Genomic DNA, 117,508 nt, shown 5'->3' with positions numbered 1-117,508 from the left:
GGTAAAAGGTGGCCTGGTATTCCCATCTCTTTCAGAATTTTCCACAGTTTATTGATCCACACAGTCCAAGGCTTTGGAGTAATCAATAAAGCAGAAGTAGATGCTTTTCTGGAACTCTCTCGCTTTTTCAATGATCCAACAGATGTTGACAATTTGATCTCTGGTTCCTCTGTGTTTTCTAAATCCAGCTTGAACATCTGGAAGTTCATGGTTCACATACTGTTGAAGCCTTGCTTGGAGAACTTAGAGCATTACTTTGCTATCATGTGAGATGAGTGCAATTGTGTGGTAGTTTGAACATTCTTTGGCATTTCCTTTCTTTGGGATTGGAATGAAAACTGAGCTTTCCCAGTCGTTTGGCCACTGCTGAGCTTTCCAAATTTGCTGGCATATTGAGTGCAGCACTTTCACAGCATCATCTTTCAGGATTTGAAAATAGCTCAACTGGAATTCCATCACCTCCACTAGCTTTGTTCATAGTGATACTTCCTAAAGCCCACTTGACTTCACATTCCAGGATGTCTGGCTCTAGGTGAGTGATCACACCATCATGGTTATCTGGGTCATTAAGATCAGCCAAGCAGCTGACCCACCTCCTTTGCATTTAGATTTATGGGACTCTGGTTTGGGGAAGGCTTTGGTTTGCTCTGCCTGCTACCATCTTGGCCCTGAGCCCAGCTGTTAAGGGGAGCATTTAGGTGTGTCTTTGGTGAGGCAGTTTTTTTTTTAACTGATTTATGGGGTTGGGGGGGTCCACTCTCGGGAGAAGGCCTGGTGGCTGGACAGGGAACAAGGATGCTGGTGTGGCCTTCTTTGAGGTCTTAGTGACTCAGGAACAAGGCAGGCGTCTTGATCTTTTTCCAGGCTCATAAACCAAGTTTATGGGGTACTGTCTTCGGATTTGCAATGGGCTGGAAGGGTGGCTGTGGGGGCAGCTCTCGGGGTGGCCCTGGGGAGCCTGGGACCTGCAGCCCTGGACTTGTGTTGGGGACCCCCGTGAGAAAGTAGGCTTGTACTTGGGCAGGCTGAGTGCCACCCTGGGGCCTGTTTGCTTTGTTCAGAGGGCAGTAGGGGTGGGGGTGGAGCTGAGGAGGAGGAAGGAGGAGGGAAATCATGTTTCCTGAGTATCTCACCCCAACCTGTTGAACTGGGCACAGGGGCGTCACGGAGACAAGAGCCATTTCCCGGCTCTTGCAGAACCCCCAGCACTTGGAGGGCAGAGGAACAAAGAAAGTGACCATCAGAATCACGGTGCAGTAATAACAGGAGAGGTTGGGACTTCCCCGGTGGTCCAGTGGTTAAGACTCCGTGCTCCCAGTTCCCGTGCCTGGGTTCAATCCCTGGTCAGGGAACTAGCTCCCACATGCCACGGTGAAGACTGAAAATCCTGTGTGCCTCAACTGAGACCTGGTGAGCCAAATTAAAAAAAAAAGGTTAGGAAAAGAAATCTAACAGCAGAATGGAGCCTCTCTGTAGGTGAGGGCTTCCCAGGTCTTATCTCATTCAAGCCTCACAGTGATACCAGGTGCAACCTTCTGTTACCACCCCATTTTATAGGCAAAGCAGCTGAGGCAGAGCCAGGCTCAGTCACTGGGGCAATGACAGAGAACTAGAGCTGAGAAGAGCCAGACTGGACCCCAGACTGTCCAGACCTGCAGGCTAAACTTCCCCTCCTACTGCCTCACTAGGGCTTGGGGGCATGGAGGAGCCCAGGGGAGGGCAGGGTCTGCTCTGTTGGGGTGGGAGTGGGGTATGCAGCTGTCTCCATACTGATGCCTGGTTGGGACTTTGAAGGATGCGTAGGACTTAGGTGCAGACGGGGCAGGGAGGATGTTCCAGCAGAAGGAACAGTCCGTGCATAGGCAGAGAGGCCTGAGCTAACTCAATGGGTTTGGGGAATTATAGGTGGTTCAGTCCTGCAGGAGCATAAAGCAGAAGCAGGGGAGAGGTGAGGTGACCATAGACGAGGCGCAAGGCGAGGAAGGCCTGTCTTGTTCTGCTAAATTATTAGGACTCTGTACATGACACTGTCCCCGCCCTCCAGGGCGTTTCCTGAGCTGTGGAGATGAGCCATGTCATCAAGAAATGATGATGGGAACTTCTCTGGCAGTCCAGTGATTAAGACTCTGTGTGTCCAATGCAGGAGCTACAGATTTGACCCCTGGTTGGGGAACTAAGATCCCATATGCTGTGCAATGAGGCAAAAAAGAAAAAAATGATGAAAAATCCACCGACATGCAGGTACCAGTGTAGGGAGGGCAGAGGAGGGAGGTCTGCCCTGGGTCCAGGAGGGATGGGCCATAGCAGAGACTTCCTGGAGAAAGGGCTATCTTGCTGGAGTTAATAGGAAGAAGTGGTGTTTGAACAAAGGTGTAGAGGTTTAAAAGAAAGTACTAGGTGTATTTGAGGGACATGAAGAAAATGAAGGGGTGGCAAGAAAGATCAGCAAAGCATACGTGATGTTCAACCCTACCCACCAAATGCCCCTTTGGAGTCTGACCTTGGCTCACATTCTGACTTTCTGCTGACTGGCTGTGTGACCTTGTACAAGTCGCTAAACCTCTCTGAGCCACAGTTTCCTTCTCACCTGTAAACTGGGTGGAAACAAATGATGATAACCTCCTAGAGTTCTGATGAGGGATTGACTCACTCTGGTATCACAAGATCTTGGCCATGTCAGCCAGCCACCTTAACCAGGGGTCAGAAAACTTTTTCTGTAAAGGATCAAATAATAAATATTTTAAACATTGTGGGCTATTTGGTCTCTGTTGCAACTACTTAACTCTGCCATTGTGGCAGCAGAGCAGCCGTAGGCAAAACGTAAATCAATAAACATGGATGTGTGCCAATTCAACTTTGTTTCTGGACCCTGAAATTTGAATTTCATATATTTGTCACGTATCACAAAATATTCTTCATGCTTTTATTCTCCACTCCCTTCCCCCAGACTGGGCTCCCTGTGTCATAGAGCAGCTTCTACATTTATTAAAAACATTTTTAGTTCATGAACCATACAAAGACAGGCAGTGCAACAGATTTGGCATGCAGGCCACAGTTTGCTGACCTCTGACCCGGATTATTATTTCTTTAATATTTTCTTTAGTATCACTGACATATATACACTAATAGCTGGTGGGTGGCTGCTAAATAAGACAGGGAGCCCAGTCTGGGGCTCTGTGATGACCTAGAGAGATGGAGTTGGGAGAGGGGAAGGCAGGCTCAAGAGGAAGGGAATATATATATATATATATACATATATATATAATTATGACTGATTTAGAGTTGTTGTGTGGCAGAAACCAACACAACATTGTAAAGCAATTCTCCTCTAACTAAAAAAATATTTTCTTTAGATTCACCTAGTATTACTTAAATAAATTCATTTTAAAAGGAAAACTTACATCCCTTAATAGAAGATGACAGTGAAAATAACCTTGAAAAGCAAACTGGCATCATTAAATTTTCACCAGGTCCAGCCCAAGGGTCCAAGCCTGGGGTCTGTTCTGTCTGTACTAAAGAGACATGGAGAGGTTCCAGGGACAAATAGAACAAGACAGACCTTCTCTCGGTCAAATTCAAAGGAAAAAATGTGGAAAAAGAATGAATAAGAGGTTATCTCACTGCTTAATGCCGCATCCTGTACGGCCTAACATCCTCTTGTGGGAGGAGGCATTGGAAGTCCCATCACTGCGCCCAGCCCTGGTCATGGAGCCCACTCATGGCGAGTGCTGAGTTCTAATCACGGGAAGCAAAACGCTGCCTCTGACCTGCTGTGAGCCAACCTCTACAAGGGTTTTGAAATCACCTAATGACAAGTTGATGGCCTGTGCAGGGAATTATTACTGTTAATAAAATACTAATCACAGTAATGGGGATGAATTTGGGCTGATGAGACCTAAGTGCCCGAAGGCCACCAAGCATCTTTGAAAAGCATCATTAAAATAATAATTAAAATTGCAGCAAGAGTGAGTCAAGGTCATGAAAGCAACTGAGGCCCCGTGGAAGAGGCCGCAGAGAAAGTCTTGGGATCCCACCTGCCCCGCTCCAGGCAGAGGCTTGCAGGAGGCCCTTGAAGACGAGATAAACAGTTGGAAATTTGTTGGAGGTGCTGAGGCCCCTAATGAGATGATGACTTTTAAAGATTAATTAATTAGCTGTGGCGCTCGATCTTTGCTGCTCTGCTCAGACTTTCTCCAGTTACAGCGAGCAGGGGCTGCGCTTTGTTGCTACGCGTGGGCTGCTCATTTCGGGGGCTTCCCTTGTTGCAGAGAACAGGCTCTAGGGCGCCCGGGCTCCCGTCATTGTGGCACATGGCCCACAGTGCGGGCTCAGCAGCCCTGGTGCTCCATGGCATGTAGGATCTTCCTGGACCAGGGACTGAACTCATTGTCCACGGCACTGGCAGGTGGATTCCTAACCGCTGGACCACCGGGGAAGTCCCAGGATGATGAGTTTTGATGCGGGGCCTCTCGTTGGGGGTTCCTGGACCTTGCTGGCCTCATCTGAGTAATGCAGATAATGACACCTTCTGTGTAGGAGGAGGGGCTGGGCAGTAAGAGCCCTGGTGGTCCTCGTCCGTCCCCTGCGGCCAGCTCTTCCCGGCTGGAGGCAGATCCTAGTGCCCTGGTCATTTCACCGGCCAGGTGCCCTCCAGCTGGGAGAAAACACTTAACTCAGGGGTTGCAAACTTGCTCCCTGGGGGCCAAGTCTGGCGCTTAGATGTGTTTTTTCTCCCCGGTAAAGTTAAAAGTTAGAGAACAACCTTTGGCATTTATTACACATTATGGGGTAACAACAGCAGACAGAAGCGTATAAAGTACATGCCTTTACAGTTCAGTGAGCTGTCACACGGCAAACAACTGGAGCGCTGGCCAGACCCAGAGCAAGAACACGGCAGGGGCCCTGGACGCCCTTGGGTCTCCTCCCGTCACTTGGCACCACTTAAAAATGTTTTAAACGACTGTGTGATACTGTTTTTTTCTGACACCAAATTGTGTCTCCCATACCAACTGTACAATTCTTCAAACCAACTAGGCGTCCCACAATTCAATTCAGTTCTGACACTAGAATTAGCACAGACTCCACAAGTTCAGGGCACAGACCGCACAAGACTGCCCGCATTTCAGAGAACAATCACAAGTTCCAGGGGCCACCTGTACTTCTCCCCAACCAGGTATAAATCCGGGTTTAAATCCATAGCCTCCTCCTTAGGGTGGAAGTCACACATCTGTGGGGTGGGATCGTGAGGGGAGTGGGACCCGCTCGAATCCTGGGGGAGAAGCTTTGTATTGTGGGAGCAGCACAGATCTGGGGGTCAGATAAGCCTGGTTTCAACCTTTGGGCCACCACTCTGGACAAGTGCAGTCTTCCGGGCCTCAGGTTCCCGCTCAATAACTTGGGCACAATGACTGTCACCTCACTGGGTCACTGTTAGGACTGAGCAAGTGCTGAGTAGAAGCTCTGTAAATGGTTCGTCACTGCATCCAGCCTAAGCAGAGGGGTTGCAAGAAACCAGGGGTGTCCCGTCTCTGCCTCCTTCAAAGCCAAGTTCAAGGCCACCTCCTTCAGGAAGCCTCCCCAGGTTCCCAGCAGCCCCACTGTCCTTGTCTTTGCTTTCGAATTCCCCAGGACTTTGGTTTATGGACGACATCCCCTTCTGCCTCGGTGGCTCTTGCCAGCCTCCGGGAGCACTCTGCACCTTGTCATTCATCACTTCTGGCCCTCTGTGGGTATCGCTGGGCTGTGGAGCCTTCTTGGGGGTGGGGTTCTGGGAGAGAGTAGACAGTAGGGTCTACGGGGTCCTGCAGATCCTCTCCACCCCGCGCCTGCTCCGGGTCTCCGCAGAGGGCATGGCTTGCTAGTGGCAGACTTTGGTCTGTCTCTTGTCCCTCTTGGCAAGGAAATGTATGGGGATGACTTTTCTTTTGTCAGAGAATATAACTGGGGGTTGCACGCCTGTCTCGTTTAACAGCCCCCAAGTTTTTTTTTTTTTCCACTGATGGTTAAAAAAAAAGCAAAACTATGTATAGTTTTATTTTGGTAAACTATACATAACATAAGATTTACCATTTGAACCATTTTAAGTGTACAGTTCAGTGGTATTTAATTCATTCACAGTACTGTGCACCTATTACCACTAACCGTTTCCAGACTTTGTCATCATCCCAAACCCATACCCTGGACCCATGAAATACTAACTCCCTGCTCCCCTCCTCCAGTTCCTGGTGATCGCTCTTCCAGTTTCTGTCTCTGTAGCCTGTTCTAGATGCCTTACATAAGTGGAATCATGCAATGTTTATCCTTTTGTGTCTGGCTTATTTCACTTGGCATAATGTCTTCTAGATTCATCCATGTGATAGCATGTGTCAGAATTTCCCTTCTTTTTATGGCTGAGTAATAGCCCATTGGATGTCTTTACCACATTTTGTTTATTCATTCATCCGTAGGCACACACTTTGGTTGTTTCCAGGTTTTGGCTACTGTGAATAACATTGCTCTGAGCGCTGGTGGACAGGATGTCTTTTAGTCCCTGCTTTCAATTCCTGAGTACATATTCCTAGGAACGGAACTGCTGGTAGTTCTGTTTAGCTTCTTGAGAAAATGCTGAACTGTTTTCCATCGTGTCTGCACCTTTTACATTCTCAAGAGCAGTGCACGAGCGTTCCAAATTCTCTACATTCTGGTCAACACTCGTTATTTCCACCCCCGCTTTTTTTTGGGGGGTGATAGCCATCCTCGTGGGTATGAAGTGGTTTCTCATGTGGTGGTAACACTATAATTTTAAGGGTAGCTCTTATAGCCCCACTTTTACAGTGAGGGAAACTGAGGCTCAGAGAAAAATAACTTGACGTCACACACTTGTGTAATAGGGAAGGACCTTCGGATTCTATTACAAGTTAATCACTAAACGGATGTTACCCATAAGCTTAAATTATACATAATGGCCCATCTCTGGGAACCCTGCCTCCCAGGTAATGACATTAAGCTAAAATACCTTTGTTTAGCTCACAGAGAGCGTTTGACCAGGCCCATCTGTGAATGACTCTGGTGGCTGACCGGGACCAGGAAATCTTTGACTTTACTCCCACCCCTTTTATATAAAGTAGGCCTGAATTCTAACTCGGGCAAGATGGTTCTCTGGGGCCGAGTCTACGACCTTCTCGGTCTGCTGGCTTCCTGAATAAAGTCGCTGTTCCTTGCCCCAGTAACTCGTCTCTCGGTTTATCGCTTTGTCGTGTGGTGGGCAGTGCCGGCTTGGACTTGGTAACACGTGGCGCTGGGATCTGAACGGGGCTGGGAGGTGACTATCCCGCCGCCCCACTCGAATTCCTTGAGGGTAAGGACTGTGTCTTCCTGTTCCTTTGTGAACACCAAGAAGGAAGAGAACTCTAGCCTAGAACTACCGAATCTGGGGGCAGCTGAACGGTCCCGCGAGACTGTCTCCTCCGAGCCCCCCACCACCATTTTTCAGCTGGGAAGCCTGAGGCTCTGAGAGGGGTGACTGGCACTTGAGTGAGCAGCAGGACGCAGACAGTGTCACCGGCCCTGGGCTGCGGCCCTGGGCCCCACAGCTCTGCTGCTCGAGGGTTACCTCTCCAGCTGCTCGCCACCCTCTCATCTGAGCCGTGGCATGGCTGGGCCCCGGGAGGCGGGCCTGGACTCCAGGTCGGGGGGACCAAAGTCCAGGTCACAGGGGGTGAACTCTGCCTCCCCAAAGCCTCCTCCAAACTAGACATCAACCCTGCCTGTGAGCCGGGGGGTCTGACTTTCCCCTGACAGGTGAGGATGGTGGCTAACCTTGAATGGGACCCCCAGAGGAGGGCTGAGGTCTGGGGACTCCTGACCACCAGCCAGACAAGCTCTTTCCCCCAGACAACCTCGGTGGTCATCTCCAAAGGAGGCCAGAAGGTCCTGAGGATGGATTCCAACCCAATGGCAGAGGCTTTTCTTGGCTGCATGGGAGGTGGGTAACCAGGGAGTAAAGGGAGGGGTCTGTCCATCCGCTGAATCAGGGGCATGCAAGTCACAGGGACAGTCCTGGCTGGACCACATATTTGTTCTGTGACGTTCACAAGTCAGTTGAGATTCCTGGGCCTCCGTTTCCTTATCTGTGAAATGGCGATGTGAGCATGTGCTCATAGCATTGTATGAGGGTCAAATGATCGCCTGTGTGAATAAAGTGGAGGCCAGTAAGCACCTGATCCATAACAACCACTCAGCAAGGTGAGCTACAACTAATCACCATTTTCTGCCTCATCTTGAGCTACTAGCATTGGGCTGGGTGAGGAGCTAAGTGTCAGGGTTATGTCCGAAGTGACCTTTCCTCCCAGTTTAGGCTCTTCTGGAAGAGGCTCTTTCCCTTCCCTCTGAGGCCCCTCTGACCCCTGGGTCTCCATCTCTCTTTGTTACTTATGACACCGTCACCTTCATCTTTCCAAAGTTTGGCAGACAGAAACCAGTGGTGTTGCTGTTCCTCCCAGGGATGTTTACATTTCAAGGCGCGGGGGCGGGGGGGGGCGGTCCTTTAAAACCCTCACCAACAAGGAGCAGGCTCTGTTGGCTTCAGAAGTCTTTGCAGTGCAAAATAACATGAATAACCATACCGACTATTCATTAAGCACCTACCACCTGCCAGACATTGGTCTGAATCCCTTATACACCGTCCCTTCCTTAATTGTCCTAACAAAAGCCTGAGGTTGGGACCCTATTTTATAAATGAAGAAAGTAAGGCACAGAGACCATTAGTAACTTGCCCAACTATCACACGGTAAGTGGCAGAGAAGAGACGCAAACCCAGGCAAGCTGACTCCAGCGTCCACTCAGCATGCATCAGCCATATGTTCCAGACGCTTTATGTGCATGACTGTCTCTGGTGTCTCTACCTGGCAATATGCTGGGTTTCTCTTTTGACCTTCACACCAGCCCTATGATGTATATCACCCCACAATTTAGAGGTGAGACAGCGGAGACCTGGAGAGAGAATTGCTTTCTGTCGCCTCTTCTGCTGTTGCAGTACCCCTAAGAAGCTGCTCTGTCCTGATCATCCCCGCCCCAGTCCCCTGGGGATGGTGGGAGTGTGAGGAAAGGGAGAGCAGGCATTAGCTGTGGAAACAGAATTTCAGGTTCCCACCTGCCCTACTGCTAGCTTCACAGTTCTGGGGAAATCCCAGAGCCTTGTAAGCCTGGATTTTCTCGTGAGTACAATGGCGGAAGTTGCGCCCATCTAAAGGGCTGTTGTGAGCCTGAAATAGAAGATGCTCTGGGCAGAAGGCACATAGTAGGTGCTCAATAAATTGTTTCATTGCCCCTAAAGCTACATGTTTTCCTTCGTGTCCTTATAGCACTATGCCAGCTGCCTCTCTTAGCCCCACTTACTAGAGGTAAACTCATGTCTAGTTATTCAAGGACCCGGGGCTGGAAAGTTCTTCAAGTCAAAGGCCACATCCCATGCATCTTTAGATCTCCCACTTGGCCCAGTGCTTTTTATTTTACACAATAGTGTTTTTTTTTTTTTCCCCAAAGTGAAAATAGCTTTTCTGTTTTTCTCCTTTGAAAAGTGTGTGCTGTGCTAAGTCATGGTCGATTCTTTGTGACCCTATTGCCTGTAGCCTGCCAGGCTCCTCTGTTCATGCGATTTTCAGGCAAGGATACTGCAGTGGGTTGCCATTTCCTTCTCCGAGGGGTCTTCCTGACCTAGCGATCAATCCCCTGTCTCTTATGTCTCCTGCATTGGCAAGCAGTTTCTTTACCACTTTGTGCCACCTGAGACGCCCCCTTTTAAATGTAATAAGGGCTCATTTTAAAATGCAGGTAGAATTTGACTGGCTTTGTCAAATGACGTGAGGTTTAAATGAGATAATGGTGTTGTTTTTACCACTGTGACTTGCAACTGTTTTTATATGTGTTACATATGTGTGTATATATATATATGTATGTATACATATATATTTATCAGTTCAGTTCAGTTCAGTCACTCAGTCATGTCCAGCTCTTTGTGGTCTCATGGACCGCAGCATGCCAAGCTTCCCTGACCATCACTAACTCCCGGAGTTTACTCAAACTCGTGTCCATTGAGTCAGTGATGCCCTCCAACCATCTCATCCTCTGTCCTCCCCTTCTCCTGCCTTCAATCTTTCCTAGCATCGGGGTCTTTTCAAATGAGTCAGTTCTTTGCATCAGGTGGCCAAAATACTGGAGTTTCAGCTTCAGCATCAGTCCCTCCAATGAATATTCAGGACTGATTTCCTTTAGGATGGACTGGTTTGATCTCCTTGCTGTCCAAGGGATTCTCAAGAGTCTTTTCTAACACCACAGTTCAAAAGCATCAATTCTTCGGCCCTCAGCTTTCTTTATAGTCCAACTCTCACATCCATACATGACCACTGGAAAAACCACAGCTTTGACTAGATGGACCTTTGTTGGCCAAGTAATGTCTCTGGTTTTTAATATGCTGTCTAGGTTGGTCATAACTTTTCTTCCAAGGAGCAAGTGTCTTTTCATTTCATGGTTGCAGTCACCATCTGCAGTTATTTTGGAGCCCCCCAAAATAAAGTCTGTCACTATTTCTATTGTTTCCCCATCTATTTGCCATGAAGTAATGGGACCAGATGTCATGATCTTAGTTTTCTGAATGTTGAATTTTAAGCCAACTTTTTCACTCTCCTCTTTCACTTTCATCAAGAGGCTCTTTAGTTCTTTACATATACATACATGCTATTATTCAGAAAACATTGAAAGGCGTATAAAAAACAAAAACCATCAGCTGACCTCTGGGATGTCCTTACAGATTTTTTTTCTAGGTATATACGTATAGACAGAGCCACAGACCAAAGATGAATATTTTAAAAGTGGGATTTTATAGTTTTATTCATTTTTAATTGCAGTATAGTTGATGTACAGTATTACATAAGTTACAGATGTACAACATAGTGATTCACAATTTTTAAAGTTTATGGTTCCTACACAATATTGGCCATGTTCCCTGGCTGTACAACGCACCCTTATATACATAATAGTCTGTACCTGTGACTCCCCCACCTGCGTCTTGTCCCTCCTCTCTTCTTTCTCCTGCTGGTAACCACTACTTTGTTCTCTGTATCTGTGAATCTGTTTATTTTTTGTTATATTCACTAGTTTGTTTTAGTTTTTAGATCCCATGTATAAATGATATGGTTTTACAGTGGTGCCTTTTCCCTTAACTGGAGGACCTCCTTCGTGCCAATAAAGATGTGTGTGTTATCCCCAGGATTGCTTGAGTATGACTTCTTATGGACATGTCATGACTTAAGCAGTTGATCCCCAGTTGCTGGACACAGAGGTGACGCCTCTCATCTGAGCTATGCTGGAAGGTGCAGGGCAGGTTTGGACCAAGGAATCCTCTGGCTGGCTGAAGTCTCTGCAGTTACAGAATAGCCATGGGGGAAGTCACCAAGGCTGACATGGTGACTTCTGCAGCGAGTCATTTCAAACTTGCGTTCAGGACAATTAGGGAGCCAGTCCTGTCATCAGGGTCTGGGATGAGTTCAGACGCATTCCTCCTTTTCATGGCCCTGGAAGGGGTAGGCCTCCAGGAAGAAGGACTTTGACTCACTCCTTGCTGGCAGTCGCCTCCCACGAGGCGGCCCCACAACTGGGAAGTCTGTTTCAGCACAAACAGGACCACGAGGCCACAGAGGACCTGCCTGCCTTCCTCTGAGCGCTTTCCCTGGCAAGTGAAAAGCTGTTTGCAAAACAGAAATCGGAGGTGGGTTATGTGGGAATTTACCCAGCTCATCTCTTAATGGGAGCAAAGCAAGCCAGTGGAGGAGACAGGAGGGTCCCCACCAGGTGAAGACGCCCCTGTCCTGCCCCACCTTGCTTCTGGAACTCCCAGGGTCTCCCTGGCCACAACCCACACACCCTGCAGCTGCAGGGTCCCTGCTCATCCTGAGGTTGGTGTGGACATTGCAGTATCCAGGCAGGATCTGGTTTAAGGTTTCAGATCTAAGATCGCCAGGCTCTGGAATGGGGGAAAGAATCTAGCTTCTCCTCTCCAAGCCTCAGTTTCTCCATCTATAAAAGGGGAATGAGAGTCTTTCCCCAGATTGATGAGGTTTGGAGAGAATGAGGTGATCCACGTGAAATGATGCCTGGCCCATAGACTATTTCTACTGGGACGGATCTGAGAAGTACAACATGAGGAATGAGCGAAATGCCATGGAGCAGAGAGAAGTACCTGTTGGTTCTCGGGGTCAGAGGCCTATCTCTTCGGGCAGAGATGGGCATGTCGCATCGTGGAGCCCGACACTTTGTAGAGCTTTCTGACAATAAGGACAAGGAAGCCTGGGAGGTCATCTCTGAGCGAGGGCTACAGGCTTTCGAGTGACTGCAAAGAGCCACCCGCCTCTGTCAGGCTCCCTTCCAGGAACGTTATTACGTGTTTCATTTAGCCCCGACCACAACCTCATGGGGCTCCCCCAAATGGCTCGGTGGGTAAAGACTCTACCTGCAATGCAGGAGCTGCAGGAGACGGGGTTCGATCCCTGGGATTCGAAAGATCCCCTGGAGGAGGAAATGGCAACCCAGTTCAATATCCTTGTTTGGAAACTTCCTGTGGATGGAGGAGCCTGGTGGGTTACAGTCCATAGGGTTGCAGAGTCGGACAGGCTGAGCACGCACAGCACGCAGCAGAGCCCTGAGGGGCAGAGGCCTCAGAGCTGTTTTGCAGACAGAGACACTGTGGCTCAGAGGGTCCCGCGGCACACGTCCAGCAAGGAGCCATCTCATGAAGCTCGGGGCTTGAAATTGATTCGGGCACATCAAAGAGAGGGGCCCTGCCTCCTCGGGGCTGGACTTCCGGCTGCACTGGCAGAGGGCGAGTGGCCTGGGGCTGGGGTGACAGGGCCTGACTTCTCCCTTCCAAGGAGATAGACGGTCTCCTTCCCTCCCTTAAGGAGCCCTCACTTCCTGACATGCGGGAGACAAGGAATTAGTGGGAATGCTATGGACAAATGAATCTACAATGGGGAAGAGCAACAAGAGGTCCCTACCTACCCTGGTTTTGAGGGTACAGAGTGGTTCTAGGGGAAGTGTTACCCTTCCAATAAAAAAGCACTGATTATGCTAAATAGGTTTATGGAAGTAGAGTTGATTTACAAGATTGTATTAGTCTCAGGTATACAGAAAAGTGATTTTTTGATATATTTTTTCAGATTATTTTCTATTATAGGTTATTTACAAGATGTTGAATATAGTTCCCTATGTTATACAGTAAATCATAGTTGTTTATCTCTGACTATACTAAATATTGGACTTCCCTGGTCAACCCTGATTATACACTGGAAGGACTGGTGCTGAAGCTGAAGCGCCAATGACTCATTGGAAAAGACCCTGATGCTGGGAAAGATTGAGGGGAGGAGGAGGAGAGGGTGATGGAGGATGAGATGGTTGGATGGCATGATTGACACAATGGACATGAGTTTGAGCAAACCCTGGGAGATAGTGAAGGACAGGGAAGCCTGGTGTGCTGCAGTTCATGGGTCACAAAGAGGCAGACACGACTTAGCGACTGAATAAGGGCAACTGGTGGCTCAGCATAAAGAATCAACCTGCTAATGCAGAAGACTCAGGAGATGGGGTTCAATCTCTGTGTTGGGAAGATCCCTTGGAGAAGGAAATGGCAACCCACTCCAGTATCCCTGTCTGGGAAATCCCATGGATGGAGGACGTGGCGAGCTACAGTCCACAGGGTTGCAAAGTGTTGGACACGGCTTAGTGACCAAACAACAATACAATCATCTGGGATTTGGAGCAATCTGAACTCTCATAGATGTTGGGAAAGATTGAAGGCCAGAGGAGAAGGGGACGACAGAGGATGAGATGGTTGGATGGCATCACCAACTCAATGGACATGAGTTTGGGTAAACTCCAGAAGCTGGTGATGGACAGGGAGGCCTGGCGTGCTGCGATTCATGGGGTCGCAAAGAGTCGGACACGACTGAGTGACTGAACTAAACTGAACTGAACTCTTGTATGCTGCTGGGGGTATACATTTATATGGCCAACTTAGAAAACTATCTGACTATATCTACTAACTTTAAACATACACAAACCCTGACACACAGCAATCCTATCCCTCAGTTTCTACTCAAGAAGAACAAATGCTTATGTTCACCTAAAGACAGAGATGAGAAGGCTCTTAGCAGCTTGACTTCAAATAGCCCCAAACTAGAAAACATCCAAATGTCCATCCGTGGTAGAATGGACAAATACATTGTGGCATGTTCATTGCACGTGATATGACCCAGCAAAGAAGAACAAAGTGCTGCCACACTCAACTATGCAGATGGATCTCCTACAGATAAGACTGAGCGAAAGAAGTAAAAAAATGTACTGTCCGATTCTGTTGTCCATGAGGCTAGAAAGGAATCCACGGCGAGAAATGTCAGAGCCCAGTCACCTTTGGGAGGTGTCACTGGAAGGGGTCACCAGGGAGATTTCTGTTTGTGGGAAACGAGCTGGGTGTGGAGTACTCTGGGGTGTGCATGTGTAGAAATTCATCGAGCTGTACACATATTTGTTGAATGTACATCATCCCTTAATGCAAAGTCAAAACAAGACAGCAAATGAAGAAGTGCTGCTAAGGCCAGGATCTGGAGGATAAGTGAGAGCTAGCCAGCGAGAAGGGGACCCATGTCCCTGGAGGTGGAACCAGCATGTGTAAAGACCCAGAGGCGGGAGGGCACGGTGTTGCTTCTCATGGCAGCTCTGGGCTCATCTGACGATGCGCCTGCCTGTCGCTTCTCCATGCCCTGTTCTACTCACTTGAAGGCCAACACCGTGGAACAGGATGGTAGAAATCACTTCAAGGACTCACTTCTCAGATCAATGTTTGAATGTTCCATCTTTGGGTGGTCGAGGAAGAGGCTTGAGCTGGAGCAGAATGGATGGGACTTGGAGTTCAAAGTTGGGTTCAGAGTTCAACTGTGCTGCGAATTGTGTGTTTTGGGACAGGCTCTTCACCCTCTAAGCCTCAGGCTCCCTGTAAGAAGGGTCTTTAACGTGCAGAGGTTTAGTGATTGAGTCAGGGTAAAGAAGATATTGGGCTTCCCAGGTCGTAAAGAATCCACCTGCCAACACAGGAGACATAGAGATATGAGCTTGACCCCTGGGTCAGGAAGATCCCCTGGAGGAGGGCACGGCAACCCACTCCAATATTGCTTGCCTGGAGAATCCCCATGGATGGAGGAGCCTGGCAGGCTACAGTCCCCGTGGTTGTAAAGAATAGGACACAAATGAAGCAGCTTGGCACGCATGCAAAGAAGATGTTTAACAGATGTAGTCATTTGGAAATGACGGAAGAAGGCCTAAAAGCAAGGGCCTGTCCAAATTTGTGGCTCTCCCTAGAATGACCCAGCATGGCCCTGGTTAGGCTTATGAAACTCTCAGCCTTTACTTCCTGTCCCAAGACTCCCCCCACCAAAACGGTGCCTGGCAGGGGGTTGAGGAATGTTGATTCATGATAACTGGCACTTAAAACATGCCAGGCACTGCTCTCAGCTCTGTGGACTTGTTTCATCCTTGCGGTAACCCCATAAACTACTACCATCTCATTTTACAGAGGGAGAAACTGAGGCACAGAGCAGGTGAGTAACTTGTCCACAGCCACACAGTAAATTGATAGAGCCTGGCCCTGCATCCCCTGCTTGTAACCACACTGCCATACCGCCCGGCTGGCCTGCACGAGAGAGGCCCCGAGAAGGTACTAGAAGCAACCAGGGTTCTGCTGACCAAGAAGAAGGCTGTCTGGGCAGCCAGTGGGACACTCTGGCGCCCTGACGTCGGTGAAACCCACGCCCTTTTCGAGGAAGGCAAACCCACCCAGAATAATTGTTGAGCCAACAGGTAGCTTAAGCCGCCTGTAAGCCTGGAGGTGCCCAGGAGGGACGAGGCTGGGCAGCGTGCCGTCGCTGCTGGGATGGGTGAGAGTCACCGTTTCTGCCAGCTCTTTTTTTTTTTTTTGCTGTTGTTATTGTCATTATTGTTTGGGGGGAGGAGAGATGGGCCCTCTCAAGAATCTGCCTGTGCCTTTTAAAGGATTAATTTTCACCTGGAGCATCATGTGGAACTAATAACCACTCCCTTTCCTCTGTGCCGTCATGTTTTAATGCTGTCTTTCATTTCGCCATGAAGACACCTGATGGGAATGTTCTAGAAACTGCAGCCTGGGGGTGGGAATGGGGGACGCAAGGGAGAGGGCAGTTCATTCTTCTTGGCAGCAGAACTGGGCTCAGATGACGGGGAGGGCCACTGGGTGTGGGATCATGGGAGAGGCTTATTTTTTGCCCTGCTTCTTGAGACATTTATGGGTTTTTCACACTGGCATAAGCAAAAAGAATGAAAAAGAAATAATGGTGATAATAGCTAACATTTTACTGAGCATTTACTGCATGCTGACTTTATATGCATTAAGTCATTTAACCCTTAACCACCCTCCCAGGTAGATATTCTTTTTTTCTTTTAAGTCTTTATTGAATTTTTGTTATAATATTGCTCACTTTATGTTTTGTTTTTGTGGCCCAAGGCATGTGGGATCTTAACTCCCTTACCAGGGATTGAACCTGCACCCCCTGCATTGGAAGGCGAAGTCTTAACCTCTGGATCACCAGGAAAGTCCCTGGGGTAAATATTTTTATTAGTACCATTTCCAGATGAGGAACTGATGTGCAGAAAAGTAAATAAGGTAATGCAAAATTCAAACTACCAAATTTTAGAAGAGGTTGGCAATAGAAAGGAAAGTCCTACTGATGCTATAATGTGAATTTGAAAAACATGATACTTGGTGAAAGAAGCCAGGCACGAGGGATCACATATTGTATGATTCCGTTTATAGGAAATGTCCATAAAAGGCAAATCTATAGACACGGAAAGACAATTAGTGGTTGCCTGGGGCAGGAGGTGGAAACAGTAACAGTAAACTGCACGAGAGAGCTTCCTGGGAGAGATGACATCTCAAACTGATTGACAGTGGTAGTTGTGCAATTTGGCTAATGTACTAAAAACCATTGAAATGGGTGGATTACATGATATGTAAAAAATGCCTCAATAAAGTTATCAGACAAAGAAATGTAATTAAAACATGAAAACTTGATATTTATTGAATACCTCTTAGGTACTTCACAGGGATTTTTTCCAGTGCCAACAGCTCATTCAGTTGTTTACCTAAACTCATCTTTGTTGAGCACCTATTATGTGCCAACCATTATGTTGGGATATGGAGGTACAGTGTTGAACTTGACCTACTATTGGCATAAGATCCTTGACCTGATGGAAGGTATGGACTTGCAGCTGTTGGGGGTGAGGCGTTTGTCTGTCTCCACGAGCTCCCCCAGGGTTTCTGGAGCCCTTGCTTTGTTCACGGCTCTTTCCCCAGAATTAGCGCAAGGTCTGTGCTGAAGCAGGAGGTCAGTAAATGATCTTGGAACGTTTGGGTCTCTCCAGGCCCAGAACAGAGTTAGGTGTCCCCACCCTACCCGGCCCCTCCAGGAGGGCTTCACATCCTGATTCCAGGGCAATGCAGTTAGCAGGACAGATCTGTCTGAGAAAAGATGGCAGGGAACTACTCCCCAGGTGTGGCTTCTTGACCCTTTCTGTGAGTTAAGGCCCTTTGGGCATCTGGGGAAGCCTGTGAATCCATCTCATAATAATTTTTAAAATATTGCATTCAGACACCAGTGACAATTTTACTGAAATATAACTATCAAAATACTAAAAAAAATTTGTGATATAGTAACATGTTTATTAATACATTAAGTAAGATTTAGTGGTGAGTTGAATATGATCTTAAGAGTGTGGTAGCTTAAATGATACTTTGAGATATATAAAAACTGAAGGTGATGTGAAAATACCTGTGATTTCTCTTAGTAATAATATCACAGGGACTTCTTGTTGCCTGCAATCATGATCAAGGGAAATACTAAATACCATTCAGGGAAAGAGTTGGCCATGACTGAGAGACTGAACTGAACTGATTCAGGCACTAGTGAAAATAAAAATGTAAGTTTTGTCTATGTCATGGACTTTGCGGAATTCTCTCCTTAGCAATCCCCACCCCACCCTGGGGAATCCGGGAACTCCCGCTGTAAGGCAAAGGGCTTTGCTTCTTTAGGTTAGATAAACAAGAAAATCACCAAGAGAGGAGAGAACAAATACTGAAGAGCAGTGACCACATCTGGTTGGGTGAGGCAGAGAAAGATTTTAAGACAGGTGAGTTTCTGTTGGGGGTGTTGAAAAGGTGAGCCTATTTTTGGAAGGGAGCAAGGAGCTGGGGTTGAGGGAAGGAAACCTGGGGAGGGTTTGCTCTTGTGACTGAATCAAAAATAGCCAACTAACATCACAGCCACAACCTCACCCCAGAGCATTCCCAGGTCTCCTTTATGTCCCTTCTGTCTCTGAGAACACAAAGCCTTTGTCCCTCTGAGAAAGGGTACCTGCCCTCAAGCCTACATGCAAAGAGAGGAAACAAACACACTAAGTTAATCAGACAAAAATTTAATTGCAATTCAAAAAATGCAGCCAAAAGAATGTGGAACATGCCACATATCTGGTTAAATGCACAGTGCCAGCCGCAGGCGTTCAAATGTGGGGGTCACCTCCCCCCTGAGGTTTGTGGTGAGAAGCGACTGGGGAAACGGACAAGAGGCCAGCAGCATTGGGCAGGCAGGTTAGAGTGTGTATTTAGGGGTGGGTCACTGCTCCTCTGGTCTCAGTGACCTCTGTAATATCGAGATAACAAGTATGGCACCTGATATATACTTAGCATTCAATAATGGGAACTATTATCAGTATTCAAAAAATAATCAGATATGTTTGCAAACTGGTTTAAGAGACACCAGGTTTCCCTGGTGGCTCAGTGGTAAAGCATCTGCCTGCAATGCAGGAGACCAGGTTCGATCCCTGGGACGGGAAGATCCCCTGGAGAAGGGAAGGGCAACCCATTCCAGCATCCTTGCCTGCAGAATCCCATGGACAGAGGAGCCTGGCAGGCTACAGTCCATGGGGTCGCAAAGAGTCGGACACGACTGAGCGGACCAACACCTCAAGAGACACCAGGAGACTGGAGAACTTGTCTTTTTAGGGTGGTAAATCTGAAAACAGATTTGAATGAATGAATGAATGCGTCTTTGGGTCTGCGCCGCACTCTAGATCTGTTCTGCACTCAAGCTGCCCCCCACGCGGTTGATGAAATGGACGCCCACTCTGGGGCCAGCTGCTTCTCAGCCTGTGCGGTGGTGTGGAGGTGATCATTCGGGGCTGGGGATTGGTAGCAGCCCAGGCTGAGCTTGCAGGTGTCACATGCCGGAGGATCTCAGCTCAGTTTCCCTACGCAGAACCCCAGCATCCACGGGCGCACCTTTCGGCTGAGGACCAGCCGGCTCGGCATAGCCCAGGCCGATCTCGGGACGAGAGGCTGGGGCAAGCGGTGGAGGAGCCCTCCTGGGTCCACTGCGTGGGCGACGTGCCGGCGCAAGAGCGGCCTCATCCGGGGAAGGTCGATCGAGGCCGCGCCACGCTGGACTGGGGGTGGGGTGCGGATGCTCTGGTCCCCAGCCCTTCCAGACCGAAGTTCCCCTCACTCCGCGGGAATCGGGGACCGCGGGAGCTGGGGTGGCTGGAAGAAAAGGGTAGCCTCCTTGGCAAAGACCGCGGGGGAGGAGACTCCCTGGCGGGGGAAGCGAGTGCTGCCGAGGCCGCCGGTCCCTTTAAGAGGCCGGGCTGGCTCTGCGGCGATCCCACCTGACCGCCTGCCTGGTGCAGTTCTGTGGGCCGTGTCCCCGTGCGAAGGATCGGAGCCGGGCCGGGCCACAGGACCCAGCGCAGGGAGGGAGGGGTCGGGTCCAGAGCTGGGCGGGGCCTCCGGCTCCGGGAGCGCCGCAGAGGAAGGCGCGGTGGGCGGGGCGATGCCTGGGGGCGGGGCCTCCGGCTCCCGGAGAGCCGCAGTGGTGGGCGGGGCGGGGCCTGGGGCGGTGCCTCCGGCTCCGGGAGCGCCGCAGAGGAAGGCGCGGTGGGCGGGGCGCGTCTGGGGGCGGGGCCTATGTCTGCAGTGGGCGGGGCCCGCCGCAGAGGGGCCGTGCCCGCGGAGAGTCCTCGGAGCGCGGCTGCCGCGGCGCCACCACAGCGTCTCCGACAGTCCCCGGCGCCTGGGCTTGCGACCCTCGCTGCCCCGTGCGAGCCGCCGCGGCCTCCACTGCGGCCCGAGTCCCTTCACTCGCCGCGGCGCTCACACCGGGGGCGGCCCGGCTCGCCGTCACCGCGGAGGCCGCGTCTGGCGCGCATCTGGAACCGCCCGGCCGGCCGCGCTGGATCCCGCGCCCGCCCTGGCCCGGCCGCGCCGGGAGCCCTGCCCGGAGCTGGAGCCGCACCTGGAGCCGCGGGCCCTGGGCCCTGAGCCGCGCGGCCGGCGCATGGTGAACTCGCTGCTGTTCGGGGAGATGGCCTTGGCCTTCGGCTGCCCGCCGGGTGGCGGCGGCGGCGGGCCCGGGGGCTGCCCCGGCGGGGGCGGCGGCGGCGGCGGGGCCGGGCCCGGGCCGTCGCCGGTGACGGCGGCGCTGCGGGACGACCTGGGCTCCAACATCCACCTCCTCAAGGGGCTCAACGTGCGCTTCCGCTGCTTCCTGGCCAAGGTGCACGAACTGGAGCGGCGCAACCGGCTGCTGGAGAAGCAACTGGAGCAGCAGCAGAGCGAGCGCGAGCGGCGGCTGCGCTACAAGACCTTCTCCCGCGAGCAGGCCGTGCAGACCGGGCCGGAGCTGCTGCGGCCGCCGGCGCCCGGCGGCGGGCCGGGCAGCGGCGCGGCGGCCGGCGCCAACGCCAACCAAGCCGCGGCCCTGGGCGGCCTGCCCCCCGGTGGCGGCTCGCACCCGCAGTACTACGGCCGCCTGCCCGGGACCATCTGGAGCTACACGCAGGTGCGGCGCACGGGCGGCGGCGGCGTGGAGACCGTGCAGGGCCCCGGAGTGTCGTGGGTGCACCCCGACGGCGTGGGCGTGCAGATCGACACCATCACGCCCGAGATCCGCGCGCTCTACAACGTGCTCGCCAAGGTGAAGCGCGAGCGCGACGAGTACAAGCGGAGGTGAGTGGGGCCCCGCCCAGCCGCCCCGCGCTCCCGGTCGGGGGTCGGGGGTCGGGGGTCGTTCCGTTCTGGCGGCCCCGGAATGTGTGCCTTCCGGAGGGGCCGGGATACGGGGTCCTAGCAGCTGAGGCTGGAAGCTGTGTTTGCAGATTTGGAAAACTCGGTTTCTAGTTCCGTGGGGGACACCTCCGCTCCGTCACTGGACCAGGCACATTGTTTTCTAGGTGACATAATGACCGTAGGTGTTTTATGTGATGTCACCTAATCCTCATGGCAACACAAAGTGTGGGGCATTCTTATCTTCATTTTGTAGATGAGAAAACCGAGGCACGGATGCAAGTGACTTGCCTAAGGTGGCTTGGCTAATAGGTGGTGAAGCTGGGATGTGAGATACTCCTGGCCAGTCTGTCTTCCAACTTAGGTGTTTTCCCCAGGGATGTACAAAGTGGGCTCCCCTCTGTCAATGGGTGAAAAGAAACAACTCTTAAGTAATCCACTAACTTTCTGTTTTTCCTTAAATTAAAAAAAGATCAAGTGTTTCAGAGTGCTTGGGTCTGTCCGCTGAGGCCAGGGTCCGCTGTCTTGCTCCAGCTCTGTCATGTCCAGTTGGCTGGACTGGATAACCAGACCTACATCAGACCAGACACAAGTTTTAGAAACACCTCCCTTCACCTCTCTTCTCCCTACCCCCAATTCTCATGTTTTTTTTTTGGACCCCCAACAAACTCAGCCCTAAAGACTGAGTTATCTGCACAAGCAAAGATAACCTTAGGCTGGAAGACTGGACACTGAATGGACCCAGACCACCAGATTTGGCTGGATGCCTGCTGAACTGGCTAGCACATTTCTGCCCAGCCCAGATTCCCAGCTGGGAAATTGACATTGCCTCCTGCCCGCAACCTGGCTGACAGTTTTACCTAATCGGCCTTCTGATAAGAGGAGAGGGGTTTGTCTGTAGCATCTCAGGCTTGGAGGCGAGCAGGGCCCTCTGCTGTCCCAGGCATAGGCAACTCTGTGTTGGGAACTGTGGCTCTGACCCCCAGGGCTTGGAGGATGCCCTGAGAAGCATCTTTCCTTCCACTCCTGTGTCCTAGTGCTCACAAGAGAGCTGGCCATGGGTTTCCTCCCTTTTCTTCTCACCTGGGCGGGCTGGCCACTGGGCAGGATTCAAGTGCCACCTCCAGCACCTGCCAGTGAGAACCTCTGGCTGAGCTGAGTGGTCATTGAACTACCCGGAAGCCTGTTTACTTATCAGAGAAATGGGAATGATAAAATCCACCTACAGCTGTACAAGGGGCGAGTAGGCTGGTGATGCTTTTTGAAAGGCATGAAGTAATCAGATTGATGTTGTTAAAGATGAGAGACTCTTTGTCTCTCATCTGTGAGGGGGCAGTTGCCCAGAGTCTTGGGTCTCCCATGCAGGGCCTGGCTTCCTGGGGAAATGTCTTGGACCCCATGGGGAGACAAGCTACTCTCCTGGGCTGGTTGTCTCTCTGCAGGACTCGAGGATGGCCTGGTGTCTCGCCATGGGGAGGCTACCTCTCTGCCCTGTGTGGGCAGCTTCGTTGGGGTGCGGCAGGGGAACAGGCGCTTGCTCTTGATGGTGAAACTGGGAGGGCCCTTTGGTCTGCCACTGTTGGTGGTGTCGTCATGCCCCAGGCTTGCGGGGTGTTTGTTTTATTGTGTGTGTGTGTGCCTTTCGGACCTGGCTACTAAGGAGATGGAAACACCATGCCCAGTCCTAGAGGGAGATGGATTGGCATTGAGCAATGCCCAGTTCAAGCTGCACCCAGGGTGTGGGGTGTGATGTCAGCTTCTGGTGCTGCCCTGGAATGACATGGGCGCTGCTGAGACAGGTGGAGGCTGAGTGTGTCTCTCTTCCCGCCCTTGTGGGGGGGCGTATGCACCTTCTCTTCCCCCATTTTTTTTTTTTTGTGTGTGTGAACTGGGGAGATGCATCTTTTCTGAGGTTGATTCAGGACTCAAGTTGGATTTTTGCCAAAGCACGTCTGCCTTCTCCTTTGAGCGAGCCTCGGTTTCCCTGTCTGTAAAGATGAGAAGAGGGTGGGCTAGAACTCTAGTCCCTGAAGTCCCAGGCTGCCTTAGAGATGCCTTAGACATTCCTTGAACGTTAAATAAAAATTCATATTTAAAAAAATGTCAAATGGTCTTGAAAATATGCTCACTCACTTTTGAGTTCTTACGGTTAACTCTCGGAAGTCTACCTAACACTGATTTGTTAAAAAATGTCAAATGGTCATGAAAATATGCTCACTCACTTTTGAGTTCTTACTGTTAACTCTTGGAAGTCGACGTAACATTGATTTGTTGGTTCAGAGTCAAGTTAGAGCCACCCCTGCCTTCTCTTCGTCGGAAGAATATTCTGAGATCACAAAGCAGAGTGCTAAGAGCTGATCCCGTTTGTAGCTACTGATCTGTGTGAGTCAGGGTTTCCCTGATGCTCTGTAGCCCAAACCGGAGAGAGAATTAAACCGAGGGGGACTGTCAACCATAACCCTAGTTCTGAGTGTTAACAGACCAAAATGGGCTCATCAACCTCAGGCCTGGTAACTGTTTTCTCACTGAGCCGACAGTACAGATTTATACAAATAGCGTTCTGCATTTATTTGTTTCTTTATTTGGGTTTCTCCTAAGAATTTTCTTTTGGGAAGAGGGCAGGCATATGATCAACTTTTTTGAAAAGCGTTAAGAATGACTGGACTAGATGATCTCAAAGAGTCTTCCCAGCCTTGACAATATGTAAATCTGAGTTTGAACTCCCAGCCCACTTCTGATCTCTTGTTCATAAGAGAATGAGACCAAGGTGTTTACCTGGGCTCTTGGCCACTGAAGACTTCAGATCCTTCCAGGATGTCTAGCATGGGGTCGTAAGAGGTGACCAAAGGAAAGAGCCTGTCCTGGGGAAGGAGAGTTTCCAGAGTTTCCCCTACCCACCTGGAGGAACTTGCAGCCTTGGAGGTGCTCTCTGCCTCTCCAGAGGGCAGCCTGGGTTGTGTAGCTCAGTGTTCTCCAAGCTGAGAACTTTTGGGGTTCTACCGCCATGAGCTGCGGCCATAGTCATGTATCACCATCTATATTACTATTTTTGTAAAATATTTTAAACAGCTTTGTTGTTGTTGTTCAGTTGCTAAGTTGTGTCTGACTCTTTGCGACCCCATGGACTGCAGCACGCCAGGATTCCCTGGCCTTCACCATCTCCCAGAGTTTGCTCAGATTCATGTCCATTGAGTGGGTGATGCCATCCAACCATCTCATCCTCTGTCGCCCCCTTCTCCTCCCACCTTCAATCTTTCACAGCATCAGTGTCTTTTCCAATGAGTTGGCTCTTCACATCAGGTGGCCAGCGTATTGGAACTCCAGCTTCAGCATCAGTCCTTCTAATGAATATTCAGAATTGATTTCTTTTAGGATTGACTAGTTTGATCTCCTTGCAGTCCAAGGGACTCTCAAGAGTCTTCTCCAACACCACAGCTCAAAAGTGTCAATTCTTCAGTGCCCAGCCTTCTTTATGGTCCAACTCTTACATCCATACATGACTACTGGAAAAACCAAAGCTTTAACTAGATGGACCTTTGTCAGCAAAGTGATGTCTCTGCTTTTTAACATGCTGTCTAGGTTTGTCATAGCTTTTCTTCCAAGGAGCAAGCGTCCTTTAATTTCATGGCTGCAGTGATTTTGGACCCCAGGAAAATAAAATCTGCCATTGCTTCCACTTTTCCCCCTTCTATTTGCCATGAAGTGATGGGACCAGAGATGCTGTGATCTTAGTTTTTTGAACATTAAATTTTCAGCCAGCTTTATTGAGGTATAATTTGCATATCACAAAATCCTCCCATTTTACACATACAGTTCAGTGATTTTTAGTCAACCCACCGAGCTGTGCAGCTACCAGCACAATCCGGTTTCAGAACACTCACATCATCTCAAGATCTTCCTTGCACCTCTGCAGTGAATCCCCACTTCTGCTCCAGACCAGGCAACCACCGATCTGCTTTCTGTTTCTGTAGACTTTTCATATAAATGGGGTCAGGCGGTACGTCGGCTTTTGTGCCTGGCTTCTTTCGCTCAGATGATGATTGTGAGATTCATCCATGCTGTAGCTTAGACCAGCAGTGCATCCCTTTATAACGCTGAATAATATTCCAACATGTGTGTAGAGCACAGTGTGTTTACCCACTCACATGGTCAATAAAATGTGAATTTAAAAAGTCACCTTTTGTGTACTCCCGCACACCATCTCGTGTGCATCAGTGGTACCAGGATCTGTGTTTTGGAAACGCCTGCCCAAACCAGAGCCCCTGGCCTGGGACGCCTGGGCTCACCCTGTTCACTCCTGCTTTGCTTTCCCCTGGGCCCAATCAGCTCCGCGCTCTTTACCATGAGGGAAGTGTGGTCACTGAAACCGTAGCTGGCAAGGTTGTCAAGCGTTGATTTGGAAACCAAAACAAACATCGGCACCCTGTCGCACGCGGTGTCACCGAAATATCCTGTTCTGAGTTTGCAGGCTGGGGGCCTTTCCCTGGGAGATTCTTGCTGAGTCTAGCTGAGCTTTAGACAGGCAGAGTTTTCAGAATGGGCGTCCTAGGGACCCAGACTCCAGGTCTGCCCCTGCTGTGAGGCACCGCGTAGCCTCGGGCCAGTCGCTGCTCTTTGTGAGCCGTAGGTCTTCCTACACCCACCAGGCTTCCTGTAGGCCATCCCTCCCAGCTCGCTCTGCGTTTCTGTCTGAGACTTGGAGGGGTCCAGGTCGGGGCTGCTCTTTCTGCCTCCTGGGGTAGCAGAGTGGCCTTCCTCTGGCCCGGGCGCCCCCTCTCCGGCCCCGGCCCAGCGTGGCTGGAGCCAGCTGGTTTTGTTCCCAGCCTTGCCCGCTGCTGTCTGTGCCCCTGACTCCAGTCTGCCTGGGAGTCTTGGTTTGTTTTCACTGGAGCTCTGTTTGAGGTCCTGGAGGACCACGGTGATCCTTCAGCCTGGTGGTTTTCAGGTGGGCTCTTTGGAGCCCTGGGATCTGGAGCAGGGCGCTGTGAGGCGATCTGGGGAACAGTTGGGGGCAGACCAGAGGATTTCGCCCCCATCAACCACAGCAGCTCCATTTTCATGGCTCTCAAATTGATATTCTGAGGGAGATTCGTTTGGAAACCAAGGGTTTTACAGTTTAGCAGAAAAGAAAGAAATGGCTGATTCAGCGGAATACTTTCTTTCTTTTTTTTTTTTTTTTTATTTTTTAGAGACAGGGAAACTGAGGCTGAGAGGGAGCTGACCCACAAAGACAGGCAGAACATCCATCCGTCGTGGAAAGTTTTGTTTCCTGCCCCGAGGCGATGCCTGCACTATTTGCCTTCTTTCGGGGCTTGGCAGAATGCTCTCCACCTTTTTATGTGTCTGCCTTTAAGCATTTTTTAAAAAGCCACTTTCGGGGATGGGAGGGACTTTTGCAACAGCTATTTCTGATCTTGAGCCGGAAGGGGCTGGGCTGTCAGCCTGAACGCAGAGCTCCAGAAAGGGGCTGGTGGGGTGGGGGTGGGCCCGCTGGACTGTCCCTGTCTCTTTGCCATCACGCCCCAGGAGGCCCTTGGGCAGGAGGGTGCTGGTCCCCAAGTGCCCCCAAAGCCACAAGACTACCCCGGAAAGCTGGTCAGAGGGCTTCTTTCTCTGCACTTTCATTGTTTCTGAAGCCGCTGCGGATACAGCTTCTTTATTTCTGATTGTCCCAGTGGGGGAGGGGGCAGCTTTGGCTGGAGGAAGCGTGGATCAAATCCCAGCTCTCCCAGCCTCTGGGTGACTGTGGGCAGCTGCTTGGCCTCTCTGAGCTGCCTGGCCCACTGCTATCTGTGAAAGAGGGAGACTCACTCCCCTAGGGGTCGGAACGGGGTAAGTCAGCTCCTGGGTTAAGCACACGAGGCTCCCGGGACATCCCCCATCCCAGAGCGCCCCCCACCCCATCCCTGCCGCGATATCTGTTCCTTTCATTTTACAAGGGTTTCTCGGCAAGGCGCTGGACGCCGGGCACATCCATTTCAGGACACGTTGTCGCTCTCTGTCCCCTGGAAGGCGCCAGAGACGGGGCTGCGGGCGGAGGGAGAAAGGACTGATTCTTTGTCCAGCATCTAGGGAGGCTGTGCTTCCTACTCTTCGGGGTTGATTTGTGTCCGCGGAAATCTCCGGCCACCCCCTGCCCTTTCTCCCAGCCTCCTTTAAAAGAAACACACAGAGCCCGTTCCATTTAGCTCCTTCGCCTTCCAGCATCTCTTGGTTTGGCTGGCAGGCTCTCTGGGGACATATTTGGGAAGGATTTTCAGAGCTTTATGCTAGAAGGAAGGGAATGAGGTCCCAGAAAAGTAAAGGAAGCAGGAAGCAGGGAGACAGCTGACGCTGAAGATTCCTTCTCCCAGGAATTCGAGGCGGGGCTTCACACACACACACACACACACACACACACACACGCACACGCGCACGCGCATGCACACATGCGCTGTCAGGCTCTCTCTCCAAGCCCGTGCCTGCATGCCCACACGTGTTGGGGTTTGAAGGACACAGAAGGGTAGACCCAGAGCTTGCGCATGTCCTTTGCTGCCAGGAGATGCATGGACTTCCAGGGGAATTGATCTGAACCGCGCCATGAGTCAGTGAGAGCGGAGGCCGTGGACGTCGCCCGCGGAGCCTGGCTTTTGATCCCATCGACCTGCTGCTGCCGGGCGCTCGGGTGACTCCCCAGGGCGCAGATGGCTGCGGGCGCATGGCAGGGAGGGAGGCAGCCCTGTCGTTCCTGGGCTCTCCGCTGACCTTCCGTCGGGCACAGCACCCTTTGCCCTGAACTGTGGTTGCCTGGGACGTGTCTGCCCCTTGCACCGACTGGAAGCTCTGCAGGGGCCGGCTCCGGGTCTGCCCTCTTCATCTTGTTCACACAGAGCCCGGTCAGGGTCTGGCCGGAGTCCATGCTGAGCCTGTGTCTGTGTGGTGAGGAGGCCCTGTGCCTGGCTGCCGCGTGCTGGTAGGCTCCAGTGCGTCTGCGTGGACACGGGTGACCGATGCACATGGACTCTGTATCTGGCAGACGTGCTGCTTGTGGAGCAAACGGTCAGGACCTGGAGTCAGGAGGCCAGGACTCTGGTCCTGACACATCATTTCAACAAGTTTGAATGAATGAAAAACCGTCTTCTGATGCCAAATGCTAGGCCCCCAGCGCAGGAGTTAAAAACTGGGCTATCCGTTTGCCTCCCTGAGTCTCAGCTTCCTCATCCAGAAAGGGGGGTTGCTGAGATCTGTGTCCTGACACTGTAGGGCCGTCCACGGGCTCACGTGGTTACAGCACGTTGTAGACCGTGAGGTTCCAAGAGTTACATGGCCAGATTTCACAGGGCGGAAGGGTGGGTGCCCCAGCGGGTGGGTGGTGCCAGCTTTGTGAGGTGGGCAGAAGTCAAGAACCAGGCTGGGCCCCGGGGAGAGGGTGGTCCCTGACCTTGCTGGCCGCGTCTGGGGGTGGTGCAGTCTCTGGGCGTGGCTGGCCATGAGGTGCTCAGAAGATTCTAGGTCAGAAAGGAGGCTGGTGAAGGTTGCTGGTGCTGCTACCTGCCTGCCAGGGCAGCACCCTCCAATCCCCAGTGGGCACCCGTGCTTGGCTTCCTGGGCAGGATGTGGTTTTTTACTCTAGTTCTTGGTACAAGAGCAGTTGTCATTCAGTACTAAGCCTGGCAAATGCCTCTGGTTCCCTCCAGGGGCTGTGGCCTGGCTGAGCCCCCCTGGGTGTGGCAGGAGGCCGCTAGAGCTGCCCAGGGGTCTGGGGGCACCCTGGGCATGGTCCTGGCTAGCCTGTGCTGTGGGCTAAGCTTCCCGTTGCCCACCTGGCAGTGGGGACCACGGCAAGACTGGTGTCTCTGTAACTTTCCTACAGTGACCTGGATTCTGTGATGCTGTTTCATCTCTTGTACCTTGATGAATTGCTCTGTAAAATGGGGATAAAGTTTCTTATGGGTTCAGCTTCCCAGGGTTGATATAAAAATCAATTGAAACCGTGGGATGTGGAAACATTGACCAAAAGGTTTAAAATAAATCATAATGAGTTAATTGCCGTCATTGACTGAGTTCCTACTACGTGCTAAGCCTTGTGATGATTCTTTAAATAAGCGAGATTTATTTATTAGAGCCATCCCAAGAAGTGGGAATTGATTATTGTTCATTTTGCGGATGAGAGGTTCAGAAGGGTGAAGACGTCTGCCCCAGATCTCAAAGGAGGGCAGCCTGGGTCTCCAGACCCCAAGTTCAGGCCCCTCCCCGGGGAAGACGCAGGCTGGAAGATGCCGCCTGTAGGCTGGTGAAGCTGGCAAAGGGTGGCGGAGGAGGGGGGAAGCAGGCTGTGGTGTGGGTCTCCCTGGCGCCTGACACAATATTGCCGCGGCGGGTGGCAGAACAGGAGGTGGCTGCCACGCAGGGAAGACTTCCTACTGTGACTTTAGAGTAATTATTTTCTTGCGAAGCCAATGAATCACTGCCAGGGGCAAGCAGATGAGCCTCCCGGGTGGCCTTGGAGGGCAGTCCAGCCCCGCTGCTCGCTGAGGACGGGCTCTGGGTAGGGGAGAGTTCCTGGTTGGCATATCCAGGTGGGTGGGGAAGGGGGGAAGGAGAGTGAGCTGGGAACACGAATCGTTACCTGCCGAGCACTTTCCCTGTGATCTGATGTAAACCTTGTGACCACCCTCCACAGGATCAGAGAGGAAAGTTCACTTGCCGAGCCAGGGCAGGGTGTGGGGCTGACACTCTGAGTTCATGCTCCTTTTGTCCTGCCCAGCACCTGAGGGCCCCCCAGGCAGTGGTCAGGCCCCCCTCTCCCCCAGCCTGATGACAAGCGGGAGAGAGCAGCGGGCATTCCGGCGGCCGGAGGGAAGCCGGCCTCTGCCCTGGGCTCAGGTCTGACTTCTGCTTTCGGTGGGTGCTGTGAACTTTGCCAGGGAATGGGGAACTTCTTACAGTCATCCCATGTCTCTTGGTGGGGAAGATGAGACTGCTGGGTATGGGTGTCCGAGAAGCCGGAGTTCTGTTCTCTGGACAGTGGCTGGGCACCCACCTCATGCCAGGCCCCATGCTGGGCACTGGGGTGAAGCATGCACAGCCCCTGCCCTCAGGAACCCAGGGTCTGGGGAACCAGGCAAATGGGACAATACCACGTGACAAATCCCTGCCCCGATAGTGCCTGTGCAGAATGCGGGCACAGTCAACAGCAATTAATTAGTTAAAAAATATTTCTATACCGTTTACATGTTGCCAGGAGCTATTCAAAGCAGTTTAATTCGTAGAACCTCACAATAACCCTATGAGTTGCATACTATCAGTGACCCATTTTAGAGATGCTAAAACTGAGACCCTGAGGGCCAACACAGGAAGCAGCAAGTCAAGATTCAAACCCAGGAAGTCAGTCTCCAGACCCAACCTCTTACCCTTTGTGGTACCCAGGAAGGGGCATATCAATTGTAGGCAGCTTTCCTGCTCTGAGCCTCAGTTTTCCCTGCTGTGAAGTGGGGTAATAACCCTGGCTTCATGAGGCTGTTTGGCAGATTAAACCAAGTGGTACCTGTGGCAGCATTTTATAAATTGTCCCTTGCAGTGCCTGTGATGACTGTACTCAGAGGCCCTGGGCCCAAACCCACACTGCTGTTTCTTCTCCAGCTTCCCGGGCAACCAGGGGCCACTTGAAGTTCCATGAAAGGCCTTGTCCTCCCCTTTGCCTTCATAGCACATCTTCTCTAGGTCGCAAGTCAAGCTGGGATGGGGTGCTGGACAAAACCTTTGACATGAAACAGCTTGGAGCAGAGCCTTTGTGCGTGACTCGGAGGTCAGGGAGCGAGGAGTCTAAGATAAGTCTAAGTCTTATCAGCCCCGTGACCTTGAGGGAGACCTTGATTTCTCATCTGCACAATGAGGACCACTAGTCCTATTGCAGGAGTGGTGAGAGAAAGGGAAGGAGGTGACAGCGCTCCAAGGCGGGCAGCTGTCGTGACGCCTCTCAGCGAGGCTGGGGGCTCTGTGAAGAGGAGCGGGGGGCGCTCGGGGGGCACCGGGGCCCCGGCCTGGGCCGCGCCGGGCAGGGGCTGTCTCAGAGCTGGCTCCGGGATGCTTGCTCAGCGCCCTCTGGCCTGCGTGCTCCGACTTTGGAATGTGCTCCTGCACACAGCCCCCCGCTCGCCTGCTGCTGAATGGAGAGACACCCCCGCAGTGGGGACACTGCCTTCCACCCTCTCAATTGGCCACTTTTATTGCTCGGGTTATTTAGGAAGCTTCCTGGCTCGCTGCCACCAGCTGGCCGTCTGGGGGAGGGGAAGAGCTGCTGCTCTAAGTGGACCTTGTGAGATTCCCCGGCAGACAGGCTCCTCTCGGGGCAGGGTCAGGACATCTTCCCAGGACCCGCGGGCACCCCCCGATTTGCCCTGGCCAGCTATAGTAATGGGTGGAAGGCCATCCGGGGAAGAGGAGGAGAATGAGACCGGAATCAATTTGGGGAAAGTGCATTGCAAAGCCGGAATGCTGGTCCAGGGAGGACCCTGGTAGGACTCTGTAGTGCCTGAAACCTGGGGATTCTGGAAGGCAGCTGAGCCAGCTTAAGGCCAGTCAAGGAGGGCTTCCTGGAGGAGACAGCAGCTGAGTTATGTTTGGAAGGTCGAATAAGAGTGGAAGGGGGGAACAGGGTGCTGCAGGTGGTGAGAACAGTTTCTGCAGAGGCCAGGAGCTGAGCGGGCCGGGCTGGTGGCTCCCAGGCAGCCGGGCTAGAGTCGGGACACCGCCAGGCCTGCCTGCTCTTTCCCTCCCCCTTCCGCTCCTCCCTCCCTGCTTGGGGACTTCTGGGCTCTCTTTGTTCTGTTTTGCTGTCTCTCATCCTCCCTCCCTCTCTCCTCTTCCTTGTTTTGGTCTCTCACCCCTGCCCCATCTCCCGCGGGAGTCAGGGGAGGGCTGTGAGGGGCACTGCCCCCACCCCTGCCCGATGCCAGGCCTGGGTGGGGGCTCTTTGCCTCCTGCGAGGCTTCATGAACCCGTGTGTCTGTGAGTACGGGGCCGGGAGCCTGCGTCTCTCCCCTAAGGACGTGGAGCACCCTGGGGTCAGGACCCCATCTCTGTTTACCCCCACCCCTTGCACTGTGGGGCTAGGGTCTTGACATCATGGTGGGGGGCAGAGGAGGTTGGTGAGAGAGAGAGCTGCCGGGTTAGAGGTCAGTGCCGTCCCGGGGGCCTCAGCTTCCTCTGCCTAGGCGGTTCTAGACGTGGTTCGGGGCTGTGGGGACTAGGCAGCTCACCGTAACTCTCCCAGGTGACCGCCCTCCCGCACACCTTCCTCCTACCTCCTGGTGGGCCCAGAGGGTTTCAGGCTCTCTCTGAGATCATCTAGTCCCTTCCCCTGCTTCCAGGAGACGTCGTTCTCCTGTCATCCCAGATAACTAGATGTGCCTGCTGTCTTTTGAAGAAGACCTTCTGCAAGTTCATCTCTCAGTGTTGTAGCTTTTTCTCTCTGCTCCCACTTAAATACCCCTGGCCATTTTACAGATGAGAAAAGTGAGGCCCGGAGAAGGAGAGCAGCTCTCCTGAGGTCACATAGCATAGTAGGGGCTAGAGCCCAGCTCCCCTAAACAGGGTTCCTTTGAAAGCCTTGGGCTAGGGGATCCTGGGGCCTGCTGGTCCTTTAAGGAGGGGTTTGGAAAGCTCCCAGAGGTCAGAGAGTTTAGAGTGAAGAGCTCTTGGGGCCTGTCAAGGTGGCGCCCACAGAGACCAAATGAACTCTGCCCCTTGGCCAGACAGCCGGGTCCCCAGTGCTCCAGAGCTGCAACGGAGATGTCCGAGGTCGTCTTGGGTTCGTCTCCCTGTAACAGGACGCACCTCCCTGAACTCGGCCTGATGCTGGCGTCCCGGGATGTGGGCTGACCTGCCGACCCTGTCTGCCAGCTGTGGGCTCAGCTGTGCGTTTCTCTGTGCCTCGGTTTCCTCTGGTATAAAATGGGATGGTGAGACCCACAGCATTGTTGGTGAGCCTGGCCCAGTGAGGGCCATTCCCGTCCCCTCTTCTCTGGGGTGAGCCCTGGAGTTGGAGGTCTGAGGACTTTGCCCATAGTGAGGAATTCGGTAAACTATAAAGGCTGATCCCCCAGTCCCCACAAAGACCATGCTTCTTGAGTCCCCAGGCTGCGGCTGTGCCTGACAAATAGTATGTTTATAAAATTTTCTATGGAAAATCTTAATATTACATTGCAACTGGTTTTACACTTGCCTTTAAATCAAAATACCGACATTTACAACATTAGGACTCATTCATGTTGGGAGACAGGCTGACGCTCACCAGGCTACAGACAAGCCAGGATTAACCTGATGCTGAGTTCAGGGGATCCCTAATTTATAGGTTGTTCCTTTCTGGGTCTTAAGGCATAATACATCCATTGTTGTTCATGTCGTTCACTCGTTAAGTCATGTCTGACTCCTTGTGACCCCATGGACTGCAGCATACCAGGCTTCTCTGTCCTTCACTATCTCCTGGAGTTTGCTCAGTGGTGGCATCCAACCATCTCATCCTCTGTCGTCCCCTTCTCCTCCCACCTTCAATCTTTCCCAGCATCAGGGTCTTTTCCAGTGAGTTGGCTCTTCCTATCAGGCGATCAAAGTATTGGAGCTTCAGCTTTAGCATCAGTCCTTCCGATGAATGTTCAGGGTTGATCCATGGGGATTTAAAAAGAAATGATTTGTTCCCTCTTCCTTGGTTATCCTGTCAGCCTGCGATCAGGGCTTTCACTTGGGTGGGAGCTCTGCTCCTGGCGTGGGACTGCCTGGGCTTCGCATCACCACCCCGGGCCTCAGTTTTCTCATCTGTAAAGTGGGGCTGACAGCCCTGGCCCGTGGGTGTAATGAGGCTTCAGTGAGGTGGGCACACCGGGGGCCGAGTGTGGTGCAGGCCCCTGAGCTGCTGCGGCTCCGTGCCGCTGTCTCAACCCGGCCCTGCCTCCCAGCCCCCAGGCCCACACAATGAGCGCAGACTCCTCCCTCCCGCTTCCGGCTGCAGAGCGGCCTTTGTGTTCAGAGCACTTCCCTTCCCCAGCCCAGCCTCACGCTTGACCGGCCAGGAGGAGGTCACATCCCCTGTCCTCCCCAGCAGGCTGTCAGCAGAGGGTCACTGTGGGGCAAGACCTGGCCCTCGAGGCTGCAGCCAGCACGGTGTGTGGCCCGGACCCTGTGGCCCCCTGGGGCCTTGCTGGACGTGGTCTTGCCACCTCTGTCCCTGCCTCCTAAGTCCCAGCACCCTCGATGCGGAGGCGGCCTCAGGAGGTCTCAGCCCTGTCCTGACGTCTCGTCGTGTAGAGGGGCAGAGCTAGAACTCCAACCTGGACCTGGTGGGCTCTTCTAGGATACGTCCCACCTCTGACTCCCGGACTCAGTCTCCCAGGCTGAGGAATGGGTACACGTTCCTGGTCCCGGCCCTTGGCCTGAGATACAGGGAGACGGGGGTCAAGTCCTGTCTTGCACCGCAGGGGTCCCTGGGGCAGCTGTTCCTTCTTAAAGCCACGGGAAGGTGGCTTCCAGGTTCTTGTGAGCCCACAGTCTATCTCTTCAAGGGCTTGTGGGTGAAGCCCTCACTCCCAGACCTTGGCAGAGGGGTGATGTTGAAGGCTGTCCTGGCACTGGTTTCCCAGGGTTGACGTCAAGGCAGCCGGTTTAGGGTTTCGTCTCCTAGACAAAGGCCGCTTTGTAGCTTCTGCTGGGCTTATGTCCTGGCCATCACCCACCCCCAAGGTGGGAAATGAGGTGGAAGGGATCACAGGGCCCAAGCAGAGACGTCCTGGGAGGCTTGGCCCGTCCTCACCTCCTCCTAGAAGGAAGCCAGGATCTTGGAACCCCGTAAGATTCCCCTCACGGTGCCCCGAGAGCATCCCGTGTGGCTGATACAGTTTAAAACTTCACAGCCGTTTTTTTTTTTTTTTTTTACACTGCACAAGATTCTTAAACTTCACAAGACTCCCGAAGGGTAGATGTGGTTGTGCCCGCCGTATAGATGGGGAAACCGAGTCTCCACAGGTGAAGTGACTTGTCACTTGCCACGGCCAGAAAAGGGGCAGAGCTGGTGTGTGAACTTGGGTCTTAGAGGATTGTCACTGGGCTTCCACCACTGTCCAGCCTCGTTCCAGACCCAGCTTTGGGTGGGTGCTTCAGGAGGTGAAGGCTCCCGGGGGGGAGACTGGAGCAGACAAGTCTCATGGCTTTTGGGAACCAGAGCCTCCATTCTCAGGATTCAGAGTTGGGTCACAGTGCTTGGAGCCTGTTGCATATTTAAGTATGTGCCTGTAGCTGTGTGCACCTCTCTGTACAAATTAGAGAAGAGGGGTTGGATGCTGGGAGGTTTGTATCCTGGGAAGGTGGTTCCAGGGAGGCCTTGAGGGCAAGAGTAAGGAATTGTAACAGCAGACGCCAAAGACCTTCTGCTCTTCTTTTTCAGGAACTCCTCCACTTAATCATCCATCCATCCACCTTTCCATCCATCCTTCCATTTACCCATCCATCCATCCATCATCTATTTATTCATCCATCCATCCATCCATCCATCCATCCATTTATCCATCCATCCATCCATCATCTATCTCTCTATTTATTCATCTATCCATCCACCCTTTCATCCACCCTTCCATTCATCCATCCATCATCTGTCTCTATTCATCCATCCATCCATTTATCCATCCACCCATCCATCCATTTATCCATCTATCTAATCATCTCTCTATTCATCCATCCATCCATCCACCCATCCATCCATCTATCTATTTACCCATCCATCTATCCATTATCTCTATTTATTCATCCATCTATCCACCCTTCCATTCATCCATCCATCATCTGTCTCTATTCATCCATCCATCCATCCATTTATCCATCCACCCATCCATCCATTTATCCATCTATCTATTCATCATCTCTCTATTCATCCATCCATCCATCCACCCATCCATCCATTTATCCATCCATCTATCTCTTTACCCATCCATCTATCCATCATCTCTCTATTCATCCATCCATCCACCCTTCCATCCATCCATCCATCCAACCATCATCTCTCTATTTATTCATCCATCCATCCATCCATCCATCCATCATCTGTTTCTATTTGTTCATCCATCCATCCATCCATCCATCCATCCATGCATCCATCCATTTACCCATCCATCTATCCATCATCTGTCTCTCTATTCATCCATCCATCCCTTCTTCCCTCCATCCATCCATCCCCCTCTCTATTTATCCATCCCTTCATCCATCCATCCACCATTTTTAGAGTGCTTGTACTTGGCCCTATGTTTGGCTTCTGGGGATGATGGCAGACTCCTATCCTTAGGGAGTTCGCCAAATGACTGTTAAATCAGAGCTGCAAGAGTCCTTAGAGATGTTTGATTTCTCCCCTAACACGCACTTTTCAGAGGAGTAGTCACTTGCTGAAGGTTATACTCAATGTTGGTGGCAGACTTGGGACTCGGAGCCACGTCTGTGGACCCCAGTCCCATGTTTTTGCATCTCTGATGGGCTGACAGGTGGCTCCCACTCCTGGCTGGGAGCCCTCTGGCCCTGTCCTTCCCTCCTCGGTTGTTTTGATGCGTTCTTGGGCTTTTCTCAAGTCCTCTGCAGCCTCTGTCCTGAGATGCTGGTTGGACTGGCATGCAGGCCCCAGGCCGCAGCTGAACCTGGCTGTGCCGTGCCCTGAGATGACTCCATTGTTCACCTGGAACATCAGGTTGGCCGGGCACCCAAGTGCAGAGCCTCTGAGGCCCTGCTTTGCTGTGGAGACTGGCTTGCTGTCTGCAGAGGGTCGCTAGCGGTCATCTGTTCCTCTCTTGTCTTGAGGGTAGGACCTCTGCAAATCCCATTAGAGATTTTACTGCCTGGGAAGGACATTCCAGAGCCTTCCCCTCGAGGCATCTTCTGTAATTGCATCCTTGTAGCCTCTTCCGTTGGGAAACACTTCCTGGTCTCTGGCCCTGATCCCATGTGCTACATTTCCTCTTGTTTAGCCTTTTGTCCAGTAGGGGGTTGGGTGGGGCACTGCCTGGTGAAGACCCTCCCCGTCTTCTGCAGGCTGCATCAGTCCCCGTCTGAATCCCAGAAGCTTCCCTTCTTCCTGCCTGAAGTCCTCTTGACTCATGCCTGCGCTCTGGTCGTGGTTGGGACATGCTCTTCATGGAGAAATGATCTGACTGGTCCCTCCAGGATTCCACGAGTTCCTGGGGGTGGGGAGGGGAGGAGGCACATTCCTTCTCCTGGAGTCATCGCGCCCTCTGAGCGGAAAGTGGCCCTGGAGCCCAGGGATCTCCCGGGCCCACCTTTCCTGATGGGGAGACTGAGGCGCAGAGAGGTCGAGCAGCGTGTCTGCCGCCGTTCAGTCAGACGGCTGGGGTTGGGGCTCCTCCTTCGCAGGCCAGTGCTGTTTCTGGGTGATTGTCTCGGGGAGTGGGTTTTTCTGCCTGATAAAGGTAGCTGACGGCCTTCGGATCTGGCAGTCTCTGCCCAGATGGGCATCCTGGAAGCGAGGCAGCTGGCTCCCTGGGGCTCCCCAGCCAGGATCCAGCACCCTCCTGCCCGCCCTCTGGATTGGCAGACTCCTGGCGGGCCGGGCCTGCCTCTGAGCCGAGCAGTGGGACTGCCTCCACTCCCATCTGCTCTGCGGCTCCCTTTCACTCCACGGCCTCTCTGACCCTCCCTGGGAGGCCCCTCACCTCTGAGGCTGGAGGGCAGGAGGCCTCACTGTTAGGGACAGTGATTAGGGGTCAGGGGGACGCTGAGTCCCGTGGCCGGGGCAGGAAGGGGTTAAGAGCCCTGCCTGCTGGGGCAGGACTCCCAGCTGGTATCCTGGCCCCTTAAAGCAGCCAGGCCATCTGGCTTGGCAGACGTCACACCAAGATCCATCTGTCCCAAGGCCAAGTCACCAGGAGGAGGCTGCCTGCTGCCTTTGTGGGCCTGCTGGGGTGGGCGTGGACCGGCCGTCTGTCCCTGGGAGGCCGGCAGGTTGGGAAAGGGCCCACCCCTGGCAGGCTGCCCGGAGTGGGTGGCTGGCGGAGAGAGAGCCTGAGCACCCAGGGGTGGTCAGAGCTTCCTTGTGCAAATGGGTCCCTGGACCGCCTGGGATGCGGGCAGAGCGGGACACGCACCCAGGCCTGCTTGCGGCTGCTCGCGGGACTCCAGTCCACAGGCTCATTCATTCATCCAGCGCGCAAACGGGTTGAGGGCCTGCATGTGCTGGCTACTTGGATACCAAGTGCCCCAGCCCCAGCACTGGGGAGAAGGACCCAGAGAATGAAGCCTCTGAGGGGCAGAATGGTGCATCGCAGTCAAGCCCAGAACCCTGGACCCTGAAACAACAACCCCCCCGCCCCCCAACCCCCATTCCCAGCAGCTGGAATTGAGGTCTGCCCGCTAAGGTGAAAAGTAATGTGAGACGCTTGGTGTTCACGATCTTGTGTATCTTCACAACCCAGTGAGGTAGGTATTGTTACCCCATTTTATAGATGAGGAAACTGAGGTTCCGAGAAGCAGAGTCACTTTTACCAGGCCACCCGCTGGGGAGTGGCTGAGTCTGTCTGTTGACATCAGGGTTGAGATAAGGGGCCGCAGTGTGGCTGTGTGTGGGGTCTTCTCCCCTGCCACCCCAAGGCTCCTGCTTCCTGTCCCTCAGCCTTGGACCGTCTCCTTCTTGGCTTCTTGTTGAGTCCAGGCATCGTGTGGCTGGAGCACCAAGTCTGGGGGGAACAGAAGCCCCAGATGGGTTTGAGTTGAGAAGGGAATCTCTGCTGGTCCCTGGGCAGGGCTGGGATTGGTGACCCTCTGCCTCCCCCTGGGCTGAGGACCGGGCAGGATTTGGGCAGCGTGGGGGACTGGAGGCTCCTTAGCCCTGCCCATCTGAGGGTCCTGGGGGTGGGCAGGCCTAGGAGACCCTCGCTCTGGGGGCCACTCTGTCAGGACCCAGCGGGGCCCAGGATGGGGGCCTCTGTGCTTCGCTCTGACAGCTTGAAGGGGGTGCCCGCTGAACTGGGTGCCCATTCGGACCCCTGACGGGGCTTCCCACTGGTGGTAATGGATCCACCTGTCAATGCAGGAGACACAAGAGATGCGGGTTCAGTCCCTGGGTCGGGAAGATCCCCTGGAGGAGGGCATGGCAACCCACTCCAGTAGTCTTGCCTGGAGAATCCCATGGACAGAGGAGCCTGGTGGGCCACAGTCCAGGGGGTCATGAAGAGTCGGCCATGACCGAGCACTCACACTCACTCACTGACCCCTGGGAGACTGAGGTCCCACTCCCTGACCTTCTCCTTCTCGTCACGAGGCCATGTGGCCCAGGGAAGGGCACCTGGGCCCTGGGGTCAGAGAGACCCGTGTTCTCCCGCAGCATCTGCGGCTCCGTACAGAGGCGGGTGTGTCTGATGGTTTTGGGTCTGGGCTCTGGAGCCAGAGTGCCTGGACCACTTCTGAGCTCTGTGACCTTGCCCACGTGGCTTCACTCCCCTGTGCCTCAGTTTCCTCATCTGTAAAATGGGCCTGCTTAGTAGCATCTACCTCATAAGGCAGGATTAAATGAGCGAGGATTAAATGAGTTGATAGTGCCTGTCACACCCTAACACTTCATGTTGTTAACTATTACGATTATGAGACCTGGATAAGTCACCTTACCTCTCCGAGCCTCAGTGTCCCCGTTGGCAGAATGGGGATGAGGAGGCTCGCGGCTCCTATAAGGTGCTCTGCTGGGGTGTTACTGTCGCAGAAGCGTCTCTGCTCTTTTAGACCTCTCTCTCTCCTCTGAGAGGCGTACCCCAGCCCTGTGGATGGGTGGGAGGAATGCTCTGTGTGTAGCTGTGTGTCTGTGTGTGTGTATCTGTGTGTGTTGGGGGAGCCCCAATGTCCTGCCCACTGGTTCACATCAAGTTGAATGTCAGGGGGACTTCCCTGGTGGTCCAGTGGTTAAGACTCCGTGCTTCTCCTGCAGGGGGTTCAGTCTCTGTCCGGGGAGCGGAGATCCCTCATGCTGAGCAGGGCAGTCAAAAAAAAAAAAAAAACAGTTGCACGTCAGGCTGCGTGGTGGCTGGCGGCTGGTGTAAGGTCAGGCGTCCGTCCCCTTGAGCTGTGTGTGGTCACTAGTCCCGCTCGGCGGAGGGGACCAGGTCTCATGGCCTGCCCGCTGAGGCCCACGGCCTTCCCGGGCAGCCGTGGCAAGGACACCGGCCCGCAGGGAGGGCCGGGCGGTGGGCCGCGCTCCGTCCGCTACGTGCCAGCCTCCCGTGTGCCTGTGGTTGGTTCCCGGGTCCTCGTCGCTCTCCCTCCCTCCCTCCCTGAGGACTGCTCGGGGCTGTCCTCCCCCCCCAGCAGGGGCTTGGCAGGAAGCGCAGGTTCTGGGTTCCAGCACCCCCCGCCACTGCCTGGCTGTGTGACCTCGGGCACGCTGCTTCACTCCTCTGAGCTTCGGGCTCCTCATGCGCAAAGGCCTGGGCTTCTGTACGTTCCCATTCTGAGGTGCTGGGGACCCATGTTCTGCGTTGTTTTTTTTTTTATTACACCTGGAGCTTGTTTATTCTTGCCAGCCCTCATTTAATCCCAGAGGGGGTCATTCCTTCCCATTTCACAGAAGGTTCCACTGAGGCCCGGAGCGGCAACTTGCTCAAGACTGCAGGGCCTTGGTGTGAACCCAGAACAGGGTGTGTGCCAACTCCTGCCTCCTGGGCTCTGCTTGGCTGCCCGCCCCTTGCTGGTCCAAGTGTGCTGGGCGTGGTATGAGTAGTGATATGGGCCTGGCGGGATCATGGCCTTGAGTTGCAGACCCGCAGGCCGTGCGTTTACCTGCAGGGCGGCACGGGCCCTCGACATAAACAACAGAGAGGCCCAAAGTGCACATTAGGTTTCCAAAATAGCCTTGGGAGTTGCTGTTTTTCCTCCAAGCTATAAACATGTCCTTGGGTGGGGCTCCCCTAGCCTCCCGGTCACAGACCCCCGGGGCCTCCCGCTCCTTGGTCTGGCTGCCTGGGTCCCCTCCTGGCTCCTGGACTTGAACAAGAGATGGAGTCCCCGAGGCGGAGAGCTGCTGACCCTAGGGGTGGGGGTTGGGTGGGCGTCCGCCCTGCCAGGCCCAGGCAGACAGGCTGAGTCCTAGGGACGGAGGGCTGTGAGTGCTAACCTGCCCACCGTCTGCCCCGTGAGAGGTGGGCCTGGCGTACGGGTGGGGAGCAGGAGAGCTGGCGGGGACTGCGGAGTCGTGTGGGGAAACTGAGGCTGGGGTTGGGGAGCGGCGGGGCGGTTGTGTCCAGGGCCCCGCAGGGAGTAGGTGTGGGGCCGACTCCAGAGTGGCCTCTTAGGGAAGGCCCTGCAGGTGACCTTTCCAGGGACCCTTTATCCAGCGAACATTTATCTGGTGCCTACTGTGCCAGGCTCCAAGCTGCGCTCTGGGGTTGCAGCTGGGAGCCAGAGTCTCGTCTTACAAGGGCTGAGTTAAGTAGGGGAAACCAACAGGTGGACAGACAACCTCAGTAGCGAGTGACCAGGGTCTCTGGAACACAGACAAGGGGCACTTGATCCTGACCAAGGAGCCAAGGAAGGCTTCCTGGAGGAGGGGGTATACAGGCTGAGTCCTGAAGTTGGCAAATGACGAAGCGGGCATGTAGAGGGAGACTTCCTGGCAGAGTGCACGGGTACAGGCAAAGGTTTCAAGGTGTGACGCGGCGTGGCACGCCTGGGGCCGGACGCGCCGGGGGCATGTCTTCCCCACCCTCACGTGTGGCCACTTGCTCCGGGGCTTATCACACACACGGTGGGAACGTCTGCCCTTTTGGAAGAGAGGTGACGGGGCCTGTTTCTCAGACAAGCCTGATCGCCCGGCCCTGGCTCCTTGGCGAAGGCAGAGTACCACCCCAGTGAGGGTGAGGAAGGACAGTATCTATGATGGGGTCTTCCTCCATCCAATGGAGGGGCAACCTTTGGACTATTTGACTAATCGGGAAACTGAGGCACAGAACAGTCTTGCTGCTGAGCTGGGGTGAGGACCCAGCTTTTTCTTTGGCTCCGTGGGCAGCGGCTGAGCCCCGTGAGAGAACAGCCTTGTCACACCCAGCACTTTTGAGGGTCAGAGAAGTCTTTTCCACACTGGAACCCTTGACCCAGCAACCCACTCCATGGAGATAACTGGATCAATATGCAAATCTGTGTGTACCAAGATGCAGGACCCAGGAGATTCATGGTCACCCACTGTATTACCTGCTGGGAAGGGTGCTTGCCATGTGTTAAGTGGGGAAAGCACACATTTCTTGGTTTTTTGTTTGTTTTTTTGTTTGTTGGCTTACCTGTTTTTTTTTTTTTTTTTTTTCTTTCTGTTTCTTGTGTAATCATTGTAAAATACTGGGGCAATTTAAAACAAAGGGAAAACGAGTGGGTATTTTTGTCTTAATGACTTTGATTTTCTTGACTAGTTGACGCGTTACATGATTGAAAGTTTAAAAAGATACAGGAGAAGAAATTCAGACGCACGCTACAACAGACATGAACGTTGAGGACGTTGTGCTGAGGGCAATGAGCCGGTCTCGATAAGACAAATGCCGTCTGATTCCACTTATGTGAAGGGCCTAGGGCAGTCAGATTCCTGGGGATGGGAAGTAGAATGGTGGTTGCCAGGGTCTGGGGGAGGGGGACGGCGGAGTTATTGTTTACTGGGGGCAGAATTCTGGTTTTGCGTGGAGGTGATGGCTACACTGCAGTGGGAACATGCCTAATGCCACTGAACTGCTCACTTAGCAGGGGTTAAGGTGGCTTCCCTGGTGGCTCGGGGTAAAGACTCCGCCTGCCAATACAAGAGACACGGGTTTGATCCCTAGTCCGGGAAGACCCCCCCGCCTCAAGGCAGCTAAGCCCGTGCTCCACAACAAGAGAGGCCACCACAGTGGGCAGGCCGAGCACCACAGCTGGAGAATGGTCCCCACTCACCGCAGCTGGAGAAAAGCCCATGCCGCGACAAGACCCAGAGCAGCCTAAAGAAAGAAAGAAAATTTTAAAAAATGGTTGGCATGGTAAATTTTCTGAGTATTTTACTATGATTAAAGGAAAAGGTACAGAGGGGGACAGGGACAAATCTCCCTCCCACCCCTGTCCCCAGCCACAAGCCTCTGTCTCTCTGGAGACCACGGGTGTTTTCAGTGTGGTGGTGGAGCCTTGCCTTCCTCCCTCCTGCCCTGGGTACCAGTGGGCAGGGGCCGCCCAGATGGGGCCCCTTCACTCACGGGCAGAGTGAAGATGCCTCTCCAAGAGCCCAGGGTGCGCACCCTCTTCCGTCCTCACTCTCAGGGCATGAGGCAGCGGTGCCCAGATCTTCCGGCCCTTGAGGGGTTGTGGGGGACTGAGGACCCACGCCTGGGGGACGGGGCTGAGGTCCTGCCTGGGGGGAGCCCCGAGACTCATCGCTCCTCTTGCAAGGGGAGGAGAGTCCTTTTAATTCAGTCCTGTGCTCCTAAGTGGGCACTTGGGAAGTGTTTGTTGAATCTGCCATGGGGAAAAGGAGATGGAATCTTAGCCGACAGCCGGAGGGGTTGGGCTGCAGCAGACGCGGAGGCTGCCGCGCTGGGCTTCCCAGAAGCACCCACCCCCACTCGCTGGGGCATCCTAGGTGCCTGTCTTGTGCCAGCCCCAGGGTGTGGCGCTAGCTTGGGCACGGGGGCAGTGAGACGTCCTTCTGAGATGAGGCAAGCCTCCAAAGGCTTGTTGACGGTCCCACGTGTCACCAGGAGTCAAGCGCGGGGAGTCTGGCTTGGTGCCTGGGGGTCCTGCCTATTGCCCGGGGCCCTGGCCACCCCCACCCCGCAGACCTGCCATCCTGGCTTGAGCTGGCCATTCTCCACGGCAGGAGAGACAGCGTAGAGCCCACATTCCATGGTTCATCAGTGTCCATCCACTGAGCGTTTACTGGGAGCTGAGCTTGGGCTGAGCGCGTAGCGGATGCTGACTCATTTAATGTACCAGCCCCGCAAGGCAGGTGCTCCCACTAGCCCCTGCCCTAAAGATGGGAACCAGGCGCACGGCAGGATTGGGGCTTTGCTCCAGCCAGCTCTGGGGGCGGGATGGGCGGCAGGCTGTGGGCAGGTCTGTCTTGGCCAGTGGAGGTGGAACCCTAGGGCCTTTCTCCTCCCTGGGGCCCAGGAAGTGAGTCAACAGGCTAAGCAGCCAGCTTCCAAGTCAGTGGCCATGACCACTGCACACCAGTGCAGACCCCGGCAGGGTCATTTGGCGGTGTTTCCCCAGCAGTGTGCTGGGGGACACAGAAGGGAGTGGGGTTTATAGAACCAGTGGAACATTCTTACCACTGCCAGGCTGCTCAGGCGTGGGAGTCAGGTGGACCTGGGCCTGGCCTGGAGCAAGGCAGTTCCCCCGGGCCTCAGTTTACTCACCTGTAAAGTGGGAAGGGTAATGCCTGCCTCACAGAGCTAGGGTGGGAGTAAAGTGACTAGTCTAGCAAGAAATAAGCATTTTACAGTGAAAGCCAGTCCTCCATGTCTCCAGGAGAGCAGAGTCTGATGAGACAGGCAGAGAAGTGAATCCTTACAGCACCCCAGGTGTGAGGAAGGCACGTGCCAGGGCTGGAGACACTTGGATGGGTGTAGCGCCTCATTCTGGGGCAGTCCTGAGGGGCTCCCTAGAGGAGGTGATGAAGGTGCTGCAAGGCTGGAAGAGGTTGGAAGTGGTGTCCCAGAAACGTGATGGTGGCCTGCGCTTTGGCATGCAGATTCCTCCTCCCAGGAGGTGCTCACTGGGCCACTTCTCGTGTCAGCCTGCTTGGTTTGGGGGAGGGGGTCAGTGCCACTTGGCGTGGTTTGTAGGCAGAGGCTCTGGAAGGAGGGCACTGCCCCCCAGCCCCCAGCTGTGGGGTGATGGGCATCCACAGAGCTGCCGGGTCTCCAAAGGGGCTTTTGATAAACGGCACCAAAGTGGGAGTGAGGCTGGCCACCTGGGTAGACATGGACGCCGGGTCACTGGAGTGGAAGGCTGGTGTAAACAGCTAGAGCCTGGGGGGCACGTGAGCAGGGGCGTCTGGGCCTGGGAGAAGGACCTCCAGTGCCTGCCGGGGTGACCCCACAAGACCAGGGGACCCCTCGTGCCTTAGCCTTGCCTGCTGACATGGTGGACCTTGTCAGGACAGACCTCTAAGCCTGAGCAGTGCCCGCTCTTTCCTGGGGCTCATCGAGGGGCGAGGGGGGCAGAAGCAGGACGCAGGCTGGGTTTTGCCGGCCACGGAAGCAGCGGTGTCAGCATCTGGCTCTACTCCCTCGGCCGCCCCCGGCCCCCACCACATGCCCCCAACCCCCAGCCAGGTGATAGCGGCATCCAGCTCATTCTCCCCATCACATCCATGTGATGATTCCGGCAGCATAGAGGCTGTGGGGTCCCCAGTCCTGGGCTCAGGTCCGGCCCTGTCACTTGTAGTGTGGCCTGGGCCTATGCTCCCAGTCTTTCTGACCGCTGGCAGCTGGGAGGTCACGAGGGTAAGGCCGCTGACTGCACCCGTCGTCATGGGTCGGTTGACTCGTTGCAAACAGCCTTGCGAGGTGGGTGGTCTTAGCAAAGCTCAGAGAGCGTTGGCAGCCTGTACCAGGTCACAGAGGGGCAAGGTGTGTATATAGCTGGGGTTTGACCCTGGGACCCCTGACTGCAGAACCCCTGCCCCCCTCTCCACCACACACACTGGTTTGAACCCAAAGGCTGATGTCCTAGCTGGCTTTGACTCTCTGTGGTTCATCAGATAGTTTTCCTGATGGCTTGGGATGTCTGTCTGTCCAGGCACTGTGGAAATTGTTTCCTGGCCCGACTAGGGGAGCCCTTTGAACTTACTCAGTCTGACACCACTGCATTAAGAACCGGAAAATGAGGCTAGAGGAGGAGAAGGGACTTGCCTGAGATCACGCAGTAAGTCTGGGCAGAGACGGGGCCAGATACACTGGGACTTTCCTGGGGGGTCCAGTGGCTAAGAGTCCACGCTCCCAAGCAACCTAGATGCCCATCAGCAGATGAATGGATAAGGAAGCTGTGGTACATATACACCATGGAATATTACTCAGCCGTTAAAAATAATTCATTTGAACCAGTCCTAATGAGATGGATGAAACTGGAGCCCCTTATACAGAGTGAAGTAAGCCAGAAAGATAAAGAACATTACAGCATACTAACACATATATATGGAATTTAGAAAGATGGTAACGATAACCCTATATGCAAAACAGAAAAAGAGGCACAGAAATACAGAACAGACTTTTGAACTCTGTGGGAGAATGTGAGGGTGGGATATTTCAAAAGAACAGCATGTATACTATCTATGGTGAAACAGATCACCAGCCCAGGTGGGATGCATGAGACAAGTGCTCGGACCTGGTGCACTGGGAAGACCCAGAGGAATCGGGTGGAGAGGGAGGTGGGAGGGGGGATCGGGATGGGGAATACATGTAAATCTATGGCCGATTCATGTCAATGTATGACAAAAAAAAAAAAAAAAAAAAATAATAATAATAAAAAGAGTCCACGCTCCCGATGCAGGGGGCCTGGGTTCGATCCCTGGTCGGGGAGCTAGATCTCACGTGCTGCAACTCAGAGTTCACATGCCACAACTAAAGATCCTGCATGCTGCAACTAAACCCCGGTGCAACCAAATAAATGTGTTTTTTTTAGAGAGAGAAAGGACCCGGTATGGGTAGCTTGCACTGACACTGGCTGCCTCGTTGCCCGAGGCAGTGTGGGCCTGGGGGCTGCGGTCCAGTGACAGACTTACCAGTCTCTTCCTCCCCGCTCTCTCAAGGCCTGGCAACTCCCCGTGGAGTGCCCTAGAGGCCTGCCAGCTGCCCGGTAAAGGGTAGCCGTGTCCCCAGAACAGGCAGGGAGAGTGGGAATCACTCCACGCAGCTCGGCCCTGCTGTCCATTGGCCGGGCTTGCTTTCACCGCCTGGCTGGGAAAACTCACTTGCCAGCCCCTCTCGGTAGCTGCTAGATCCGCAGAGGGCCGGGGCAGGGTGGAGACGTGTCCCTGCTTGGGTGGTCTGGGCCTTGCATACCCACCTGTCACTGCCCCTCCCAGACGGGCCAGGCTGGGCCACGCCAGTGGTGAGAATGGCCCTCGTCCAGAAGGGCGCCTGCGAACCTTCATTTGAGCGCTTTTACCATCCATGAAGCCTGCAAGGTAAGGCTACTGCCGCCTTTTCACAGAGGAGGAAGCTGAGGTTTCTAGCTAGGGATCAGCGGGCCCTCTGGGGGCCCTGCAGGGGCAGGCGGCCTTCTCCATTTGCTGCCCTCAGAGGGCCTGGTGGAGACTCACGTCATCTTTGATTCTATCGGGCCTGAGCAGCTCATGGCTCACAGTCCAGAACCGATCATGGAATGAATGAGTGGACAAAGGCTGAATCAATGCACAGGAAGAGAAACAAATATCGTGTATTAGTGCGCACATGTGGACTCCAGAAACATGGTATAAATGGTAAGGCGAAATAGCCACACACAGAACAGATATATGGATACCAAAGGGGAAAAGGGGAGGGGGAGGAATTGGGAGATTGGGATTCGTGTGCGTGTGTTAAGTGCTCACTCAGTCGTGTTGAGCTCTTTTGTGACCCCATGGACTGTAGCCCGCGAGGCTCCTCTGTCCATGGGATTCTCCAGGCAGGAATGCTGGAGTGGAGTTGCCATTTCCTCCTCCAGGGGATCTTTCCCACCCAGGGATGGAACCCGCCTCTGCCGGATTCTTTATCCCTGAGCCACCAGGGAAGCCCATACATGACTGACGCCATGAATGAACCAGATAACTGAGAAGGTGGTGTGCAGGGCAGGGAACTCTACTTAACGCACTGGGGTGGCCTGGATGGGAAGGCGGTCCGAGACGGAGGGGCCCTGTGTGTACAGACAGCTGATTCCCTCTGCCGTGCAGGAGATGCTCACACGACATGGGGGAGCAACTCTTCTCCAATAAAAACTAATTCTAAAAACACATGCTGCCACCCCACTCCTGGCTTGCTGGTCACTGGTGCTGAGGGCAGGGGCCGCTGGCTCGATGCCATCACCCAGGGTGACTCTGGGTGGCAGCCGTGTCCCTGAGGCCGTCTCCTGTTTCTGGCTCCGAGGAAGGGCCACATCCAGGGTGTGCGGGTCTTATCTAGAGGGACTCGGAGATCGTATTATAGACCAGAGGCCCCGGCGGAGGAAAGGCTTGCTGGGTTTGTGCAGTGAATTAGCGACAGAGCTGGACTTGAGCTAGGGTCTCCTGCCCGCTCTAGCCCAGAACCCTCTTCTCTACATGGTGCTTCCCAGCGGACCTGAGACCCCCACCCACCCTGAGTAGCCTCGCACAGACCGCTCTGTTGGGAAGCCCTGGAGACAGCTGCTGTTTCAGGTTGAGAGCGAGTGCATGCGTGTGCGTTGTGTGTCTGTGTGTGCTCACGCGCGTGTATGTGGTGCCAGCTTGCTGGGAAGAGGCGCACACTTGATAACGTGGCTGCCCCACCCAGCCTATCACCAGCTCCCAGCCTGTGCTCCGGCCTGCTTGGGCCATTACCGCCTGCCTGTAATGGAATCGGCTGCCCTGGTTAAGTGTTCACATTAAATTAATACCTCCTCCGCGGAGACAATCAGTTGGCATTTAATTTGTGTTTCCTTGTGAGCAGCAGAGTGCAGCTGGGCAGCTGGGCCTCTGATGGGCACGTCTGGGAGGCGTCCCTTCCCCCAGATCAGGGGCTGGGTGTGGGCGGGAGTGCCGGAGTCCACGGGGAAGGGGATGGTGAGCGTGGGGCGGCAGGGCTGGGAGGTGCCCATGCCAGCAGGGCTTGGGGGCCGGGGGCCTGTCCATGCACAGGCTGGGGCCCGGCCCCTCCGGTTCCTGGAGAGAGAAGGTGCGCTCAACCGACAAGAGCAGGGAGTCAGGGGCCGCGGAGGCCCACGCACTTCCACGCTGGGCTGCCCACCCTGCTCCCGCTGCCCTCTTGCTTGTCTCTTTCTTTCTGTGCCTGCGCCGTGAACTGTTTGTGGTCTTGGACACGTAGGGTGGCGTGGAAGGCGGAAGTTGATCTGGTTGTGAATTTCTAGCTCTCTCGGGGGCTCAGTAGAAGTCAGTGGGTAGGGGCCTGCTGAGCACCCGCTCTGATCTGTAGCCCACTGGCTTCAGCGAGACTGCATTTGAGGAAGGGTCGCCCTGATCTGCCTGGTCCTCCAGCTCAGACGTTAGTCTAGGTGAGGAGCTGGCAGTCGGGGCCCCGGCTCCACGGCGAGGCTGGGGAAAGGCACGCCCACGCGGGGAGGGCAGGGGCGCCTCTCTGCGTCTGTGGGCGGTGGGGCAGGCGGGCAGCATGGCTCCAGCAGGCCCCCGGCCGGAGTCACGTGGCAGCCCGCACCCAGCTGCTCTGGGGTGAGCACCCTGGGCGCCGGCCGCAAGCTGCCCTCCGCCCATCTGCCCACTGCCGGAGGCAGGGCCCACGCTTGGCCCCTAATGAAGTTTTCCACCCATGGCTCCAGCCCAGCCTCACCTGAGCTTGCTTCCCATCACCTGAGTGAGCTGGCTTGGGCGTGCCGGCGGCTCACCCTCCCTGGCAAGGTGTGGACCATTCCTGTGGCCCCTCCCAGCTCCCCGGAGGCCTGGCCACTGGAGGCAGCCGTGGGATCCTGCAGTCGGAGTTGAGCCTTGGAGCGTCTGCGGTGTGCTTGCTGTGTGCCAGGGGAGGGGCTGGGCGTGTGCACACACTCGTGGACCCCGTGTTGTTCTCACAGCCTCAGAGGGGCTGCCGCGCTTCCCGCCCAGAGAGGGTGACTGACTTGCCCAGAGTCACACAGCCGGCCAGCAGCAGGGGCAGTATGCTACCCTGGTCTCCCGCCGCCCCCCGCCCCGGGGTCTCCAGGACTTTCTCCCCAGAGGCCCCGCAAACTGTCCGCGGGGACTGAAATGGTTATCCGGGGGCTGCACCCGCTTTCCTCCGCAGCTGGAGCCCCGGAGCCTCTCTCTGTGGCCGACAGGAAGTGAAGCAACCGTGAGTCAGTCTCACTGCCAGTGACTTCAGCTCGGCCTTCCGCCCCCCGAAGCCAGGCTTTGTGGCCCCTTTCCTGTGGATCTCTGTGTCACCCTGAGCCCGTGGGGGCGGGGAGACCCTGGCCCTGTTGTTGGCTGGGGGTGGGGGCGGGGGGCTGGCCCCGCGGCGCCTCCCCTCCCCCCAGCAGCCTGCCCAGACTTCCCATCCGTCACGTGGTCCAGCGGTGGCTCCTCAGGAATGCGGGGCGACCACATCTGGCTGGGTCTGGGGGCGGGCGGCCGCCTCCGCTCCTTCTGCTAAGATGGTGGCCGAGCCCGTGTGGACCCCGGGGAGGCATCTCTTCCCCCCGCCCGCCACACCCCTGAGCTCCCTGCTCTCCTGCGTGGGCCTGGAGCTGCGGGGATGGGACAGACACACTTTCTCCTTCTCCTGGCCCGCTTCTGGCCTGGCCAGCCCGCCGGCCTCTCCCAGGGGGCGCTCTGGAGCCAAGTGGACGGTGGGAGCTGAGTGGCGAGGTCCCCAGGCTGGGGCTCAGACTGAGGACGCTGTCCAAGGGGCCCCCGCTGGGAAGGGTGCTTGCCACCTGGGTCATATATCCATTCATTCGGCAAATCCATTCAACAATGTCTGACTCCTCACAAGTGAGGCTGGAGTTAGGGCAGGGAGCATAGTCATCATGACCGGCTGGGGAGGGGCCAGACCCCCACTTTAGACCCGACTCCTGCAACGCCCCTTCCCCACGTAGAACCCGCGTCTCCCCCGTGTCCTCTCCGGGCCCTGACGGGCCAGGCGCAGGGTGCCTGAGACCTCTGGAGGCGGGTGCTGGAGGAGTTGGCCATACTGTCTGCACGCAAGTGTACATCTGTGGGCTCGCCGGTCTGAGCCCGGAGTGTAGGGGCAGAATGGCTCTTCTTGAGCGTCCCCGGGGTATGCTGGGCTCACACTCCATCTCCTTTATAGATGGGGAGACTGAGGCTCCAAGCGGTAGAGGCAGATGCTGGGGTTCAGACTCAAGCCCTTCAGCCTGGGCAGGGGAGGGCGGCCCACTGTCCGCTCCCTGGGTGACCCTGCACCTCACCTTCCTTATCTGTGTACTCAGAGGTGTGGTCTAGGTGGACTCTGGCCCCTTTCAGCCTTCGTTTCTGGAAGTTCTCTGAGTCTCTTGTTTCTGTAGAATAGCACCCTGCCCCTACCCCAGCCCCCGGCCCGCTGTGTGATTCTGGGGGAGGGGCCTCATGCTTCTGGAATCCAGTGTTTTCATCAATCCCGTGGAGATGATCTAACCCGGCCTAGAGGTTCCTGTGAGGCTGAAGGCAGGCTCTGTGAAGCTCCCGAGGGTGGTCCGGGCACACTGTTGGCGCCCCGTCCGTGGGGGCCGCCCAGTCACAGCAGCATCAGCACCGCCGTTGCCCATCCTTCCTGCTTCGTGAGCATCCACAGCCTAGGACGCTGTGAGAGCCGTGGCTGGAGGGCGTCCGTAGGTGGGGCCAGAGCGAGAGGATGCTGGGGCCAGAGACGGTCCCCGTGGGCTGGTGGGAGCGTGAGCCAGACCTGGGCCTGAGCACGCCGCGGCGCGGAGGAGACGGAGGCTGGTCTGCTGCCGTCCCTGGCATCGTGGGCTGGCTCTGTGGATGAGACGCCGCTGCGAAGCGGCCCCGGGGCCGATGGCATCCTGAGGCCTGCCAGGTCAAGCCTGGGCTCAAGGAGGGAAAACCAGGGGAGTGTCTGCCTTGGTTTGGAGGAGAGATGACATGTGAGACAGGCCTGGGAGAATGGATTGATTTCAGGAGGCTCAAGTGGCAGAAGGGAAAAGGGAATCGGGTTACCTCTGATGCTGTCTCCTCTGCCTGTAAAATGGGGACCACGCTTAGGGCAGGATTCAGTGATAGTTTATCTTTTGAGTATATGAAAGCACGGCATGGTGTTCATCACCCAGAAACTGACCATAAGTGTCCCTCTCTCCACTCCCTTCAAGAGAAAAAAGACTGGAAGTTTTATGAGCTGATGGGTCAGGGCGGGCAGGGATGGATCCAAGTGATTCAGGCTGTCCTGGCCCTGGCTAGAGTTGCCTGGGTGCGCTGGGCCTTCATTTTCCCACCTGTAAAATGGGGAGGCGGTTTCTCTGCAACTTCACAGCCCACTGTGTGCTCAGCAGCCCCCGACCCAGGGAGGTGTGTCCCCTCTTGGTGGCAGCCAGCTTCTCCCTGGCTTCCTGCTGGCCTGTCTTTGCTTATGTTGGTCCCGATGCCTGAAACTCCCCTCCTGCTGAAACCAAGCTCCTGTGGGCAGATCCAGGTCAGGCAGGGAAGGGGACGGGCCTGGGAAGCAGGTATTGGAATGTCCTAGAGCCCACAACATGGTTGACCAGTTTCTGGCTCAGCTTCGCACTCCCTCCCCGTCGGCTGAGTTGCCGTGAATGCGGGGCATCTGGGGCTCCTTAAGAAACATCACTCATCCATCCTCTCACCCCAGTCAGCCAGAGCAGCTGAAGGGCAGAGCATTTCTGCACTGTCAGTGTGGAAGCGGGCACGGCCACGCTTTCCCGCTGAGGGCTGGGAGGGGAGGTCAGCGTGGGTAGCGGGCTCAGCTGTCAGGCCAGCTGCTGTCAACACACAGGGGTCCTTCCTGTGTCTCCTGGGGGTGGGGCACCGGCCGGCCACCCATCCAGCTCTGGAAATGAAAGGCCAGTGAAATCATTTGTGCAAGCTCACCTGGGGTACAGCTTAGCGAGGCGAGGGGGCCACCAGAGCGCCTTCCGTTGGGGAGCTCATGAGAAACAAGCCCCACCCCAGTCCCGCTGAACCGGCTCTGCACGTGAGCGCGGTCCCTGGGTGACACCCACACTCGTCCCAGTTGGAAACTGGAGGCTTGAGAACGTGGGCTTGACTCGAGTCCCATCCCTGCTGACTGTGTGGCCTTAGACAGGTCACACTTCTCTGAACCTCAGCTCTCTCATCTGCAAAATGGGTTTGGGGAAAACGTCTTTACAGGAGAGGGTTAAGAGGTCAGATGAAGGCCAGTGAGATGTGTCCAAGGCACTGGGCCCAGCTCAGGGGACTTGAGCGGTGCTCGCCAACCAGTGGCTGCTGCTACCGCGATTCCATGCTGAGGATCCAAAGACGTGGCTTGTGTTCTCACTCTGGGGTGACCTGAGACAAATTGCTTTCCTTTGCTGGGCCTCACTTTTCCTGTCTGTTCAATGGGTCTGTTGACCCCCTGCCCCAGCTTCCTCATGAGAAGGTTGCTTCCAGGAAAAGGAAAAGGGAGAGGGGGCTGGCCTCATCCCAGAGGCTCCTCTGAGAAGCTGGTATGTGTGGGTGAGATGCCCCCGGGTGCCCGCGTCTCATCCCTTGCCGCCCTCCCCGCCGCCCCCCCCCCCACCCCCGCGTTATCTTGCTGTTGCTGTAGGAACACGCTAGCGAGGCTGGTCTTGGGGGCCGGGCTGCGGCCAGCGCCCTCCTTTGGCCCTGCTCTGCTCAGCAGCTTTGGAAGCCCTTCCCCTGCCCCCCTCGGGGCAGCGTGGCCAGGAGGGATGATTCAGCTCAGTCCTGTATTCTGGGCCCCGGCCTCCCTCGAGGGCAGCCCCGGACGCCCTGTGCGTCTCAGCGAGCTGGGCACAGCCTTGGGCTTCTCCCCACCTGGGGTTCTTCTTCCCCAGCTGTTCCCTGGACTCGTGGCCCCGCCCACGACATACTAGGTGACCTTGGGCAGGTTCCTTTCACACACAGGGCCTCCGTGTCTCTGCGCCACGGGAGTGTTCCGTGCAACGATCCTGCCCGGGTCAGACTCTTAGATTCTCTCCCTGCCCCTCCTTGGGTCCCTCTGTATCTCTCATCCACACTAGGACGCCCACCCCAGCCCCCACTGCCCACGGGGTTCTAACCCTAGCCCACGGCCGATTGAGGCCCAGCCGCCACTGCCGGGGGCTGGTGAAGACCAAAGGGAGGGAGGAGCGTGTGTGTCCTCTGAGAGCCCTGCCCGGGGCCGTCTGTGTCTCGTGTGGGAAAGAGGAGGAATTTTCCTCTGTGTGTGCAAACAGTATCCGTTTTCTCTTGTTTCCAAAAGCCAGTGATGTAACCCGCTCTTCAGCCATCCCTCCCCTCTGGCCTATTTTTAGCTGGTCCCGACAGCATCCTCAAGGCTTCCAGACCTGCCCGCTCTGAAGCCATGTAGGGAGGCAGCCCCGGGGTGAAGAAAGAGAGAAGCCCCCGGTCTGGCTGTCCTGTGATGGAGAAGGGCCCGGCCCTCGGGGGCAGCAGGACCATCTGGGTGGGGAGGGGGTCAGGGATCCCACAGGCCCACGGTCCACGGTCCACAGGGAGCCCAGCAGAGTCACCAGCACCCGATCTGGAGCCCCCAGCCTGAGTCTGAGTCCTGGCCCCGCCAGCCCTCACCCTCACTTAGGCATGAAACGTGCTTGTGTCTGACTCTGCGACCCCATGGACTATAGCCCACCAGGCTCTTCTGTCCATGGGGTTTCTCCAGGCATGAATACTGGAGTGGGTTGCCATGCCTTCCTCCAGGGGATCTTCCCCACCCAGAGGTCGAACCCAGGTCTCCCGCACTGCTGGCCGCTTCTTTACCATCTGAGCCGCCAGTGAAGCTCAGGCATTAAATAAGTGAGACTTACATCTTTTTTTTTGTTTTAATGTAATAAAACAGACCTGGGTTTGAAGTCCAACCCCATCCCCTAACTAGCTGTGTGTCTTTGGGCAGGATATTTAACCTCTCTGAGTCTCAGTTTTCTCATCTGTAAGACAAGGATGATAACAGCTACGTGGGAGATGTCTTTGTTGGGTAGGGTAGGTGGCAGGAAAGATTGCCTCTGAGGTTGCAATGGTTGGCATGAAAAAAGTTTGTTTCCTGTGGGTGCAAAGGAGAGCCTGAGCGTGGTGCTGGCTCTAGCCTGGCAGCTGAGAACAGCCTCAGTGCTGCGTCTCACAGGAACGTGAGGAGCAGCAGCTCTTGTGCATCACTTCACACTGTGTCCGCACAGGGCCGGGGGTGGCCCTCCCGCCGCCTCTCCCGGTGGGGCTGCGCTCATGCCCGGAGCCTCGTCCCCTGGCATTGTGCATCAGCCTGCCGCCCCCGGCCTGGGCGCTCCGGGACACAGGCAGGGCTGGCATCCCTGCTGCACCTTCCTCAGCCAGCGCAGACGCGTCTCAGGGTGGGTGCTGGCATTGTGCCTGGGGGTGGACTGTCCGGGGGAGGCCGCCCTCTGACCGCCTGTCCCTCTTGGCTGTTGCAGATGGGAGGAGGAGCTCGCCAAGCGCGTGAACCTGCAGACCATGGTGGACACGCTACAGGAGGTAAGAGGCCCCGACCGGGAGAGGCCGGGGGACGAGCCCCGCGGTGGAGGGCTGAGGCTGGGGGCCAGTTCCCAGCTCAGCCTCTCCTCCGTGGAGCCGGGGGCCTCTCCCACCTCCCCCGCTTCGGGGCTGGGAGGGCACCCCCAGCTCACGGTTGCAGAAGGCCTGGGCTCAGGAGTCCCGTCGCTGTCTCAGCCACGCAGGCCTGTGCTCGGGGCCTCGGGCCTTGGCGAGGGTGGTGGGCTTCCTGCCAGGTGGGCTCCCAGCCCCAGCGGGCGCTCCGTGGCAGGGTGAGGTTGGCCTCTGGCTTTTCTGGCTCGCTGGCTCTGTGTTCTGGGCCCTGCTTCACACGGGCTGATGGTGCAGCAGACTAGACCTTCTAAGCTCTGTTTTCCTCTCAGCCAAATGGGCACAGGAGCGGCAACCCCGTGAGAAGCCGTGGACGGCTCCTTTTAACACTGAAAAAAATCGCCTTCTGATAGTTAAAGCATTGATCATCTACATAAATAAATAACCAGAGAAGAAAGAAAGAAAATAAGCATTGATCTTCTAAGGAAGTTAGGGAGGGATTAAAATAATGTTAAGGAGACATTAAAAGACATCAATGTCGAGGAGTGGTTAAAATAATGTGTAGAAGGAAAAAGATGAATGTTCCCTCCCCCTGCCCTGCCCCACCCCTGCTTTCTTTTGTGAGAAAAGGACTTTTTACTTTACAAACGTAACATGTTCATGGTACAACATTCGGAAAGTTCAGAAAAGCACAGAGAAGAAAATAAACCTTCCCTCTGGTTCTCCCTGGCCCACTGTTGCTGAGGTGGTTCGTGACCCTCTGGTCTTCTCTGTGCACACCCATAAGCCCTGGATGTGCATGCTCCGTGAGGCTGACACGGATGGTGCCATTGTTCACATTTGACATACATTGACCTGCTATTGTGACCCGCTGGAATCACTTTTATATCCACATTTTCTCTCAATGTCTGCCATGGATTTTTCCATCCAATGAACAGTTCTTGGAAAAGAATTGTTTTAGGCCGAGGGGTGAAGTGAGGGCTGAGCGGGGAGCCAGGCTGGGTCAAGGTCTTGGCTCCCCGCTCCTGGGGCACAAAGGCACCCGGCTGGGTTGGATATCAGGCATCCATCTGGGGCTCTAAACCCAGGTGTCCGGCCTCTCTGCCACCCCACTGGGGAGCCCGCCCAGCCCTCCCAGCCCCGCCTGACCACTCCCCGATCTCCGTCCCCCGTAGGCAGCGCAGGAGGCGGAAGCCATCCAGGAGGAGATGAACGAGAAGATTGAGCGTCTCAAGGCCGAGCTGGTGGTGTTTAAGGGGCTCATGAGTGACGTAAGTGCCTCCGGCCGCCACCCCCCAGGTGTCATGACCCCCCTCCCCACCCCCCCACCCATCATGCAGAACGCTTCATTCACTCCGAGGCTCCAGAGCTCGGCTTCTAGTTAGAGTCCTGGCTGGCTGCGTTTGACCCGTGAGGATGACGGATGCATCAGAGATCAGGCTCCCCTCCCCTCCCCCCCCCACCTCCGCTTCCCGTGGTCTGAGTAGAGATGCATTAATCAGCTGCTTAACCCATCCGCCCGCTCCGGGCTCCTCTGACGGCCTGTGTGCGTTCGCTCCGACTGCGCCGGCTCACCAGTGTGCGGGCAGGGGCTGGGGGCGGCCGGGGGCCTCCATGTCTGGGCACAGTGGGGGCCGATGGCAGGCTGAGGGGGACCCCGGGTCTGGTCTGCACCGGCCCGAGAGGCCACCCGGGCCAGCGGCCTCCCAGAGGTTGCTCTGTTGAGTCGGGACTGGCCGGTGTGCGCGTCCTTGGGACGGTCAGAGCCCCTCTGAGTCACTGTGGGCGGGGCAGCTGTTGGCAGAGCAGCAGGGACCTCCTTCCTGCCAGGGACCCCAGTTTCCTGCCACCTTCGAGCCGCGGGCAGTATGCAGAGAAAGACGGCAGGAGGGAGGCAGAGCCTGGGACAGGCGCCTCCACCAGCCACGGCTTCTGGCCCTGGGCGGTGTGAGGCTGGGTGGCTGGAAGAGGCCAGGAGGCTTCCTTTACCGGGGTCTGGGGGACCCCCACCCATCTGAGGTAGCCCCCGCCGTCAGCCTGGGAGGAATCTTTGCAGGGGACAGGTGGGGCAGGCCTGCTGCGGGAGCCCGGCGGCCTTTCAGCGGTGGGACGCGTCTTTTTCCCTTGTTCCGACAAAACAAACACTGACGCCGTGTCTGCTGAGAGGATGCCTTCCGGCCCTTAGGGAGACGGGCAAACACAGTCTCCCTCGGTCCCCACGGCGCCCACATCCCCCCACCCCTTGCCCCGAACCCGAGCCACTGGCCTGACCCTTCACGCCCAGCAAAGGCTGCAGGACCCCTCTCGGACTGCGGGGACCTCCTGCCCAGCACCCAGGAGTCTCCCCACCCCTCTGTCCAGCCAGAGCCTGGGGGTGCTTCCCCCCACCCCCCGCTCACGTAACCCCCTGCTGTCCTCCCTGCAGCCCATGACAGACCTGGACACAAAGATCCAAGAAAAGGCCATGAAGGTGGACATGGACATCTGCCGCCGGATCGATATCACGGCCAAGCTGTGCGATGTCGCACAGCAGCGGAACTCGGAAGACGTGTCCAAGATCTTCCAGGTGATGAGGGCCGCCCCGCTCACCAGCCGGCACCGCCTGCCGCCCGCCCCGGCCACCCTGCCCCGGGCCCCTCACACCCCGCCCATCTCCCTCCCCGACCACCCCCACGTAGCCTTTGCCCAGCGCTCCAGCCTCCCAGGAAAGTGTAGAATCAGGGACCGCACAGACTCAGGCATGTGTGACTCCATCATCCAGGCTGACCGCGTCATCCTATGTCCGAGGACACCACTCACCCAGGGGGGTGGGGGGCGACGTGACGGGCTCCCGGAAGAACGTGGCAGAGCTGGGACGAGGATTCAGGTCTCCAGACCCTCCAGGGCTCAGTCCGTCTGCCTACCTTGGGCCCCCTGCCCTGCTTCCTGCCTCTCCTTCTGGGAGCAGGAGCCGGGGACCAGGGCCGTGGTCGGGAAGCCCTGGCTAGACTGTGGGAGCCCTAGGCAAACCGGCCTGAGCCCTGGCCCTCGAGCCTCAGAATTCAGAAGGGGAACTGTTGACCCGTGGACTCTCTTTCATTCCCACATTGAGACTCATTCAGTACCCTACTTCCCTACCCCCAGCAAGCACGCGTCTGTGTCCAGAGTGAAGGCGATGGGTTAGCACTAGCGAGTGTCCTCCAGGGAGGGCTTGGGGGCTGGTCCAGCTGCCCAAAGGGCGTCTGTCATTCTCCAAAGGCTGCTTCTTGAGTTTGGGGTTGTGGTTTGGCTTTTGCTTGAGCCCAGGGCAGAACAGCGTGTCGCTGGCTCTAAGTGTGTGACTCTGGATGTAGTGGGGTGAGGTCTGGGCTCGCCTGGGCACCTTCTTGCTGCCCCTCTGCGGGGAAGCAAGGGCCCGTTCAGCCTTCGTCTGGTTTGTTGCGTCTTGTCTGCTTGGAGTGGAGGAAGCTCGTTGAACCCGGGGCTGCCTACCTGTCGCCTTTGCATGGGAGCAGGAGGGCTCTGGGAAGCACGGAGCCATCTGACCTGCGTGAGGGCTGCTCCGTCTCTCTGGGGAGCTCTGAGACATCCGGCCGGCCGCATCTCCAGGCCTCCCAGGGCAGGGAAGGGGCCAGGCCGTCTGTTCCTCTGTCCCGCATGCCTTCCCGCCTCACGCTTCCTGCTAATGCCACCTGCTTCTTAGAGGGCCTGCATCCTTCCCGGCAGTGGCCGCCCCAGCCACGCTCCATCCGTCCCTCGGGACGCCACCTCCCTTCCCAGTCCACCCCGCCCTCCATTCCGGCAGAACCACCCAGTGACCCTTGATCTTTCTCTTCCCGGGCCAGGTGGTCCCCAAAAAGAAAGAGCGTAAGGTGGCTTCCGATGACGACATCTCCGAGCAGGATGGGGAGGTGAACCGGTTCTCGGATGACGAGGTCGGCTCCATGAACATCACAGACGAGATGAAGCGCATGTTTAACCAGCTGTGAGTATCCTTGCTGCCCTGGCACCCGGGGCTCCTGTTTCCCCAGAGTGCTAGGGCAAGGGGCGCAAACCAGTGCCCTGGGCTGGCTGACAAGTAGCCTCCAGATGTTTTGTTGGTCAGCGTGGTGTTCTGCGAGAATCTGGATTCATTTTCAACATTTAGTATTAGGGGAGTTTCACATTTTCAGAAAAGGCCAAGCTGGTGATAGTGCTCATTTCTCTTGTTCAGTTGCTAAGTTGTGTCCGACTCTTTGCGACCCCATAGACTGTAGCCCACCAGGCTCCTCTGTCCGTGGGATTTTTCGGGCAAGAATACTGCAGTGGGTTGCCACCGCCCTCTCCAGGGGATCTTCCTGACCCAGGGGTTGAACCCACGTCTCCTACTTGGCAGGCAGATTTTTTACTGCTGAGCCACTGGGGAAGCCAAATAGTGGTCATATTTGTGGACAATTGTTTGTTTTTTTTAATTGCGATATAACTGACATTGTAAGTTTATTTTAGTTTCAGATATGCAACACTGTGATTCAGTATTTGTATATATTGTGAAATGCTCACCACAATAAGCCTAACATTCATCACCATACCAAGTAAAAAAATTTTTTTTTTTCCCTTGGGTTAAACGGCGGCCTGGGTTAGTGGCAGAGTCTGGGCTCTGGTGTGGTCGGTGGTGGGCTGGAGCCGGTCTTTACCAGCTCGTGAAAGGTGATGTCTACCCACTCCAGGTTCAGCAGTGGCACGCTAATAGCTTAAAATTTGCACGATGGGAAACTGTCACATGCTACCAATCTGGGCGGGGCTTCCCGGGTGGCTCAAGAATCCGCCTGCCAATGCAGGAGACGCGAGTTAGATCCCTGGGTCGGAACGCGAGTTAGATCCCTGGGTCGGAAGTTCCCCTGGAGAAGGAAATGGCAACCCACTCCAGTATTCTTGCCTGGGAAATCCCATGGACAGAGGAGCTGGGCGGGCTGCAGTCCGCGGGGTCACAAAAGAGCCGGATGTGATTTGGTGAGGAAAGAACATTAAATACCAGCACCTGGGCACCCCACTCTGGGCTCTGCAGGCGGCTGGTTTACCGGAGACTAGCGGGGTTCGGTTGTCTAGGGCAGGGACGTGTCGTAGCCCTGGCCTGTCCAATCTACACTTGCAGGCCTGACCCACCTCTGGTTCGCATCCGCGTGGTGTCCTGGGCGGGGTGGGGAGGGGAGCGGCTGCAGGCGCGGGCTGATTCAGCTCGGGGCCGTGGTCAGATGGCAGGCTGGGGCTGTCTCTGAGTCTACTTCCCCCCACCCCACGGGCCTGCCCTCTTCCCAGAAGTCCCCTGCCGTTGGTCCCCTGAGCCCTGGCCCAGCGCTCCATCCTCCTTCCCACCCCCGTCTCCCCCCACCCCCAGGTCTCTGAGACTCACGGCCAAACATGCGTTCTGGCCCGGTGTCCCTCCCCTGGAGCCCCGGGTGTCCCAGCAGCAGGGCTGGACTTGAGCGCTTGACTCCGACGGGCCGTCACCACCCTCACGGCGCTCCTCCAGGAGGGCCTCTCCTTTTGCTGGTGCCCCAGCCATCACACTCGTTTCAGAAGCCAGGGGCCCGGGCCTCTCCAGACCCTTCCTGCCGCGCTTGGGGCTGGCCCAGGGGAGTCGAGTCCAACGCTCACTCCGCCCAGCCCTTCATCACAGATGAGGAAACAGCTCAGAGGGGACAGGCGAGTCCCGATAGAGCCTGGACCTCGGGCCAGTGCTGTCTGTGTCCTCTGAGAGATTTCCCTCTCTGTCTCTACTGCCACGCCATCCCCACCCCGGTGACTCGGCAGGAGGAAGACAGGAGTCGGACCCGGGCGGGATGGGTTTGCGTGACACGTCCCTGTGCTTCCTGTTCCCTTGAAACAAAACTGAGATGGCTCTGTGTTTGCGGAAAATGGGAGTTGCTGTTTTGAGGGTAACAAGGAGACTCCTAGACTTTTGATTCATCTTTCAACACCCCCTCCCCACCCCTTCTCATGGGCTTCCCAGGTGGCACGAGTGGTCAAGAACCTGCCTGCCAATGCAGGAGACGTAAGAGATGCGGGTTCGATCCCTGGGTCAGGAAGATCCCCTGGAGGAGGGCGCGGCAACCCACTCCAGTGCTTTTGCCTGGAGCATCCCCATGGACAGAGGAGTCAGATGTGACTGAAGCTACTTAGCACGCAAACATGCACCCCTCCCGTCTCATGTTCTCGTCTTTCACTGATGAGAGCGGCTTTGGAAGAGAACCTTAGGTCAGGTCTAGGTTTTCTGAAGGTTGCTGTGGGCATTCTTGAGTGTCCAGCTGGGTTTATGCCCCAGAGACCCTGGCTGGGCTCATTTGGTTGAATTAAAGGGCTTCTTTGAAGGAACTGTTTTCCCAGGCTTTCATCAAGTCACCAGGAATCCACAATCTGCCCAGAAAGCAGGCAGGGTGGGGTTGGCGGGTTGGGGGTGGTGGTGGAGTGAGCCAGAAGGCTGTGCTCCTGGGTGTATGAGTTTTCTTTGCCATGCTGCAAAAATGGGCACCTGAGTGTTGACAGGTCTGAACTGGGTTTAGTATTAAACCGATCAGTTAGATTGATCTGGTTGTCAAGCTGCTTAAGTTAAAGCAAAACAAAATTCTCTGATGACCCCTCCACCTTGGCAGTTCTCACCAAAGCCAGGCAGACCACACCCTGGGCCGGGCCCTGGCCCCCTCCCACCGACCTCTCCGCTGCCTCTGGGCTGAGACCCAAGCCAGAAGCTGCTACGGGCCAGCTCCTCTGAAGTCTTTGAATGACTGCGCCCGAGTCAGGGCTGTTTGTTTCGATCAAAATCAATTGCTTGGACTTCAGATCCCAGAGAAGGGGGGGAATGTGCTCCTTTCTCTGCACCGTGGCCACGCCTCTTCCTTGATCCCGCCCCCCACATCTGGGGGGGACCGGGGCGCGTCTTCTGAGCCCTTCCTCTTGTCCAGCTTCCTGTCCTTTCTCCTCCTCCGTTACTCAGCCAGGGTTTCCCTCTGGTCCCAGCCGCCAGGAAGGAAGTGAAATCAGCAGTCCAGTATGCGAAGCGGTGATGGGTCGACCCTTGACCCGGGGGCTTGCCCGGAGCTGTCTGTTCAAGGGGCGGGCAATGCCTCCCAGGGATGCCGGGTCCCAGCCCTGGTTGCCGGATGCCGGGAGCCACCTACAGGCTCCTGCAGGAACTGCTTTTTGGTGGGGAACCGGGCTCGAGGGGGCGCTCTGGACAGCGCTTTTCCTGAGACTCTTGGGCTCTGTCCAGTGGCCCCAGCAGGTTGGAGCGGTGCACTATAGGATCCAGAAAGTAGTTGAAGGAGTGAGCGTGGGCAGCGGGGAGAGCCCTGGGATGGGAATTAGGACTTGGAACCCACGTCTGCCTCTCCATCTGACTCACCAGGTCAAGTGACTTACTCCTGCAGACCTCAGCCTTCCCATCTGAATAATGGATGTATTGGGCTGAATGATTTTTTTTTTATAGTCCCCTGCAGTTGGGGTAACCAATACATCTGCAGAACTCTGTTAGTCCCAGATACACCTGCATGGTCCATCACCCTATTTCCAGTTCTAGAGAATAAGGAAGCCCAGAAATCACTCAGCATTTGCATTCAAATCTGATTTCCAGCACGTATTATTCTAGAAGTTTCCACCAAATCCCTTTGAGCCTCAATTTCCTTCCTGTGAAATGGGACTGACAATCATATTGACCTCATAGGACTGTTGTGAGGATGGAATGAATCGCACTTTAATATATGCCTAGTCATCAGTCCTGTGATTGTGTTTTGATGGGGAGGAAAAAGCCACAGAAAACAGAAAGATCTGGCTTTCAGCCCTAGTTTATTCTTTCTGAGCTGCAGTTTCCTCATCTGTAAAATGGGAATAATAATACCCACCTTTCTAAGTTGCAGAGAAGATTATGTGAATCATCTCGGGCATCATAGGGGCTCCAGAAACGAGTTGTTAAATGAGTGGAAACCATTCACAAGATGCTATCTATAAGTCTTCATTAATGAAAGACTGGCATCTTTAGGAATACACATTTTAACTTGTATCCATAATACATAAATACGTTGTGCACTTGAAGAGCTGTGCTCCATGGAGAAGGCCCATGTCCCCTCTGGCCACTGCCCTTGTGCTTTTGGACAGCCACCTGGGAGGCCCCTCCCCGGGCCCCTGGAGCCTGACTGCTCACTCATGCCCGCCCGTGCGCCCACAGGCGGGAGACCTTTGACTTCGACGATGACTGTGACAGCCTGACTTGGGAGGAGAATGAAGACACTCTGCTGCTCTGGGAGGACTTCACCAACTGCAACCCAAGCCTTGACTTGCAGGGCGAGGTGAGCCACAGGCGGGCGCTGGGGACCCCTCGTTTCCGTGCTCCCTCGTCCTTCGTCCTTTCCTGTCAGCCCCCACTGCCCCGTTAAGTTGTCCACTCTGTTCCGTTTCTCCAGCAAGAGGAAAACCTGGGCAACCTGATCCACGAGACTGAATCCTTCTTCAAGACGAGAGACAAGGAGTACCAGGAGACGATCGGCCAGATTGAGGTGGGGTACCCGCTTGTTCATGTCCCCCAGTAGTGACCCCCGAGCCCCCAGGGATTTAAGTGCCTGTGTGGACAGGGGCTGGGATAGCGACACAGGATTGGGAGTCAGGAGAACCCACTGATTCTCCTGGCCTGGTGCTGAGCAAGTCACCCCTCTCTTGGGTAGGGCCTCAGTTTCCTAACCTGTAAAATGGGGGTGGTGATACCTGTCTGCCCCAGAGAGGTTTTTTCTTAAGTTATTTGACTGACATGATGATCTCAAATTAATGGGAACTGACATTTGAATGATATCAAATGACACTGGGCCCTGAGCCCTTTAAAAATACACCTTCCTTGGTATTCTCACACCCTGTGTATGTACCCGCGGGGGGCCTGGGTGCCTCCACCCTGTGCAGTGGGTACTCTGAGCCCATTTTACAGAGGAGGAGATGAGGTGAAAGAGACAAAGTGACTTGCCCAAGGCCTCCCAGCCAGGAAGCAGCCTGCAAGCCCGGTTCTCCCTGCTCCAGAGCCTGTGTGTGTCTGCTGGGCCACACCTGTCTGTGAGGGTCAGTCATTGTCAGGCTGGAGAAAGGGAAGCCCGGCTCCTCCCCCAGGGGTGGAGCACTCGGTTGAGGAGAAGGGTCAGAAACAGGAGCACCCCTTTCTAACGCAGTCCGCATGAAGGAGTGCCAAGGCCAGAGTTGCTAGGGCTACCCCAGTGGTTGCTAAGCGACCATTCACCTCCCACCAAAAGCGATTCTAGGGACCGGTAAGCAGAAAGCAGAGGACAGGGGGAGGGCCCTGCGGGTGTGGTGCCCTGGGATGGCCCCAGTGCCACGGTGCTGAGGGTGTGAGGTCGCCGCGAGGCTGGCTGTGAGGATGACGGGGCCCGCCCTCTCCCGTGTTGGCCCTTCTCAGCTGGAGCTGGCCACGGCCAAGAGCGACATGAACCGACACCTGCACGAATACATGGAGATGTGCAGCATGAAGCGGGGCCTGGACGTGCAGATGGAGACGTGCCGCCGGCTCATCAAAGGCTCCGCAGACAGGTGCTGCCTGCGCGCGTCCTCCCCGCGCCCGTCCTGCCCGCGCCTGTCCTCCCCACAGATGCGTCCGTCCTCCCCCGTGCCCGCGTCCGTCCTCCCCGCGCCCGCACACGTCCTCCCCCAGCGCGTGTCCGTCCTCCTCGTGCTCGTCCTCCCCAGGCGCGCGTCCCCGTCCTCCCCACGCCCACGCCCGTCCTCCCTGCGGACACGGTGCCGGTGTCCTGGTGTGTGGGGGGCAGGCGGGGGGGTTATTGGGCTGCAACGTACAGCCTGGAGATTTCATCTGCCAACCCCTCTGTCCATCTGTCCGTGCCTCCAATGACCATTAGCCACGTACTGTGTGCCTTACACATCTAATCTCACGTGACTCGCACAACCACCCTGTCCCCATTGTTGTGGGACTATAGAGGGCTACTTTGAGAAGGCTTGCTCTGTGCAAGACCCTGGGGATACAGGGATGAACAGGTCACAGCCCCTGCCCTCCAGGAGCCCACGCCCCACTTCCTGCTGAGCTGGTGGGTGGAGAAGGTGGGCGGGGCTCACGTGGGTCCCTAGGAAGCAGTTTTCCTTCCTTTCCCATCTTCTAACCCAAGGCCACGTGAGTCTGTCCCCAGGACACCAACAGCATCAGGCCTCTTTACTTGCCAGCACAGAGACAGCTCCTGGCCTTAGGGAACACGCAGCTTTCTGGGGGCGAGCGTGTGCGCCTGTGCAGTTGCTCGGTCGTGTCCGACTCTTTGTGACCCCATGGGCTGTAGCCCACCAGGCTCCTCTGTCCATGGAATTCTCCGGGCAAGAATACTGGAGTGGGTTGCCATTTCCTTCTCCGGGGGATGGATCTTCCTGACCCAGGGATGGAACCCGCATCTTTCTCATTGGCAGGTGGATTCTTTACCACTGAACCACCTGGGGAGCTCAGGGGAGACAGACATGCTAATGATAAAATGAGAAATACAGTGCTTGGCCCGGAGCACAAATATGTTAATTATAATCATTTCTCTCATTATGACTGTGTTCTTGCACCCTGTTGTTTGGGCCGTAAGAGACGGAGAAGCAGGGGGGAGCTGTGTGTGTGTGTGTGTGTGTGTGTGTGTGTGTGTGTGTGTGTGTGGCCTGGGGCTTAGCATGTTACCTTCAGCTCACTGATTCCCAGAACCCAGTGCTGTTGTTCCCGTTGTTTGGACAGAGGAGTGTGCATGTAGGCAGGGTGAAGAGCTTGCACCAGGCCCCCCAGCTCGGCAGTGATGAGTTGAGAATTCGAACCCAGTGCTGTTAACCGCTCTTCTATGTGGCCTCCCTTTGGGCTCTGAGTTAATTGCCCAGATGCTGGGAGTGTAGAAACTGAGCTGGACCCATGGTTCCTGCTCCCACGGAGCGCTCGGCACCGGGAGAAGCTAGAGGGGCGGGTGCGGGGCGTCGCGCGGGGTCTCGAGAGCCTTGTCTAACCCCTGAGCTTCCAGGACTCCGAGGGAAGCAGAGAGGGCGGGTCTCGGCGAGGATCCCCGGTGGACGCTAGGTTTTCCAGGAGGGGGTGCTCCATCCCTCCTGCTGCCTGCCCCAGGCTGCCCCCTGAAGCCCCCTGCTCTGCCCTCCCAGGAATTCGCCATCCCCGAGCTCCGTGGCCAGCAGCGACTCAGGAAGCGCAGACGAGACCCAGGACGACTTTGAGCGGGAGGCGGACGTGGAGCCCATGGTCAGCTGATGACTGAGGCACGCCCCGCCCCGGCCCGCGCCTGGTGGTCTGGGGCGGGGCCTCTGCACGCCTCTCCCCACGGGGCCAGGAAGTGGGGCTCCCAGCCCTGACCACGCAGACTTCCTACGCCCTACCTTCTCTGGAGGCCCCAGGGACCGCTGCTTCCTTCCTTCCTTTCTCCGCCCACCACCAACCAGTGCCCCTTCTCCATCACCCACCCAAGGAATGGTGCTGTCAATTTCTATTGTTCTCCACATGACAAGTGCAGACTTCTGTCCGGACGATGCAGCGCTAACTGTGCCTTTTCCCTTCAGCTGAGCCACTTTGAGCTCCAAAGAATTATTCCTAGCAGGTGTTTTTATACAAAACTCTAAGGTGAGGGCGGGGGTGGGGGGCTCCCCCTGGGTGTGGTCAATGCCTTTTTCTACCCTCCCACCTGCTCCTCTGATTGGCCATGAGCTCTGCCTTCCCTCCCCTGCTGGAGTTGAACTTGGGATGGTCCACCTCCCCGCCAGGAAGGCGCTGTTTGCCTTCACCTTTCCAGGCCTGGGTGGGGACTTCCCGAGGGGGCGTTGCATTTACGAAGGGGAGAGGATAGAAGGAGGGAGGGAAGGACAAATTTTTCTTTGTTTTTGGATCGAGTGGCAAAGCAGAGGGAGAAGGCACTGTCGGGGAAGGTGGAGCCTCACTGTGTTTAAACTACTATGCAAAACAACAAAACAAAACAAAAAAAAGCAGCTTGCCTTATACCTTTGTGGGAGGCGGGCCCGCTCCCAACTAGCTCCCGGGTTTTCCTGGAGCTGGGAAGGAGGCAGAAGCTAGGGTGATCTCTCTCTCTGTTTCTCTCGCAGCCTCTGCGGGTGAGCACTGACTTGGGAGGGGGTTTGGTCAAGGTTGGAAGCGAGGTGGGGGTTCTGAGGACCTCGGCCACCTGACTGCTTGCTTTCTTGGGACTTCTGTGGGGTGGGGAGGTGGGCCAGGGGCAGGGGGTGGGGGGTGGGAATGTCTTTTATTGCCCTGATGTTTTGTTTTGTTTTTTTTTTTCCCCCAGCCAACAATAAGGGGTTATAGATCTGAAATTTCTCTGTGAGAAAGTCTGGAGGGGGTCAGGCCTGGTATCCACTGCCTCCTCCGGGGAACTGGGTCAGTACCGCCTGCCAGCATCTTGGTTCTCTGCTCTGCCCCAGCTGCCCACTGTCTGGCCACTGGCGGGCACTGGAAAGGGAAGTGGAGGGAGGCAGCGGGGACTGCTGGCAGAGAGGAGGTGGCCGGAGCGGGAGCTCGCCTGAGAGCCGTGCTCATGGACACACGTTCACCTCTACAGTAATTCACTGATTGATTGATCCGTTGGAAAGTTAATCTGAGCCAGTCTCTCTCCAGACTTTAGTGGACCTGAGTCAGAGGGCATCATGTGGAGGCCACCCTCAAATCTCAGCTGGGAGCCTGCAGAGCAGGCTTTACTTTTTTTTTTTTTTTTTTTAAGTATCTTTTTGGACCCACTACTCACTACTACCAGTCCCCTGGTATGACTGGGGATTTTGTTTTTGTTGGCTCAGGAGCTCCCCCTGGAGGTCAGAGGAGCAAAATGTGCCCAAGGACCAGAGCTCCTTCCTACCCCACGGCCTGTGTCTGCAGGCAGATGAGGGGCTCCGAGTAGATCCGGCCTCCTGTCTTTCCTCTCCAGAGTACCAGTGATCTGTAAGGGCCTCCTCTCTCCTCTGTTTCCCCACCTGTTTTGCAATCTTAAAACCACTGTATATAATATTCATATAAATATATATATATGGAGAGAGAGTGTTAGTGAGGGTGTGTAATTTTTATTTATCAGAACTTGGTGGCCTTTATTGTGAGTTTTTTCCGTTTTTTTTGCTTTGTTTTGTTTTCGTGGGGGAACCTCCTCCTGGTTCCCTGTAAAAGTCTGGCTGAACGTCTTCCATTCCCAGCATCTCTTAGCCAGATAGTCCCTCGTTAGGTACGCGAAGGGACGAGGTTTCGGAGGAGAGATCACCCACTTCCTCTCCTTCTCACTGACCCTTGTTCTAAAGGTTACAGGGTTCAAACATATCAGATTATTATTGTTGTTATTGTTATCATTGTTTTATTTTTATTTTAACCAAAGGTTATTAGAGCCAGTTGGGCTTGGACCTCAGCTGCTGAAAAGATTTTCCGTTTCCGGGAGGGTGGGAAACCAGCCACCCCCCCGGGCCTCCTCTGCCCAGGGTGAGGGAGGCATCGAAAGCCGTGGGCAGGTGGACAGAATGGAAGCCTGCCTCAGGGTGGTGGGAGGGTGACAGACCTATCTTTAGAATTAAGACAGTAAGGCAACAATATAAGTGTTTAGGGGGTAACTAGGGTTACCGTGGTGATTGCTGTCCAGTAGTATTATTTTTCCTTCCCCCCCCTTGTATACATAGGATATTTGTCTTTGGGGACTAGGGTACTCTGAATTTATCTAGGAAGTATGGAAGTGGCAGGAGCTAGGGTCAGATGCTGGCCAGGAAGATCCGTCCTGCTGGTTCTCAATAGCTGCTCTCCCTGGGGAGCAAGGATTTGGGGCTGGTGGATGGGAGGACAGCAAGAGTTTTAGTGACCTGCCTTCCGGGTGTGGTCCTGGGCTTTGGCCTGGCTGCCTCCCTCCCCACCAAGTTCTTTTTTGAGTTAGTTGCCAGTGGGCCCCGCTTGCCCCCTTTGCCATGGGCTCACAGCTTGCCAAGAAAGACCCCAACGCTCGCTGGGGCAGCCCAGGTCCAGTTGGGACCAACTGGTCCGTCCTTTGTAAAGATGTAAATACTTAATTTTGGTTTTCTATTTCTTAGCCCAGTGTCATATTGACATTGGTATTTCAGAATTGTTCTCAGATGGGTTCTCCTGTGCTGCCCTCTTTTGCTCTCCTATTTTGGGGGGTTTTATAAAAAGAGAGGGTTGGGGAGGGGCAGGGAGAGTAGCTTCCTTTGGGTTCCCTGATTGTGGAACACATACACACACTTCTGAGATTCTGAACAGGGAAAAAAATGATTGACAAGTAAACACATTTTGTTTCCTTGTGGCAATATGTCTAGAGGTCTCTGACTGGCCTGTGCATCATGGACTTAGCTCCGTCGATGTAGCTCAGATGACCTTTGGAGAATCAAACCACTTTGGCTTGGGATGGGGGAGAGGGTGTGGGGCAGGGGGTCATATAAGGTGTAACTTAAGCTAAATGTAATCTATTTATAAAGCAAGAGACTCTCATCTATTTTTATGAAAGGAAAGGTTTTTTTAAAATCTAGGGTAGGCAGTTATGGTAGCCCAGCATTTTTCTGTGGACAAGATGCATGTTGCTGCTGGATTTAATATAATCAGTACCCCTCACCTTTTCTCCGCATCCTCACCACCTGCTCATTCATACCCATGGGCGGCTTCAGCAGGGCAAAGGTCACCCCTCACCCCATTTCTCTGTCCCTTGATACCCCAGCTCCTTGGTCATTGGAAGGCCAGGGGGGCGGGCACTTGTGGTAGTGGGTGGGCAGTGGGGAATTCAGAATGGAGTAGGGTGGTGGGAGGGAAAGGGGGCGCTGGGTGGGGGACAAGCTCTGCCTCAGAGGGTGGGCTCTGGTTACTTGCTCCAATTCTGGTCTGCCAAGATCCATTGCCAAGTCAACTGTATTTGGGAGAGAGCTGAGAAATGAGTGGAAGATTTCCAGGCTCGGGGTGGGCTGTGTGTTAGTCTCGGGCAAATCCCTCACCATTCCCCCTGCCAAGCCCTCAAAGCACTGAGGTAAAGGCACCCTCCGCCCATAGACTCCTTCGTGGACATTTTCGCATCTACCTTATTTTTAGCCCCATCTGGGGAGACTATCCCGAAGTCCCATCCCACCCCACTGTTGCTGTTTGTCTGCCAGCTGGGTCTAGCGTCAAGGGGAAGGGGGGGGTTTATACTCATTGAAAGACTACTGACCCTACCGGAAACCAACCTGTTTACTGTATTGTTGTAAATATCATGCCCTTTATATCCTGTATATTGGCTTCTTTTAAATAAAGTGAAATGTCTTAGAATTGATGCTTTTTTTTAAAAATTAAGGATAAAGTGGTGATGGGGGAGGGGCAAGAGGTCACGGGCCACATAAACACTAAAAGTCATCAACTGATTAGTGACCAAATAGGGAAATTCTACATCACCTCACATCTCACAATAAAATCTTTGGAAGTAGTTAAAGCAGGAATTATTATACATATTTCATAGAAGGGGAAGAGAGCCAGAGAGATCATAGACTGAAGAACTAGCGTAGCCTGGTTTGGAACTGAGGGCCTATTAATCATATTGCCCTCTGAATCTGCAAGTTTTCCATTCTCCAATGGAGCAAGCTAACTGTCTTGTGCCACCTTATGTAAGTGACTGGTATCCGTGGATTTTGGTATCTGCAGGGGCTCTGGGAACCAATCTCCCACCAGAGGAGGACTGAAGTTTCCTTTCCCACTCCCCACTCTTTTGTTTATATTCTCCAGATAAAGAGGAGTAATAATGAAATAATGAGAAAGTTCTAAGGTGGGTATTATTACCCCCACTTTACAGACACAGAACTGAGGCCCAAGACAGTTACATATTTCGTCAACGTCACAGAGAGAAACCACGATCAGCATCGGAACTCTTGACTCCTAAGCAGGTTCTCAGTACACACCGCTGGAGAAAATACTGATACATTAGAACAGAGCGTTGGGAAAGTTGTTAACAGTACTTCAGGAATAGAACGGGCCCCTAAGATTCCATCCTCAGAACTTCAGAATCTGAGTTGTTAATAAAGTTCATGTGTTTGTGCAAACAACTTCCCAGAGAGAAAATTCAAATTTTTGTCCGGGGCGCCCAAATAAAGCAGAGGAATAAAACGGATTCCGCGTCCAGAGTTTTTGAAGGGAAGTCCGAGAGCAGACTGGCTCGGGTTTTATCTTACACTGATCGTAATCTGCAAGGAAGCAGACCGATTTGTCCAAGCGCTTTGCCTTAGGAAGCTGGGTGGCTCCGCTCCAGGTCGGAGTGGAGGGCGGCTGCGTCCCTACCAGGAGGCTAGAGCCAGGCTGCAGCCCCCGAGGTGAGGCAGGGCCACGACGAGGCCCTCTGCAGGGTGGAAGAGTCTGGCAGCCTCCGGCCAAGGGCAGCGAGAGAGCCCGAGAAGGGCCTCCAGCGGCACCTGACCCACAGAGCCCGGTCCTTCCTTCCCGCCTCACATGTGCCCCATCCCCGCTCTCTCATTGGCTGCTTCTGCCCCTCTAATCCCGGCCTAAGCAGGTTGCAACTTGAGCGCCCCTCTGATTGGTCCCGAAGCTCTCATGGCTCACTCTGATTGGTGGATGGAGCTCACGCCCTCCTGCCCTTGGCCCTGGAGGGCGACCGGGTCATACCATAAAGGGAGAAGGGGGGAAACGCGTACGCTTCGGGGCTTCGCTCTTGGGCTGCTTTTCCCTGCGTCACATGATAGCGTCCTTCGTCAGGCCCTCGTGGGAGAATTCTATTAGCAGGAGGCAAACACAGAGGCGTTTAGGCCGGACCCGACTTGGAGGGCGGCCGAGGGGGCAGTCCCCCCCCAAACCCGCCGAGGTGGTGCGCTCCAGGAGGGGCGGTGGCGTCCGGTGGCTCCTAGCGGGGCCGGTGCAGCGAGCGGCCGCGCGGGGATCCGGGATGATGCTGCGTTCGGCCGCGCTCTGCCGCGCCCTGCTGGCCCGCCGGGGGAGGGCGGCCGGGTGAGTGAGCGCCGGGCAGGCCAAGGGGCGCCTGCTGGCCCCGGGGCCCCGGGAGTCGCTGCGCGCTCCCCCGCCCCCGCCCCCGCCCCCGAACCGGGTTCCACCCTCGCCCCCAGACTGGGCTCCCTCCGGGCCGGACCCCCAAGCTGAGCTCCACACCCGCCCCCGCACCGGGCTCGACCCCTGTCTCCGAACTGGGCTCCTTCCGCGCCGGCCGTCCGAACCGGGCTCCCTCCGGGCCAGACCCCCGAACCGGGCTCCCTCCGGGCCAGACCCCCTCCCGCTTTCCCAGAGACTCCCCTCCGCCGGGGGTCGCTTCCTGTGAGGCCGCCCGACACCCACCTCCTCCTGCGATGTCTCCGTCTCCCAAAGGTCTTTCAGCTAAGGGGTCCTGCCCACCGGCGGGTGGGGTGGGGTGGTCCCCCACGCTGAGAAAGGAGCCGCTTGATCACCTCGTCTTTCTCCGGATGGATAAAAACATTTGCTCGCCGCGGGAGTACAGCCTCCTCCTCTGAGGGCACCTCTATTTTTTTTTTTTTTAATGCACATTTCGCCTCTCTCCTCCCCACCCTTGGTTTCACATTCAGGACCCTCCCTGGGGTTCCCTCTCTCCTCTGGACTGGCATTAATGCTTCTCTCTTTTCTCCTTTCCCTTTTTTCAAGTTAAGTGTTGGTCAGAAAAATGGAGAGTACGTGTAACATGCCAAACCTGTGTTGCACACTTGGCCTCCGTGCCTTATTGTGATGATTCGTGAGTTACGACACATGAAGTGCTTTGAAGGGTGCCTGGCAGAAGGCAGTGCCTGTTGCTATTAATGATGGTTGTCATTATCGCCGTTTTTAAACTTCACCAGTGGGTAGCTGTTATTCCAAAATTCAGACAAGACACTGAGGTGTAGTGGTCTGAGTGGAGCTGCCCTGCAAACCCAGATTTGCAGACCCCTCCAGCATGGAGTGGGATTCCTGGACCCTCACCCTCTCAGTGACAGATGTCCTCAGAGCCCTTTTCTGCACCCCTGGGCTTGGTGGAGGAGGTTGGTAGGACACAGATCCTGCCCCAGAGGGGCTCACAGTTGGGTGAGGCTGCACTCCTATGGACCCATGTGTCTGTCCACCTCCCTTTCAGAGCTGGGCAGCTCTGGCCCCAGTTTGAGTTTTGTTTGCCTAACCTCTCTGACTGATCAGTTACATCCCCCCTGCTAAGCTCTGCCTTTCCTGAGTTAATCAGTGTCCCAAAGAATGGTACTGGCTGCCCTGGGCGCGGATGCATTTCAGGGCAGCTGTGTGTGCTGTGGGGGTGGGTGGTGGGATAGGGAAGAGGACAGGGACAAGGACTCTTTTTCCAAACTGAGGTTGGGGGCCCTGCTCACTGCATGCTCAGCGTGGTCTCATTTGCAGGCCTTCCCCTGCATTCTGAGACCACCCCTCTCAGACCCTGATGGAAGCCGCATAGATCCACGTGTTTACTGAGTATCTACCGTGGTGTGCTGAACACTGTAGCAAGGGGTACCCAGGATGGGAGCCTTCCAAGAGTTTCAGTTTAATGTAAGAAAGCCTTAGACTTAAAAAAACAAACCCCAAAGCCCTCTAATGTCTGGTATAAAAACACCTCTATTCTGGAGGAGGTGGGGGCTGGGGGGCGGGGCACGGTGGACGGAAAGCTCATAACAGCAGTAGTTATCAAGCAATCAAGTACCATAGGCCTGGCCCTGTGCAGATAAGCCCTGTATTATTACCGTTTTACTGATGGGAAACTTATCTGCCTGTTAAAAATGTTGAGACTAAGGGCTTCCCTGGAGGCTCAGCAGTTAAAGAATTTGTCTGCCAAAACAGGAGATGCGGGTTCAATCCCTGAGTGGGGGAAGTGGCAACTCATTCTAGTATTCTTGCCCGGGAAATCCCAGGGACAGAAGAGCCTAGTGGGCTTACAATCCATGGGGGTCGAAAAGAGTTGGAAATGACTCAGTGACTAAACAACAGCAATAAAATTACCCTCTGTCTGACTCCAGGCTCATGCCTCCTGAGTGGAGAAAAAGCATTTTGCAACCAGATCTGCTGGCTCGATGCCCCAAGACAGGGTTTCCCAACCTCGGCAGTATTAACGTTTGAGTCTGATAATCCTTTGTTGTGGGGGCTGCCTGTGTATTGTAGAATGTTTAGCAGCATCCCTGGCATCTACTCACTGGATGCCATAGCATCCCCCAGTCATGACAACAAGAAAAGTCTCCAGGCATTGCCAGATGTCCCCTGAGTGGCACAATCACTCCTGGTTGAGAACCACTGTTCTAGAACAGTTTTGGTGTTTGGCCACTTGTTTAATTATTTGACAGATACCTAGCATATACCGGTGGTATGCCATGTCTGCATTTATGGAGAAGCAGTTTTAGAACATTTTTAGTGATAGCTCTCAGTGTCCTATACATGAAATTCTAGTGCTGACAAAAACCATCTCTTGGAAAACTGGGATGGGTGATGTTCTGTAGTGTTTCCCTTTTTGCCTGGAGTGCCAGGCATCTCAACCAAGTTTTAAAGATACTTTTTTTTTTGAAGTGATTTGTTCAGTCACCTAGTCGTGTCCAACTCTTTGCAACCCCATGGACTGCAGCATGCCAGGCCCGTGTCAGGGTCTTTTCCAATGTGTCAGCTCCTCGCATCAGGTCCAAAGTATTGGAGCTTCAGCTTCAGCATCAGTCCTTCCAATGAATGTTCAGGTCTGATTTCCTTTAGGATTGACTGGTTTGATCTCCTTGCAGCCCAAGGGACTTTTGAAGTGGTGGTCACTTATTATTGTTATTTTAAAATATTTTATTTATTTATTTGGCTGCGTCGGGTCTTAGTTGTGTCATTCGGGATCTTTCATTGCAGCACGTGGACTCTCTAGTTGTGGTGTGCTGGCTTAGTTGCTCTGTGGCATGTGGGATCTTAGTTACCTGACCAGGCATTGAACCTTTGACCCCTAGATTGCAAGGCAGATTCTTAACCACTGGACCACCAGGGAAGTCCCTAAACACACTCTTGACTGTGCATTTTCTTTGTATTTAATTAGTATGAGTCCACTGTACAAAGTATGGATAAAGCAAAAGGTGAGGAGGGTCACTTGGCAGCTCACCACACGGAGGTAACCACGCTGTTACTTCGATGACTAGCCTTTTCATGGTCCAGGAGTATATATGCTTTAGAAAAACAACATAAAAACGGGCTCCTCTGCAGATCCTTTTTGGTAGCTTGCTTTTTCAGTTGAGACCTACCTCCCTTAATGTATGTCCCCAGGCCCTGGGGCTGTGACTGACACCTGGTGAGCCCTCAGCAAACATTTGGTGAATGAAAGAATGACCACGTGGTTCCTTCCTTGTCAACAGAAGTTTATCACAACCAGTCTGGGAGATGATCGCAATGAGCAGCTGGCCTTTACAGATGGGCCAGGTATGGTCACTCAGGGCTGCCGTGTACCTTTGAGGCGGGTGATTTTATTTAGCTGCTCAGCAACCTGTGATGTAGGTGTGTGCCTAGTCGCTCAGTTGTGTCCAGCTCCTGGTGACCCCGTGGACTGTAGCCCACCAGGCTCCTCCATCCATGGGGATTCTCCAGGCAAGAATACTGGAGTGGGTTGCCATGCCCTCCTCCAGGGATCTTCCCGACCCAGGGATCGAACCCAGGTCTCCTGTACTGCAGGCAGATTCTTTACCAGGGACGCCCAAGAATACTGGAGTGGGCTTCCCGCTCCAACCCAGGAATCGAACCTGCATTGACAGCGGAGGATTCTTTACCACTGAGCCACCGGGGAAGCCCTCCAGGTGCTTCTGCCGAGCGTGGCTCCTAAGTGAGGAAACGTGGGTGCAGATCCTGCCTTGTCAGTCCGTGAGCTGTGACCACGAGCCGTTACTCTCTGAACCCCAGCTTCCTCCCCCACCCCTTCCACCCGTCCAAAGGGATGCAGTAATAGTTTGCAGGGTAATACATCTGTAGGGTAATCACTTAGCACCACACGAGGCATGCCATAAATGCTTCAGAAAAGTTCCTTGAAGTTTTCCAGGGTGGCTTATCCTGAGCTTCAGGCTCTGCACTTTCTCTCAGGTCTCCTCCACCTGAAGTCCCTTATCTCAGTGATTAGGAGGATTGGTCTTATCAGGTCTCAGATAACAGCCGAAAAGCCCAGAAGCTGAAGGAGGGAAGGGCAGTTTCCTTTCTAGTCCTCTGCTTGGCCTTGGCTCCCCCGACCCCAGCTCCTGGGGACCCGCCTCCAGGAGTCCGGTCCTGGGGGCCTGGTGTCCACCCATGTGCTTGTTGTTTTCGGGGTGTTCCTTAGATGCTCGCGGCGGTCTGGGCAGTGTGGGCACAGACAGTCCGAGCTGTGTGATGAGGGCTGTCCTCTGTGAGGTGATCTGATAGTTTGGACTAGGCTGGTATCCCCCGCAGAGGAGGGGAGGGAAGGGGAGGGAAGACCAGGATGGCCGATTGCGGCTGACGAGGTGGGAGGGGGTGGGGGGGGATGGGAAATGAGCCTGGAGGCCTCAGTAAGGATTCCGATTCTTTCTTGTAGGAGAGAGAAGCCACTGAGTAGTTTTGAGCTGAGCACTTAGCCTTTATCTCTCTGTGTTGATGATGTTTTCATGTTAAAACTATGAAAACTGGTAGCTGCTACCTTTGGAGCTTCTGTCCTGGGTGGGACATGGGCTGATTTGGCTTCCGTGGTGGCTCAGCTGGTAAAGAATCTGCCTGCAATGCAGGAGCCCTGGGTTCAATCCCTGGGTTGGGAAGATCCCCTGGAGGAGGGAAAGGCTACCCACTCCACTACTCTTGCCTGGAGAATTCTTTGGGCTGTATAGTCCATGGGTGACTTTGACTTTCACAGCCTTTTTTCACCTTTTGAGCTTCTGCCCTGGGTGGGACATGAGGCTGTTTATTCCGGTGGTTTCGAGAGGAGCTTGGAGTCAGTGGAGCCGGCGTGGCTATTGCAGTTGTGCAGGCGGAAGCCCATGGTGCCTTGGACCAGGGTGGACACCTGGGGGCGACCTGGGAGCCCAGGCCCCTCTGCTTCCCGGCAGTTTTCCCCTTTGTACATTTCAGAGCTCAACATTCTCCGTTGCAGGAGGTGTTTTGGTCTTGCAGCCTTTTTAGCCTAAGAGAATGGGTTAGGGTGCAGAGGGTGGGTCAGAGTAGTTGGGGTCTCAGACCCAGGCCATGAAGTCACCAGGTGAGAAGCAGCACCCCAGGTGGTTAGGGGAAACTGAGTCAAATCCAACTCTGTCTTACGTTTCTTTCCTGAAGCGGGAGGGCTGAGAGCTGCTCTAAGAAGGTTGAGATGGACTCTCCTTTGCATCCCAGAGCCAGGCACCTGCCAGGTGTGATGAACACGTGGGTGGGTGAAACCTTTGACCTCATCTGAGCTATCTCTGCATTCTTGCCTTGTGGGAAAGATGTATGCTGATTGCATGAATGAATAAGTGAGGAACACAGTCTTGCCTGGAAGGGCCTTGCAGATCCTTGTAAAAGCCCTGAGTCCTACAAGTGCTTCATTCTGCCTTCCCCTGAACCAGTGGAAGGGTGCTCATGTTATCCCAAAGGGCCCATGAGCCAAGAAAAAAAAAAAAGGCTTGTCAGGCATCCCTAGATTATTTTTGGCTTAGTTGAGATCAGGCTCTCAGGCTGATCTTTGAATTAGTATCTGCTCCCTATGTTACATTCAGACGGATGGACAGTCCGACGGACAGTGGGGCCAGGGGCTGGACACTTTGCAAACAGCCAGCCAGCCATGGGGGCATGTGATCCTGAGGTCACAGTGGACCTCTGCCCTGGGGAAGACTTGCCCTGCTTCTGGTGTTGCCTGGGGCGTGGGAGCGGGGACGGAACCACTGGGCTTCCTGTGTCCCGCTGAGCTTCTGCCCTGGCTGGGACATGGGGCTACGTTTATTCCAGCAGTGTTTGCTGAGCCCCTGGCCCAGCCCCTGCTCCTTGGGAGTGTCTGGGAACCAGTTTGCCTTAGAAAGCCTGGCCTGGTGGAGTCAACCTTTACAGTTTCTTAGGAAAACCTAAGAGCAAAAAGAGTAAATAAGGCTTGTCATCCTCACAGTGCCCTGCAAGGAATGGTGTCAGCCATTCTCCGGATGAGAAAACAAAGGCCTGCGGCATTTTTATAGTGTCGTGTGATCATGTAGTGAGGTCTCCAGCAGGTGTGGGGGTTCGTCCAGGATGTCTGCTTCCGGAGCCTGTGCTTTTCACACCCGCCAGGCCCTGGGCTCCAGAGAGGGCTTGGGCGGCCTACCTCCTGGTGCCCAGCCGAGCGCACGGCGGCGCTCTCCTGGCTTGAAGAGGACAAGGTGATATCTGATTCACTGCTACTACTGAGTGCCCGGTGGCTCAGATAGTAAAGAATCTGCCTGCAATTCAGGAGACCTGGGTTCGAAACCTGAGTTGGAAAGATCCCCTAGAGAAGGGAATGGCTACCCCCTCCAGTATCCTTGCCTGGAGAATCCCATGGACAGAGGAGCCTGGCGGGCTACAGTCCATGGGGTCACAAAGAGTCAGACACAGCTGAGTGACTTACACCCATGCACTCCTACCAAGGCCCAGGGAGGCGTCTGGAACCTTCCAGATGGTGGAGGGTGGGGAAGGGGAAGACACTGTCCTCCTCTTTCCTGCCAGGATGTTGAGACCGTGGCTACTGGAGTTTTCCAGCCTCTCCAGCCTTCCCCACTACAGTGGTGGATTTCCATTAGTTGAGCAGGCCTGTAGCTCTGCCCTATTCTCTCTTCAGACCCGTAGGGAACCCCAGGAGATGGAGGTCCCCCGTGGGCACCAGGCCTCACCGCTCACCAGCGGCCCAGCTGGCCCCGAATTGCGTTTCTTCCTGTTTGGGGCAGGGTGGGGCCTGAGGAATGCGAGCTTCTTGGGTGTGGTGGGTGCAGCTGGGGCTCACTGGGAGCAGAGGGAGGAGAGGCCCCCAGGGCTCATGGCGGGGGTCCTAGGAGACCAGCCCTGCCCCCGCCCCGCCTCCACTGCACAGGCCTCTTCCTGCTCTTCCTGACTTGTCCTCCCTGCTCTGGGCCTTTGCCCTTGGTCTTCCCCCTGCCTGGAACACTCTCCCCAGCTCTTCTCAGACCTCCTCCAGCTCTCTGGCAGAGGTCACCTCCTCCATGAGGCCCTTCCTGCCACCCTGCTGAAGTAGCCCCGCTCTCCTCCTTCCTCAGTTATTTTCTTGTCCTTTCAGTCGCGGGCTTCCCCGGTGGCTCAGATGGTAAAGAATCTGCCCACAATGTGGGAGACCTGGGTTTGATCTCTGGATCTAGCAGATCCCCTGGAGAAGGGAACAGCCACCCACTCCAGTATTCTTGCCTGGAGAATCCCATGGACAGAGGAGCCTCGTGGGCTGCAGTCCACGGGGTCACAAAGAGTCAGACACGGCTGAGCGACTAACACTTTCACTTTTTCAGTCATAGTTGTGTTTCTTCTTTTTTTAAAATTTTTATTTTTACTTTGGCTGTACCCCGAGGCGGCACATGGAGTCTTAGCTCCCCCACCCAGGACTGAAGCCGCGCCCTCTGCCGTGGGAGCCTAGAGCCTGAGTCACTGGACCCTGCCAGGGAAGCCGGTGTGTTCCCTTCTCGCCCGTGTCCTGCACGGGAGGCTGGCGGCGTGGTCAGAGGGTCGCTGTCTCAGTCACTGCTGTCCCTCCAGAGACGAGCAAGCTGCCTTGCAGCCTGGTGGGATGTCCTTCCTCCTGGCCTCCCAGGCTCGGTCTTTGAGCCCCAGAGCCCTTCTCAGTGAGGAAGGAAAAAAAAGTGCTGGACCTTCTTGGCCAGACTGTTTGGTTCTCTCGCGCGTAAGCACCCGGCCTCAGACGCTGTCCCGGGGGCTGTGATGAGGTGGGCAGGCCAGGCTGCTTCAGACTGCCCAGCAGAGGTCTCCATGCCCCCCTGATACCAGGCAGCCCCCGCCTGCCCAGGGAGGAACTTCTGGCTTTCACCCCACCGTGGAGTTGCTGCACTTGCTGACCAGAGCCAGCCCCCGCGTCCTCAGCCCGCCCCTGATCAGCCGCCGTCACCCCGGTCCTGCAGCGGGCTCCCCCTCACACCCCACCCCGGAGGCGTGCGGTCCCTGCGGTCCCGCCTGTGTGACCGCTCCACCTGCAGGCGTGTTCCTCCTGGGCCCTGCCCGCGGCTTGTTGACACCAGAGGGAGACAGAGCTGGGTTTTTCTGGACTCAAATCTAGGTTTCTCTTGATCTTGGCCTTGAACGAGTCCTTTTCCGTTTGGGACCTAAGTTACCGTATTTCTGTCTCAGGCCACCGGCGAGGCCCTCCCGGTGCCGCCATGACTGTGTCGAATCTGACGTTCCCTGTGTGTCCTGTCCTCATTTACAGCTGGGGAAGCTCAGGCCTGGAGGGGAAGGCCTAGGGCTGAGGTTCCTCCAGCTCGGGAATGACTGACTCTTTTTTTTTTTTCTTTTTTAAGGCTGCATTTATTACAACTTTTTTCATTTAAGTGTATGTTATTTTGTATAACGTTTTGTATATATATTTTGTATATATTTTTTCATTTGAGTATGTTATATAAAATGGTATTTTTTATATACCATTTTTATATACCATTTTCACCAATATATATACACATTCTTGTGTATATATATATACACATATAGATTCTTTATGTATATATGTATATATGTATATACATATATACATCTTTATGTATAGATGTATATATATAGATTCTTTAATATCCTTTTCCATTATGATTTATCAGAGGATACTAAGTATAGTTTCTCGTGCTGTCCAGTAGGACCTTGTTTATCCATCCTACGTGTAATAGCTTGGACTTACCCAGTGGCTCAGTGGTAGAGAATCCACCTGCCTATGCAGGAGATGCGGGTTCGATCCCTGGGTGGGGAAGATCGCCTGGAGGAGGAAATGGCAACCCACTCCAGTATTCTTGTCTGGAAAACTCCATGGCTAGAGGAGGCTGGTGGGCTGCGGTCCATGGGGCCCCAAAGAGCCGGACATGACTGAGCATGCACACACATACAATGGCTTCCATCTGCTAACCCCAGCATCCCTCTTCAGCCCTCCCCCAGTTCCCTGGCCTCCAGCCCACGAACGGAATGACTGACCCACCTGTCCCTCTTACCCACCTTGGGACCCCCAAACACATTAGGGTCGGCACCACTGGTGGTCACTGATCAGTGAGGTCATGGGGTCAAGGGTGAGTAGGGTCTCCAGAACAAGGAGCTCTTGGCATTCAGTCCCCAGGAATCAGACCCTGAATGCCCACAACAGCCCTCCCCGTGGCTGCAGGCTGAGCTCAGGGCACCCCTCCAAGTTCACGGCCCTCCTCTTGGGTGTTCTTGCCCAGCCGGAGCTCAGGTCCTGGTGCCAAGAAGTTCTCAGCCGGTTCCTGTTCGGATGAGACTGAGCTGTGGAATGTGCTGGCTTTTCTACTTAGAGAAAGGAGTAACTTGGGTCTCTTGGGGAGAAAGTCCGTCTCCTGGGGAAATAGAGGGAGACCAAGGCTCTTTATGTGAAAAACACCAAGGCGTGGTTCTGCACCTCTTGAGTTTCAACTTCAAGCAACCGTGTGAGTTTCCGTGGTTGTTCTCATTTAGGAGATGGAGACATAGGCTCAGAGGAGGCAGGTCAGATGTCTGAGGACTCACAGTAACAGGACCTGGGCTTGAACTTTGGTTTTGGACTCCAAGGCCGGTTCTCATCCCCCGGTTCCAAATGGGTTTGGATTTCAAGGTTATGGGCCAGCCCAGGTCCCCCCGTCCGAGATGGGGGTGCCGGGGCTGGCGCTGCTGACCTGCGCGCCTCTGTTCCCTGCCAGGCTGTGTTGGAAGCACGTCTCCTCCCTCCACGTGGCCAACGAGCCCGTCTTGTCATTCACGCGGGGCAGTCCCGAGCGAGATGCGCTGCAGAAGGTAATGGGGGACAGGGAGGGGCACCCAGGAGTGCCTGGAGGGCCTGCGTGGAGGCGGCCTTCAGCAGCTCCCACGAGAACTCTCTGTGCCGTCTCTTGCCCCCGCCCCCAGCCCTGGGGGCACCCGGGAATCTGGGCAGAGCAGGGCATTGGGGACGGGGGTACCTGGGAGTGGCAGGGTGGCCACCTGGGCCTCTTTGGGGTCCCAGGTCAGGGGTCATAAGTCTGCAGATAGTTTGTGCTTGAAAACATTCTCCGGGGAATCCCCGGGCCCCGTGGTCAGACTGTGCTTTCTCTGCTGAGGGTGTGGGTTCCGTCCCTGGTTGGGAACTAAGATCCCACCAGCCATACTGCACAGCCAAAAAATTTCTCCTACTAACTGCCAGGGTTTTAAAATTGTGAGATTTCATGTAAATTTCAGACCCACTTTTTAAAATTTCTTCTCTAATGAGACCAGCTGGCAACACTGGCCTTGGCTTCTCACAGGCCAGGAGGTGATGGGGCGGGGGCCGATCGGGAGGACATGTCTCTGCCTGCTCCCCCCTTCTCTCCGGGGCCGCTTTGCAGACCCTGCCTCAGGGTTTCGGTGGGCAGCAGGAGGGAAGGAAGGGCTCGCGCGGCCTCTTGTCCTCACCCCAGGCCCTGAAGGAGCTGAAGGGCCAGACGGAGGCCATCCCGTGCGTGGTGGGGGACGAGGAGGTGTGGACCTCGGACGTGCGGTACCAGGTGTCGGTAAGTCCAGCGGGCCCGTGGGGCTCGGCCGCTCCCCTGAATCCCGGGGCACATAAACACACGCCTTGGGGTTTCTGCCTCCAAGGGGGCTTCGAGTCCACCGCGAGCTTTGAATTCCGTGGACCGGTGTGAAACTTCCAGAGGCAACCTTGGGTGCCAGCATCACGCCTGCCAAGGGGAGGTTAGAAACAGCAAAAGTGCCCCCAGCTTCACCATGGCCTCAAAAGCTGACCCGGGAACCACCTAGGGAGCGGGGCGCAGGGACAGAGTCAGAGTCAAAGCAGACCCTGCCCCTTCCAGACACACGCCACTGTACACACAGCAGACACACGCTTCTCTGTGCACAACAGACACATGCCACTGTATACACAACAGACACGCCACTGTATACACAACAGACATACGCTACTCTATGCACAACAGACACACGCTACTCTACGCACAACAGACACACGCCACTGTATACACAACAGACACACGCCACTGTATACACAACAGACACACGCCACTCTACGCACAACAGACACACGCCACTGTACACACAGCAGACACACGCTCCACTGTGCACAACAGACACACGCCACTGTATACACAACAGACACACGCTACTGTATACACAACAGACACACGCCACTCTACGCACAACAGACACACGCTACTCTACGCACAACAGACACACGCCACTGTATACACAACAGACACACGCCACTGTATACACAACAGACACACGCCACTCTACGCACAACAGACACACGCCACTGTACACACAGCAGACACACGCTCCACTGTGCACAACAGACACACGCCACTGTATACACAACAGACACACGCTACTGTATACACAACAGACACACGCCACTGTACGCACAACAGACACACGCCACTGTATGCACAACAGACACACGCCACTGTATACACAACAGACACACGCCACTGTATACACAACAGACACACGCCACTCTACGCACAACAGACACACGCCACTGTATACACAACAGACACACACTACTCTACGCACAACAGACACACGCCACTGTATGCACAACAGACACACGCCACTCTACGCACAACAGACACACGCCACTCTACGCACAACAGACACACGCCACTCTATGCACAACAGACACACGCCACTGTACGCACAACAGACACACGCCACTGTATGCACAACAGACACACGCCACTCTACGCGCAACAGACACACGCCACTGTACGCGCAACAGTCACACGCCACTGTACGCACAACAGACACACGCCACTGTACGCACAACAGACACACGCCACTGTACGCACAACAGACACACGCCACTGTACGCACAACAGACACACGCCACTCTACGCACAACAGACACACGCCACTCTATGCACAACAGACACACGCCACTGTACGCGCAACAGTCACACGCCACTGTACGCACAACAGACACACGCCACTGTACGCACAACAGACACACGCCACTGTACGCACAACAGACACACGCCACTCTACGCACAACAGACACACGCCACTCTACGCACAACAGACACACGCCACTCTATGCACAACAGACACACGCCACTGTACGCACAACAGACACACGCCACTGTATGCACAACAGACACACGCCACTCTACGCGCAACAGACACACGCCACTGTACGCGCAACAGGCACACGCCACTGTACGCACAACAGACACACGCCACTGTACGCACAACAGACACACGCCACTGTACGCACAACAGACACACGACACTCTACGCACAACAGACACACGCCACTGTATACACAACAGACACACGCCACTGTATATACAACAGACACACGCCACTCTACGCACAACAGACACACGCCACTCTACGCACAACAGACACACGCCACTGTATACACAACAGACACACACTACTCTACGCACAACAGACACACGCCACTGTACGCACAACAGACACACGCCACTGTACACAACAGACACACACTACTCTACGCACAACAGACACACGCCACTGTACGCACAACAGACACACGCCACTGTACGCACAACAGACACACGCCACTGTATGCACAACAGACACACGCCACTGTACGCACAACAGACACACGCCACTGTATGCACAACAGACACACGCCACTCTACGCGCAACAGACACACGCCACTGTACGCACAACAGGCACACGCCACTGTACGCACAACAGACACACGCCACTGTACGCACAACAGGCACACGCCACTGTATACACAACAGACACACGCCACTGTACGCACAACAGACACACGACACTCTACGCACAACAGACACACGCCACTGTACGCACAACAGACACACGCCACTGTACGCACAACAGACACACGCCACTGTACGCACAACAGACACATGCTACTCTATACACAACAGACACACGCCACTGTACGCACAACAGACACACGCCACTCTACGCACAACAGACACACGCCACTGTACGCACAACAGACACACGCCACTCTACGCACAACAGACACACGCCACTCTACGCACAACAGACACACGCCACTCTACGCACAACAGACACACGCCACTGTATACACAACAGACACACACTACTCTACGCACAACAGACACACGCCACTCTACGCACAACAGACACACGCCACTGTACGCACAACAGACACACGCCACTGTATGCACAACAGACACACGCCACTCTACGCGCAACAGACACATGCTACTCTATACACAACAGACACACGCCACTGTACGCACAACAGACACACGCCACTCTACGCACAACAGACACACGCCACTGTACGCACAACAGGCACACGCCACTGTACGCACAACAGACACACGCCACTGTACGCACAACAGGCACACGCCACTGTATACACAACAGACACACGCCACTGTACGCACAACAGACACACGACACTCTACGCACAACAGACACACGCCACTGTACGCACAACAGACACACGCCACTGTACGCACAACAGACACACGCCACTGTACGCACAACAGACACATGCTACTCTATACACAACAGACACACGCCACTGTACGCACAACAGACACACGCCACTCTACGCACAACAGACACACGCCACTGTACGCACAACAGACACACGCCACTCTACGCACAACAGACACACGCCACTCTACGCACAACAGACACACGCCACTCTACGCACAACAGACACACGCCACTGTATACACAACAGACACACACTACTCTACGCACAACAGACACACGCCACTCTACGCACAACAGACACACGCCACTCTACGCACAACAGACACACGCCACTGTACGCACAACAGACACACGCCACTCTACGCACAACAGACACACGCCACTGTATACACAACAGACACACACTACTCTACGCACAACAGACACACGCCACTGTATGCACAACAGACACACGCCACTCTACGCACAACAGACACACGCCACTCTATGCACAACAGACACACGCCACTGTACGCACAACAGACACACGCCACTGTATGCACAACAGACACACGCCACTCTACGCGCAACAGACACACGCCACTCTACGCGCAACAGACACACGCCACTGTACGCGCAACAGACACACGCCACTGTATACACAACAGACACACGCTACTCTACGCACAACAGACACACGCCACTCTACGCACAACAGACACACGCCCCTGTACGCACAACAGACACACGCCACTCTATGCACAACAGACACACGCCACTGTATACACAACAGACACACCCTACTCTACGCACAACAGACACACGCCACTGTACGCACAACAGACACACGCCACTGTACGCACAACAGACACACGCCACTCTACGCACAACAGACACACGCCACTGTACGCACAACAGACACACGCTACTCTATACACAACAGACACACGCCACTGTACGCACAACAGACACACGCTACTCTACGCACAACAGACACACGCCACTGTACGCACAACAGACACACGCCACTCTACGCACAACAGACACACGCCACTGTATACACAACAGACACACGCCACTCTACGCACAACAGACACACGCCACTCTACGCACAACAGACACACGCCACTCTATGCACAACAGACACACGCCACTGTATACACAACAGACACACGCCACTCTACACACAACAGACACACGCCACTCTATGCACAACAGACACACGCCACTGTATACACAACAGACACACACTACTCTATGCACAACAGACACACGCCACTCTATGCACAACAGACACACGCCACTGTATACACAACAGACACACGCTACTCTACACACAACAGACACACGCCACTCTATGCACAACAGACACACGCCACTGTATACACAACAGACACACACTACTCTATGCACAACAGACACACGCCACTCTACGCACAACAGACACACGCCACTCTATGCACAACAGACACACGCCACTGTATACACAACAGACACACGCTACTCTACACACAACAGACACACGCCACTCTATGCACAACAGACACACGCCACTGTATACACAACAGACACACGCTACTCTACACACAACAGACACACGCCACTCTATGTACAACAGACACACGCCACTGTATACACAACAGACACACACTACTCTACGCACAACAGACACACGCCACTCTACGCACAACAGACACACGCCACTCTATGCACAACAGACACACGCCACTGTATACACAACAGACACACGCTACTCTACACACAACAGACACACGCCACTCTATGCACAACAGACACACGCCACTGTATACACAACAGACACACACTACTCTACGCACAACAGATACACGCCACTCTACGCACAACAGACACACGCCACTCTACGCACAACAGACACACGCTACTCTACGCACAACAGACACACGCCACTCTACGCACAACAGACACACCCCACTGTATACACAACAGACACACACTACTCTACGCACAACAGACACACGCCACTGTATGCACAACAGACACACGCCACTCTACGCACAACAGACACACGCCACTCTACGCACAACAGACACACGCCACTCTACGCACAACAGACACACGCCACTGTACGCACAACAGACACACGCCACTGTACACACAACAGACACACGCCACTCTACGCGCAACAGACACACGCCACTCTACGCGCAACAGACACACGCCACTGTACGCACAACAGACACACGCCACTCTACGCGCAACAGACACACGCCACTGTACGCACAACAGACACACGCCACTGTACGCACAACAGACACACGCCACTGTACGCACAACAGACACACGCCACTCTACGCACAACAGACACACGCCACTGTATACACAACAGACACACACTACTCTACGCACAACAGACACACGCCACTCTACGCACAACAGACACACGCCACTCTATGCACAACAGACACACGCCACTGTATACACAACAGACACACACTTCTCTACGCACAACAGACACACGCCACTCTACGCACAACAGACACACGCCACTCTACGCACAACAGACACACGCTACTCTATACACAACAGACACACGCCACTGTACGCACAACAGACACACGCCACTGTATACACAACAGACACATGCCACTGTATACACAACAGGCACACGCTACTCTACACGCAACGGGCACACGCTACTCTACAGAACAGACACACGCTACTCTATGCACAACAGACACACGCTACTCTACGCACAACAGACACACGCTACTCTCCACATAACAGAAACACGCTACTGTATACACAACAGACACACTCTACTGTATACACAACACATAAGCAACAAGGATTCACTGTATAACACGGAACAATATTCAGTATCTTGTAATAAACTGTAATGGAAAATAATCTGAAAAAGCATATATATATTCAGGTATATGTATGTATGTTTAACTGAATCACTTCGCTGTATGCCTGAAACGGCATAATTCTCCCAAAGAAAGGCAGTCACCAAAGCGCTCGTCTGGTTTTGGGAACCAGTGGTCTAGCTGACGATGAGCTCAGCAGAGGTGAGCTCCCAGGCTGTGGGCAGTGCCAAGCGTCGCCTCCTCCTGGAAGCCCTCCCATTGGAGCCCAGGCTCCATCCACAGACTCATCTGTGAGGCCCTGTCCCCTGCGCGCAAGCTCCTCCTGCAGTCCCTGCCACTCCCCTTGGAGGCTGGAAGAGCAGGCGGTTAGCCGCCCATTTTGCAGATCGGGAGGCGCTCAGGCATCAGTGACCCCCTGGGGTGGCACAGTTAGACATGGAACAGGGATGATGGATCCAGGTTCCCCAGAACCATATCCCCTTGATTTTGACTCACTTTTTATTAAAATTTTTTGGCCATGCCTGTACAGCATGCGGGATCTTATTTCCCCAGCCAGGGATCAAGCCCATGTCCCCTGCAGTGAAGGGCAGAGTCTTAACCAGTGGGCTGCCATCGCAACCCCTTGATTCAAGTGAATTCATTCACACTGGCTGTTTCTGAAGGGACTTTAGAAGCAGCCTGCTAATTAACGTATGCCAGCAAGATAGTCTTCGTGCTCTGACCTGCTGGTCACAAAATTGTGAGGCCTTGGGCGCTTGCTGGAGATGGCCACAAACTTACTTTTAGGCCTCCTGGTTTGCAGGGGAGAGGAGACCGCATCACTGCCCCTAGCCAGAATGTTCCTGAAATACATCCCACCTCTGTAGTCGGAGGAGCACAGACACTCCTGGGGCTGGGCCCGGGGAGGAAGTTCTCCCGGAGGTCTCAGAAGGGCGCAGTGGTGTGGCGAGCAGCGTCCCCATGAGCGTCCTCATCTCCTGCACAGATGTTCCGTGGGGCCGCTTCTCGCACACCGGCGTCTGGGCACAACATCAAAGCCTGCGCCCAAGGATGCCCAGAGGTCACCCTGCAGGCCCCGCGTCCACTGCCGGGCTGGGCTTTCCATCTGGAGCTCCGGCTGCAAGTCAGCCGCTGGGAGCTTTGTTTCCGAAACCCAACGACAGGGCCATTTCATGTATATATTTAAATGTCCGGCTTCTGTTGGGAGAAGGAAGGTGTGGCCACACCAGTGGTCTCCCTGTGAGCCCCCGTGTGGGGCCGGCTGCCAGCGCCCCAGGCCCCGCTGCCCCCAGCCGTGTCCGCTCAGCCCCCTCGCCTCTCTGGCCCTTGTGGACCTCTCGGAGCCCTGGCTGGAGCCGGAGCGGGTCTGCGTGTCCCTCCGGCACCCTCCTTCAGCCTTCCTCTCAGCGGGGATTTTGCTAGAAGCGGGGCGGCGGTAAGACAGCCTGCTCTTCCTAACAAGTCCCTGGGCTTGACTGTTAAGAAATGGCATCCACACTTGTGCCCCCAACTGTCCGTCTGTTCAAGGGCGAGTGACAGTCCCTGGTGACCGCTGGGATCTTGCCCAGGATTCGTGGCTGAATGGAAGTCTGCAGTCACCTAAGGGTGAATCCCTGGGTCCACTTCAACTGCAGGCAGAGGCCCCACTCTGTCCTTTTTTACCCCTTGTCACGGTAGGGACAGTTTTAGGCCAGAAAAGCTTAAGGCAAATAGCCACCTTGGCTACGCACAAAAGTGGAAAGTGTGTATATGTGAGCACACCTGTATATGCGTGTCCTGATGTGACGGATACACATGGAGTTTCCAGCCTTGTGCGGTGCAGCCAGTCACAAAATAAGTGCCACAGCAGGTAAATGAAGTGCCTTACTCCTTGGCATTGTTAGCTAGAAACCTGTTTAAAGTTGGAAGACAATTTCCAGAAGGGCGACTTTAGCTCTTTCTAGGGGGGTGCTTATGGGGCTTCCCTGGTGGCTCAGATTAGGTAAAGAATCTGCCTGTAGGGCGAGAGACCCAGATTTGATTTCTAGGTTGGGAAGATCCCCTGGAAGAGGAAATGGCAGCCCACTCCAGTATTCTTGCCTGGAGAATCCCACGGACAGAGGAGCCTGGTGGACTACAGTCCATGGGGTCACGAAGGGTCAGGAGGTACTTATAAATCATGATAATAAAGCCCATCCATCCATCCACCCATTCATCCAACCAAGCCCCCTCAGCCCCGCACCTAGGGGGGCTGGGTGCCGGGACACAGCGATGAACACAATAGACGGCTCTGCCCTCACGGAGCCGACCTTGGGGAGAGTGAGGTTGGTGTACGTGTCAGCGAAGAAACCAATGAGACGTTTCCAGATGGTGAGAGGCGCTGTGGAAAGCGCAGGTGATGGGCTGGAGATGTGAAGGCCACTTAGGGTGGGGTGGTCCACAGGCCTCTCTGAGGTGACATCTGAGTTGAACCCCAGGGATGAGGATGGGCCAGGGACTCACTGCCAGCCGAGGGGCCCCCAGGTACAGTCAGGGGGAGGCTGGGGGAGCTGCAGAGCAGGGAGGAAGCCGGTGGGCCCGGAGCGCTAAGGTGCGATTCTCGTTGGCTGTGGTTCAGAGCCTCTTCCGAGAGCCCAGGGAACGAACCACTGGAGAGGGTGAAGGAGGGTGAGAGAAAGCCCATGGCTTGTGAGAATACTTTCTGATTTTAGGCTGGTGGAGGGGTTAAGAGTGTGGGCTGGGCAGAAGTGAGTTTGGACAGAGATGTTTGGAGGGCCAGGTGCCCGTGGGCAGCCGGGGAACTGGGATGGGAAGGTGGGTGGGGGGCTATGATGAGAAGTCCGCAGCAGGTGGGTATCCAGGGAGGCCAGGGAAGGTCTTGTGCAGGAAGCTACGGAAACACTTGGAACAAAGCCCTGAGGATTCCACACGAGGCACAGTGGGCATCTGAGGGATGGGGGGTGGTTTGCCCAAACTGATGAGCTCCTCATTTGCCCCCACACAACTGGAGAAGGCCTCCTGGGGATTGGAGCGGGGAGAGTGAGTGTGTGGAGGACTCTGGCCTGGCAGGCAAGCTCTGAGCCCGGCTCCGTCCCCACCCGCACGGGGAGGGCTCCTCCCTCGGGGACAGCAGCCCCACCCTGCTCTCTTCTTGCAGCCCTTTAACCATGGACACAAGGTGGCCAAGTTCTGCTACGCAGACAAGGTGAGTCCCTGGCGACCTGTCTGGTTAGTTGACGTCTGCTGCCATGGGGATGAAGGTCAGTTACTGCTTCCCTCTCGGGCCATGGAGGGGGGTGGTGGCTGGCACTGAGGGTGTCCCTGGCCAGGCCAGGCGTGCCAGGGCTCACGTGGGCCTAATGAGAGCTGCCTCGGCCAGGGCTGGGCATGCCCTGATTGGGGGTGCGGGGATTCTGGAAGGTTGAGCCCGGGAAATGGGAGGGCATCGCAGAGAGGAAGAGAGGCAGAGACCTGGCATCAGGCAAGGCCAGCGAGAGGGCGTGGGGTTGAGGCTCTGGCGTCACGTGCCGACGAGGGCAGTTGGCAGCTGGGGTGCCAGCTGCAGGGGTCTGTCTCTGGCCACAGTTCTGGCCCGACAAGGACAAGGTCAGGTCCTGACCTCAAGGGCTGCAGGCCCCTAACAGCGGGTTTGGGAGTGCCGGGCTCTGGGAGCCGGGGAGGCCACGAGGGGAAATGGAGTGAGTCCTTGGCACGCAGACCCACCTGGTACGCCCCTCGGGCTCCTCCTGACGGGAGGCGGGCAGGCTCTGAGCCTGGGGCGGCCCAGCTGGCTGTGGGACCTGGCGTCTGACGCTGTCGGGGGGAGGGAGGCAGGGGTCCTCCCTGCGGGGGAAGTGACCTCCAGATCGCTCCTCTGGGACCCTTCCTGCCACGGGAGGAAGCCCCCAACCTCTCCCTCATCATCAGGCGCTGCTCCACAGAGCCATCGAGGCCGCCTTGGCCGCCAGGAAGGAGTGGGACCTGAAGCCTGTGGCCGACCGGGCGCAAGTCTTCCTGAAGGCAGCCGACCTGCTGAGCGGGCCACACAGGGCCGAGGTCCTGGCCAAGACCATGGTGGGGCAGGTGAGGCGCCCGCAGTGCAATGGGGGCTGTGGGGGTCGTACCTCGTCCAGTTCAGCAGACATCGCTATGTGGTCACCAGGACCCACCAGGCCCAGGAGAGAGGACAGCTCAGGTCAGTTCAGTCACTGTCGTGTCCGACTCTTTGCGACTCCATGGACTGCAGCACGCCAGGCCTCCCTGTCCATCACCAACTCCCAGAGCTTACTCAAGCTCATGTCCATTGAGTCAGTGATGCCATCCAACCATCTCATCCTGTCGTCCCCTTCTCCTCCTGCCTTCAGTCTTTCCCAGCATCAGGGTCTTTTCCAATGAGTCAGTTCTTTGCATCAGATGGCCAAAGTATTGGAGTTTCAGCTTCAACATCAGTCCTTCCAATGAATATTCAGGACTGATCTCCTTTAGGATGGACTGGTTGGATCTCCTTGCAGTCCAAGGGGTTCTCAAGAGTCTTCTCCAACACCACAGTTCAAAAGCATCAATTCTTTGGCGCTCAGCTTTCTTTATAGACCAACTCTCACATCCATACATGACCACTGAAAAAACCATAGCCTTGACAGACCCATGTATATTATCGGCCAGGTGACTTGGACTGCGCTCGCATGCTCTCCTCTGTAAGGAGCCCCTTGCGTCCGTCTGTCTCTGCCCTGGGCCAGGCTCTTGTCACGCTTTGCCGGGACTGACAATGGCCCACACAGTCCTCCAGGCTCTGTCAGGCCCCTGCAGCCCTCACAGTGGTCTCTGGGACACCCCAGCAGGTCACTCCAGGCGTATGAACCACCGAGCTCTTGCTGTCTGGCTGGGACTCATGTCCCAAGTCCTGAGCCCAGCTCCCGGGGCCCTTCCATCCCCACCTCTGTCCAGCTGGCTAGCTGCTGTGCCCCTCCCCGCCAGGCCATCCCGCCCACGATGTCACCAGTCTGGACCTAGCCAGGCTCCTGGACACCACAGGCATCCCGACCTCAGTCTCTGGCCCAGGTCCCCCGGCTAGAATGCTCCCTATGTTCTCTGACCTGTGAACATTTTTTTTTTTTTTCAATTTAATTTTTTTATTGGCTGTGCTGGGTCTTTGTTGCTGAGTGGGCTTTTTCTCCAATTGCAGCAGGTGGGGGCTACTCTCTAGTTGTGGGACGCAGGCTTCCCATTGCAGTGGCTTCTCTTGTTCTGCACAGGCTCTAGGGCCGTGAGCTCAGTAGTTGGGGCGCCCGGGCTCCAGAGCACAGGCTTAGTCGGTGTGGCTCACGGGATGAGTTGCTCCACGGCATGTGGAATCTTCCCGGACCAGGGATCGAACCCGTGTCTCCTGCACTGGCAGGAGGATTCTTTCCCCTCGAGCCACCAGGGGAGGATCCCCTGCTTTCTGAACTCTTTAACTGTCACGGTCTAGCCCGGGCACACCTCCTCTGTGAGAGGTCTAGGACCTCACCAGTCCCAAGGACTGGGCCCACCTTTGTGCCCCTCCCGACATGCTGTTCCTTCCTTAGTTACCGCTCAGGTTGCACTGGGGTGCGGTGATGACTTCATATGTGTTTGCTGCCCCTTTACCAGCTTTTTGGGCTTAGCAATCACATGTTAACGTTTTCTGCCTTTCTGGGGCTTGCTCTGTGTCTGCGTGGAGTCACGGAAGCTCCTGATGAGCGCTTTTGGAGTGAATGCTTGCTGAGCCGGCAGGTAGCAGTGAGAGCGCATACTGCGGAGAAGGAGCCCGGAGAGGGTTCCTGTCGACAGTAGGGATCTTGGCCCCGCCCACAGCCCGGCCCCGCCCCGGCCCCGCCCTGGCCCCGCCCACAGCCCGGCCCCGCCCACGGCCCCGCCTGGTCGCCAGCCTGTAATGAGAGCGCCCTCTGCTGCACGGAACTGCTACGACACCCCCACTACCAGCCCAGTGTCTCCCCATTGAGCCGAGACCCCCTGGGTGGGTGTTGTGTCTCCAGAGGGTCCCAGGGGAGCCACGCCTGAGCAGGAAGAGGCGCACACACTCCAGGACCAAAGGAAGATGCCTCTTTATTTGACCTAAGACCTAGGACCTCAGATATGCAGATGACACCACCCTTATGGCAGAAAGTGAAGAGTGAAAGAGGAGAGTGAAAAAGTTGGCTTAAAGCTCAACATTCAGAAAACTAAGATCACGGCATCTGGTCCCATCACTTCATGGGAAATAGATGGGGAAACAGTGGAAAAAGTGGCTGACTTTATTTTTGGGGGCTCCAAAATCACTGCAGATGGTGATTGCAGCCGTGAAATTAAAAGACCCTTACTCCTTGGAAGAAAAGTTATGACCAACCTAGACAGCATATTAAAAAGCAGAGACATTACTTTGTCAACAAAGGTCCATCTAGTCAAGGCTATGGTTTTTCCAGTGGTCATGTATGGATGTGAGAGTTGGAATATAAAGAAAGCTGAGTGCCGAAGAATTGATGCTTTTGAACTGTGGTGTTGGAGAAGACTCATGAGAGTCCCTTGGACTGCAAGGAGATCCAACCAGTCCATCCTAAAGGAGATCAGTCCTGGGTGTTCATCGGACGGACTGATGCTGAAGCTGAAACTCTAATACTTTGGCCACCTCATGCGAAGAGCTGACTCATTTGAAAAGACCCTGCTGCTGGGAAAGATTGAGGGCAGGAGGAGGAGGGGATGACAGAGGATGAGACAGTTGGATGGCATTACTGACTCAATGGACATGGGTTTGGGTAAACTCCGGGAGTTGGTGATGGACAGGGAGGCCTGGCATGCTACGGTTCATGGGGTCGCAAAGAATCGGAGACAACTGAGCGACTGAACTGAAATGAAGACCCAGGAGCTTGTAGGAAGCACAGTGGCCGCGCGGAGCAGGGGGCAAGAGAGGCAGGAAGGAGCAGTTCCCCTTCCCTGGTGGGGCGTCCCGGGCAGGGCGAGCCGCCGCCAGCGACCGTGTGTGCAGGGAGGGGCTGCCCGATCCCAGAGAGCCCAGAGGCCTTCCCCACGGCTGGTGTTTGCAGTCCTCGGGTCCCCTGGTTCGTTCTCCCAAACACACGTGCGCATCATGTGACTGTGGGCACAGGGTCCAGCGTCGGGAGAGGGCTCTCGGGAGGCAGGTCCTCCACCACTGACCCCGGGGCCCTCCTGCCTCGCAGGGGAAGACGGTGATCCAGGCGGAGATCGACGCCGCAGCTGAACTCATCGACTTCTTCCGCTTCAACGCCAAGTTTGCGGTGGAGCTGGAAGGCGAGCAGCCCCTCAGCGTGCCGCCCAGCACCAACAGTGTGCTGTACCGGGGGCTGGAGGTACCGCCTGGGGGTGGCACAGGCGGGGAGCTGCGGGAAGCCCTGGGCCTGGCCTCACCGCCTCTTCTTCCCCAGGGCTTCGTGGCGGCCATCTCCCCCTTCAACTTCACGGCGATCGGTGGCAACCTGGCAGGGGCTCCCGCCTTGATGGTGAGATGTGGACAGCGGACTGGGGGGTGATGGGACCGAGTCATCGCTTCCCTCCCAACAGTCAGGAGGCCACGTTGGAGCCCTGGGCCCCAGCCCTTGTGGTGGGCAGAGGCACACAGTGGAGGCAGCTGGGGGCTGTGGAGAGACTTCTGGGGTCAGAGGCTGATCTGGGTCCCCATTGTTGCCCCACTCTCCCTGGGTGACCCCAGGCGAGCCCCTGCCCTCCTCTGAGGCTGTATCCTCATTGGCAAGATAGAAATAACAGAAAAGCTTATGTTACAGGGTTGGGGAGAGCAAGTAAGACTGTGTTATGACTCGTCTTAACACCAGGCAGGTCTGGCCCAGTGCAGGTTTAGTGTTATGCAGGGGCTGCTGATAATGATGATAATTACAGCTCTGTGCCCAGTGGCTTATTTGTCAGAGTTGCGTGGCTAATAGATGATGAAACAGGTAGAGGTTTGGGCTTGGTCTGTCCCGGCGGTCTCAAAGTTGGTGGGCCCCACTGCCGTGGTCAGGATGAAGGTGGCTGTGAGCTCCCATGAGTTGATGGGGGAGCTGCAGCCCTGCCCGCGGGGGGCCTGGGTCACCCAGGGAGCAGCAGGAGGAGGGCTGAGTGGTCGGGGTGGCCGGGTGATCTGGGAGGTGCTCATGCACTGGCCCATCCTCGTGCGTCTGTGCCCAGACAGACCTGCACACACCCGGCGCCCACGTGCCCGCCTCCATCCAGAACACGTGCAGACAGAGCCCGTGCGTGCTGGCCCAGCCTTGCCCCGTGGGCGCCCGGCGACCTGGAAACACCCAGGACAGACCTGCCTGAGGGGTGCTGGCAGGACCAGTTGGCACAGACTTCAGGAGGAAAGGAGCCTCGGCCAGAGCGTGGGAGCAGACAGGGCAGGGCGTCAGCTCATTCGCGAGCAGTTTGAGGGCCTGGTGCCCAGCACCTCGGGGAGTGGGGCCGGGGAGGGGGCATCCTGGCCTGCAGGGGACCTCCCTAGTAGCTGTAGCTGAGGGATGGCTGCACCTTGGGGTAGGGTGGGGGTCAGGGCTGCTGGCCGCCCCCGGCCTTGTGAGTCATCCCCGTGCCTCCCGGGCAGGGCAACGTGGTCCTGTGGAAGCCCAGCGACACCGCCATGCTGGCCAGCTACGCCGTCTACCGCGTCCTCAGGGAGGCCGGGCTGCCCCCCAACATCATCCAGTTTGTGCCAGCTGACGGGCCCACCTTCGGGGACACCGTCACCAGCTCAGAGCACCTGTGCGGCATCAACTTCACAGGCAGCGTGCCGTAAGTCCCTGAGGAGGGCTGGGCAGGGTAGCTGGGGATGCTCCCCAGGCCTCCCGACCTCTGTCTGGGAGCCGGGGCTGAACTCGGGGGCCAGGCGCTGACTGTACCCCACTTCCTCGCTGAGCGGCCCTTGGGTGAGCCCCTTCACCTCTCTGAGCCTCCATGCCTTCACCTGACTGTGCTGATTCCTACCTCGCAGAGTCATTGTGAGGGTCAGACTAGTTAGTGGACAGGAAGGAGTGTCACAGGCCAGAAGCATCCTATAGGTATTTGGCAACATGGATTTTGATGCCACCCCTGTCCCTGGAAAGGACAAAGTGAAGCTTGGAATGAATTGGAGGAGAAGTCAGGAAGGCTTCTTGGAGGAGATGGCGTCTAAGCAGAGGAGTAGGCCAGGCAGAGGTGGAGGAGAGCAGTCTTGGAGGGAGAACCGCACCTGCAGAGGCGTAAGGCTGACGCTCTTGTGCTCTGCGGGGTGGACGCGGTCCCATGAGGCTGGAGTGTGCAGCTTGGGGCTGAGGGTCAGAGGGTGCAGGTAGCACCTGGTTTGATCACAGCCGTGTTTTCGTGCGCTCAGCTTATGTTTACTGAACCCCGTGCTTGCCGGGCTCTGCTGCTGCTAAGGCTGGGCGGTGAACGCGTGGAGTAGTCAAGGTCCTACCTCTGGGGGATTGTTTTGTTTTGTTTTGACTGCACTGGGTCTTAGTTGAGTCATGCGGATCTAGTTCCCCTGGCCAGGGATCAAGCCCAGGCCCCCTGCATTGGGAGTGTAGAGTCTTAACCACTGGACCATCAGGGAAACGCCTCTTGAGGGATTAGACTTGTGGCCGTGGGGCCCTGTGAACCTGAAAGGTATTTGGACTTTATCCTGAAGGTGATGGGAGCCATGGAAGGTTACCTGCAGGACCGCGAAAGTGACAGCGTTTGTCGCTCAGTCGTGTCCGACTCTCTGCAGCCCCTTGGACTGTAGCCCGCCAGGCTCCTCCGTCCATGGGATTCTCCAGGCAAGGATGCTGGAGCAGGTTGCCATTTCGTACTCCAGGGGATCTTACCGACCCAGGGATGGAACCCAGGTCTCCCACAGTGCAGGCAGATTCTTTAGAGGGAGTGGCTTAATCAGTCAGACTTTGGTTTCGAGCAGAGACAGACGGTCGCTCTGCAGTTGGACCTGGCCAGTGGCTCTGTGTTCTTTGGCTCCTAATAGAGATGGACAGTCTTGTACCACTGGGACAGTTTCGTGTGAAAATCCAAATGGGGCCTCATTTACGAACCCGGTCCCACGGGGCCTGCATTTCTGTGTGGCACTATTGGCCGGAGGTGGGTGGGTGGTCTCTGGTTCCCCGCCATCCCGACAGGCCCTGGGTCTCTGCATGCCTGGACAACCTCAGCCCCTCTGGGACCTGCGTGTGCAGCCTCTGACCTAGATGATGGCTCTGGCTGCCCTGAGCACAAGTCTCTCGTGGCTGGGAGCAGGAGACAGGTTAGGAGTATCCGGAGAGGGAGAGCGGACGCCTGAACCCGGGCGGAGAGGTAGCAGCCAGGAGAGATGGGCTGGTTCAGGTGAGGAGGTAGCAGGGAGACTCGATCGCCTGTCTGTGGGGTCGGGGGGTCAGTGGGAACATCCAGACTCGAAGCTGGAGGTGGGCATTGGTCACCAAGGTGGGCACCCCAGATGGCTGGGCACCCGGGAGCCTCGGGAAGAAGATGGACCAGAGGCTGGTCACCTTGAGTTTGAGGTCCCCGTGGGTCGTCTGGGCGGAGAGGTTGGGGTCTCTACTCTGGGCCTCCCAGGTGTCCTGGGTTCACCTGCAGTGGCTTCTCTCCTCTCTGCTTGACCTCACGCTCCCACCCGCCCCGTCCAAGGTTTGCCGGGTGGCGACGGCCGCGTTAGAATTGCTGAGGAGGGCGGTTTTCCAAAAGGCCCGCTCCGCCAGCCGCGGCCCCACGGGTCCCTGCCTATTAGCGGGCGGAGCGGCCCGGCCCCCATCCGCCATGCTTTGGTGAGCAGCGGGCTCCAAGGTGGGAAAGTCATAAATTAGTATCAGCTGCTGTGTCGCCAGCTCCCTGATGATTAGCATTTTTATTGTTTTGTGGTGCTGAGGTTGGTCACACTCGGAGCCCGGCGAGGAGGCGGGGGCCTGAGCTGCCTCTCCCGGGACCCTCCCTGGTCCCCGGGGCTCGAGGCGCTCCCCGCCGACCCTGCCTGTCAGGCACCCACGGCGTGCCTGGCACTGTCCTCAGCACTTGACTCACATCAGAGCGGAATTGTTCTTTCCCGTTTCCAGATGTGGCATGAACTTGAGGCCCAGAGAGGTTAAGTGTTGGGCACAAGATCACAGCTGTGTGCGCCCGGGCGGCGACTGGAACCCCCAGGCCCTGGCCTAGAGCGTGGCCCCTCTCTGCACCACCTTGCTGCCAAGCTTCCCCTTGCGCCCTCCTCGTGGGCCCTGAACGCAGCCCGTTGCCAGCTGCCACCTCCTACCTGGTGCCCCATCACTCCACGGCCGCCGCCGTCACCCCTGCCAGCCTCCGGCGGGGCTGCGGACCCTGCGCCCCCCACTCTGGTCGGGCGGGTGGGGAGCAGGCCCCTCACCCGCTCAGGTTCCCGAGCCTGGCGCCCTGATCCCTGCGCCGTCCTCTCTTTCAGCACCTTCAAACACCTGTGGAAGCAGGTGGCTGAGAACCTGGACCGGTTCCGAGCCTTCCCACGCCTGGCCGGAGGTAAGGGCCCCCTCCCCAGCCTGGGCCGTCGTGGGAGAGGAGGCGGCGGAGGGGCTGACCCCAGAGCGGGGGGCTCTGCAGGGGCGGAGCACTCCAGCCTGGAACCCCCGCCCTGGCAGGGCCCGGGGGTTGTTTAGAGCACTTCCGGCTCAGAGCGCGCAATTCTTATCCATTCCTCATGCAGCAAGGAAATTACTGTTTGTGCAGAGGCACTTTCTGGAGAGTGGGGATGCAAGGGTGATGAGAGCCGGAGACCCAGCCGCCGCCAGCTTCCGTCCCAGCGGTGGGAGGCGGGCAGTAAACAGCGGGATAAATGACGGTCGTGGGGTGAGAAGGGCCGTGGCTCATTAAAGGAGAGCAAAGAGGTGACAGGCAGGGCTGCCCAGAGGCTGGGTGTGGCGGGCGACTGTGACGCCAGGGTGGGGAGCCTCTTCAAGGAGGGAACATTTGAGCGGAAACCTGAACAGTGAAGAGAAACGGGCCTCACCGAGGTCTGGAGAGCAGGGTGCGGACGCCGTCCCGCGGACCTTCCTGCGAGGACGGACGTGGCTGTGCCGTGCGGTCCCGCAGGGTAGCCACTCACCACGTGTGGCCGCGGGGCGCTGGAGACGTGACCTGCGTGACTGAGGAAGTGAAAGTTATGTTCAGTTTTGATTAACTTGAATTTAAACGGCCGCATGGGGCTCCTGACTACCATGTTGCATCAGGTTGCATCGCCCAGATCTAGGCCAAGGAAACGGTTAATGGAGAGACCTCGAGGTGGGAACGAGCTTGTGTGCGAAGAAACAAGGCCAGTGTAGCTGAGAAAAGGGGTGGGGTGGGGCAGGAGATGGGCTGAGAGGTTGGCAGGGGTGGGTCTTGTTGAAATAATAATTTTCCCACAGTTTCGTGGCCAAGGACATTTGGCGTGCACTGTGTTTAAAGCAAAACGGATTCCTTACCTGCAGGCCTTCTCAGGGCCTTTAATCCGCTAATGTGCATTACTCATCGTCAAGAGCCAGGCTCGATGTGTCATGTTTCTGAAACTCTTTGGGGTGCAGAACCCCGTTTTGACAGAGGTCCCAGTGGGTCACAGTGCAGTAATGGCAGAGCTGGGGCTGGTGGTTTAGCCTTCTTGCTCCTGGAAGTGAAGTGGGACCCACAGGGAGACTGGACCCCACTCCTGAGCTGGTGGGAGCTTTTTAAAGAGTTTTTATTGAAGTATGGTTGATTTACAGTCTTGGGCTACAGTATTTACAAATTGGGTTGATTTACAGTATTGGGTTAATTTTGGCTATACAGCAAGATGATTCGGTTATACATATGTATATTCTTTTTCAAGTTCTTTTCCATTGTGGCTTGTTATAGGATATTGAATATAGTTCCCTGTGCTAGGGCCCTTGTTGTTTATCCATCCTTTATGTAACAGTTTGCCTCTTAAGCTGGTGGGGCTTTGTTAGGGGTGTCAGGGCAGGTGACTCTGCTCAGGGCCAGCTATAGCATCTCTAACTTCCAGCCTCTCAGCACACCCCAGTCCAACCTTCATAAGCCTGGAAACAGAGTCCCCTGGGTCAGCTGTCCGTGGTTTTCAGTTCAGTCTCCTTCCCACCGTCTCCCTGAGGGAGAAAGACCGCTGCCTACTCCACCACTTCCCAACCTTGAGTACGCGCCTTAGTCTCTGCATGCCTCAGTCTTCTTGTCTTTAAAATGGGATCATAACGGGAGGTTGCCATGAGGCTTCAGTGAAAAGGGGCACGGAGTGCTTTGAACTGAGTCTGGCAGGTAGTGAGTGCTTTGTAACACGAGCTGCTGTTGGGTGATGTTTAACTGAATGAAGAAACTGATAAGGCCTGGATGGTGGTGTGATTCCCTGGGCTTCCTCACACCACGGGGACCAGGGAGGGGTGTCCCCCTGCCACGGGGAGGAAAGAGGAGCCAGCCCTGACTGTGGACCTGGGTGGGGGTCAGGGGAAGGCTCAAAGGAAGCTTCGCCTGCTGCCGGGAGTGGCCAAGCTTCGGGGAGCCTTGGGTTCTGGCCCTTCCTTGGCCTTACTTATGTTGGGCAGCATTCCCATCCCCAGACTCAGTTTTCTCGTCTGTGAAGTGGGAAAGCTGGTCCCGACGCCCCCTGGTGCCCTTTGCCCGTGCCTGGGCCTCCGTCTTCCTGTCTGCAGGGTGGGAGGACAGGCCTGGCTGGTCAGTGTCCGGGGCGCGGCTTCTCACGGCCTCCTCCGCCCGTCCCGGGGGCTGGTCACGGGGCTCTGTGCGCAGGAGCAGGCCGTGTGTTGGGCCCCGGGGCTGTCCCGATGCTCGCCCCCTCCCTTCCCGCCCTGTAGAGTGCGGGGGCAAGAACTTCCACTTCGTGCACCGCTCGGCCGACGTGGACAGCGTGGTGAGCGGGACCCTGCGCTCGGCCTTCGAGTACGGCGGTCAGAAGTGCTCGGCCTGCTCCCGCCTCTACGTACCCCGCTCGCTGTGGCCGCAGATCAAAGGGCGGCTGCTGGAGGAGCTCCGTGGGATCAAAGTGGGCAACGTGAGTGGCCCAGCGGGGGGCTGATGGGATTGGCTGCTGGGGGGGCGCGGTGTGTGAGGGGGGGCACTCCCCTGGTCTCAGCCTGTAGCCACCTCCTCTATCTGTGTCCCTTGCCTCCAGCCTGCAGAGGATTTTGGGACCTTCTTCTCTGCCGTGATTGATGCCAAGGTACGGGAATTCCGGGGGGTGCCAGGCCTGGGCTGGGTGGGGGGCGGGAAGAGTGACCCAGATCTGCTTCGAGCAGGGTAGTCTGAGAGCGACGCACACAGTCCCTGCCGCTCCCGCCAGCCCTGGAAGGAATAGAAGCGTCCCTCCCCAGAGAGGAGCTCGCCTCCTGCACACCCTGCCACCAGGCCTCTTAAAGTGCCCGTGTTCACACACACTCTCACACATAGGCCCGCATGCCTGCACACATACCCCTGAACACAGGTACACGCATCGCCGTGAACACATTCATGTAGACCTCTGGGGGGGTCATGCACATAGATCCACCCATGTAAACACATGCACACCCACACACACGTCTCCACACATAGACAAATCTGACATGTGTGCACACATGTATGTGCGTGCATGTATGCACACGTGTGTAGGCACATGTGTGGGTCTGCACTGCAGAAACACATAATGCACGAGACTCATGACCTTAAGCCTAAAGACACATTTATGTGTATGTGTGTTTGCATGATGTTTATATCTAAGTATACATGTTCTTGGACTTCCCTGGTGGTTCAGATGGTAAAGCGTCTGCCTGCAATGCAGGAGACCTGGGTTCAATCCCTGGGTCAGGAAGATCTCGTGGAGAAGGAAATGGCAACCCACTCCAGTACCCTTGCCTGGAAAATCCCATGGACAGAGGAGCCTGCTAGACCACAGTCCATGGGGTCACACAGAGTCGGACACGAGTGAGTGCCCTCCCTTTCTTCCTTTCTCTTTCTGTACGTGTCCTGACACACACACACACACACACGAGCCTGCACATGCCTCCTGTTTCTGCCCTGCTTGGCCAGGCCCTGTTTGCTGTCAGCCGCCCCGTCCCCCAGCCCCGCCACCGCCCCCTTCAGAATCCGGGGCAGCTGTGTTGGGGGCTTCTGCTGGGAATGGCCTCCAGCCGGCCCCTGACACCCCCCACCCCGATCCTGCAGTCCTTCGGCCGCATCCGCAAGTGGCTAGAGCACGCCCGCTCCTCGCCCAGCCTCACCATCCTGGCCGGGGGCCAGTGTGACGACTCTGTGGGCTACTTTGTGGAGCCCTGCATCATCGAGAGCAAGGACCCCCAGGACCCCATCATGAAGGAGGTGACGGCGGGAGGCGGGTGGGGCTGGGAGGAGGCAGTGTCTCCGCGTGCTTCCCGGGGCGTCATCCCATCTCACAGCTGAGGACGGCGCGCCCTCAGCTGGGGAGATGCAGAGCCAGGCCCTGCGCTCAGGCCCCCAGAACCCAGATCCCCGACGCTGCTGGCTGGCCTGACGCCACAGCGCTGACTGCCTGCTGCCCGGAGGCCCCTACAGCTCTCTCAGCTTCTAATGTCTGTAGAGTCTTAAGTGGGGCAGGGAGTTGGTGGAGATGAGGTTTGCTGTATTGTTCCCATTGTACAGATGAGAAGCTGAGTTCCTGAGAAGTCAGGGCAGTTGCCCAGGATGACAGTGCAGGGGCAAGGGGTCTTCCCCCAGCCCCCTGAGTGATGTTGTGGGGCAGTTCCCTGGCCGGCTGTTGCCGGTAGTGTCCCCCTTCCAAGGGCCTGGACTCTTGGCTCTGGGGGTGGGTCTGGCTGGCAGGGAGGCCAGAAGGTCCCCGGATCTTCTGCTGGGTGGGGTAGGGTGGGCAGGGCAGGACCTGTCCTGGAGAGAACCCAGCGGGAGGCAAGGCCTGGCCCAGGCTGCTGGGCTGAGAAGGGGGTCGGGGGGCGGCGGAGGCCTCGGGGACGGGTCCAGGCGGGCCCGACCCTGGAGCTTCTCTCCAGGAGATATTCGGCCCTGTGCTGGCCACGTACGTCTACCCAGACGAGGAGTACAAGGAGACGCTGCGGCTCGTGGACCGCACCAGCAGCTACGGCCTCACGGGGGCAGTGTTCGCCCAGGACAGGTGAGCGGCTGCGGCCCCTCGGCGCTAGTCCTGACGTCCCGTCCCCGGGGACGGCCCCTCCCGGGCGCAGATCCCTGCTCTCCATGCCCCTCGCTCCGCCCCGGCCGGCAGGTAGACAGAGTCCACAGGCGCCTTGTTAAAGCCTTGATGCTGGGGCCGCACTGTTGGCTGCTGAAGCCAGGTCTCTAGGGTTGGGGCCCGGCAGTCAGCGCCTGTGACCGGCCGCCTGGTCTGATGGGGCTCAGGGCAGAAGGCAGAGCTTGGGCCCGGGCACTCCACTTGTCTGGCAGAGGCAGGATTCCCCGCTGGGCTCCGTGACGCTGGACCTGAGGCTTTGTCCTGTCTTTTCCCCGTGGTACTGGTTGCCTGCCTACGTCTGCCTCTAAGAGAGGAAGGCGGGGTTGGAACCTGAGGGGGCAGGCTGGGGCTCGGGGGGTTCCCGAGCTGCCGAGGGCAGGGACGCCGGACTGGCGGCTGGCCCCATGCTCACCGGGCGGCCCGTGTAAGCTGGGGAGGGCTGCTGGAGGATCGGCCCTGGGGCAGGGGCGAGGGTGAGCCGGCCGCCCTCTTACCGCGGCCCTGCCGTGTAGGGACGTTCTCCGGGAGGCCACAGAGCTGCTGAGGAATGCTGCTGGCAACTTCTACATCAACGACAAGTCCACCGGCTCGGTGGTGGGCCAGCAGCCCTTCGGGGGGGCCCGAGCCTCGGGTGAGTGGGTCCTCCTTTCTAGGAGGGGGCTGAGCTCCTGGGGGAGACCCTTGCTGCTTCATCTCAAGGATGTTAAGAGGCATGGAGGGCCAGGCCCTGTGCTGACGCAGAGTCCTGCCCACCGCCCCCTTCCCATTTTACAGAGGGGAAAACTGAGGCCCAGGGAGGTAAAGTGATTGGCCCAAGGGCGCGTGGCCAGGAAGTGGTGGAGCCGGGATGTGGGTCCCAGCATCCGCGTCTTGGCTTCCCGGGTGGCTCAGCAGTAAAGAATCTGCCTGCCAGTGCAGGAGACGCGGGTTTGATCCCTGGGCCGGCAAGATCCCCTGGAGGAGGACTCGGCAACTTGTGTTCTTGCCTGGGAAATCCCGTGGACGGAGGAGCCTGCCTCTTGGTCCATGGGGTCAGAAAGAGGCAGATGTGACTTAGCAGCTAACTACAACTTGATGTATTCCAGGCCATTGCAGTCCAACCCCCTCCTGTCTACAAATGGGGAAACTGAGGCTTGGCGAGGGGCAGGGACTTGCCAGAGGTCCCGGTGCCTAGTGGCAGAGCCGGGGCCAGAACCTCGGCCTGCCAGCTTCCCGTCCAGTGCCCTCCACAGTGCTTTCCTGCCTCTCGGCCACGCCTTGCAGGGGGTGCGCAGGGACCTGGGGAGCCTGGGCGTCCTGTCCGCTCGCCGGCTCCTGCCCCCGCCAACCGCCGGATGAGTGCCCTCTGCCCAGAGGCACTCGGGGAGCCCCGGCCGCCGTGTAGGGGCTAGCTTAGTTGCTGGCTGCCCCGTTCATTCCGTCCGCTCCTCCCCGCTCCTTCTTCCTTCTACTCAGAGCTGTTGTACCTTTTGGGGGACAAACAGCTGTCTTTCCACAGGAACCAACGACAAGCCAGGCGGCCCCCACTATGTCCTGCGGTGGACGTCGCCCCAGGTCATCAAGGAGACGCACGGGCCTCTGGGGGACTGGCGCTACCCGTACATGCAGTGAGCCCCGCTCGGCGCCTCCGCCGTCCACCTGTCCGTCCAGAAGACTGACCTCAGTGCACGGACCATGCCCCACGCTTCCACCCCACTCCCCAGGGGGCGACCCTCTTTGTAGGCCTGAGTCCTGCCCCCTGCCCCACACCGGCCTGCCTCCTGGCCTGTCCCCCGCCTTAGAGTCAGGTGTGGGCTCTGGGTTGAGATCACGCTGTCGGGAGGAATGGGGCTGCCAGCTGTGCCCCCAGAGTGTCCTAGACTTCCCCCGGTGGGTGTGACCTCGGCGCCGGACTGCTTCTGCATCGGTCCCCTTCTCGCTCCTCCCCGCTGTGTTCCGGGTCTCAGGGGCCTGGGGAGGGGCGGTGGAGTAGCTCGTGGATCTGCAGGAGGAGGGGGCAGCTCTGGGCGCCCTGGCACGCCGCGCCCACCGGGGCGCCTGGCTCCTCTGGGTCTCCAGGGTTGGGGGGACCAGGGTGGCCTGCGGGGCTGCCACATTGTGGTCACAGGTCGTGGGGGCACCAGCCGGCTTTGCCCTGCTTGGTTCGGGCTGCTCACTCGCTCTTTGCCCAGACGCACCTGAGCCGGCAGGTACCCACCTGAGCCCAACCAGATGCCTTAGACCCTGTGTGCCTTGCTCCCGAGTGCCTGGGCTCACCAGAGGCCCTCGGATTCCTGGCGGTCTCCAGGCGGTGGGACTGGGGGGCTTCTGCAGTCCACCTGCCAGGGTGCCGGTCCTTCCTGCCGGTCCTGTGAGGTTGGCAGACCTTGGGGGCCCTTGCTGCCGCTTCATCAGCTCTTGGGTCCTGCCTCGAGAGCCTCCGTTGGCCTGGGGCTTCCTGCAGGAGCTCAGTGCCCACTGGCCCGGGTAGATGTTGCCCCTGCCTTCCCCAGCGCCCCAAGACCTCGCCTCGGGTCCCTGTCCGGCCTGGCTGAGGCTTACTTATAGAATCGTCCCTCCTTGGCATGTTCGTGGCTCTGTGTGGACTGGCCCATCGGAGGCCTGTTCCTTCATGCAGCTAATCGGCGGGGGGCACTCAGATGCATCCTGGGTGGTCAGGGAATTGTAAGTGGCGACTCTGGGGGCAGGTTTTAGGGGCCCTCCTCAGGCGTGGCTGGTGTGGGGCCCCCGTGGGGCTGGGGTGGCCGCTCCCCGAGTGCACGGTCACACGCCGTGGCCGCGGTCAGGGGTGTTTCTCACAGGGGGGCCAGGACAGGCAGCAGGCAGGCTGGAGGTATTCCTGGTTCCACTAGCTCTGCGGTGGGAGGTGGCGGTGGGATTTGCCCTGACGCCGCCCAATAAAATGCCTCTTCCTGAACTGGACTGGTGGCCTTTCTGGTGAGAGCGGTGGGGGCTGGTCACCTTCTCGTCCACTGAGGTTGCCAACGTTCATTAGGTGTCAGAGGCACTGCGCCCCTGATGTGATGGAAGGAAGGGTGAGCCCTGCTGGCAGGAAGTCCTACGTGAGTGGCAGGAACTCTGGGGCCGGAGGGCCTGGGTTCAAATCCCAGCTCTGAAAAGTTGGGCAGTCGTTTCTGACTCTGTCTCTTCATAGATGGAAATAACCACCACCGCCCCCCCCCTCCACACACACACAGTCTTGAGAATTCAATGAGTTAATTCACATAAGTGCTCAGAGCAATGCTAGGTATAGAATTAACGATTCAACAATGTCAGCCTCTTTACCCATTGTTGTAACAACCACCACTAAGTGCTGTGATAGTTAAGGCCATGGGTCAGCCTGGCTGGCTTATGATGCCCAGGTGTCTACTTCAGCATTATTCTGGATGTTTCCATGGAGGTGTTGTTTGGATGAGATTAACAGGAGACGTAAGAGGCATGGGTTTGATCCCTGGGTCAGGAAGATCCCCTGGAGGAGACCATGGTAACCCACTCCAGTGTTCTTGCCTGGAGAATACCATGGATAGAGGAGCCTGGCGGGCTACAGTCCATGGGGTCACACAGTCAAACACGACAGAAGTGACTTTGCACACACATACAACATTTAAATCTGTGGGCTTTGAGGAAAGCAGATTACTGTCCATAACGTGAGTGGGCCATATCCAATTAGTTGAAGGCCTGAAGAGAACAAAGACTGACCTCCCCCTGCATATGTGCCCGTGAGCAGGAAGGAGCTCTGCCAGCGCCTGCCTTTGGACTCAGCTGCTACCCGCTGCGTTTCTGGCTTCCCAGCCAGCACTGCATACTTAGGACTTTCCAGCCTCCGTGATCATGGGGGCTTGCTCCTTACACTAAAGCTTGCCCTGTGTCTCTGCGCGTCTTCCTAGAGGTTCTGCTTTTCTTCAGAACCCTGACTCAATACATGTGCCGAAGCCTTTGCATCTGTTTTCTTCACGCACAACCGTCTTATGAAGTGCTGCCTTGCCCCCATTTTGCAGATGAGGACACAGGTGCGGAAAAGTGAAGGGACTTGGCAAGGTGTGGCATCCCCAGGCAGGAAACCCACGTCTGTGTGCTTCCAAAGCCCACCCTTTCTCTTCCACCCGGATGTCCACACAGCTGCAAACGCCCCGAGCACAGTCCTAACGTCCCACCTCGACGCCCCCTACCTGTGCCGGGGCTTCTCCAGCCTCAGATGTGACACTTCCCCGGGAGCTGAGGATCAAATGACAAGCTTTAGAACCAAGTGCCAGGTCCCATGGGCTTCCCCAACGGCTCAGCAGGTAAAGAAAGAATCCGCCTGCTGGCCAGGTGATGTGACGGGGCGCAACCGTGGTCAGTTATCTTGAGCCCAAACTCCACCTGAGTCAGCTGACTTAGAGGGGAAGACCAGTGCATCCCCAGCTTGTCTTCACCCCTAGATAATGGAAACTGAGGTGTTCCTGAACCTCACAGACATCTGCCACCCCCGTCCCAGGCGCTGTTGGTTAGCGCTGTTGGTCTGAGGATCTTAGAACTGGAGGGAGGGGAAGGGACACAACCCTGGGCAGAGCCCCAACCCTGGCTCACTCAGGGCTGCTATTGATGTGTGCCAGGGGAAATGGAGTCAGGGATGGAGTTGGGGGGATGGAGTCAGGAGGAGGGGGATGGAGTCAGGAGAGTGGGGGATGGAGTCAGGAGAGAGTGGGGGGATGGAGTCAGGGAAAGAGTAGGGGATGGAGTCAGGAGAGAGTGGGGGATGGATTCAGGAGGGGGGGGATGAATTCAGGAGAGAGTGGGGGATGGGGTCAGGAGAGAGGGGGGGATGGAGTCAGGAGAGAGTGGGGGATGGGGTCAGGAGAGAGTGGGGGATGGACTCAGGAGAGAGGGGGGGATGGACTCAGGAAGAGAGTGGGGGATGGGGTCAGGAGAGAGTGGGGGATGGACTCAGGAGAGGGGGGGATGGAGTCAGGAGAGAGGGGGGATGGGGTCAGGAGAGAGGGGGGATGGGGTCAGGAGAGAGTCAGGGATGGAGTCAGGGAGAGAGTGGAGGGGGGATGGACTCAGGAGAGGGGGGGGATGGAGTCAGGAGAGGGGAAGGATGGAGTCAGGAGAGAGTGGGGAATGGAGTCAGGAGAGAGTTGGCGGGGATGGAGTCAGGAGAGAGAGGGAGCTCAGGGAAGGGACGCAGCTACATTTTGTAGAAGGCGATACAGAGGCCCTGTTATCGTTTCTGAACGAATGGAGTGACTTATTCAAGGGCGCACTGAGACAGCTGGCTGCTCACTGGCCAAGTGCTTGCCTATCAGCCTCAGTAGAGCCCTGACGTTGCGGTCGGCCTTCCCAGATACCTGTTAAGCACATGCTGTGGAAGGCCTACAGAAGTCGCATAGAATGAGGATCTCAGGGTGACACAGCCGGTTGGTAAAGGGCTGAGTTTGAACCCAGGCCATGGAGGCCTCACCCATCCCCTGCCACCTGCTCTGTCAGGCCCCTGACTCCCAGCTGTGCCTTTAAGGATGTTTTGTCCTGTCTCCTCCCAGCCCAGAGCCTCTGACTCCACTGGATGAGGGCCGGGGGGTGGCTGTTGCTCACTCCACTTTCTCCGCCTTCCTCCTCTCCCAGGCTTGGGGCTGGTGGCTGCCAAGGGCTCGATGCCCACCCACGTGCCCGAGGCCTTTTTGCATGCTTACCACAGTTAAGTCCCCATGTCCACAGTGGCCCAAAGAGCCTCTTCATTTCCCTGCTGCGGCTGGAGCCCCGCCACGGGTCTGGGCAGGAGCGTGAACCATTTGACTGAGGCCGGATGTCCCTGCCACCACTGCCCACGGGCTGCCAGTGGGGCGTGCATGCTAAGGAAATTAGGAGCCACCTGTGCCCCAGTCGCCAGGCAGACCTGGACCTCCTGCGGGGAGGGAGGCTCTGGGGGGAAGCGGCAGGCTGCAGACCCACCCTCTCATCAGAGCCACATCTTCGTTTTTATTAACTCAGCCACCCTCGCATCCATCATCATGGTTCCTGTATGTTCTCTGTCTAGAGGCAGCACAGGAAATAGCAAGAGCCGTCATTACTGAACACACGCATTGTGCTCAAGGCTCTAGATGTCAGACCCTGAGATTCTCACTATAACCCCGGAAGGTGTGTTCCGTTGGTCCTGTTTTACAGATGGGGGGCTGAGGAGCGGATGGGTGAGGTACCTCACACCTGGAGCTAGGTGGCCGCCTAGGTCTCCGTTCCCCGCCGCCGCCTGCCTGGCCACTGGGCACAGTGCTAACGTGACGGGGCTTCTCCAACCTCAGATCTGACGCTTCTCCAGGAGCTGAGGATCAAACAACGAGTTTTAGAACCAAGTGCCAGGTCCCGTGGGCTTCCCTGATGGCCCAGCAGGTAAAGAAAGAATCTGCCTGCAATGCAGAAAACGCAGGAGATGAGGGATCAACCCCTGGGTCGGGAAGATCCCCTGGAGGCAGGCGTGGCAGCCCCCTCCAGTATTCTTGCCTGGAGAATTCCATAGACTAAGGGGCCTGGGGTGGGGGGAAGGCTACAGTCAATAGGGTCGCAAAGAGTCAGACGAGACTGAAGCGACTGATCACGCAGGCACAGCAGGTCCCATGACCTGCCCAGGGTGAGCCGCTCAGTGAAGGAGAACGTACCCTCATCCACTCTCTCAACACCACTGGCCTGGATGCCTGCGCTCAGAAAGGAGTTGAAGCTGGGCTTCCTTATCCATGGGCCGGTGCTCCTGCTAACTATCTTGGACCACACCAGCCTGGGAGGGAGGTGGTGTTATTTTGGCCCCATTTCACAGATGAGGAAACTGAGGCTCAGGGGGACCTGCTCAGTAAGGGGCAGGGGCTAGAGCAGGACTGGCTCCCAGTGGCTATACGCACCCGCTTGTCCTGGCCCCTCACAGGAATCCCGTGGTTTCTGGGCGGGAGCCATCCAGCCAGGGGGTGGGAGGAGGCATGGCTGACGCTGGCTCAAGAGACAGGCAGCCAGCCTTGTGCCCCTTCCCTGGGGCTGATGACAGCCGCCGTGGATGGTGGGGCAGGTGCCATACGACCCTCAGGTGCCCGGGGCCCCTCAGCCTTCTCCCCCGGAGCTCTGCCATGCCCTCTCTCCAGGCCCCAGGTGGTCGGCAGGCACCCCTCAGCCTCACAAGCACTGGGGCACAGAGGCTGGGGTGGAGCAGAGAGCTGATGTTCTGCCGGGGTACACGGGCACCGGGCAGACGGCGTCAGAAGGAGAGTCGTGGGGACAGAAATGCCCGGAAGAGGTTAGACCGCCAGTAAGTGGCAGAGCCAGGACCGGAAGCCGGGTCGGTCAGATCTGAGTCTTAGGAAGGAGAGTCCTACAGAGTCACAGACCCCAGGCCTTCATCGGGCCTAGAATCGAGAATGCCTAGAATGCCAGCTCCGTGCCTGGACCAAAGCCATCGACACTGCAGTGTAACACTCATTATCATTTATCAAGCAGGTGCTTCACGTACGCATCTCATTTAATCACCCTCCGTGGAGGGCATTTCACAGGTGAGGAAGCTGAGTGGAACCAGAGCCTGCTGGGTGGCTCCCTGCAGGCTGGGCCCTCCGGAGCCCCACAGAGCAAGACCAGCCCTCTTCCCCACCCCAGCCCTTCACACTCCCTTAGTGACGATCACTTTTCTGGCTCTCAGTGGGCTTGTGGTCATTTGGGATCTTCAGATTGTTTTCTGGATGAGACGGCGCTTGCTTGAGGTCACCCAGCAAAGTTCAGAAAAGGGGCTTGAGTGGATCTCTGTCCTCAAGAAGGTGTCCCCACCACAGTAGAGTTCCTCCTTCAGGCCTTTGCTGACTCCTTGGTCCCCAGCTTCTCGGCATCCTCCTGCCCACTCCACTTTCGACGTCTGAACTCTCGGAGGCGTGACTGGTGAGGCTGGCCGCTTTGAGAACCAGCTCTGAGGCCCCCCTGCACCCTGTTCCAAGGTGTCTCTGAACCAAGCAGATGCTCAGGGACTCCTCGGGGAATCCCTGCCTGCCAACCCCTGCCTACCCTCAGCCGAACCGGGGCCAGGTTACCAGCTGCCCCACTGGGTCCTGGAGGAGGTAGAACGGATAGGAGAGAGACAGAAGAAAAAGGAGGGGAGGTGGGCAGAGAGGCAAGCAGAGGGTAGGCAAGGGTGGGGTCGGGGAGAGCAGCCGGTGCGGCACCCCCAGTCCTCGGGTCAGGCTCCTCGAGGGGCCCCCCTGTGCTCCAGCCCCTCTCCAACCTCCATGATGGGGGAAGAAGGAAGTTCAGGGCAGCCCCCTCCAGCCCAGAGCAAGCACAGCCAGTGCCTTTCCGCAGGCACTCTGGGAAGCGGATGCAAGGCAAATCGGCATCCTCTCCGGGCCCCCATTTCCACGGCCGGCCCCTGCCCCGTGGACTTTGCATAAGTCGGTCATGGTTCTCCATCGCTTTGGCAACCAGCGCCCACACAGGTGTGAGCATGTGGGCCCTGGACCGGCCTATGAGGGTGGCCTGGGCCACCATGCGGCATGCATGGGCGGTGTGTGCAGTCCTGAGGGAGAGCCGCAGCCTTGGGGTTCCCCTGGCATTTGTCCTCTGGACAGCCAGCGCCCAAGCCTCACCCACTCGCCCCTCTTAGGTGTGGTCATGGTAAGAGGGGACCTTGGAGATCACCTAGCCCCGGTGTCTCAGGAATCACGGCCTGAGCCACGTGACGCTCTGGATCTGGGAGCCCAGCTGCACTTGTTGGTATATGCCTTAGTGTCCAGGACTTTCATCAGGATCTCAAAAGGATCCTTGCCTCTGAAATTTTAAGATGCACTGAGTCCATTTTACAGATGGGGAGGCTGAGGCCCAGAGAATGGAAGCCACTGGTCCAAGCGTAGCCTTCCAATGGGGGCAGAGCTAACTTGGAAGCCAGGACTTCTGACTCTCCGTCCAGAGCTCCTTCTGCAGGTTTTGCTCTTCAGAGAGGATGGTCCATCCAGACTGACAGCCCACACTAAGCAAGGGGACCCCATCGTTCCTTCCTTCCTAGAGCCGCTAGGTCACCACCACTACCATGAGCCCCTGTTAGGGTCCTGGCTTCCTCCAATCCACGTATTCGCCATGTGGCTTTGAATCAGTCACGGTCCCTCTCTGAACCTCAGACTCCTCCTCTGAAAACTGGAGTGCTCACAGGAGCACCTCGAAAGGTGGTGAGAATAAAACAGAATGGCAGTGTGGCGGGTGCCCACACTGTCCCTGGTGTGGGGCGAGCCCTCCAAACATGTTAACCACAGAAATAACCTGGGTTCATTTTCACCATCCTCCTCCCGTGCTCCCTGGCTGCTGCCCCCACAGAGCGCTTGGCTGGCCCACACGTCCCCTTCTCCTTACCCCATCTTGGCGGCCGGCACAGCGTAGGGCATTGCAGAGCTGTCCCGATGTGCTTTGGACTTGATTGGAGTCCAGGGGAAATCAACTTGCTTTTCTGGCCTTTGGCAACTGGCTCGCTCCAGGCCTCAGTTTCTCCATCTGTATAATGGGTAGGTTTTGGAGCTCTGCAGGCCCTCTTAGCTCTGACACAATACTCCATGCTATGGATGGCACTGGTGCCCGGGGCACCTTCCAATGTGTGCTGCCCTCACGAAGGGCATGATTTCTGTCTCCAGACCGTGAGTCACGTCCTCTGTGTGTCCCCGCTATGGCCCTCATACCCGACTCAGCCCTGCCATGTATAGTGGGCTTGGCTAGGGGCCTCTGGATGAAAGGCTTTCTCAGCCACTCTTGTCCACCACGATATCACACCCGGAAGGCTCCAGTTAACTTGGATACTCTCCTACTCCACCATCCCCTTACCCCCAAGCTTTGCTAAATAACCCAACTTGGCTGGGAGTCTCCAGAACATTCCAGGGCCACCTGGTAACCAGCACGTTTACTTTCGCTCATCAAACTGATGCACACACTCGATGTGCCTGGAAGTGGTCCTTCCCAACACCTTGGCCTTGAGATGGGGCCTGCACTGGGGGAGGCTGGCACCAGGTCCCCCCAGCCCCATGGTGGGCATGGCAGGGACAGCGCCTGTGGGCAGCACACACAAGAAGCAGACAGCAGGAGGGCTGAAGGCGTGGCAGCCTGGGACCGATTTCTAGTGACCGGTGGCTAGGACTCAGCTTTCACTGCTGTGGATCTGGGTTCAGTCCCTGGTCGGGGAGCTAAGATCCCGCAAGTTGTGCAGCACAGCAGATAAATTCTAGCATCACCACTTATTAGATGTGTGATTTTGGGCAAGTTGCTTAACTGTTCAGTCTCAGTTTCCTCATTTTAAAAATGGGAGTAAAAATGACTGCTTGGCAGGGTAGTTGCACAAACTAAATGATACCGTACATATAGAGTGCTTGCACCATGCCTGGCACATACACCCCGGGAAGGATGCCATTCAGTTATAATCCTCATGATTTCCCGAGAGTCTGGCAGGGCAAGGGGCCACGGTCTCGGTGGCTCCCAGAAGGCCACTGCGGACCCCGTTCCAAGGAGGCCGGTGTGGCTGTAGCCTGAGGCACATGGCGCAGAGGAGAGCAGGGGAAGAGCAGGTGGGCTGGGGCCAGGCTGCGGAGGCCGCGAATGCCAAGGCCGGGGGCTCAGCCGTGCCCCTGCCGCAGTATGGTCCCGGGGGTGCTGGAGCCGAGGAAGGAGAGGCTCGGATCTGTCCTGAAGGGGCTGAAACTGTCAGGGTGAGGCAGACGGAGAGGTCTGGACAGGAGGTGGTGAGGGTGTGAGCTTGGGGCGAGGCAATGGGCAGGGGCCTGGAGAGAGCCAGTGGGACACGGGGTGCACGAGAGCTGGGGCTTTGCTGACTCGGAGCGTGGATGTGGCAGTCCAAAGCGGACCTCCCCAGCCTGCAGACGAGGACACTGAGGCCAGCGGAGGGCAGCGCCAGGCCCAGAGCCCGCCCGCCCGCCTCTTCTTTCATTCTATGGGTCAGGTCTCCCCCTCCGCCCACTGGTTTACCAGAGAGGGTGGCGGGCAGTCCCCAAGTCACACAGAAAATCCCGCGTCTTTCTGCGGCAGCAGGGGGCCTCTTCCTGTTGTTTTCAATGTGTGTGGCTGACCTCAGCCCGGGGAGGCCAGGGGGTGGGAGCGGTGGTCCCTCCGGAACCGCCACAGGCACAGCCGGCACCTCTCAGGGCGCCTGCGGGAAGCGTCGGGCTCTTTCAGCTGGGCTCGGTGGCCGCTCCCTTCATCACCAGAAAGGACCATCCCGCACTCTCTTCACCCTTCCCCGGGGCTGGCTGTGCGCCCTGCAGGTCGCATGCGCCGTTTTCCTTAATCCCCACACTGATCTCATGAGGCTGGAATTATCAGTCCTGTTTCGGTAGGAAACAGAGACTCAGAGAGGTCAAGTCCCCTGCCCACAGTCACACAGCACAGAGAGCGGACGTCCCGTCCAGGCCGGCTGGACTCATGTTGCCCCAAGGCTCCCGGAGTGCAGATGCGTGCGCCAGCAGGAGCCGGTCAGGGACGTGGGTCTGCTCCCGGGGGCCAGCGCTGATCCAGACGGGTCAGCACTGCAGCGCAGAGCAGAAGCGGTGTCTGTGAATGGGGCCAGGAAGGCTTCCAGGAGGAGGCACGGCTCCAACCGACTGAGGGAGGAGGAGCAGGACTTGGGGGCGGTGGGCAGGGGGACAGTGCTGGGCGTCCAATCCCCTCTGTCCCTTGGAGCCTCTTTCCCCCATGACCTTGGGCTCCAGGGGCAGGGCTGGGGCCTGTGACAGACCCGTCCTGTCTGGGCATTATGGAGCAGGCCCTTAAGGGATGTGTGCCTTGTTGGGACTAGCAAGGACCAAAACAGCCCTCGGTGGACGAGGATATCTGATCCAAGCAGGCTCCTGGTTTGCTGGAGCTCTCTTCCTTTATCTTATTCCTTGGGGGGAGTCACCTTCAACGTTAGGAATTTTTAACTTTCCTTTCTGCCACAACGCCTGCCCCTGGGTGCTGGATTGACAGGGGCACACCCAGGAGGGTCCCTCTGCAGAGCTGACCGATGGACTGTCGGGCTGACAGACGCCCGCCCCCTCGTCCCCCGCCCCCAACCTCCCAATCTCTGCCTGCTGTTGTGCTGCTTTTATCAAAAGCCAGGCCCTCAGGACGTCCCAGATGGTCCAGTGGTTAAGAATCCACCTTAGTGCAGGGGACGTGGGTTTGATCCCTGGTCGAGGGTCTGAGAGCCCACCTGCCGCAGAGCAGCTGAGCCGGAGTGCCACAGCTGAGCCCCCGCAACGCAACCAGAGAGTCTGGTGCTGTGAGGAGCGATCCAAAGATCCCACTTGGCTCAGTGACAGTCCTGCCTGCTGCAACCAAGACCCAACACAACCAAATAAGTAAATATATATATATATATATATATATATATATATTTTTTTTTTTTTTTTCTAAACAAGGCCCTTTTGATGTAACACGGCATGGAGGTTAAGATCCAGGCCTTGAGGTTTTGAACCCCAGCTCTCTTGGTTGTGCAACTGCCAGTGAGTTTCTTAACTTCTCTGTGCCTTAGTTTCC

General features: G+C 56.1%; 2 protein-coding genes across 3 annotated transcripts; both read left to right on the top strand.

Moving 5' to 3' along the window:
- Window positions 1-20,441: 20,441 nt before the first annotated feature.
- IFFO2 (intermediate filament family orphan 2) lies at window positions 20,442-67,692 on the top strand. The gene is made up of 9 exons (XM_061148032.1): window positions 20,442-21,112; window positions 55,391-55,451; window positions 56,696-56,791; window positions 57,946-58,086; window positions 59,345-59,484; window positions 63,697-63,817; window positions 63,932-64,024; window positions 64,924-65,054; window positions 66,648-67,692. The coding sequence occupies exons 1-9, from the start codon at window positions 20,442-20,444 to the stop codon at window positions 66,751-66,753; spliced, it is 1,560 nt and encodes a 519-aa protein (XP_061004015.1). The 3' UTR covers window positions 66,754-67,692.
- Window positions 67,693-72,361: 4,669 nt separating this feature from the next.
- Window positions 72,362-107,926, top strand: ALDH4A1 (aldehyde dehydrogenase 4 family member A1). Of its 2 annotated transcripts, XM_061148031.1 has the most exons (15): window positions 72,362-72,459; window positions 82,278-82,371; window positions 83,010-83,102; window positions 91,991-92,038; window positions 92,761-92,916; window positions 96,027-96,176; window positions 96,252-96,326; window positions 97,421-97,608; window positions 100,256-100,329; window positions 102,645-102,841; window positions 102,962-103,009; window positions 103,987-104,139; window positions 104,805-104,926; window positions 105,517-105,635; window positions 106,503-107,926. In XM_061148031.1, exons 1-15 carry the CDS (start codon window positions 72,398-72,400, stop codon window positions 106,613-106,615), a joined length of 1,692 nt encoding a protein of 563 aa, XP_061004014.1. In that variant the 5' UTR covers window positions 72,362-72,397; the 3' UTR covers window positions 106,616-107,926. The 2 variants fall into 2 exon arrangements, 1 of the variants encoding a protein (XP_061004014.1); XR_009693776.1 differs by lacking the exons at window positions 105,517-105,635; window positions 106,503-107,926 and adding an exon at window positions 103,577-103,746.
- Window positions 107,927-117,508: the final 9,582 nt, after the last annotated feature.

This window comes from Dama dama, chromosome 8 (genome assembly GCF_033118175.1).
Source record: "Dama dama isolate Ldn47 chromosome 8, ASM3311817v1, whole genome shotgun sequence".
Classification (NCBI taxonomy): domain Eukaryota; kingdom Metazoa; phylum Chordata; class Mammalia; order Artiodactyla; family Cervidae; genus Dama; species Dama dama.
Note: the sequence above shows the minus strand (reverse complement) of the source record. Positions and strands in the feature narration are given on the sequence as shown.

What these genes read in the sequence shown, in the direction of transcription:
- IFFO2 (XM_061148032.1), top strand. Translation starts at nt 20,442, where the DNA reads ATGGTGAACTCGCTGCTGTTCGGGGAGATGGCCTTGGCCTTCGGCTGC. An exon ending in TGGTGGACACGCTACAGGAG is followed by an intron (nt 55,452 to 56,695) that starts GTAAGAGGCCCC and finishes CGTCCCCCGTAG; the next exon opens with GCAGCGCAGGAGGCGGAAGC. An exon ending in GCCTTGACTTGCAGGGCGAG is followed by an intron (nt 63,818 to 63,931) that starts GTGAGCCACAGG and finishes CCGTTTCTCCAG; the next exon opens with CAAGAGGAAAACCTGGGCAA.
- ALDH4A1 (XM_061148031.1), top strand. Translation starts at nt 72,398, where the DNA reads ATGATGCTGCGTTCGGCCGCGCTCTGCCGCGCCCTGCTGGCCCGCCGG. An exon ending in CGCCGGGGGAGGGCGGCCGG is followed by an intron (nt 72,460 to 82,277) that starts GTGAGTGAGCGC and finishes GTTCCCTGCCAG; the next exon opens with GCTGTGTTGGAAGCACGTCT. An exon ending in CTTCCCACGCCTGGCCGGAG is followed by an intron (nt 100,330 to 102,644) that starts GTAAGGGCCCCC and finishes CCCGCCCTGTAG; the next exon opens with AGTGCGGGGGCAAGAACTTC.